Below are 144,179 nucleotides of genomic sequence, written 5' to 3'. Positions count from 1 at the left end.
AAATATTATTCCACAAGACTTCAACTCAAATCTGCAATGGAAGGGACAGTTCTGGAAATGGAGGAACAACATGTGAAAAATATTCAAAACAAGTTAGCTGAAAAATTGAAGCTGTAGCTAACTTGTTTGGATCTTAATTATGTGGCTGTTAGTTGGATAGGCTAGAGAAATGTGCACAGCAATAAATATTGTAGTAAATATCAGTAGACCACTGATACAGGTATGTCTTTTCTTACTACAGCTGTGCTCAGCTGTGGAAACAGTAGTGACAGATATTCCTGGCTCTTTTTGGAAAAAATGAAGTGGCTAAGACTTTGTCAAAGATTCTTTCCTCTGTGGTACTCAACATGTTTATAGCAGTTAGAACCAGCTTTTTGCATCACAGAAGAGGTCTGCAGATACACACACCAAAAGGGTGTATGTATACTGTGGAAATACTGGCCATGAGAAATGAAATCTTTTCTCAATGTTGAGCAAGAAAATAGGCATATTATTTTCAATACTGTCAGTGGTGATAGCCATCTTCTGTACTGGTTCTCACATAATTTTAAGAAATATTTAGTATTTTTCTGTGACTGTTTGCTGGATGCAGCCAACCAGTCATCATCCCTCTGACTGAGCATAGTCATGAAAGCCTCAAGTTTTTAAACTTTATTTTCTACTTTAGAATTCTCATCCATCTATGTTAATGTCCAGCTATACTGAATGCAGACCTATGGTAGCATAATAGATTCCTAGTCTTCATTTACAAAAAATACTAAATTGTTGCAGAGATTATATTTTTGTTGTTGTCTAAAAAACTCAGCAATCATGCAGAAGCTGATGGCATCATATCATGGTTTCATGCCAGCCAGCAGCCAAGCCCCAGCAGCAACTCACTCACTCCCCCACCAGCAGGACTGGGGAGAGAATCAGAAGGGTAAAAGGGAGAAAAGTCACAGGTTGAGATAAAGCCACTTTAATAGGGACACTGAAGACCATGCATGCAAACAAAGCAAAAACAGGAATTCATTCACTGCTTCCCATAGGCACACAGGTGTTCAGCCATCTTCAGGAAAGCAGGGTCCCATCATGTGTAATGGTGACTTAGAAGACAAACGTCACTCCAAATGTCCTCTCCTTCCTCCTTCTTCTGCCCAGCTTTATGTCTTGACCATGATGTCACATGGTCTGGAAATCCCTTTGGTCAGTTTGGGTCACCTGTGTCTCCTCCCAACCTCCCATGCACCCCCAACTTCCTCCCCAGTATGGCAGTACAGACAGCAGAAAAGGTCTTGGTTCTGTGTAAGCCCTGCTCAGCAATAACAAAAACATCTCTGTATTATCAACCCTGTGTTCAGCACAATATAGCTCCATAATAGCCACTGTGAAGAAAGTTAGCTCCATCACAAACAAAATCAGCACACATCACAATATCAATTTTCTGACAGTAAAATAATGACTCTCCTAAGAGAATGAAGGGGCAAACCTGATCAGCCTTTACTGTTTGCATCTAAATGGAAACACAATTGGCCCAAATTATATTATATATAATATATATTTACCATTATATAAAGGTGCCTTCAGACACCTTCCATGATCCTGTTCAGACTTCAGATAAAGCAGCCTCAGAACTTCCTCCATTTAACAATTGACTTGATTAAACTGAAGTAAAAATAAAGGGTGGAGGAGTGGGGGTGTTGTGTTGATTTCAGCAAGAGTAGAGCCTTTATTACAGTGAAACTTCCTTGAATTAATGGTGAAACTTCCTTGAATTAGTGATCTCACCAGCTGGATCTGGTACTGACAACACAACAGAATTTCACAAATCTTCCCTTGTACCTGGAGTTTCTCTTTGAATATTCTGTCAGAATGAGTCTTTCTCATGCTTTAATCATTTTCACAGCATTCACATTAACTTTTCACCTTCATACTTATCTTTAGTTCGCACTGTTCTAGCCAGATTATCAACTCATATTTTACATTGAGTAGTCCTCCCAGAGAAATGGCACAGCATCCAGGAGAACAGAGTGCAGCATGATGTGGACTCACAGAGAATGAGTCAATTGACAGAAAAGCCTCTGCAATCCACAAGATGACTCATCATCTCCAATACAGTCAGCCCACACCACGGTTTTCTAGTCCATGTCTAATGGTCAACAACTGATTCATCTCTTCTAGCTAAAGCTCTGGTCAACAGTCTGTGTATTGCTCAGGAAGAAAAAAGAAAATAAAATAAACTTCCGAGTACAGACTGGCTTTACTTAATTTGCATGTAACAATGAACTAAAAGACAGTTTTGATAACTTAGGTTACAAGATCATAAGAAAAAGTTTTCATTTTATTACACATATTTAGTAATTAAGTCTGAGGGAAGGCTGTATAATAAGAAAAATAAAAGGCATTTTAAGAACAGCTCAATGTATCAACATCAAAATCATACTGTTATCAGAAACCTTCTGAAATGTGAAAAGTACATCCAAAAAAAAACCCATTAAGATTAGATGTGAATCCTGACTTACACTTTTTATTTTTTATTAGATCAAGAATTATTAATCACTGTAAAAGAAGTACAATCACTTTTTGATCCCCTGTTGGCAAAGTATGGCCTTTCCTGCTGTGGTTGTAGACACAGATTCTACAATTAGAAAATTAGAAAGAAATAAATGTTTTGACATTTAAATGTTATTTCCTATATTTTGGATTTATGATATGGACAGCCAGACAGTTGCATTTTGAAGCTATAACTGTTAGATTGAAATAAACTGTGTCAAGAATAAATGAAACGTATGCTTCTGTTTCTCAAGAAAAAAACTATTGAAAATTTTGATGTTTTGAAAAGGGCAATATAATTTCCCACTCTGTGGGTTTTGGTTGGTTAATTGGTTAGGTAGTTGGGGTTTAAGATGGTTTATTTTTTCTTTAAGAGAGCCAGTCACCACTAGCTTTTGTTAAATTATCCCCACTCCTTTTTCTGCACCTTCTTGTCCCATTTGCTAGTGTACAAGACGAGGTTTATGTGTTTATATAATCACTTATCATCCTGGCAGTTGGCTGAGGCATATCCTGAACTCTGCCTTGCTGCTTTAGCACCTCAAAATTGCAGCTGAAGTCTCAGCATTTAAACATAGTATCAGTTTAAGGTTGGAAAGGAAGGCAGCCTCTCCAGGACCACAGGCCAAAACATTCTTCGAAGCTCTGTGAACTGTGAACAGTCCAAGGTCTGATCTTTTGAAGCCCAGGGTTGTGGTTGTTCTTTTTTATTCCCTGAACACTGGGTCCCATAGTGGCTACTGGCTGCCCAGTTGTCCTAGCTGCCTGTCTCGGGGATGGTTTAGTATCCCATCCCATCCCATCCCATCCGAATTTGGGATCTGTTTTGTTTTGTTTGTGCCCGGGCGTGGCGGCTCTCTCCGCCGCACCCCCATCCTCCCTGGCTCCGGGGATGTCGCAATGAAGAGAAGCCGAGCTGGGAGCCGCGGCTCCTCTCGTCTGGAGAGTGGCTCTGCTGTACGCACGCAGCCGGTCTCTCTGACTGGGGATCCTGCTGGGTCTGTGGGTTTGGTTTTGTTTTGTGCTGTGACTGAGCTTGCCGGCTGGGCTTTTGCTGCTCTGCTGTCGGGAAGCCCCAGGCTAGTGTGTGCTGCACCCACCCCTGCACAGACTAAGCTGGAGGTCCATACATTCCTGCTACTCTCTCACATAAAGAGCAGCTCCTTCTTCTTCAGAGGGAGCCTGTTCATCCTAATGCTGGGCATCCTATCCCAGAGCATGGGCATCCTAAAGCACCTGTATCCATACAGAACAGTTCCCCATTTGTGTACTCCATCCCACAATATCTGCATAGGCCCAATAAGTTCATAGACCTGCAGCTGCATGCAGAGTTCTAATTCCTCCTGCCTTTTTCCTACACTGCATACATTTAAAAAGGCACTTCAGGTGGGGACCCAAACATGCTGCTTCCCCAGAAAGAGCATACATATTTTCCACATGAGGCAATCCTCTGGGCACTTCCCTTTTTATATGTCTCTGCTAAAACTGACTTAGCTGCGTCTCACCTTCCTTTTTTTTTTTTCTTTTTTTTTCTTTTTTTTTTTTTTTTAACAATCTCTGCCTTTTCAATTTCCATCATTCTCAATATAAAGACTTTTCTATGAGGTTAGGGTATGGGAATTTTCTCTTTCCAACTTCGTAGTCAGAGATTTTTCCTGCTCTTCCACTACAACTGGAGAGCTGGACACCTGAAATTACAGCGACCTGGAGGACACCATCATCTTCTCAGATGCTCTACAAGTAGTTAATCTCCTTCCAGAGTTCTTTAATTTCGTGCAGATCTTCAGCAGCTGCACACCCCCTGCAGGCCAGAAGATCATGCGCCCTAGCCTCAGTAGGAGGTTTGACCCTCTCTAAATCAGGATGCTGCAAGCATCCTTTGTCACAGGCAGCTGGAATAGTTCATTAGAAGACTCTAGCTCTGTTCTTACCTTAGCCTTATCTCTGTCTATCTGGCTACAGTTGGAGCCTTCCAGTTCCTCAGAAGGATCACAAGAATACTCCAATCATCCTATATAAATTGCCGGGAAGCTTAAGAAGATCTGAAGAGGGTCTAAGAAAAAGAAGACTATAGAAGCTGCAGTGCAAAATGTTGATCTGTAGTCAAGAGCTATGATCGCTGGAGTCAGTGAAAATGCCTCACAACCAAGAAATACTCTTCTTCACAACCTAGAAATACTAGCTGATAGGCTGGGGTAGGATGCCTGAAACCATGTCTCTATGCACCTGGCTCACTCCTTAATTTCCTTTATGTGTGAAAACACTCTCTCTATAACACCTTGAAAAATGCATTTTCTACATTCGAAGCAAAGTAAGAAATGCATTTACAATAATCAGGATGCAAGGATAAAGAAGATGACATGGAAAAGAGGGGTGAGGATACAGCCTGGATTTAGACAATAGATTGACTACAGCTTGAAAGATACACATCATATCAATGTGAAAAACTAGTAGCATTCCAAGTGTCACCTCTCTGCTCTTTAAATACAAGGCTGTATGACATTCTGTCGGACAGAAGTAGGATATGTTCCTAAAGGAGTATTTTGATTTTGCTATATGAGAAAAAGGAAGTTAATATAAACTCGCAACCTTGTGTGTAGATTGTAATGATTACTTGGAACTAATAGACCCTTCTGTAATTTACCTTAATTAATCTTCAGCACGCAATGACAAAAAGCAGTTTATACACATACCAAAACAGCCTCAAACCAAAAATCCAAAGCAAACGAAAAAAAAACTCCCAAAAAATCATTAACTTTATTCCAATTCTATTTCTCTCTTTCTTCCTTGATACACATAGCCTTAATTTCACTCTTTGTGTAAATTACAAGGACTGATGTTACCTCTTTGAACAGAAGGCTCAGCCCTACAACAACACAAAGTAAAACTTCTCTGTCTTTGTAATCCCAGCTAAGCCAACTCAATGGGATGGACCATGGTCATAAACACTGCTACACCTTGCTTCCATAAATCCAGTTATAAGACCTAACACTGAGTGTTTGCATAGTCAGAATTATATTATTTATTTTCACCAGCTGCACTATTTTCCACACTACTTCTGGTAAGAAAAGATTCATGGCAAGGCTGTGGCACTGTCTTCTAAGCTGTCACCATGAAGTCATCAGGAACCACAGGCTCCAAGCACAGAATGGTATACAGGGTACCCATGCAGAGACAGCACATCAGGTTTTGATCATCTTTTTATTTGCTTCCAATACTTGCCAAGTTTATTTTATTTACATTCATGTATTTGTGGGAATAGATACTTTTTGAAAGACGCTTCCGGTTTTACGATGACTTCATGAATGCACTATGTAAGTATTTCATGGAGCTGTATCTTTCTCAATTGTGCTTCTTTGCTCTCAGTTTCATGATACCACTCCTGAACTGGTTGAGATCAGCCAGAGGTCCTGCACCTCCACCTCTCAAGTCATTCAAGACTATCACACAAAATGAACAACAGACTTCCAAAGATTTACTTTAGCTGCTGTAACTCCAGTGGCTTAGAAATACAGCAGTTAAAAACCTCAGAAAAAGGCAGACTGCAATTTTTTGAGTGCAAGAGCAAAGGGTATGCATAAAAATTATGTAGCTCATTGTAAAAACCTGGAATTTCTTATTAAGTGTTTCTGTAATTTGTATCTACTGTTTGAAATCCTAATGGGAAACTGAATGTAATACTTTGGAGCACAACTCACTAGACACAAAGGAACTTGGAATTATGGCTTATGGGGTTTGGACATGATATATATCCAATGAATAGTCTGAAACTGTTGAAAAATTCTAACTATGTAATGTGGTCAAGCAATAGTCCTAAAAATCTGAATTAATGCATGTTCTGAATTGTCAGAATCTGTGGTATAGATGATTCCAAAATTGCAAAAAGTCTCTGTCTTTCTGCTTTGTTGCTAAAGAAGTTATAATTCGTTTGTGCTGGTTTTTAAGGTTGTTTATTTTTGCTTATCTATAACATGTTCTGCTGCCCTGCCACAGGTTTGTCTTGCAGGGCAGTGTGTGGGGCTTTGCCTCTTAGTGGGATGTTACAAACATTATATGCTAGAAACTATGTGTGATATATTTACAATAATGTGGCAGTATCTATTATCTATGTTAAACAGTGTGTCCCCAGCCTAAACCAATAGAAAAATGCCACCACTACAGTGAAACATGGCAGGCATGAAGAAGGAGAAAAAGGACAAGACACACCCAATTTCTTCTATTTTGTCCCCTTTGAACCCCTAATCTAGAATTTTAAAATTTTACTTTTGCATTCATGCTACACTTAATTATTACTTATATCAAACACTCAGAGCTTGTAATTCATGCTGTAAGATTGAAAGCTCTTTTCCATGGACAGAGATCAGAGACAGTGTCTCTCAGGGCTCTGTACAGGGGGGGTTCCTGACCCCCTGCCAGGGTCCCAGGCCTCCTAGGGTAGCCAGAGGGAAGCTCTGGTACATGAACAACCATATTCTGTACAAGAGCTATGTACCAGTAAAAGTATAGATACACTAAATATGAAATTAAATAAAGTTATCTTTCAAATACAATGGACTCCTACAGGCAAGAGCTTAATCCTCAATTAGACAAGAACAAACATTTGAAGATTTGTTATTTTATGCTAATTAATAGGAATACACATACATGCATTTATTTTATTATGGGAATATTTATTTGTTTTTATAACTGAGATTAAAAGAAGTCATCACTATTAGTTTGATGAACATCAATCAGCTCTTCTGAAATTGTGTCCAGAATGGCTTCATAGGTTTGGGATTGATGCATAGAATTGATTATAATTTTTTCATTGTGAATTGAGAAGTTAATTCATGACAGAATGCTCAGCCTCTGTTGGAAGATCCTTGTATATTTTTCTGTCTACATTGGAACCTAAGTAGTTCTGGTCTAGACCTTCGATTTTCTAAAAACATGAACTCCTGTAAACCATCAAACCTTTACCTCCCTCTGAATATGTGTTGTTGTCTCCTAAATAGATTTGTCACTTTACTATCTAGAGCTTTTATCTAGTGACAATGGAATATCAAAAAGATACTGAATAAAATACCAAAAATTTATTGTGCCATAAGATCTAATCTTTATCTGCATGTAATTGGTTTATTAAAAGATTTGCAAGCTTACTCCTGCCTTTCATTTAAACAATTAAAGCAAGCAAAAAAATCCATGTTGTTAAGAAACTCTAAACCTTGTTATATGATAATGGTGTGTAACTTAAACTGGAAATTAAAAATACAGCCATCTGGTACTGTAGCAATGGTAAAGATGCTTCCAGTGCTGTCACTGAGGCTATGAGTGGCACTTTGCAGGAGGCTCTTTCCCCTTCCACCCCACCTGCTCAGTGAGTCTCATGGGTAGTGCCACAAGAGTTGTGTATGCAAAATGAGAATCCCATTTATTTTGTAATATTATTTGGCACCTCATATTCTGTCTGCTGCTTTGTACCTGTCTGCAACAGCCTCCAGAATGAATAGGACAGGATCCTCCAGCTCCCCCAACTTCTCTGATCCCTGGCTCCCAGCAATGTAACCAATGTAACCCGGCATCAGGAGAGAAGTAATTGCACCCTTCTATGGCCAATAAGCATTACAAATTGTCAGCTTTCATAAATAGCATGACTGGATGAAACATTTCTTTCTGCCCTTCAAATAATTTCCTTTTACTTATTGTGATAGTTTACTTTTTTATTGTATGGAAGGCATGGGACTGATACCCTTAGCAACCAAAATTATTATACTTTTTTATCTGCAGATAAGGCAGCAGGGCATAATGCAAGCTTCCATACACAGAGCTGTGTTAATTAAAGACATGCTTGGCCTCAGTAAATCACTCTTTTTAGCCCAGAGAATAAAAGCCAGTTTTGCTGTTCCTTCTGTGCTACATGCTGTTTCAGAAGCATTAGTTGCTTTACAGCTGTGGCTTCCGCACTTACTTGCACTGTCAGAACTTAAAAGCATTGTTTTGGCAGCAGTCACATATAAAAATATTGGTATTATGGAATCTAGCCTAAGAACATTTTACTTCTTAATAATTATATTTTCCCTTCAAGCTAATCAAGACAAACTAGACAAAGACTTGTCAATACTCTATCCCATGTTTTAACAGTACAGTGAAATCTACTTCCAGAATCACAAATATGACTCAAGCACAATGACATCTGAAAATTAGGTATGTGGTTATTCATTTAAATCTTTTGCTATCCCACATAAACTGACATGATATGTATATATTTGGTCCAATTGTTTCCCTTTATTTGTTATATAACCATATGCAAATTGAACCAAATGTCTAATTCACACAATGCGAATCAGATAAATACAAGAGATTAAATGTAGATGCAATGACATCTTACTGCATATAGAGGGCATATGAAGATTGAAGTGCCTCAATGAATAGCTGATAATCTTACTTTAAATTGGACACTTACAATCTACTTTTAATTAGCATCATTAAGAGGAAGTTCAATAAAATATACTCTTAGAAATTATGTACAAGTCATGTAACCTACACTTACAAAGGTGCCTTTTTCTGGCAAGAAATTGAATAAACTGTAATGAAAAGTTCATAAATGTATTTTCTTTATTTGTATTTTATATGGCTATGTGCTAGTTATAGAATACGAAAATACATAAAAGTTTACAAGCAGTAACCAGCAGCTGTGTAACGTGTACAGAGAACAGGTTTTTAAAGCCAAGTTTTCATGTCCATGGCAGTTTTCTTAAGTCAAGTTATGGGTAGAAGATAAAAAATATTTCTGTGGAAAAGTTTGAATCTTTTTGCTCCAAAGCTGTCTGGACATGATTTTTCTATGTTCTTTTGAAATAACTCATACTGGCTGTTGTGAGAAAAGCGTGAATACTCTGCCTCTCAGCCCAGGTTTTTGATATCAAGAATAAGAAAATTCCTCATTAGGGGTAATTATCTATGTAAAACTGGTATGAATTTTACAAAACTAAAAGAATAAAACAAAATTTCTCTTTTGCATTCTATCCATACTCATCTCCACCACGTGCTTCTCTGGCAGAAGCATCAGGTCCTGCTGATCATCATCAGTCAGGAATTTTCTATCAGAAAGAAGAAAACTCTACTTACAAAACAATTTAGAAATTATCAGTTTTGACTTGCAGTAGTTTGATATTCGAGTGTTGTTATCTCTGTTCAATCAAAGCCTGGGCTCTGGTGTACATACTGAAGTGGAAAGTAAATGAAGTGTGCAGAATCTGTCTTTCTGTCTCTACAAATCCATCACCCACAGTGATAAAAATGAATTACAATTACCTTTTTCTGGATCATTTATACATATGCAGAAATAAAAATATTTGTTGTGATCATAACAAATTAACAAAATTCTATTGAAAATCACAGAGGTCTCACACTGCAACAAATCTCCTGGGAGACTGGCAGAACCAGAGAGTCTTGAAAAATGGAAAGTTCCCAGGTGCTTAGACTGATTGTTTTTCAGGGTGTGTCCCCAAGACAGGAAGAGAAATGCAGGATTTCAAATGTTTGAATTTTTCTTTCAAATAGAGTACATTCTTTCTCTTTTTTATTTTTTTAAATGATAAAAAAACATTCATCACTCATCTTGTTGCACTGACACAACAGATATGTGATGAGCACACAGTCAAAAATCAAAGTCCCAAAACTGTCAGTGGAACAGTGCCAGTGAACAGCAAAATTGCCAAGAACCTTATTGGAGAAAAGTTGCCAAAATATACAAGCAGTCTGGGAAAAAAAAACCTTGGATTTTGCTGTGCAGTGTGATAAAGCAGTAAAGTAAAAAAAAAAAAATTCCCAAAACTCCAGAGTGCAGAAGTCCTGAATTCTTATCATGATTCTGCTCTGCTTTGTCATGACTGAGGACAAGCCAATATTCATGATACTATCATGGTAATTTTCAACAGTTTTGTCAAAGAATTGCCCAGAACTTAAGCTGACAGTTTTAGCTGCCAGATCAGGAAAAATTTAATACCAGGAAGCAAATGATTGAATGAAACTGTTGATGATTGAATGAAAATCTCTAACTATGTAATGTGGCCAAACACTACTCCTGAAAATCTGAATTAAGTCATGTTCTGAATAAACAATAAATGTGAACAACCATATTCTGCACAAGAGCTATGGAACAAAAAATGCATTGCTATACTAAGCTTTTTTTGATGTAATTTTGTTTCATTTCATATTAATTTAGCAGCTATTTCTTCAACAGCTATAATTATCACCAAGGCAGATGTGATATGCTTGGGGGCAAATAATTGACATTTAAATATTTAATCCTCTCATCAGAAACCTGTTGACATTGATTTCCCTTAAAAATAGTAATGACAAAGCATTGGCCTTTAGCTCTAAGATTTAACATTTTAGAGACTACTTCCCTCATTTACAAAATTATGTTTCTAAATACTTATGTACTTTTGAAAGATTGTCCTATTTTTCCTATACTAAGTTCACACAGCCTTTTTTTTTTCTACATAGGAAGAATTGCATTGGAACAAGATTGAAGTCCTTTTGTTTACATTTATTTATTTATTTAATCCAACCCACAGAAGTACATAGCTGTAGAAAAGCAAATGAACACACCACTTTAACAACTTACATGACCAGGAGAGCAAAATTTTAAGATTTGTTAAGCCAACATCCTAAACAGCAACCATTGTATGAATGGAGTTCTTTTTGAAGTGGCAAATAACCACTTTTATGCTGAAAAAGTGATTTTTGAGGGCTTGAGGGTTTACCATGAGCTAGCATAAACCAGATATCCAACAGAGGGGAAAGCCAAGTTCTGATGCAGAGGGAAGGGCTGAAGGTAAGAAGAGGTGAAAGTGATGGAGTACAGCAACTGTTACCATGCAAGGCAACCACTGGTAACTGGGAGGATTTCAGACAGATTTAACATTCCCATTTGTTGGTGGTTTTTGAAGAGGAACTTAGGAGTGAGTGCCTCTGGCATTTCCTGGTTACAGAGCTGTGATTTCTACAGTCTCAACCTACTCATGTGAGCAAGTGGGTGACCATGTGCAAAGATGAAGTATCAAAATATGAAAAAAATACATGATTCTTCTATTTTTTTTCTCCCTCTGCATGGGAAAGCATGCACAATGGCAATAGCTTAAAGTACTATACTTGGAAAAAAATATTTTAAAAAGTAAAAATGTTTATTTGTGTCCTGTTTTTAAAAAATCTTATTTGTATTAAAAAAAAATCAGAACAGTGGATCATATTGCAGCACCTAGGGAAAGCAATGACAGTTCAATGCTTTGAATTTTACATCCATCACCTTGTTATCCCCAGTCAGTTCCAAATTATGTTACCTTCCATATATTGTTTTTGTGTGACTACAACGTACAGTTTGATGCACTATATTTTGACTTTAAAAGGACTGCAAACTTTCCACAGCAGGCATAATCTGTTCTTCTGAGCATAATGTATCCAGCTGATCAGTGCTCCACCTTCATTTACAAATGTGAACACAATGTAAGAGGTAGAGCAGCTCATGTGTTTAAGATGGGTATACACGACAGACCTGTAACCCTCTTCATTGTACCCATTGCTTCAGCAATTTCAAATTAGGTTCACTATTACTACAGCAGCAGAAGCAAACTTTGGTTACTGAAGATTCAGCTTTCAAATCCCTCTTTTAATGATTTTATTCTAACAGCACATCAGACAGCAGCTTGTGTGCAGTACTAATAGTATTAATTGTATTAATTATAAAAGGTATTAATTGTCTCTGTCAACACATCAATTTTTACAGATTTAGAAATGATCTAACAGCATCAGGGAAGGGGCCTGAAATGAGCTACTATAAGCTCAGCAACAAATGAGATGGGTGTTAAAATTTCTGTTTTGGGAGGGATACAAAGGCATGGCAATTCTGAAAGTTCTTGAGGTGCAAATTTTAAGGATAAAACATTTATATAAGTGATATGAATAAAATGATTTTATTATTGAAAAGACATGGAAAATCGATTTTTTATATACAGCCACTGACTAAATGGGTTTATAGTCTGGCTTTCAAAGGTCATATAGACCTAGAGAGTTTGCAGGTATTCAGTGCTTTGTTAAAAAAAGGACCTATGAGCTTCAAGTCAGAAATAACCATAAGAGAAAGGAGAAACACTAATGACAGATCAAAAACATGGTCATACTAGGTATTTCACAGTTTTAAAGCGAACAAAATACTAGGTCTCTCTGGCACACTGCAATGCTTGATTTCTGAAAAATAGAAAATTATGACCCTCTGAGAAATAACTAGAACTAATAAATAATGTTGGAGAGATTTCCATAATTTTAGATTTTGGTCTTTCATAAGATGATAAGTAGAGGATATTTCCAAAGTCAGCAAAGGTTTTTTGGCATCTATTCTGCTCTGTTAAGGGAAATTGTGGGTTTGTTTTATTATTCACACTTAGATTGTTGAGCTCTTCTTCTAAGGTGTAATGTCTGACTTGTTATATGAGTTTGAAGCAAGCATATATTACCAGAAGTATCGTATTAGTATAATATATGTTTAGTTTTAACCCCTGCTTTTTCCTAGGCCAATGATTTTTATGTTAAATATGATTGAAATTATATTTAATAATTTATTTATCAAACTATATTTATTTATTTATTGTAACCTATTGGTATGCTTCAAGTTTTGTTCATTTATGAAGCTGTAATGAAGACAAGAGTTAGACAATCATATGTAGAAAATAGTATAGTAATTCTTCTGTCTCTAATGAGTACACTTCTAAAATAAAAGCATGGAGATTTGAATTGACAGACAGGTTGCTCACCAGTTCTAAGTATGGCACAATGTAAATTTATATACACTTAATAAATATGCTCTTTACTATCTGTATCTGTTTAAAATTACCACAACCAGTTTGGATGTCAGCAGCAATGTATGAGCCAAAATAAAAACAGTGGGTAGAAGAAAATTGATGCAAACAGATTGGCATCTACCAACTTGCAGATGCTGTGGTTTGCTAACTATCTGACTATTTTGGTAGAAAATGGCATGTATCCAATGCAAACTTCTTTTTTTTTAAACAAAAAAACAAACAAAATGCAGCGCAAAATGAGAGACCAAGAGATACAAGTTCATATCTCTGTTACTGTTCAGAACTCTGGTTTTTTTTTAGAGATACAAAGACATTTACATTCTAGAGATATTAAAAACTCTTCACTTATATGTGCACCATAGGTAGCTCTGCAAAAGACCAGACAATTTAAAGGTGCTGGTTGGATCACTAGAGTTATTATTAAAACAATATTAAAAGTGGAGAAGCAGGAATTTCTGAAGGCAGGATGTTTTTTGATTATTTGTAAACCTAACTATAGCCTTTAATTAAGCCCTTTTGAGTTGTTTAGATCTGTCCATTACAGGAGATCTGAATGGCTTTGATAGATTAGGCTACTTCATTTAGGAGCAGTCATAAATCTACCAAAGCACAAAATCAACACAGCAAATAAAGAGGATATTCACACTACTCTTTAGTCCTTCCATCCTTAACCTCACAAGCTCTGGTGAATTATGACCAAACCCTCACAGAAGAATCTTCCTAGGAATTAATATCCTTGACCAAGCCAGAAAAAGCAGCAGCTGATTCATTCCTATCATTATCTGCACCACCCATTCTGGAGCATTGAATGACAGAAGATAAAGTGAACAACAGAACTGAAGTCGCATCTCTGCATTCGCAAGGTTGGCACATTCACAGAGATAAATCTAAATTTACACTGGGCACTTTGTATAAGAGCCCAGTTAAGTTTTGTTGCCCCAGGAAAAATGAACCACTATAGAAACTGAAACACAACAGTGGCTCACAGTGTACTTGCTCAAAACCTTAAGAAAAATACTATAATTTTTTCAACTGACTAGTATTATTTCATCTTCAGAATACATAAATTATTATATTCCAGCACAACTTTATTGAAAAGTAGGTGGACTACGATTATTGTGTTGCTTCAACCTCTATTTCATCGAAGAAGAAAGCGTAAAACACATCAGCTGAAGCAATGGAATGCTAAAGACAACAGAAGAAAAAGAAATATTTCATGCTGCATCAACAAACAAACAAACAACCATTTACTTTTTTCTCTTGATCAGAATGCTCTGACATTTGATCATCATTTATAAAACACATGCAAATATTCCAAAGAAATCACAAATTAGAAGGAGACTGGGTAGGATTCTGGAAGCCATTTTAAGTGTAATTATCAAGTACCCTTCACATAAACAAAGATAAATCTTGAACACAGTCAAAACCATCACCTCAAATTCTGTGAGTATATATGTTCTCTGCTGTATCCTTTAAAGAAGAACTGGGGCTCTGTTGAGGAACAGAGAAGGAAACTCTGAGGAAGTGACTCCTTGCACAACTTCTCCTATGCCTGAGTATTCCACACTGAACAGGAACAGCAATTCTGCAACATGCTCCTTACTCATACAGAACTCATGCATTTGGTCCTTTTCTGTTTTGTGAAACTTCTAAAAGATGTGTAAGTAGTGGAAAGTTTTTAATGACCTGGGGATCCCCACCACAGAGAAACCAAGAATGAATGACAACTGGGACATCGCTGGATCCACAGGTGGGGATATTTTCTGCTCGATCTCTCCCTCCCTCTCTCCCTCCTATCCCCTTCCTCTCCTTCCCCTCTCCCTCAGCATCCCGCATTTTTTTCTCTCTCTCTCTCTTACATTCCATATTAAATGAAATCTCTATTATTGACTTTGGCATATGGTTTCAGTCACACCTTACTTAGCACGCAGGCCTCTCTCACTAGTCAGATCTTAAAAAGGGGGACAGCCTGCTTCACCCTGGCCTTCACCACAGGCTGCAGGGGAATCTCTGCTCCACAGCCTGAAATTCCTCCTCCCACTCCTTCTTTACTTTACCTTAGTGTCTGTACTCCTCTAGCTGCAATATTTTTCTGCACAATAACATTTTTTTCCTTCTTAACTCTTTTATCCCAAAGGTCACACCACTGTCACAAACAGGCTGAGCCTTGGGTACATCTTGGAGCCCACTGGCTTTGGCTGCACTGCACACAGGAGAAGCCTCTAGCAGCTTCTCACAGAAGCCACTCCTACAACCCTCCCTATAAAAACATTACCACACAAACCCAATACAGTGTTTTCCATAATGACAAAGCCAAGAATGCATAATTTTCCTGTAAAAATTATATAACCTTCACAGGTGAAATTAACTATTGTTTGATAGTTACTGTTTTTACCTTATCTTTCCTTTTACTTACCATTATTCCCAGAACAACATTCAATATTTAAACGGTAGTATAATGATAAATTTTTCTTTTTCAGAATATGTTCAGTTGTCACTGCCCTGTTTGGTGGAGTATTTTGAATAACCAGAAGGTTTTCAATGAACCATTCATCCTTACATATTTTTATACTGCCAGCCACGCACAAAGTAACCTAATGTACTTCTACAACAGTTAGTACTAATAATAATTGTAATTAACTGGGGACAGAGAGAGGAATAAAAACCAGGAAAGACAACTGGTGAACACAGTTGCTAACTTGATGACCAATGCCCAGCTCACTTCTGAGTAGTGATCAGCTGCTCCTAGTCAATTCCCCCATTTATATACTGGGCATGACCTTCTGTGGCATGGAACATCCCTTTGGCCACTTCAGGCCCCCTTTCCTGGCCATGCTGCCACCCAGATTCTTGTGCAACTCCTCACATATTCTTGTGTAACTCCTCAATGACAGAGTATGAGCCACTGAACAGTCCTTGAATTGGGGTAAGTCCTTACTCAGGGTAAGCAGAGCTCAGCAGCAGCTAAACCAGCAGCATGTTGTCAACATAATTTTCACACTGAATCCAAACCACAGCACTGTACCTACTAATAAGCTGGAATCTATATCAGCTGAGACCAGAACAGATATGTAGGACAACTCTGACGAAATGCTGTTTTCAGTTAAACACATGTGGACTTTACAAGGACAGGAGCAGCTTGGGGAATGTGGTTATAATAAACCAGTAGTAGTTTAAAAAAATAAACTAATCCAAATCCAAGGATAATAGTAGTAAAAACTACATTTCAATGCCTATTACAAAGTTGGGGCTTATAATAAAATCTCACTGAAGGTCTGTGATTTTTTGTTGGAAATTAATTGTGTTTCAAACTTGTGTGTTATCAGTTGCACTGTAATTCCTCAACCTAAATCATTAAGAGCATTCATTAATCATTAAAAAAAGGTCTGTTAGTTATAAGAAATAAGAGAATTCTAGATAGAGAAAATGTCCTTACTTTAGGAATTTGCAACTACACAGCTAGACTGCTGAAATATCTTTAAGCTATTGATCTGAGTTGAAAAAGAAAAATTTGGTCTTACAGGAAACCTTGAATGTTTATGTGACCACAAAACCACAACTAATCAGAGAATGGGACTTTCCACATATGTATGGCAAGTTCATTGTCTTCCAAATTAAGCTACTTTTCCAACATACTATGAAGAGTGCTTTCAGAGTTTTGTTAAGCTTAGGAATTCCATTGCTTAGAAAAATAATCTTGTATTCCACAGAGAAAAATATTTTCCCCCCTTTCTGTTTTACCTGTGATTATGATTTCTGAATTAAATATAATCACAGAATTGGGGTCTGAGGTGAGGATGGAAGTTAATAGCTCTTCTTATTGATCCTTCACTCTTTGTAACTTCTCACTAAATTACTCATGATGTCATCGCTTGGATATGAAGTCCTGCTGCAGCCAGACTATCACATTAAACCCAGCACTGCCTGCAGCATGCTCCTTTTCAGCAGCAATTCACTTTCAGTCACAAACTGTCCTGGTTTGTAAGATAAGCTTGTATTCTATTTGCCATCTGTTGGAGGTTGGGCAGGTTTGTTATTTCTTCCAAGAGCAATGGTTTGCTCCGAAGAGGTAATCGTTTGTTAATGGGCCATTGACTGACTCACTTGCAAGCCTGCTAACGTTACACCATCCCATTGTGAGATGCTCCACCCAGAGGGGGAAGCCAAGCACTCTTTTATGGTATAAAGTGGTACCTTTTGGGAGACAGAGCAGCTCTCTCTCTTTAGGGGATTCCCAGAGAAGCAGCTCCTTCGGCAGGACTCCCAGAGAAGCGGCTCGTTCAGCGGGATTCCCAGAGAAGTGGCCCCTTCGCTGGATTCCCAGAGGAAAACCAGCCCAACTGCCACCAGATCTTCAGAGAAAACTATATCCTTCTAAAGATCACCACTTCAGCTGCAATTCATCAGCCACTGCAAGAGGAGCAGCTGTCATTTCAACTGGACTGATACCAACACCCCGACTCCTCAGGGTGTCAGGTGGTGGACTTTATCATTAGTTTGTTTGTACCAATTGCATTTGCCTTTTTAAATTGTTATTTAGTTTCTCCTAGTAATGAAGTGTTACTCCCATTCCCATATCTTTGCCTGAGAGCCTTTTAATTTAAAAATCCTGGGAATTCGGAGGGAGGGGGTTTACCTTCTCTATTGCACAGGAGGCTTTTGCCCTCCTTCACAGACTCCTGTCTTGTCAAACCAAGACACAAACTGTTGCTTCTCTTTCGACCGCCACTTTGCTCTCGGGGGTTCCTTGCCGCTGTCCCCCGCCCCTCCCCGGCCCCCCGGGACCCTCCGGCTAGCTGTCCCCTCTCGGGGCCGGGGTTTTCCGCGGTCCCGCTGCCCTGGGCTCACCAGGCAGCGTCTGGGTTAGCACGGTCCGAGCTGCGGCGCTGCCTCAGTCGCCGCTAGGGTTCGAGATAAAGAGACCAAGAGAGACCAATGGTATGCTTGTCCAGAGAGATTGTATTGCCTGAAGCATTGCAGTGACCAAAGGCCCTGGGCTATTGCCCAGATACAGTTTTATACAGCAAAATTAAGAGATAAGGTCTTAAACAATAGAGACAGTGTTCAACTAAGGCACATCAGAACCACCCCAGGGGCCAGGTCCAATGGGAACTGCTCAGGGGTGGGGAGAAGGGGGTCTACAGAGGAATGCTGAAGCGGGACTTTCCCGAAACAGTGGAGCATACATAAATGTATCTTTTACCTCAGTTTCTCATTCCCAAAGCCTTTCTAAAACAATGGGGCATACATGAATGTATCCTTTTCCTCAGTTTACCATTCCCAAGGCCTTTCTAAAACAATCCTCTATGCTACCATGCCAGCATGACTGCAACAACAAACCAATTTTATTGTGGCCTGAAATGCAAAAGGAAATCTTGGCCTTGTAACAGTCAGCCAGGATTTTGCCAACAGATTGTTAGGCTAGAGGCTCATTGGCTCTTCCTGCCACCAAATCTCATATCAAGATGCAGTGAAACTAACGCTGTAGGGATATGGAGCCAGTTTTTCATGTGGCATATGACCAGATGCATATTTCATGCATGCTTGCAACTCCTTCTTGATGGCTACTCTAACATCAAAACATCGTGCAAATAAATGAACTGTGTGTGCTCATGCAATCTGTTTACACACTTCTTAGTTTCCCCCTCCTCAAGAGCCTGGTCCGCCAGTATAAAGTATGGTCAAAAGTGTAACTTCAGCAAAGTGCCTCTGTCAGAACAAATCACCAAAGTCACATCACTAATAAGTCATAGGACTTTTAAAAACATTTAATTTTAAAATTGTGGTTTTTTTCAGAAGAACATTAAGTGCTTTTAATTCTAGTGGTAATCTTTTGTGATGATACATCAAAGACTTCTATACAGAGTAGAATTTTTTTTGCTAATATTCACAGAAAATAATGTGTGTGAGATAGAAAGATTTGTATACATACACTTTTGCAGATATGGCTTGTTACTCACCTTTAGTAGGAACTTCTGTCACTAAATTAACAAATACATCAGTAGTAGGCTTTGTGTATTACATGGGAGTTTTTTCTTTTTCTTTATTTTGTCTGCTTATTCCTGAATCCTTTATGTCCGACGCTTATTTAAATAAGTGATGGGAACTGGTATGGAGGCAAGAAGGAATTTATTTTTTAAATGAAGAACAGCTTCAAAGTCCTATTTTTTGGGTTTTTTTCTTCACATATTTCAAATATATAGTAAAATCACATGGAGCTCTTTTTCAGATTTTTATGTTTTGATAGTGATTATGGAAATATATTTTCTCCTTGATTTTGCCTTGGTTTACCCATTTACAAAATTCATGATAAAAATGCACTTATCTCACAAGACCAAAAAAACATCAGCTTAAATTAATTCTAAGATGTTTGAGTGAAAGGCACTTTGAAAGTAAAATATAGTTTTACATTAGAAACAAATCATTTGTACTGTGTAACCAAAATAAAATAAATATGTCAGTCTATTTTTCTGTCCTTAAATATTTCCTTGTCTAAAGGCAAGGTCTTGTCTTCCAAAAATTTATCTTACATTATCAAAATGTTTGTAAGTTTATCTTCTTCTAAAGGAAATAATGGAATCCACATTACTCCTAAGATCACAGGTTAATGTGAAAAACAGGGTAAATTTCCTCCAGCACCAGAGTCTCATGGTGATGACTGTACATGTACTAATGCACATATCTAACTGTAGTCCTTCTAATGACTCTGATTCCTCTTTGTGAGAACCCCGGCCTTGCTTTGGGGTCTCATATGGTGGTGAAATTCCTCCTCCAACCTGTGATTCCAAAGAAAAACTCCACAGGCTTTAGCTGTTCAGTCTCAAGGCAGTTTATTGCTAGTTATCTAACAGATTATGTTCTTGGACTGCGGCTATTTGGTCAGCAGCCTGGGTAGAGACACACACACACACTGACATCCTCTCTATCTGCTGTCTTCTTCGTCTCTCTCCCCGCCCAGGGCTGCTGCTATCTTTTATATTATATATTACGTATAACATGTTTACAATTATTCCCCAATACCTACTACCTACGTTGCCAAGTGTTTTTCTACTCTAAACCAATCTGTGAGTGCCAACATCACCAAGAACATGGAGGTAAGGAAAAAGAAGGAGGAAGAACAGGATCAGCCCACTTTCCTCCATCTTAGAACTTCTGACCCCCATGTACAAAGTGAAAACCCCCCTGTACATGTGCTAAAACCCCCCTGTACAATGCTAAAAAAATTTCCCCTCTACTTTGTAACTACTTTTACTATACTATCTAACCTTTTGTTACTGCTTGTTCCACCTCCAAAGTTGGAAATTCATTTCATGGCTCAAACTCAAAATCACAGCTGTTTTTCAGCTGTCTGTCAGGGTCTAGAATGCCTCTGACCAAGGCCTGGAACGTCTAAAAATGTCTGAGAGACATTTTGAGTTCCCACACTCTTCTGTTCAGCAATCAGCCTCCAGAGTGGCTTAAGCAATCCCTGAAAGAGAAAAAGCTCTTTGCCACATAGGCAGACAGAAAGGAGTAAACCACATACAGATATTTCTCATTATGATTAAAAACATTCCCATAAGGTCTTTCCTTATCTAATGGATGGGGTATGGAAGGAGAGGAAAAATAAAGACTAAATTATTTCTCAAGTGTAGTGGTATGATTCATATGCTTCTTGGTAATTGTTACAATGGATAAATAATGCAACTCTTCAAATTGTTGACAATTTGGTTGTCTGATTTTATCAGCCACTAGCTACATGTTCTCTCATCACAACTCTCATCTGTCTATTTACTATCTGAGTGAAAATTTATTTTTGATTTTATAGTCTTCTGACTTTTAAACTACATTTTGTGTTTTCACAATTAGTGAGGTTCTTAACTCAAGACAGATGGTTGTGGAGGACTGACACATGACAGCTGGAAAAAGTTAGTAAATGGAGTTGGTACACTTCCTACTCAGGCATTGCCAAATGAACATAGGTACAACCTGCTGTAAGTGAGTCGTTGGCATTTTTTTCCCCCTCCACATTTCTTTGAATACTGACGTTGCAGGAGTGGATGTTCACAACAGTAGCAGTTGTAACATCACAAAACATAGATAAAGCATATATCTTTGCTAGGAGGAGTGAGGGGAAAGATGGCATCTCCCTGATCCCCATAAGGACATGAAGTAGAGTACCTATTTCACTGCATTTTAACAACTGGATGTGATATAAAAAGAGTGCCAACTAAATTATGTGGCACGTGTATCATTAAGCTGAGTAAGTATATTACAGGATCATCAGGTCACACTGTTGCATCATTAGCTATTGTCAAAAATATACCACAATGCAATCTGTTTTAGCTCTCTGGAGTACTATTTGATGATATGGTGTATTTCCTAATGCTAAAGGTTGAGTATCTCTGTGTTTACAATAGAAATTTACTAATAAAATAAAATTACATATTTTATTCTGACTCTGTTTTCCAGATGGTACCTAAGGATATCGTGGCCCCAAGGCAGAAGAGAAAATTTGAAACTGCTTACATAGGATCCCAAAATGAAATTGGCCACAGGTGTGCCAATAACTAAACAAGCACTTCAGCTGCACTGGGGATGGTAAATCAACATCACATGTATTGCTAAGAGATATATAAAGCAAAAAGGCTAAGTCATCTCCTCTTGGCAGAAAGCCAGAATTTACTAATATTCAGTTTTGAGATTTCAGAATGAGGACATATTTCTACCCAAATCCAGACTGAACAATATTGCTTATCTAGATATTTATTTATTTATTTATTTAAATTGTATTAATAAAATAAAACACTTGAATATCTATGGAAACAATAGATTCTCAGCAAGTAAGATCTAAAAATAAGTTCATCCACATGAACTGAAATAAAAAGGTTAGCTGTTTTCTTAGAGGACATAGTAAGAAAAATATAGCAAATGGATTATATTCAGATGATATTTGCATTGGCTGATTAAAATCTGAGGGCATGACATTTGCCTAGCAGCTAATGATAAACTAATTGTTCTTTGTTTGTCACATATTACATAAATAACATCGACCCAAAAACACAGATTGTGAGAGCACAAATTCTGTTGAAACAATGAAGACAGATACGCAAATGGGAGATGCTTTTCTTTAGATTTATTTTGGCTTTGAAATATCTCATAATCAGACATTGTAATGACTCAAGAAATGAAACCTTATATCCATATTTTGCTCAAATTCAGTTACATGTAAACTAATATAAAACCCAGAAATGAGGTGAACAAGAACAACCTCCAATAAGAAGAAAAAAAGCTCTCAGTCATAAATTTATGTAATCCATGGTAATAAACATGCTGCTATATTATTTTTTTATTCTGAAATAAATATGTCAATATATTAGTAGGCTAATTAAAGAGAAATCCTTACCATCTACTATAATGTTCTACATTAATTTTTTTTCATTCTCTACATTTTTGAGAGACAGAAATCTTGTCAGTTTCCTTTTTTAAAAGATGCAGTCATCCTGATCTCCTCAAATCCAGATAATATTGAGGAAATTCACTAGTTTTTTTAACTTTTCCTGCTGTCTTCAGTAACATAAAACTGGGTGAACGTAGAAGCAGGATAGGAAGGCACATAGGAATCTAAGAACAAACCAAAGAAAAGTTACTTTCAATTCAACACCCACTACAGAGTATAATGAACTCTCTGGATTTCACTAGCTAACAGGACATAAGATTAATGAAGCAAGGCTCTTGTAAAAGCTGCAGAGAGAGATTAGGGACATTATGAAGTAGGCAGAGAAGGACATGGCTTGCAAAATTTCCAAAAATTATTTGCCCTTGCTAGTACTACAGGACTTTTGTTTAGATGGTCTTTTGGAGCAAATTAACCCAAAATACACTTTCTAAGTAAAAAAATAAGAAGGATAATATTGCTCAAAATAACTTAATTTTAAAAAATGTTTTTATAATTTCTTCTATCATTAACTATTCTCTTCTTTCCCCTACAAACATCTAACAGTGAACTTTGTGACCACCAAAATGCTTAGGGACTTTGTTGAGGCCTTTGTTCCTCCTAACATTTAATGGCAACCTTTCATCCCCTGTTATTTTGCCTTCAAAAATGAGCCTTTGTGCATGAGTAGACCATCATTTCCATGTGCTATGGGTGGAATGAGTCCTCCTCCAAACATAAACATCCAGCTGTCTGTCCACAGAGATCAGCACAATGACATACTAGGAAAACATTAGACTTGACTCTCATCTCTCAGGTTCTTCAGAAAAACTGGGGTCCAAGACCTGAGTTCTCCATCATGGTTGTCATTCAACTTGTGCATTGTATATATCTTTAGGCATGAGAATTATTCTATTTTTTAAGTATTCATTGTATGTATATAATTTTTAGAAATAAAACATTTGGGGTGTTTTTCATGCTGCTCTTCAGTTCAGACATAAAGAAATGCTAATAATAAAAGTAAACTAATTTCTTATTTTTCCATAGATTCAAGGATCTCAGCAAGGTTAATAACAGCATATTTGTGGTGCCTATCATAGGTGGGAAAACAACAGACAGAAGACAAGCTAGGGTAAATAAAGGACTTCCAAGAATTTAAACTCCTTTTAATTTATCTAAATTCATAAACCAAAGGAATGAAATGTGCTCTTGTGCCAGGACAGGGATTTATGACTACGGAGAAGCTCAGCTCTTCAGCTGGACAGCCCAGGAGCCTGAGGGGATGCTGTTGAGCAAAGGAGGAGGAGACAGTAGCATGAATTCATGATGTGCAGAGAAGACAGAAGAGGAGGAAATATTTTCCAGCCAAAGGCACCTACAGCCAGGGGGTCCGTGGATCCATGAAAGCTGAGCTAACATACTGAATCAGAGTGAAATCAGAGTGAAATCAGATAGAATCAGTGATGTCAGTGTCTGGGAAGGAAAGAATACTCCCCTCATAGGGGAGTGGGGGAGTCAGAGAAGGGTGTTTTGCAGATACAACAGTTTATGGTGTGGATGTGCACGTTGACTGTCAATACTTCACAGTGGCATTTGACAGCGAGAAACCTCGCTTGCCTAATATACACAAGCAGCATCCTCCTGGAGAGACATCATTCACTCCACTCACTGAACTGTTACACCTCCCCACCTCCTCAGCCACACGGACTGGAGCAGGGGACCAGTTTCGGGCAAAAGCCAGGAGGCTGCCAGGTTGCCAAGGTCAAGGGACGCGGTGCAGGACGGTGGCTGGCTGCGTGTTGGGAGGCTGGGACGCTGAGAGCCGACGGCGGTGCCAGTATGCTAGGTGCGGGCTCCGATGGCATCATCTCCAAGGCTGCACCTCCCGCCCCCAATTTCTCTCCCGCCTCATACTCCGCACACCAGCTCTCTGGTTTTTTTTGCGTGTGGTGGGGTTTTTTTGTTTGTTTGTTTTTGGGTTTTGTTTGTTTGGTTTGGTTTGGTTTTTTGTTTTAAGGCGGGTATTTCCCGCTGCCAGATGGGAGCGTGGGTCCCTCCTCTCTGCCCGCCTCCCTTGCTGTTCCTGCGTGGTCTGGAGAGGCGGTGGGGGGAGGGGAGCATTTGGTCCGGGTTGTGCGGGTTGCCCTCCTTTTGTGCGCTGATTTCTAGGTGTACTCCGCAGCGCAGGCAAGTTTCCTCCATCTCCTGTGTGACCCTGGTACAAATGCTTAGAAAACGCTTTAAATAAGGGCATGTGTTTGTGTCCATGTGTGTCTGTGGGGTTTTTCTTAAGCCCATGACCAAGCACTATGAGATCTGAATGGTAAGTGTTCTGGTTTTTTGTTTTTGTTTGTTTGTTTGTTTGTTTTGGTGGGGTTTTTGTTGTTTTGTTTTGTTCTTTTACTGATTGCAATTTCTTCTGGAATAGGGGTTAAAAAAAAAAAAAAAAAAAAAAAAAAAAAAGAGGCAGCCGGCACTATCGGCGGGGGCGGGCGGAGGAGAAAATTCTCGCACGTAACATAAACCTCGTGTCTAGCGGTGGTGCAGGCGGGGAAGGCGCGGGCATGTATTGTCCCCGGCGGCGGCGAGCGCGGTCCATCCGCGGCGGGCAGGGCGGGGAGGGGCGGGACGAGGCGGTCGGGAGCCGCCTGCAAGCGATCTTCACTCCGCCGGGCTGCTCGTCGCGGAGCGCTGCTGCGGGACGGCCGCTTGAGAGCTGTGCCCGTGCGCGCTGAGGCGGGGTTGTGTGGCGCAGAGAACCCCACCTCCCTCCTGGAGGAGCTCCCTCCTGGGGAGCACTCAGAAAAGAAGCGGGGCAGTGCAGTGAGAGAGCTTATTTTTTATTTACTTATTTAATCTCTCAAATTGATCTAATTTCCTTAAGGAATGGATGCTTAGAGCTGCTTGAGCTATCTAAAGAAATAGCAAATTTCCTCGCTTCATGATTACTGTAGGTAACTTTGCTCATTGCAACATTTAGCAATACGTGAGAATTTACATCACCTGGTAGACAGGAATAGTTAACTTGCACCGACCTCATTCTGTGGATATCAAAATAATAGAATATGGGAGGTAGCAGTAAGTATTACTTAACTTCACCATTACTTAAAGCAATACAGATAATTTTCAGCAGTTTTAAATCTAATCATTTTTCTGATGATGCTATTGACTGTTGTTGTGTGGAGTTGCGTTATTTGTATGTTTTATTATCCCTGTATTATGTATTGGTTTATTCCTTTGTACCCCCATGTACAACTTGGTTTATCCCCAGTTTTCCCGCCTTGTCCTCCCTTCCCGCCTTTCCAGTATCTATCCATCACCCTGAAAGAGGCATTTTACCCCTCCCTGGTGCCTTGTCTGTCACTCGGTGTCCCTTCCCATCCATCCAGAAGCTTCTACTCAGGGCACCGGGTGATTGGGCGAGGACCTGGGGCTCCCCCCATATCCTTGCCCCATTGGACCACGTTGTATCACCCCATCCCGGAGCCACTCCCTATCCCTATCCCCATCAGTCGTCGGTTACCCCTCCCTCACAGTTTATAAGCTGGTGTCAGAACCCTGTCTGGGTTCCTGTTGGCTGGCACCGTTCTAGGATATTTGGCCCCGTTGGGCTACAATAAACTCCGACTTAGCCCCCAGCAAGATCCGCTCTTCATTTACCACCGCGAGGCTTGCTAGCGCTGCCCGGAACCCACAAAGGCACTCTCCAAACCCCAGCTGGGAGCGGCGGAGGTTGCCTCAATCGCCCGCCCTCGCCCCAGGACGAGAGCTAGCCGGGGCTGAGATCAGGGATTTGGGGCGGGAGCGCGGCAGCTGGAAGGAGCAGAATTTACCTCTATCCTAAAGTGACGTATTCTAAAGTGAGTCTTAACAGCATAGAAGAAAGAGAGAAAAAATGAAGTCTGCCCTGGCTGAGAAGACTTCAAACTACAGAGTTCATAGCTGTAGCTATAGTCAGTGTTGATTTTTCCTATAATCATTCATATTTATTAAACAAGGTTTTGGCTTATTTTATATTTTAATGTTGTCTATCCAAAGGCAGTAACATTCAGATGGATATTTTCCACAAAAAAAATCTATGTAAACATTGATTTATTACAGAATTAGTTTGCAGTGTTTCTATGCAAAAATACTTTTCTTCCTCTGAAAATGTCTGTAATCTGTAAAATATATGAGTATATTCAGTAGGATTAGTAACTTCTGCACAGTTTGTCCTGCGCTGGCTACAGCTGAACCCTTCTAAGAGGCTGCAGGTGGTAAACTGTACATATATTTATGTAACCAGAAACTTGCATTTCTTTTCTTCCTATCATAAAGGCTGTTTCTTCCCCACATGTAGTAATATTCTCCTTTTATACCAATGCCACAGAATTTAAGTGCTGAAAATGTTTATAACTTTCATGCCTTCATTAATGGATCACCTTTTATTTTTGTCATTTTAAGCACTAAGAAGGAGAAAAGTGGTGAGCATGGGTAGGAAAGGATGCTGAATTTCTCAGGAAATTCAAATAACTAGAAGGGAACTCACTTTTCTGGTACATATACTCCACAAATGTCATAAAGTTAATAGCAGAGAGTAGATAGGTTTACCTGTGCCCTGTGGTTTAGTCTGTTTTTATATCACCTCTCACAGAGATGCTCTGAAGCACAGTGGCAGCAGACACCCTTCAGTGCTCTCTGCCGAGAGCTCACCCATTTGGCCACAGTGCAGCGGCATAAGGAGTACCTTTATTTACCCTCACCTGCATTTTGTTATGGACATATCACAGGTTATGCATTAGTGACCCTGGATGTAAAAAAGAAATCTCCAAACTACCACCAAACAAACAAACAAGAAAAATAATCAAAGAAATCTAAGAATGTTGTAAATAAAATTCAATCAAAACTGCTGAAAAAGACTTGTAGTCAAGAAAACTGGAACACTTGTGGATGTAGTATTTGATAGAATTATCTTGCTTAGCAGTGATAATGTGTTTGATTGAGTAGATGATTGTAGAGGAAAGACTTTATTTTCCTCAATAATTAGAAATACCTAGGGAAAAAAGTCTTCATGCTTGTGCAAACATATTGTGTATGCTACCTTCCTGAAGAATATGTGGGTGGATGGTCTGATGAAAGTGTAACTGAAAATCAGAGCAGTGACTGTGAGCAAAATGTACACAAGAGACTTCCTATGAGTGATTACTAAGTGTGGGGTGGGAAGCATATGTACACACCTTAGAGCAGACAAATAGGAAATGAGTTTAAATTCTTCTGATATCACACTTCCTAACTTCAAAGTCCAGCCTTAGTGTGAAAAATGAGAGTTAAAATTGAAAGGCAACAGGAAAAGTACCAGAATTGCATCAAATAGGAAAGAATTTCTTGAAAATTTATAGTAAAGGTGATTTTCTAGATCTTCCTGGTCATCCTCCTCTGCTTCCTCAGGACTTTCTGAATAATTCTTTGGGATTATTTCCTTCTCAAGCCACCTATAATTTCTGAAAGCCCCTGTCAGCTGATAGATGCCAAGTACCAAAAAATGCACAGAAGACATTGATATTTATTCTGTTAGAATAATTAATAGTTTCATGTTTGAAACTTAACAAAATAAGATATTGAAAACAAGATCTTTCCTTTCTTCCAAAGTATTTTTATAACTTGTCATGGTTTGACACTGGCACAATGCCAGTGCCCCCATGAAAATGTGATCCCTACCTTGAATGCTGTGAAGTGGAATCTAGAATAGAGCAAAGCAGGCCCAAGCTTAATAACAGGAAAAAAACTTTATTAAACTACTACTACAAAAGAAAAGAGAAAACTAAAGAAGGGGAAAAAAAAACCCACACAAAGATCCAAATGAAAATCTTGCAAAACATTCCTCCCCCCACCACCCAACTCCAACAAACCACAGTGAGACACAATCTGGACCCCAATCAGGTTTCCACCCTCCAAACAACCGATACTCACTCAGTCCATCGAGGGAACGGAGTCTCTCCTGTGCCACAGACCCCCCAAGAAACACAGCTCCACATCCTGTGTTTCCATGTCACACATGGCACCACCTGGAGAAAAAGTTTGCCATGGTGACCCTTCTCCTTTCCATGCACAGTGCTCTCACCACAATGCATGGATGGTCAGACTGCCTTTAGGATTTTTCCTTTCAAGGATGCCCTGCCAAGAGGGGAGAAAACAACAGTTCAGTTTTTCATTGTTTGGGACCACAGTCCCCCCCATTTTCCCCTGGGGCCAAGGGCTCAAGAACAGAGATCTTCTTCTCTTCTCTTTCCTTTCCAGGGCAAGGGGGCGCCACCACAAACCCCCTAACCTTTTCTCTGTTCACTCCACTTTTGTCTTTTTCCCAGCTGAAGCAGGTCTCTTGACTCACTGGCATCCTCCCAAAACACAGTCCCTCTTGAAGGAGAAGATTTGGTTCAGGTTGTGGCTAACACAGAAAAGTCCAGCCAAAAGCCACTCCTTGTCCCCCTCCCATCCAGAATTCCTCCTTCCAACATCCCATCCCAGGGTCCAAGGTGTCCCTTTCCTCTCTTTCAAACCGAGGAGGGGAAAGGAAAATTCACAAAGCTTTCATTTCTCAAGGAAGGGTTAAAAGTCCGAACTCCCAGGATGGCTCGATGCCCGGACATCCAGCAACTCCCACGCACTGGGCACCTTGCAGCTCCCCCTGCTTCTCCTTCCTCACAGTGGAATTGCTGGCAGGACAGGATCGCCACCGCCTCTTTCTCTCTCCCCCTCGGGAGAGAAACCGGGGGGGGGGTAGGGGGGGGTGGGAAGTGGAGACATCCCAGATTTCTTCCACCCTTCCATCTGCAGGGGCCAGCCCGGTTCCAGTCCTTCCAGCACCCTTGGGGCCTACCTTTCAGGCCATGGGGCCTTCCCCTCCCCCACCCAGCTTGTGGCTGGGCAGGGGAGGTCTGCACTGCACGCTGACCGGAACCAAAGAGAGCGAGTTCCCCTGGGAATTCTGCTTTCAACCCCTCTGTGTTCTCAGAGGCGTGTCTACTTTCAATTGGTCAATATCTAAATTCACCTCTTCCTTCCGGAAAAAATTCTGTCTCCGTGTCAAACCACGACAAACTTCATGAAATCTTGATCAGTAATACTTTGAAATTTTATGGTTTGCAGATTATATATAATCAAAGTCTGAGTTCATATTGAACTACTTGCTAATTCAAGCACTAGTTTTGAGTAATGATTCTCCTCAGAAGAGAGTTTGAAATTTTGGAAGTCAAATTTCTGAATGGCATTGCTTTGTCTATTTTTACAGAAGAGATTGAAAGTAATGGAAAAATAAGATTGCAGTTGTGGGGATTTCCATCTTCAAATAGTGCAGATGTCTATTAATTAGAGATGTGACAATCATTGAAAATTTATCTTAGCCTCAGTCATGAAGTCACTGCAGCACCTTACATATTTTCAGCTTAGTTAATTGCATGCTTAACTCTATTCTAAGATTTCACATGCAGAAAAAAAAAATTAAAAAGAAATCACATTGCTTTGTTTAGGAGATATCTGGGTCTTTCTAGACAAATATTATTACAGCCTAACCTTCCTAACCTAAATGTTTGGTGATTCATATAAGGAAAGCTGTTGACCCAAATCCCGAATAAAATGCATATATCTTTGATTCTCTTTAAATGTACTTCCATTGTTTTTATAACACGGTATTGATGTATACACTTGCAGACAGACATGCCTCATTTACTACAGAGAACTGATTGTTAATTTTGCCAGGTCCTTGAAATTAAAACCTTAAAGCATAATGAGAATGGAAAACACATTAGAATTTATACTAAAGGGCTTTAAGCCACCAAGGCTTTTAAAAACCTCAGTGGTTGAGACTTGATTTTTCATGTTTTGATGACATTATGGTCAGCACTTCAAAAGTAAGGCATTCAGAAACCCCTAGGAATAAAAGAAAATGTACTTAAGTATCTGTGAAGGAGAATCTGTATTGAAATGAAACCATTTAGGTGGTGGAGAGTGGGATTCATGAGAGCTGTGTTTTTCTTGGAAGTTCTCTTCACAATTGTATTACTTGCCTTGGGTGTTGTTTGCTGCTGTGTTGACAAAAATGTCAGCCTAGTCTAGCTCAGCAGAAATAGAGCTGTATGGATTAGGAATTGTAGATATAAAAATCAGGGTTAACATCACCAGGGTGACATTCTACTGAGTAGGCAGAAAGTAGTTATTAGGAGTGTTGTGATGCTGTGCTTGTCTTGGAGTCCTGTCAGCCGTTCACTCAATGCTTACGTTTAGTCAGAGAGTTAGGACTGACTTCTCTTCTAGAAATGAAATCCTCATACTCAGCTTTATCTATGACACATTTCTGAGAACTGTTTTTTTTTTTAAAAAGTATAAAATCTAAATACTTGATGTCATTATCAGTACCAAGAGATACCACCAGATATGGCCTCAGCATAAGAACAAATCTACAAATATTACCATTTCAACCACTTTTATTTTCCCCCAAGAGAACAATTTAATGTGTATAAAGTGTTTGCTGCTTCAGTGGCTACTTTTTCTACAATGTGTCATAGCTGCTGAGGTCAACATGGTCTAAAGTAAAGCTGGTTATTCCCACTAGGCATGATTTTACACTTTCTTGTTCCAATACCCTATTGACCATTCAGACAATCTGCAGAAGTGATAATTTATAAACATAGTGGCAGGAGTGGTCATTGAGACAGTACAGGATGTTATTTTTAGCTAATATTTACCACTGAATCAAGGTTTTGGTTCTGAGCTATAAGATTTTAATGCTTATTAAATTCACTTTGTCTTTCTAGTTATGAAGTGTTCATTAAACCAGGTTGAGATATTTAATCCAGATTATGTAAATAGTTTTAATATAACTGTTGTGTTAATATAAGTGTTTATATATTTTTTTTATTATAAGTGTTAATATGAATATGTAAAAAATTTAAATTTAAAAAATTAGAAGTCCAATATGGGAGGGGAGAGACAGAAACAATATAAGGTCCCTGACTCGTGTCCCACCATCAGCTATGATTTCTTTAAAAGTGAGTGACCACTGGTTTTCACATTAAAGTGAATATGCTGTGATAAGTTTTTACATCCCATGGCACACTATGTTGTTCAAAACATGCAGCATATGAAACAGATGGCTTGGGAAGACTGTCAAAAATACCTGCTAGGCCTTCCCTAGTATTACCTTAAAGCAAAAGAGAGGATGAGTACGTGTGCTGTAATTTTTTGCTTTAACACAGATTCAGGAAGCTCAGTGTCTGAAGGAATCTACTCAATCACAGTAGCACATATAAGAACAGATACCTATTTGAGGGTAACAGAACAATAAAATTATTTGAAATTGTAGGGATGAAAGGAAGAATGGGAAATTGCAGTGGAAACGGGGACAGATTTTTCCAAGATGATCATCACAGGACTGAGCAATGCAGAAAAATTAATTTATCAGGACTTTCACATGATATCTTTAAATATTTTTATTTGTATACAGAACAGTACCTTTAATTTTTTAATCTTTAATTTTTTTTAGTTATGATTTTAGAGATTTTGTGAAAATAACAGTTGTGCCTCCAAGACCTGCTTGATTATGGTTTCAAAATTTCTAAGCATGTAGAATCTTCTAACTAAGGGCAAGCAATGTATTTTGTACTAGAGGCATGAAAATCAGACCATACTAAATGAATATGAGTCTACAAGACAGTGTCTTTTTAGGAGATATTCCATGTACTGGTAGTATTAAAAATAGTAAGCCATCCAAATTCTTCATATTCTTGTCCACAATAAATTTTTAGAAGCAGCTGTTTTGTTTCTTTTTTTTTTTAATCTCATTCCTACAGCTGCATATTGTCATATTTAATTTTGACTGAGAATAACTAGCTATAGTATTTCAAGTCAAAACTACTAAAAGTAATAAATATTAAGTAGTATTAAAAAAGCAATTCCATCTTTGAGTTAATAGTTTACTGAAATTAAGATTTATTTCCAGAAGATAATATTACTAGATAACTGTTCAAAATGTGGACATTGGAGCATTAGGAAAATAGTTTTCTTCTCATTGCTGAATTTCTGTTAACTATAAAAATGACCGTACAGAATGATCACTGAAAGCTTCACAGATACTGTAAATTTTTGCAATTTTTTTTCCTCATTTGTTGTTAATTTCTTTTAAGTATTATCATTGTTCAGTTGTCTGATGAAGCTGAGATGTTTAACTGGCTGACTCAGCTTTATTTTTATTTTTCAGCTCTGGAAAGTCATTGCACAAGACTTTGCAATACAGTTATATCAGAACTTTGGGAGATAAATATTGCTAAAATGCTCTTATAATGCTGAAGTTTATCTATTATTTTTAAAATGCACCTTTAACTTTTTTTTACTAACTCTCTTCCTTGGCAATGGGTTTTCATTTCATGTTTTAGGAAACATGTTGTTGTTATGTAACTACTTCAGAAAGGGAAAGAAAGGAAGAAACATGTGAGATACTTTTGTACTCACTTTGTTTGTGATTTTGAATAGCTTTCAAATTAGAATGATTTGCCCAGATTTTTATAGGTTTACCCAATCCAGCTGTATATTTTATATGCTAATTTAATTTCTATTTTTGTTCCCCTTGGGATTTTGAGTGATTATAATTGTTGCTCTTCAAAAGCCAAACAGATGATGATTACCGCTTCAGGAATATACCAAAAGAAACCAGCTTTCATTAAACCTGCTCATCCACTTCATAATTATCTCCATTTATTCTCACTAAGAAGCAGAAGAATGGCAACTGCAGTTCACTGAAGCCAGTTCAGTTATTCAAATATCATTTTACTGAGGTAACAGGAGGTGTTAAAGCAGAAGGCTTTTCAAACAGTAAGATGTAGCCAGTACTGTAATAAGGGTGCCAACTAGAAGACCAGACACTTCATGTCAGCTTGAAATACAATGCTGGAGTCCAGAGACAGCAGAAGTTGCTGTGAGCTCTGCTGGGCCTGGAACAATTTCTGGAGGACAAAACATAGAATGACAGCGATTTTGCAAGGTATTTTCTTGTCTGTCTGCTCTGCAAGAAGTGAGAAGTTAGAGCAAGCAGGAACATGGGAGAGGAAGAAAGGAGGTTGGAGCGGGCACTGACACAGAGAGTAAAGAAGATAATAAATAGGCAAATGATACCAGCTTTGATCGTATGTTCACTATTTGTATCTGTCACCCCCAGTGATGTTTGGAATGAGCTGGGCTAGACTAGAAGGCTTCTGTAGAATTTGTTTCAGAAATAAATTTTAATCCCAGTTTAAGAACACAGTTTAAGAAGTTCAGCAGTGAAGATCAATGCTGGAGAAAAACTCTTGTGAATTTCAACAAGAGCTGCAATATCTGTAGTTCATGAGCGTTGGCATAAACAGGGATGAAAAGACTCAGAGGCTTTTCAAGATGTAGAAACATGTAGGCCATTCTTTACTTCACATAATTGGTTAAAAAACCTCACATACTTATATTTTTGCAGTTATCTTCTGATGTTTTCCCTATCTTATAAATGTAAGTAGTGTTGCTTGGATTTTTCCTACCTGCTCTCTGAAGTTTGATTCTTGCAGTTTACAGGAAGTAGTCTGACCAAATGTATTACCATTAATCCTCTGCTTTGTTTATGCAGGCAATCAGTGACAACGTCTCTGCATAAATCACAGTTTACCACTCAAGGGAACTGATACAAAAACAGTTCCATCATCAGTTTCTTCTTCAAAGGCAGACTGAAGCAACTGTCTTAAAACATGGATTTTTCATCAAAGAAAACAAGAATCTTTCACAATTCTGATCTCCTACAGGTCACATTTATGCAAAAGAGATGACCAGGAAAAATTCACAAAAGGCATAATTTGGGTTTTTATTTCTTAAGTTTAAAAACCTATATGAGAACAGAGGTTAAACTCAGACAATTGTCAGGAAGTCTTTTTTATCAATTATAGAAGCAAAACTTCTGTCAACCCATGCCTTTCCAGCTTATCCAGAATGTTACAGAGTTTTGGCTATAGCAGTGTAAAATGAGAGAAAAATTGCTTGACCTAGAGACTGGAGGGGAGGAAAAAAAGGCAGAGGGTACAATCCCAGAGCCTGGTTGACAGACTGCCGGGAACAGAGCTTTCCCTTTTGATTCCAAGCAGCTGTATTCAGTATGGCCAGCAGTTCTGGGGCCAGTTTCATCTCCAGTTAGAATGTCTTAGAACCAGATCAAGATTCCCATCTAATTCAGGAGCCACAACAGTGACATCGGCTCTGGAAGGATCATTGTGCCTCTGTTATATACAGACCTGGACCGGGTTTTACAGACGTACATATTCAAACAATGACTGAGTGACAGGAGAGATGCATTTCCTTTTGAAAACTGCTTTCAAATGAAAACATTACTTACTCCCCCGAAAGGTTCAATACTGCATCTACATTTGTCTGCATTTCCATTATTTAAGGATAAGTTGTTCAAACTGAGCTGTTTTCCTCCCTTCCTCATGCTCTGGCAGGAGGATTCTAGAGGCTGCAGCAGCGCATTTATGCAGGAAAATGAAGCTATTTTCCACAACAGCATCAAAACTAAAGTCAAGGAAGAACACATTCTATCCACTCATTTAGTCTATACAAACATCTTCTGGAGCTGTAACTTGGTTTTTAAAGAAAAATAAAGCATAAGATTCTGTAGTTAACTTTTCTTTTTGTCCAAAAGCATTTGACTTATCAAGACAATATGGGCTATGGCTGAATCAGCAATTTACAATCAGAGCTGGGAGAAGCAACAATTATATAAAGACTAAACCCAATTCTGTAATTTTTAATAACCTTGTTTCTCCTTGTGTCAATCTTATCAAGAATGAGGAAAGACTGAACAGAGATGTTAGAGGTGATGTCTCCAAACAGCAGCTGTTCAATTATTCTTAATGTGCTGTGGAGATGCAAGAAGAGCATCCCTGTGGAAGCATTAACTTCTAGGAGAAAATACTGGTTTTGGAGAGTGAAAAGGATATGTTCTGAATTGATTTGGTGCTTCCCTGCCTCCTCTCCCAAGCTTAAATGGGGTGATGGTTCTTTTTTTTTAATTTGCTATGTGTCTCCTTATATGTCCATATATGCCCATATGTCTCTGTTTCTTCTTTTCTTGTGTATTAAAGAGACATTCTTTCTCAATTCAAATAACTAGCCTAAAATACTTTCTTGACTCCTTTTCTTATATTTTCATACCTCCATTTTCTCTCACACTACTGTTGCTTGTTTTCTGCCCACACGTTCCAGGCACTGGGTGGTACAGCATTGTACAACTTAGTACCAGTTTATGGCAAAATAGGTGGTGGTGCTGTAGAACAGGCTCTAATAAGAAACTTTTTAATGCATATGACTTACTAGCCTTTGTAAACCATCTTCATCAAAGTATGCAATTAAATATTGATTTTCTTAAGATAGGTATACACTATATATCTTAACACATAATATATAGAGTCTATGGTGATTCTACACAGATACAAGCAATAAATAGTTGATCCTTTATCTCAGTCTTCCATGGAAAATGCAGTTATTCCAAGCAGGAAAGACTGCAGAATAAGTGACTGGACATCATATTACACAGTCTATCTGCATGGCCCACAATGCTCATTTGCATAGTTACTGCATAGTAGGCTTTTAGGACTTCAAACACCCAGTGAAAATACAAAAAAATCCAAAAATATATTAGCCTATTTGAGCATGCATTTGTTGCATACATCGTCTTTAATGTACATTGGAATTGTTGATCTCATATCTTTTGGAAGAGCAGTAGGTTTCCATAATCAAAAAGCAATATCCAGTCATCCTGTCATATTCAGTTCCTTTTTTCTCCCTGTCGCCACTTTAAAAGAAAAAAAATCAACAATAACAAAACACAATCAAAGAACAAAAACAAACCCAAAACAGAAAGTAAGTTAAGTTCCATGTGATTAAAGGTGAGTTGAAGGAGACAGACAAATCTTAAGTTTGCAAAGCAAATCTGAGTAACAAAAGAGAAACTTTACAACTTCTTCACCCATGACAGTTTTGTGTTAAATATCACATTACTTAAATCTGCTTTAAGCCTCACAATGTATCTTCCATTTCCTGTAAGGAATGAAGAAAATAACATTATAAGGGAAAGACTGTGGAAATCACACTGATGAAAATACTGTTTCAAACAAGTTGCCATCATTAGGAACCATTATAAGACCATGAAAATTTAATCCTAATTCTTAATCACATATGTTTCAGTATTTTGCTATTTTGGGGGCTTCTTTTGAACTAAGAAGCTGAAATTATTCTGTCTTTTTCCTGAATCTCTGCTAAAATAATAACAAAAAAAAAAAAAAATAGCACCTTTATACCTGTTCTGCAGGGCATATATTTATTACCTAATGACCAAACGCAGAGAAGAACTTTCAGGAGAGTGAATGTCTATGACAACATCAGAATAATTTGCTGTAGTTTTGTGACATATTTGTTCCACTAAGTCATACAACACTGCAGTACGTTACTATTAGTTTGAATAACCTTTTAGATATTAAAAATTATATGATCATTTATGATTTGGACTTGCTGATGGCTCATCTCCAGCAGAATCAAAGTAGTGAGCTATGAGCTATGCATAGTACTTCTGATGGAAAAACTGAATTGTATAACAGAAGAAACAAAACCTCCAAAAGAGGCTTAAAGACAAGAAAACTAGGCCAGCACCAGTGAAATACCATTGTGTAATCCACAAGTGAGTAACTCTGACATAAAAAATTGAGGCTTCTGGGTCTCTGACCACTCTGCTTGTCAGAGAGCCGAGTCCTCGAAAGCCGGATAGCGTAATGAAATCTTCCTCTATGAAGGCGGGACGGCTCACAGGCGGCTTTATTTCCAGGAGCGTTTATTGAGGAACAGCAATTCAGGGAGCGAAGGGAAAACAACCACTCCGGGAGGGAGCTCGCTCTGAGAGCGTCGAACAGGGGGCGGAATCGGGATTATAACTGGGACAAGAGAGGGAGGGTCCAGGCATGAAGCGTTCAGTGAAGGAAGGCTTCGGGGGCAGAGTCAGGGTCGAGTGGCAGGGTTATAACCAATGAGGGTAAGGGGAAGGAGCGGCTTCAGGGAAGGAACCAATGGAGGTATAAAGAACAAAGAATTTTCTAGCACCAAGGGATGACAGACATACTGATTGATAACAGGGGAGGCGGGGAACTACACACCTGTCACCTCCCAGGGTAATTCGGGGGGACAGTTTCCCAAGTCCCCTCCCACATCTCCCCCGTTCTTGTTAATTAAATAAATATTTGCCAAAGTCTTGGTAAGCGTCTTTTTGAAGATGGTTAAGGCAACTGAAATGAGAAGGATAATTATGAAAATCCAAAAGAGTCCTTTTAAAATGGAGGCTGCCCACCCGGGAATGCCCCACTGCATCAATAGTTTGTGGACGGGGTCCACAGCCGAAGTTTCCGTTTTGATGTCCTGTACTTCGGTCCGGATCCGCTGGATGTTGGCTTGGATGGAAGTGCTCCGTGATGTTAAATTGAAGCAACACAATCCTTCGAAGTCCTCGCAGCTGTGGCCATGGGCGAGCAGCAGGAAATCAATAGCCGCTCTGTTTTGTAATGTGGCTTGCCTGGTGGTTTGCTGGTCTGCCAGAAGATCGGAGAGGGCGGCAGACGAGGCGTTGGCATGCTTACTTATCCAACACTCCAGGTGAGAAAGCTCACCGAGGGCCTTAGCTGCTGCATACCATGGTAAAAAGATGGATACAGCGACCCTCTTTGTTTTTCCCCAATCGTAAATTTCGGAGTCACAATTTTCGTCGAATTGAGCATATGATCTTTTGGTGCGTGCCAATTGTCTTTCTTTTTTCCAATCTAGAATTTGAGTTCTGTTTGGAGTGAGGGTAGCAAGCTTGCCAAGGCTGCATGGGCCTCCCTGGAGCCGAGATGGAATTCCCGACCATACTCTGTCCCCACAGATAAGAAACATCCCCCTGGGCAATGTCTTGGGATGAGTGGATGAAACCGAAATCACCTGGCTAGTATAATTGCACCAGGTTTGGCTGTTATATTTTTTACTGATAGGTGTTACATCTTTCCGGTATGTGTCTTTGGCCAAGTCAATTCCGTGCCAATTTTGACTTGGCCTCCTATAATAGAATTTGACACAATATCTAGCTGTGGAGGACCCCAGTAAGTCCAATTCTTGGGGTTCCTCTTTGCTGTTGGGCAAAATTTTGGTCCACTCATCCCAAGTATCGACCGGGTTAGGCCTCCTACCCGTGGTTCGGAGCAGGTCGGAATTGGATACCGGCCAATCATCAGCTACCAAGGGGACCCCTACCAGGCAAGTGGACAGGGGATTGTCCACGTTGCCCATGGCCAGACATAGGTTATCCTGCTGCAAGGACTTTGCCAGCGTGATCCAGACGTTTTCTTTCGGCTGTGGTACCACCCAGCCATCTGCTACATGCAGCCACAGGAGGATGGAAAGCGTGGCTGCAACCAGCTGGGCGCAGTGGGACATCTTCTGTTGTTTCTTTTGGGTGAATGATGTTCTGGCAGCCATCCTAGTACTAAAATTAAACAAAACAATATTACCAACATACATTTGGTTCCCTCCCCTCCCCCAGCTCCCCCTTTTGGGTTAAAATACAAATAAATTTCAGGACGGAGGGGTAAAGGGATGACGGGTTAGGTATGAGGGTAGAGGGAACGGCACAGGAGGGGATGGGGTGGCGGAAGTTGTTAAGTCTTGCAGAGGTAGGTATGTCCTTGTGATGAGGACCCGGGAGACGATGTTGGGTGGTCTTCCGGTCCTCTTCTTTTTTCTCCGTCGCCACGCCACTGCATTATCTGGTGGTGATTGTGATGGGGTCGCTGGGTTGCTCTTCGCTGGGGGGTCCGTGGTAGTGCTCTCCAGGTACGGTTTGACGTATTTTCCAGGAATCCATTTGGGACCCTGGGCTGTGGAAACACAAGCGTACCCTCTCCCCCACGTTATCAGAGGGTACGGCCCTGAGATGATTTTTGATTCTGGGTCTCTGATGAGGACTGGCGGACGCTCTTTCAAAACTGCCCTGGTGTTATTGCAAAAGTGTCTGAGTGCAGGGGGATTCGGCTCCCGGTCAGAACAATTTAAGAAATTAAGAACATAAAGTGCCTTGCATAATCTTTCAACTGGTGTCATGGCCAGAGCCGAATCGTGTTGTTGTTCTAGCAGCCTTTTTAACTCTTTGTGGGAGCGTTCCACTATTGCCTGTCCTGTGGGGTTATGGGGAATGCCGGTGGAATGGGCAATTCCCCATTGTTGTAGAAATTGTGCGAATCTTGTCGAGGTGAATCCAGGCCCATTGTCCGTTTTGATGGCTTTTGGGACTCCTAATGTGGCAAATGCCATGAATAGATGTTTGATGATATCTTTTGTTTTCTCACCAGTGTGGAGTGACGCGAACACGGCCCCAGAAAATGTGTCTATGGACACATGCAGGTATTTCAGGCGGCCAAAAGGATTATAGTGAGTGATGTCTGTTTGCCACAGCTCCAATGCTGCCAACCCTCGGGGGTTTATCCCCGTTGGCAGCGGTGGAAGGGCGAAGGACTGACAGCTTGGGCATGTGGCTAGTATGGCTTTGGCTTGTTCTTTTGATATTTTAAATTGTCGGGCAAGGGCAGGTGCATTTTGATGGAAAAACGCATGGCTGAGCCTTGCCTGTGCAAAGATATCTGGTAAGGTTAATGAAAGTGCAGGTGCAGAGTAATGAGATGTCATTGCAAGGAGGTCGGCCATCCGGTTCCCCTCTGCAATAGCTCCTGGCAGGTCTGTGTGAGCCCGGACGTGCATAATATAATAGAGTTGCTCTCGGTGGGAGATCAGCCAGATTAATTCCGTGAGCAAATCGAATAACTGTTTGTTTTGAACTTCTTTGAGCAGGGCGTGTTCTGCCCGTTCTGCTACCCCGGCAACATAAGCCGAATCTGTTACCAGATTGAAAGGTTGCTGAAATTTTTTGAATGCTCTCACGACCGCAGCAAGTTCTGCGATCTGGGGGGAACCCTCAACCAGTTGGATGTCAGACTCCCACTTCTGACTCTCCGGGTCCTTCCAAGTGATCACCGATTTGTGGGATTTTCCCGACCCATCGGTGAACACCGTGAGAGCACCTTTAATAGGTGTTTTATTTTTGAATGACTTTGGGGCCAAATATAACGTGTCTTTGAATATTTTATGTTTAGGGTAATGAATGGAAATCTGTCCAGGGTAACTGTCTAAAGCAATTTGCAAACTTTCGTTTGTCTGAAGCAGGGATTCCAATTGTTCCAAATTAAGAGGTAAGTAAATGCACGCCGGGTCACACCCTGCGAGGGTCTGGAGGCGTTGTCTGGCCTTTATTATTATCCTAGCTATTAACTCTGCAGGAGTTGAAATAGTTTTCGCTGGCTGGTGCGGGAGAAACAGCCACTCAATGATAAGGAGTGGGTCCTTCCGCCCAGCGTCCCATTGAAAAAGCAGACCATGGAAGTTTGGGCACTTACCCAGTATGGCAAGGGTGACGGGAAGGAGCCGATCCACACAGTGGGCCTGACGGGATCGTATGGCCTCAGCGACTCTCTCCAGGGCTCCTTTGGCGGCAGGTGTTAGCTCGCGAGGGGAAGCTAGGTCGCCATCTCCTCGTAGCAGGTTGAAGAGCGGCGCCAGCTCCTCCGTGGTGAGTCCCAGGAGAGGTCGGATCCACGTGATGGTACCGCAGATCTGCTGGAGATCCCGCAGGGTCCGTGGGTCGTCTTTGACGGTGACAGATTGGGGTGCGACAGTCCTTCCCGTAATGTGAAAGCCCAAATACTTCCATGGCGCTGACAGCTGGATCTTTTCTTCAGCAATTTCAAACCCTGCAGCTTTAATGGCTTTAACAGTTTTGGAAAGTGTGATCTGCAGATAAGCTTGTGTTTCAGCGCAGATCAAGACATCATCCATATAATGCAGGATGATCGCTTCAGGGAACAGCTTTCTGATCGGCGAAAGCACCTGGGCCACAAAAGTTTGGCAGAGCACCGGAGAATTTTTCATTCCCTGGGGCAAAGTGGCCCATTGGTACCTCTTATAAGGCTCCGCCCTATTGATTGAAGGGACGGAGAACGCGAATCTGGGGGCATCTCCGGGATACAATGGGATGTTGAAAAAACAGTCCTTGATGTCAATGACTGCGAGCTGCCAATCCCGGGGAAGCATGGAGGGTGAGGGAAGGCCAGGCTGCAGGGGGCCCATGTCCTCGATTACCTCATTGACCCTGCGCAGGTCTTGGAGCAGGCGCCATTTGTCTTTGCCAGGTTTTTTAATAACAAAGACAGGAGTGTTCCAGGGGCTGGTGGAGGGTATTAAATGCCCCAGGCGAACCTGCTCCTCTACTAATTCATGGAGCGCTTTTAATTTCTCCTCCACAAGGGGCCACTGGTCCACCCACACTGGAACATCGGTCTTCCAATTCAGCGGTGGGGAGGTGCGCTCTGCAGTGGCCCATACTAAAAATCCCATGCAGGGCTAGGGATATCGAGGCGGGCACCCCATTGGGACAAAACGTCCCTGCCTAATAACATGATGTTAGATGAAACAACAAAAGGCTGAATGGTGGCAACCTGTCCCTCAGGGCCCTCCACACTTACCAGGTGTTTGCTGCGCATGGAGTTGACAGCTCCTCCCACTCCGGAGATTGTGCCACAAGGAGGCACCAACTCCCAGTCGCGGGGCCACTTTGACCGGGGTATGATGGTGACGTCTGCCCCGGTGTCTGCCATCAGGTCCAGTTTGATGGACTTTCCCTGAAGCGATAAAACAGTCTCAATCATTGGTCTGGATTTGCAAACATTTTGTGTGAGGAAGACAAAATTGTCTTCCCCGGAGTCATGTCCAGCGAAATAGTCCTGTGCTGGTGGATCGGTGAGGTCGGCCACGTCGAGGAGGTACATGGCAGCGAAGGGGAGCCCCTTGGTGATGGTGCAAGGTGGTTGATGGCAGACGACCGAGACGGTGACCTCGGACCCCGGCTGAAAACACACCACTTCAGGAACGACGGTAACACGGTCTGGTGTGAGCCTGCAATCTCCGAGTATTAACACTGTTACCTCACAATTACGGTAAGGGGGTTCCAGGAACCCAGCGGGAACTCTCACCAGGTCCTCATCCTGGAGAGTCACAGTGATGGAGCTTTTGAGGACCCGGTGAGTGTCTGAATCTAAGTTGCGGATTCTACGGAAGAGGCGGAGCCCGTCGTCGTGGCTCCGCCAACCCTCCGGAACTGTCCGCTGGGCCACCGGTCCTCCCGGATGGTGGGGAGGCCTGGGCGCTGTGAGGGGCCACTTGTTGTCCTTGCGCGGCCCCTCCCCGCGCTCCGCGATCCGTTTCCCGCCTGCTGATGGTAGGGCATCGGGTTCCTGGGTATTGGTCTTGGGGAGGGTGTGTACGAGTAGTGTGGTTGCTCCGGGGGCCAGTAGGGGCAGTTGGCTTGTATGTGGCCCATCTGGCCACACCCGAAGCACCGGATGGTGTTCATCGTCAACATCGCTTCCCCAATCCCCTTACTTACTGCAAGGGCGACAGTGGTCTCGGTGGAGGCGGCTTTCGTGCAGGCCTCCACCATCTGTGCGATGGTGGGTTCGGGGTCCTGAGGTAAAGTCCTTAATATCTTCTTTGTCTCGGCTGTCGCGTTGGTCATGGCCATCTTTCTCAGGAGCTCTTCCCTCGCTGCAGGATGGTCTATCTGCCGGTCGATGGCCTCCCTCAGCCGGTCCACGAATTTTATGAAAGATTCCTCTGGGCCCTGGGTAATAGCTGAAAAGTTCTGGAGCGGGGTTTTCCCATCGGGGATTTTTAACAGTGCCGCTCGGCCAGCCTCCTTGATGTCATCTAGGACCTCCGTGGGTAACAGTATTTGGTCCTCTGGCTGGCTGAACTCCCCCTCCCCTGCCAGGGCTTCTATGGCTTCCTCTCCCTCTCCAATTGCCTCTGCTAAATTGTGTTTTTTCAGAAGAGGCTTGAGGAGCTTTCTCCATTGAATGTCCCACAATAAAAGCTCGGTGGGAGTGAGCAGGGACTTGGCAATATATTTAACGTCATGCTGGACCAATGTATGGCCCGAGAAAGTGAGGTCCAATACATTCTTAAAGAAAGGAGAGTCTCGACCATAGTCTTTGGCAGCCTTCCTCAGTTCTTTAATCTCCACATATGGGAGTTGCTCCCAGTGTGGCCGCTGCCCCCTGGTCCTCACCACAGGTGCTGCGAACGGCCCCAGATCTCTTGCGAATTCCAAATCCCCATCTTTAATTGCCTCTGCCCTGATCCGGGCCCACCCACCTCCCGGCCTAGGTGTGGCCCGGGGGCTGTCGCTGTCCTCATCCTCATCGGAGGACGAGGCAGGACGGGCAAGGGCTCGGACCTTCCCCTTGGCCGGTGGGCTTCGGTGGCATGAAGCCCGGCAGGCCAAGATGGCCTGCTTCCGGCCAGGCCGACTTCCGGTTCCGGTGGCGTGGGAACCAGAAGAGGCATGAGGGGAGGCGTGGCCAGGCTCACCCACCGGGGTGTGGCATTCCGGCAGGGGGTTCCCTCCCACAGGGGCGTGGCTTTCCTGCAGGCCGGTCCCTCCCACCGGGGGCCCACCCAGGGGTGTGGCCATGGGGGCTGGAGGGGCGGGTCCCGACGACGTAACAATCGACGCGGTGGTAGGGGCGGGACCCGACGCAGGGGCGGCACTCGACGGAGGTGGAGCCTGAGGGGGACTGGCAGGGGCCCGAAGGGAGTGAGGAGGTGGAGAGGAGGCGCCATTTTGTCCCTCGGTGGCGGGCTGCTCGGCCATGTGGCCGGCGCCATTTTGTGAGGTGTGGTGACAGAGATCAGGAATCGAATAACATGGTTTTAAACTGGGTACAGGGGTTTGAGGGCTTTGGGGAGAGGAAAGAGTCGCACTGGGATGGCCAGTCCCAGGACGAGGAGAGGACAGAGTGGGGCGGGGAGCAGCAGGGAGACGGTGGCAGCCCTGTGCCTGGTTATGGCAGGGTCTGCTGCCCGACCCACCCTTAGGGGAAACCGAGTTAGGAGTGGGGGGGGCGGGATGAGGGTTAGGAGAACCGGGGACCCAACTCTCACCCTTTTGTTTAAATAAAGTGTAAATAGAATGAAAAAGTGGAAAAAAATGCCCCACAGAAAAATTCCCCTTTACTTGTAATGCGTATAACAGTTTCCCAATATTTCCCCAGAAAATAAGAGAAGAAAAATCATCCCTGGAGGTGTCAGGGAAGTTATCGAAAATAAGATTAACAAAAGCCTTAAGGTCCCTCTTTTTAAAAGAAATGTTACCCAAAACAAGGGAGGATTTAACGTGGAGGTAAAAATCCCGCCGGGCAGGAGACAGGCGATTGCCCATTCTCACTGCAGAAAAAAGGAAATCCCCAAAGAGACAAAGCGAGAAACGAAAAGGAAAAGAGACAGGGTCGGGTGCCAGACAGGGCACCAGGAACTCACCACAAAGAGACCGCTGTCAAAACGAAAAAGCCTCTGAGGGGGAGAGGAAGCGCCGCAGATCTCGTCCCGTTCGGAGTCTGCTCCCAAACTCGAAGTCGAACCAGTACGAGGTGTCTGCAGCCCGCGAGGTAGGCGATCTTCTTCAACGAAGAGCAGCCGCTCGTGGAACTGGCGGCGAACGGCGCTTTTCGTCCTCGGGCAGCCGGATCACAGAGCCGAGGCAGCCGAGGAGACGCTCTGCGGCTGACTCCTGAGAGGGGCCAGTCTGTTCGGGCGCCAGTTGAGGCTTCTGGGTCTCTGACCACTCTGCTTGTCAGAGAGCCGAGTCCTCGAAAGCCGGATAGCGTAATGAAATCTTCCTCTATGAAGGCGGGACGGCTCACAGGCGGCTTTATTTCCAGGAGCGTTTATTGAGGAACAGCAATTCAGGGAGCGAAGGGAAAACAACCACTCCGGGAGGGAGCTCGCTCTGAGAGCGTCGAACAGGGGGCGGAATCGGGATTATAACTGGGACAAGAGAGGGAGGGTCCAGGCATGAAGCGTTCAGTGAAGGAAGGCTTCGGGGGCAGAGTCAGGGTCGAGTGGCAGGGTTATAACCAATGAGGGTAAGGGGAAGGAGCGGCTTCAGGGAAGGAACCAATGGAGGTATAAAGAACAAAGAATTTTCTAGCACCAAGGGATGACAGACATACTGATTGATAACAGGGGAGGCGGGGAACTACACACCTGTCACCTCCCAGGGTAATTCGGGGGGACAGTTTCCCAAGTCCCCTCCCACAAAAAATAATAAAAACTAGTTATTTAGACACTTATAAGCTTGATAGTTTAAAGAAATATCTTGATGATATAAGTAACATAAGGGAAGTCCTTTTAGAAAGTGTGACTTGATTTTTGTATCTAGTAATTGCAATAAATAATTAGCAAATTCTAATTCCACATCTTTTGAAAAAATTATAACATGTAATGTATAAATGTAAAGGAATGTAAAGTTACGTGGCAAGCATGGAATACACATAGAAAATAGATAATTGCCTTTAATGTATTGCTATGAAAAAAGCATTTTATATTCCCTTCTCAAATGTGTGCTGACAGCTGTTCACTCCCCACATTTGAGCAGGAAGAAGGAAGGAAATAAACTAGTTTCATACACTTCTGAAATCCTGCCCTTATATGTTAGTGCAGAACATAATGTGTATTGTTACTGAATCATTATTGCTGGCTGGAGTCATATTCTCTTAATTGAATAAAATAAAAAATTGAAGCTGATACTTAAAATTACATGGAATATATTTAAGTACTTGCTTTACAAGGTCAAAAAAATTCCATCTACTACCTATGTTATCTGATTATCTGAAAATGAACTAATTACATATTATACAAACACTTTGGAATTTACAAGGACTTCAGTAAAATAATGGCAGCAGCTTCCACTATATTGCTTCACTGTGTTGTCAGCCAGAAATATGCTGGCATACTAAAAAGCTATATTTGAGTAAGACCTGCTTTCCACCTCAGAAAATGAAAACAGACACAGACTTATGAAAAAAGTCAAATCCATCTTTCAAGTCAATATTCCTGTAGCTTTAATACCATGAGAGGATATGCTCATTACAATTACTTTATAATCATATATCTTTTTCTTGGAGAAACTTATTGTTATGGTGGAAGTCTAATCTAACTGAATTGACAGTATTTGGGATGATTCACTGGAGAACTGAAAAAGAACTTGTTGTTCTGGGATAAAAAGGAGCATTAAAAATACTGATTGATTGTATTCTTGCTTTTCATTATCTCTGATGCAAGGTTATTTCACCTCACATTTACACGGTGTTTTCCTGGCAAAGGTATCAATTACCTCAGGCTCTGTTTATGTATTCCCCACAAATTAGAAGGCACAAGGGCAAATTGTTATAGTTATGTTTTTTGGCTTGTGAATTTCATCAAAATGACCTGCCCTTTTGTGAACTCTGAAATGCATCTCAAAAACCAAGTGATGTTCTGATTCAGGGACAGCCACTTGGCAGTAATTTGTGTGTGCTGAAACTGCACAGTGGACCTAAGTTGCTGAACAGGTTTGACCTTATCCACATGTGCCTTATGCTTTCTCACATCACACTCTAGTTTTGTTCTCTGCCACATCATTAGAAAAGCCACCAGAATTCAGGGCCAAGCAAAAAGGTGTATCTAAAAAAGTGCATGTGCCAAAGATGCTTCCCTTTTCCCCTGATTCTGCCCTTCCTCTTGGCTTTGAGAAAGCTTATTTTCTTAATATATTAAATAAATGACTCATCTTATGGGTCCTTGTAACTGATAGCTCCTGCTATCAGATATGTTTAAGTGACAGGCTAAGGCCAAGTACATGTGGTTAGATTATTAGAGGATAGAAGCAGTCTTGCCTCTGTGCCCTCCATTTAACAAGTCTGAGTGGTAAATCTCTAGGTTTCTGTTCAGGTTTAGGTTTCTCTTGGCTTAAGTACCTTGTGTTTCATTAAGAAATAGTTAATCTTGTCTTAATTTATTATTTCAAGAAGATGGAAAGGTAGCCTTAGTGACTAAAACTTAGTAACTTAATGGTTTACGGGCCTATAGAGTTACTCTGGCCCTTCAAGAACCAATCACAAGGAATTAAGTGCATGTAGCAAACCCTTAGTAAAAAATTTAAAACCACTTAGAAAATAGTGCTCTGTGACCTTAGATTATATGCTCCAGTTGTATTCCTTTTAATTGCATTTCCTACATAGCTTTAAAAAAAAAAAACAAAAAAAAAAAAAAAAAAAAACCACAGAACAAAGATAAGCTGAACTCAGTTTAAAGTATTTCTGCTGGAAAATGGTGGAGCTATAATATTTTATTCTGATGCCATTAATCAAACTAAAAACACAGTTTGAAACAGGATGTTTTTTTCCTCCTATAGAATATATTAGTGTGTGTACTATGGCTCATATTTTTTCAAGTGAATTATTACAGATTCTTTTTACAGCAGACATTAATTTTTGTTTAGCTGTGCTCACAAAGACATGCTTGTATTGTCTGTTAGAGAACTGAGCTTTGTGCGCTTGACTGTATGTATTAAAAATTACAGAGCAGTTCCTTCTCCTGCAGAGGAAATAAGGATTTGAAAATAAGCTGCTGCAGTTTCAAAGTGAAAGTGTTTTGTCCTTTGTAAAGGACTTGACAGCCAAATGGATGGTTTGTTCTGGGACTCAAAGATATGTCATAACAGTAGAACAGACAAGGTACTCCCACTCCAGTTCAGGTACTGCTGGGACAGTGATTTGAGATGAGGATTTTTTAAGGTATTTTTATTAAAATATTATCAAGTAAGAGAAACCTATTTCTCTTTGCTGAAAAGATCCAAATGACAGTTTACTTCACTGGATTATCAACAACATGCTGGCTGCTGTGCCACCTGAATTTCAATTTATCAATTTACAGCACAGATAAAATAGAATAAAACTTGATCTCTGCTGCTCTTTACACTGGGCTTGTCTTATCAAGCATGAAGTTTGGCGCATTGCAAAGCTATTAGTCATTATCTGTTGTGGACCTCTTGAGCCATCTCTGTCTCTGCAGTGTGCTGATAAGACAGCTGTTTCTGTAACTGCAGTGTCTCTATGGGCTTCGGTCTTCTTTCTTGCAAACCACAGCTTTGTCACTGTGCCCTGATGCTGTCACTTTCTCTGTTTTACTGTAATTCGATCCAAGCACAAGAGAGGTTGATGGCAGCAACTGACTTGCAGGTGACACCGTCTTATTTTACAATTAGACGTGTATTTCACACTGCTGGAAATAAAAAACCTCAATAAAAGAAAATACCTCAGCCGTGGTGCAGCAGCAATCTGCCTTTCCTGGTCACAGTAGAAAACAAGTAAATATATAATAGTTTAGGTAAATAGACAACTTCTTTCAGATTTTACTTTTTTTCCCAGACAAATGTTTCACAGTTGTCTGTAGAAAATCTGAGGTGTGGTTACCTTTTGTGGAGATACCTTTTTGGAAAAAAAAAAGAAAAAAAAAAGTGAAACACCCCCCCCTTTCCTTTTCCCACCTAAATGCTAAACTCCTTTTGACAATATTTTTTATGAAAATTCAGACATTGCTCTGTAATAGAATAGAAAATTATGTAGCATCAGTTGCAGTGTTCATACTACTGCAGTTTCGTACAATGTCTGTATCTTATGACCAAAGAGAGGCTCAGAGAAGTAGGTAGAACAATCCAACACCCATACTGAAGGCCATGCAGGTATGGAAATATGTCTCAAGACTTGGTGTGAAACCCTCTTGCGTGTCACTGTTTGTGAAAGTAATGGGAACAAACATAAGTTACCCCTGGGAAAACAACCTGCAGAGTCCCGGGGGTTCAGTAACACACAGGCACAACACACACACCCATCCATATGACGGCATCCGAACATCTCGAGTCAAGAGCCATTTGTCCGGAGTGCTCGAGAGAGAGTGGCAAGCCCACACTGATATCACGTACAGTATCGAGGTGTTTTCCTGAGGGTAGGGAGGGGACATTCCCCTTCTCCGGGAGCACTCTTCCGCAGACGCGGCGGGGCTGCGCCGCTGTCCGTGGTGCTGAGGTTGTAGCCACGCGGTTCGCTGCCGTGCCAGCCCCTCCTGTGGGCAGCAGGTGCTTCTTCAGTTGCTTTATTTCTTATTTTTTCACTTTCATTTAAGAAAATATTTTAAAATAATTATAATTTTTTAAATCCCCCTCTGTGCCAGCCGGTAAACATTTTTCTTCCAGCGCAATTTGCTGCTTTTACTGCCATTCCCTGACCACTCAGTTCCAGACAGATGAATCAACAATGCCTGAACAACCAGTGCTCTTCTGTCCTCCTTCTTCTCTCCTTCCATGTCCAACGCCTATTTAATAACCCATATACATTTTAGCTAAAGGCTATGTCCAGACAGCCAGCTACTGCTAATCATAAAGACTTATTTTCAGATATATTACTTCAGCAAAGGGGAACTTCACAAGAAGGCGTTTTTCCAGGGAGAACAGAAAAATTTAGCTTTCCTTCCGACATTGCCGGAATCAAGGGCCTCTGAATACACATCAGAGATTAGAAAGACCAATGACAAGGCAATTTGCTAAAACAGCTATTTTCTGCCTAATTTCACTTTAGCACTGCGTATTGACAAACATGACAGATGTGAGAACATTATTGATAGAGATATTAAGCCTCGAAAGAAAATGCATAAAGTTTGGATTTTAAAACTGGTCACTAATTATAGTGGAAGAGTGTTCGTTTTGGGTGGAGAGTGTTGGAGGGAAGATGGAATCAGGAGTTGTGAATATCAGACCTGACAGAGAAGCTGCTGAGAGCAGAGTCCTTTAATTTCCTAAAAGTTCGGGAGGACACTCTTCTCCTAATGTTTCTAATGGCATACATTTTGCCTTTTGGCATCCACTTTAAACAGATTTTCTTTAGTTATAAAACCAGATGTGTATTGACACAGTTTTAAAATTGGGGGGTGGGGCAGGGGAGGGAAGGGCCTGACATGTTTGGGTGTCTTGAGTGAATGCATCAGACTATTTAAGAAATCATCTAAATTTTTTTCCCTTCATTTCTCTCTTTTTATACATTAACGATGTTCTAATGAACACTTTTTTTGCTTAAATATGTGAAGCAAGAAAGTAATAAATAACTAAATCTAGTAATTCTGCAGACAGAAACATTGTGCACAGTTTTTATAGATGTTTTCTACTTGGTAGAACAAACAATACTTTCAGTACTTTATTTCAGATATATATATAAATATATATAAGACTTGTTGATAAATGTTCCTATAAAATAAAGAACTTGAGCAGCTTAATTTTGGTATCATTAACAGCCTTTCAGAAACAGTTTTGCTGTATCAAAGGGTAAAATTCACCATAATTAAACAAGCCTGAGCCTCAGACACAAGCTCAGAAAATGCAGACCTTTCTGAATACTTACACTACTAAGAGTACAATTTAGACATATATCCACAAACTGTCTGTGAAAAGAGATCACTTCATGTAGGACCTTTGTATAAACAACTTTGAGAAAGTAGGCATGCCCACCCCATTCCTTATTCAGTTCCTGGAGCTAGTAGTTTGATACTTGTTCCACCAGGGAGTTATTAATCTTTTCAGAATGCTGCTGATTTAAAACGTTGGTGATACATTGTTAGAGATCAGATTGTGTGTTCTAGAAAAACATCAGATGCATTAAGCATAGAACTAATTATATAATATGTAAAATCAATCTCTGTATAACTCTGTTTTTGTCAAAGTAGTTGGATAGGGAAATCACAAGAAAGAGACGATACACAATTCCTTGTATTAATCATTTATAAACACACAGGGACAATCTAATTGAAATGCTACATCTCTCTTGAATTCACATGCCTCTATTTTTGTGCTTGCTACATGCAAATACCAGAATAGTCTAAATAAGCATTTGCTTTCTGCAGGGTGTAAGTGCTTTGCTATTGGAAATACATGACAGACACTTGTGTTACAGAAGAGGAAGCACTTCTGATTCTGAAAAGAAATTATCAAGTGCAGTGAAGGTCAAACAGTATGCAGAGTAAAAGGCATGCTTCAGAATAACATGCAGGTATTTGCTGCAGGATTGTTTCTTCCATACAACACCTCTTTTCTTTGCAAACGTTTGCTCTGCAAGACAGGAATTGTCCACCTCATGAATAAAATCTCCTTCCCTTCCTTCCGTCCAGAATGTTTGCTAGAGGTATTATTAATATATTATTATTTAATACTCGTTAATATACCCACTCCCAGAAGGGCTCGAGCAGTCCCTGGCCTGTAATAACAAGATCGGCACACCTGCGGGCAGACCTGGGTGGAGTGGGGCATAAAAAAAGAAAGGAATAAAACCAAAAAGCCGAACAAAAACAAACAGACAAATTATACAAAAACAAACAACAACAACAACAAAAAAGAGGCCGCCTTCTCAGCAGCACTTCTTGCGAAGGAATGGTGGCGCCGCCCTGGGCATGCCGTGGGCATGCAGCGCCCCGTGCCCACGTGGCTGACAGAGCAGGTGGCAGCGGCCGCGCCACCGGAGCAGCGCCCGGTGCCTCGCGGGACGCGCTGGGAGCGGCACGGGGCTACCGCAGCTCCGCGCCCGGCCCGCCCGCGCGGGCGGAGGGTGCTCCACAGGGCGCACTGCATGCGAAAGCGCAGCGCCATGCACTCTATCGGAGTGGCGGCCCGCGCAGCCAATGGGAGACCGTCGCCTCATCGGGGGCGGGGCGAGTGGGTAGCGGCCGGGCCAATGTGGGCGCGCAGCAGCGCCAGCGGCCTGCATTGCGCCGGGGTGTGGCGTCGCTACCGCGCGTGGCGCCGGGGTAGGCGTGGAGCGGCTGCCTTGCTGGAGGCGGGCGTGGACGGACGGACGCGGGACGGGACGCGGCCGCTTCTGGACGGACACACGCCCTCCGCCGCGTCCCTGCGGCCGCGCCTCCGGGCGCGGCACGCAGACGCACGGACCCCGGCGCGGTGGCGGAGAGGAGCTGGGTGGCGAGGCTGCTATAAATCTGCGGAGCAGTCCACCTCCCTGCGAGGCACGGCACGGCGCGGCGCGGCACCGCACGGCGTCGTTCCCCCCTCCCCCCCCCCCCCCCCGCACACTCCGCGATGCTGCAGTTGGCTTGGGTGGCGAGCCGTTAGGAAGTAACCGTCAGGGAGGAAGGGAGAGACAGAGACAGAGAGAGCGAGTCTTTAAAATCGCTCTTCCATCCTTCTTTTCTTTGTTCCTTCATTTCTCCCTCCCCTCGTTTTGTTCCATTGGGTTGCGAAAGGCGGGTCGTACTGTCGCTCTCCCCCTTTTGAGTTCTCCCGTTTTAATGTTTTAATTTTCCATTTTTTTTTAATTTTTGATTTTTCTCCTCTAGTGTCGGACTGTTGGGGGTGGGGGAGGGAAAGGATTTTTTAATTTTGTTTTGTTTTGGTTTTTATTTGCTTCCTTTTGTAACTGTCAGCAATATAGCTCTTGTCTATTTTCTTGAGAGGTCTATCCTTCTGCCTCTTTCTGCCTCTTACTCGTGATCGGGAGAGCTGCATTGTCACTTTTGGGGATTTTTTGGGGTTGTTTTTTTGGTTTTGTTTTTTGTGGTTTTTTTGTTTGTTTTTGTTTTGTTTTTTGGGATTTTTTTTTTTTAGCCGAGGAGTGGAAGGTAAGTTATGGCTTGAATCTTTCTATTATTGTACGTGTGCGATAGGGTCCACGCGACCCATTCCAGAGGTGCATGCCTTGTAGAATTATGCCTTGTAGAATTATGCTGATGGTCTGTTTGCTCTGTATTGATACCGTTGGTGCCGACGGCACCAAGTGAGGCTGTTCGTGGCTATGGCAGCATGCCCGCTGAGCTGAGTTGCTGAAAGTGTTTGCACCGTGGGGAGGGCAGCCGCTAAAACTGGGGGACTGCACCTCGCCCACAGAGAGCGGCGTGCGCATCCCTACCTGGGCTGGCCCAGCCGCTAAGTTCCCAGCGTGACCGCGCCCGTCCAGCTCCGGATACATTTCCTTGTGGGAAGTTTCCGAGGGGAAGGATCCGCACCGCGCTGTTGAAGGGAGACGGTATCACTTTGAGGAGATAAATTTGCATTTTCAGATTAGCCGGGATAAGGCGCTCCGCGCCTAACTGCATTTAGCCGCACGGCGTTTTTTTTTTTTTTTTTTGCTTCCTGCGGGGCTGGGAGGCGACTGCGTGGCGCGGCGCACAAAGGCGCGCGGCAGTATTGTCATCGGGTGTGGAGGGCGGGCGGTGAGCTGAGGAGAGCCGCTGAGCTTTTCCGGAGAGAAGTCTATTACCGTCGGGCGGGTAGACCCTTGTATTTTCTTGGGGATGAATAACCCGCCGCGGGAGGGGACGAGTCCCTTTGTTCCGGGTTTTGGGGCACTGTGCGGCGGTGCAGGGGCAGCCGTGGGCGGGGCGGCCCCGATCTCTGTCCGTGGTCCTACCGGGGCGACGCGGGACGTGGACACCGGTCGCCGGTGTACTCGGGGAAAGTTTCCGTCCGGCAGCCATGGCAGGGATCTCAGGGTAGCTCCGGGCAAAGGGGCGCATGGAGAGTCCCGTCCTCGGGCGCGTCCCCCGTCTTCGCGGCGGTGGGAGGTCTGGGCAGGAGGAAAAGGCGGCGATGGTAGACGCTGGCGCTGCAGATTGTGCTACTGGCAAAGACCGGTCCTGAGCACTGCCATTGTTGTTTCATTTATGCTGCTGCCAGCACGCTACACCATACCCATCTATTTCACATACGAAAATAACTAATGTGATATCTGTGTGAGCGAGGCAAATGGATAGCTAAACATCAAGTAATTTTCAAGAACCGGTAGTGAGGCGGTGTATTTTGATTAGTCGTTGGAGCGCTGAGAAGGCGGGGAACATGCACTCCCGCGGGGACGGGACCTCTCCCCTCCTGCAATGACAGCCCTTTGACCCGCAGGAGCGCAGCCGCGGTGCTCGGCAGCCGAACCTTGCGGGGGATGAAGAGAGGTCCCCTTGCTGTCGGGCGCCTCCAGGAAAAGGGACGGCGCTTTCAGAGCGCTGTCACGGAGCGCTCGCTGCCGCTGCGCTTCTCCGGGCGGGCGGCCTGGGGACTCGTTCGCCCCGCCGAGGCGTTTCCGGAGAGGAGGCACCGTGGAACCTCCGGGGCTCGACACTTTACAGGGAAAGACAACCAGTCAGGAAGCCTTAGGGAGATGGTCAAGGACTGTGGATATCTTGCCTCTGACCCTGCTGGGGATGGGGAAGGCCCTATCCTGATCAGCAGGCTCCATTGCCAGGCTCTCCCCGCCGCCCAAGGTGCTCAGCAGCAGTCACGGAGTAGGGCCCGCCCGACCTTGGCTCTGCTAAGTGCTCGCATTGCCCGGGGGCGCGGCCCTGTGGGTGCAGGCTTCTTGAGTGGCCGCCGGCAGTGTCACTCAGGCGGTGGCTGCGGGGGCGGGCTGTGCGGCCCTTTATCTGCCCGTCATCGACCAAGTCCCGTTTGTTGGCAGCAGGGCGAGTGCGGGACGGTAGGGTGGTGGGAGCGTCAGAAGCATCAGGTGAGGCGGCTGCGGGGCGCTGCGCCGCTCCCTCGAGTAGCAGACACCTTTCTCCTACTCTGCTCCCAGCCTCGGATGGCAGCAGCGGTACCCGGACTGCGCGAAATTCGCCGCTCCTGCAAGCTAGCGAGCAGACGGACTGCCGGTCCCGGGCTGCTGAAAGAAGGGCGGATCTAGGGGCTGGGAACGGAGACGGGGCTTACGGTCTTGGCAGGGGCGCGCCGGAACTCCGGTCTCGCCCTGGAGGAGGAGTGGAGGAGAGCTGGAGCGGGGCTGTAGCCCACGCGGGGAGCACGGCGGGAAGGCAGGGCGGCCTCGGCTAGGGGCCGCCAGCGCATGGCCAGGGTACCCTCGAGCCAAGGGTAAAGGTAAATCAAAGCGTGTGCGGAGACCTTCACCGTCGCCTACTTCTGTAAGTGACTGGTGGCTTTCCGCCAGTACCGGCTTGTTGCGGTCAGGGTTCCAAACACCAAGATACTGATATACTGGTGGTGTTAGATTAAAAGGGGCTTCTTGACAGTTGCGGACAGTGTTTTTTTGTTTGTTTGTTTGTTTTTCTGCGAACGGTTACTTCATCGCCTTCGCCCTGTCCCGTACTAGATGAGTTTAACTGTTTTTTGATTTAACCTTCGGGCTTTTCTGACTGTTTCCTTTGTTCCGCCCCCCACCCCCCTTCCCCCTTTTAGTGTGGTAATAATTGGGCGCTTAAACACTTGTCCCCCGGACAAAACATTGTTTAGTAAACCCTTTGTTTAATCAGTAGCATCTGTCTGAATGACTTTCATCCCACCTATTTCCCTAGCGTGGCCCTACCACTCCAACGTCATTCCCATTCTCTCCGCAAGCTGCACCCTACTTTCCGCCTTGTTCGCGTCTGCCTTTGCTCTAATCGGAGCGCTTATGTCCACCGTAGTGCATCTGCCGCCTTCTGAGCGTGCCCTCCGGCTCGGCAGAGCCGTGGGGCAGCAGAGGGCCGCGGGTGCACGGCCCGGGCTTGTGGCTGGCTGCGGAGAGGCTGCAGGACTGGCCGCCGCACCTGCGGGGCGCAAGGGAGTCGAGCCGCGCCCGCGGGTGGGGCCGGCGGGGCTACTTGGCCGGCGGCAGCGCTCCCTCCGATGGAAAAAGTGCGGCGGCTCCGGCGGAGCACCCGGGCCTGCCTGGTGCCGGCCCTCCGCGCACAGGGAGAGAGGCGGTGGGGAGGGTCCCGCCCTGCGGGTGGGCCCTGCTGGGCTGGGGAGTTCCCGCGTTGGAGCGGGGCGCCGGGAGTGGGGGGGATGTGGGAGGGTGCGTGGCTCAAATGCTTTGGTTTTTTTCGGAGGTTACGTCGCGCTGAGGAGCCAAATGTCACACCGGCGTGGCGCGTCCGAGCTTGGTCGGGCTGAGGGGTCGTCACCCGTGGTCTCTGCATTTTGCACGCAGCATTACTGTATTGCCTGCCTTTTCAGGTTGCCCTGCCCCGGAAAAAAAAAAAAAAATCCCATTCTTGCCTTGAGTGCGTGGAGAGTGAGTTGATTTTGCTTCAATTGCATAACGCTGATGATGAGAATTCGTGAAGGAGCCAGGTAGCTCGATACCCTTTAAGCTCGTTGCTCCCTCGGTAGCGTCCGCTTAAATTCCGGTGTTACTTGTGAGAATTGGTAAACTGATAGTTATTGGGGAAAAAAAATCCAGAAACCATACAAAACGCACAAGAGGATTTGTGTTTATAAAATAGTCTTTGATGGTAGTTTATTCAATTGAAGTCTCTGAGACTAAAAGGTGTTAGCCGTATTTTTGAAGTTTTGAAGACAGCCTTGGTTAATAAAGCTTAGTAGGTACTTGGGACATCAGTGTCTTGTGTTCTTAAAAGTGATTCTGGATAAAGTTGTAGCGCCCAGTGAATTGAGTATTTCAGAATGTGTTTATTTGCTTGAAAAGTTCTCGATTTTTTTTTTTGCGCTGAAAAACTTGCCATTTGACTTTGTCTTTGCTTTGATGGTAAATTTTATATTAAACTTGGGGGGCCTAGAAAGTGTTCCACTATGTGGGGACATTTGGTTGAGAAGGACAGTGGTATTAGTTTTAGCTTCAGTTTTCCTTTTTCAGTTCCATGAATTCTGAATCCTGATGTTAAATTTAGATTTTCTTATCTCTTTCCTCTGACCTTTCAGAAATGTTGTAGTAGGGATGATAGCTCTAGCACTGGACTATGAACCTCGTTTCTAGTGATTATGCATAAATAATTTTGTTTGCAAATACAAAATTGGCAATTCTATATACACAGTGTACAACAGAATATCACTTAACTGGAGAGGAACATAGTTGATTTTTTTTCCATGATATATTATTGAGCATTTGTAACTACAGACACATACTAATGACCTTGAAACTACTGAGGAATTTTATCAGATGTATTCAAATCTGACCAAGCACATCTTCAATGCCCCTTTCAAATGTATTCTGATTGTACCCACACTGATATTTCTGCTTCAGCAATAGATGTCTTTATTTTATGTCGTTTTATTCTGGTGGAGTAGTTGATCTTTTCCATATGCAGCAGAGATTTTTAATTGACTCAGTCTTTGCAGTGGATATGTATTAAATATGCTCACATTTGCATACATATCTTCCTGTTATTAGGGTAATCATGTTAGTGGAATACTTCTGCAAGTAAATTTATTGTGACTTTAGCATATTAATGTGACATTGATTTTTATTCTTTTTCCTGGATTCCTCTTAATTGCTGTTTTTTAAATGGGAGGGAAAGATTTACCCGCTGCATTTCCAAAAATTGTGAACTAGCATATTTAGGACTCAGGCGATCTTGGTTAAAAAAATAAAAGACAAGACAGAAAACCTTGCAGAGTATGTCCCGTGTTTCAAGATGACAGTATGCGAACTACAGTGACGACTCAAGCTGAATTCTATGAAAGTAATTGTAATACTAAGAAGTTTTGACAGACAAAGCTAAGCATGCTTTAGTTGGGGGCCAGGTAGGAAATAGATGACATACAAACTCGTGTTCAGCTTTCTTGTGCATTGTAAAACAAGTCAATGTCCCTGCAAATATAGACTTTACACCTAAAAACAATACAAGGATGCAAGCACAAGCTCCTGTCTTGTAACAGCAATGCAGAAATGCTGCTTTTGTAGGTAAAACTCTTTGTCTTACAACATAATGGCTTTTGATTATATTTATGGTCAGTGATGTTCTTCAAAGCAATACAGCAAATGGTGAGCTAATGGGTAAACTCAGTTTGTGATGAATATACATTTCAATATTGCTTTAATGCCATCTTCACTTCTGCTGAAATGCTTTTCTAATAGATGCTAGTGTGTGCATTTGAAAAGTGTGAGAATGTTACTTTAGTGCACAGATTTCTTTTTTCTGACAACCCCTAAATCAATTGAAAAATCATGACACTGTCCAGCAGGATTAGCTAATGGTGTTTTGGAATTTGACATCTCTAGTTCTGTTTCTGAAGGAATCTGCTACATGTTTTTTTGATCTTGCCTGTGCAAAATCTACCTAATTTGACACTCTCAGAAGGATTAGTTCTGGAGAAGCTGTCGTAAGACAATTTGTAAGTTTTAGCTACTACAGCTGGTGGACTGGATCAAGATGTTTTGTTACCTAATCCATTCTGAAAGTCATACTGAGTCTCTGGTGGCTAAATAACATGAGTAGGCTTCTTGAATCGTTCCTACGGAAGCTCAGACAAACTGCCAATACTGAGCAAGCTGATTTTGCTCAGTAAGAATTGTTTTTTATTTGTAGGGTCTCCTTGCATCTAATGCTTACAGAACAACATAATGCAATGCTAAATCTTATAGAATCTGTGGTAAGAGACCTAATTGCTAGTTGTTGGTCTTCACTGTATTTGGAAAAAGAGATGTGTTTCACATACACTTTCTGACCTACAGCTCTACAGTAAGTACGTCTTCGAATTGTGACCTCAGTGAAACACTTGGCTTTAGTAGTCAGTGTTTTTATATGGACTGCAGTTTTTCAGCTTTAAAATCAAGGATAAGAGAAACAGCTCACAGCAGAAATCTGAAGTATGCTCTTTCAGAAACTTATTAAAAACTCTAATGTCATGTTAAGTTTTTGAAGTAGCTCACAGTCTAAATTCAACTTGGCTGGTAAAATATGTGGAGTTTTAAGAGCAGTAATTACATAATGTGGAAAATTGTAATGGGAAGATCTTACTTTCATATGTTTGAAAATTGTGAATTTGGAACAAGCTGAAGTTTTCCAGATGGAGATTAAACTAGTGTCACACTGTTTTCTATTCTGTCTGAGCCTCCTGTACTCCTGTACTTAAGCAACAGGGATTTGTTTTGGTAGTCATAGTAAGCCCCAATGTAATGAGGGTTTGAAAAATGCTTTGACTTGTTGATGAAAGTGGGAGTGAGAGATGCTTAAATGTGCTAACAGTGAGCATGCCAGCCAAGGATCAGAATGAGAATAATTTTAGGTAGTCTTGAACTTCGCATAGAACATTGGTGATACTGATTCTTCATTTCACACAGTCATGATATTGCTGATGGCTCAAATAGTCCAGCTGCTCATCAGAAATTGCAGAGATTCTAGATGAAGCTGTAAGATTTGCAAGAATGAGTAGCTTGATTTACTGCAGTTAGCAGAAAAACATGTAAAACCACTGTTGCTGCCCACATGATGCAGAAGCTTGAAAAAACTGAGGTGGTGAGAAAACGGATCCTGTTAAGGATGAAAGACACTTTACTTCTTCGAGTGTGAAGTAGAGGTGGAAAGAAAGCATTATACAATAGAATGTAACTGAATTGCGGTAAATACTGTAAATCATGCATATGCAGACTTGTGAATACTTATTACCTAAGCACTGGCAAAAGAGGGAACAGTTTTAACATTCAAATATATTGTCAGGCAGTCTACACAGAGGTAGGAAGGAGTACTCAGGCTGTCCTGGAATATTCACTGGTACATTGAGCAGCCTTTCTGTAGGTCTGTGCTGGCTGCATTTGCTTTCAGATGCTCTGGATGAGTCTATTTAGTTAAGTAGTAGATACATTCCAAACATTCACATTCATAGTACCTGATTTTTTGTAGGGGAAAATCTCTTTCTGAGAGTTCTGAGCTTAGACTTGTCTCTCCATGTACTGGGATTTGGACAGTCCAAACAGCCTTGGTGTCCAAGAGGCTGTTTCTGTGTTTTTTCTTTCTTATGGAAAGATTGCTGTTAAAATACCTTAATGTAAATTAAATTGGCTGAGGATGTGTGTCATAGTAGTGTCTTATGTTAATAATGTAACTATAAAGTGCCTTCAAGAAATGGTTCCCTGGGTTAGACTTGGTGTGGTGGATATCAAAATGTATTAATTAAATATCTAAACACCAGAAAAAGGGCAAGGTTTTATCTGCCCACTCTTCAAACTTGGCTTTATACGCTTGCTTCATCTAGCTTTGTGTTTGTGGCATGTGATTTCTAGTTTCAGTACTAAAGTGGAGAACTTCTCCAAATCTTATTTGTACTTACTTGATTAACTTATTTTCTGAATGTATTCTTGAAGTTATGGTATTACCCCTTGCATGCTGCAGGAGCAGCGATGCCTGGACTTGAGTAGCATTATTTTGGAGAAAGGTTGCAATAGTTTTTGATAGTTCATGGAACCGGTGGGGCAAAAATGTTCTTGTTTACCTGTAGAAGTAGTTAAGGCTCCTTACACCACTGCTTCAGGTGACCTTGTGAGAAGTGTATGCAAAAGTGGTGAGGAGGAGGAAGAGGAGAAGAAGGTGGTCCCTTATATCTCTGTTCTAGTAAAGAGTGTTTCTCTCTCATAGAGAAAGGAAGATGGATGCAGGAGAGCCGATATTGTGGCCATCTGTCTTGGCAGAGGAGAAGACTTAATGGAATGTTTCAGTTTCTATAGTTGCTTTGACCATATGCGTGCGTAGCCATTGCACTGAAATGGGCAATATATTGCAGGAATGGTAGGATACCTACTTTGTTTCCATTTTATTTTGTAAAGAAGTCTTTGTTCCATTGCCATTCATTTTGTTTGTCCTCTTGAAATGCTGGAAAATTAATCCTGTGACCTCTGTTTTTAATATCTGTTTTTATTTTATTTTATTATTTTATTTTTATTAACATTAAATTTCTTTTGCATCAACCCAGCCCATTGTAAAGGCAGGGCAAGATCTTGGGATTTATTTAAATTTTCTGTGTCTGCTGTTCATCTCCAGCCCTGATCCAGCAAGCATAACTGGAGGTGAACTGGTTCCATATCACAGTTGACTTAAGAAAGGCTTTTAAATCTTAAAATCCTAGTACCTGCTATAATTGTAATTAAGGGTTTTATTTTTACCTCTAGTAATACGTGTAGAAATTTCATCAGACATCCTAGTGTGGTTCATTTCCACCCAAATAAGCATTAGAAGCTGCCTTTATTTCCAAAAGTGGGACAACTAAAGTCATAATTCTAAAACACCATATGCTGCTTGTAACAGACTATGCATGTACTGCATGCATGCAGTAGAGAAGAAATTAGTGTATTAATTACTCTGACTTTTTAATTTTTATGTGCTTCTACCTTGAGCTACAAGCCCAAATCGAGGTCCTGACCTAGAACTGCTGTTGCTAATCTGGCCAGAGCATCCATTCTGAAGGGATGGTGCTGACAAAGTGAACTGCATAAAGTGAAGAAGACTAGAAGCTGCTTTTGCATTCAGATAGCTAAATTGTAAAACTTGGCATAGCAATAACACTTGCCTTGGACTGCATCCATGGTTGAGCTGTTGATAGGCAAGATGGGAATTACAGCCTCATTAACCGACTGAGTAGGTGATTTTTTTTTCTGTAACAGTTGAGCAAATGGAAAGAAACTTAAGTGGAGTCATGCTTGTCTTTTGCTAAAGGCTATTTTTATAAGAAAAGGGGTTCTTGTAGTGAAATTCCTCTGAACCACTGCAGCTGAACAATATAAAACTAGCCATCATGGTGGAGATCATTGTCTTTTTTTTTTTTTGGACATACCTCTGGTGATCAAGAATCTCTTCTCTGCTGAAATTATAACTGGGCCGTAGGTTTTCTTTTTTATGTAGAAGATTTCTTGTGCAGCTCAAATGTTTGAGACGGTGACTGTTTCTATGTTAAATGGTATAAGACAGATGACACATTAAAAACTTTGAGCAGCCTAATCTAGGGGAAGATAGTGCTGCTGATGACAGAGGTGTTGGAACTAGATGATTTGAAGATTGCTTCCAACCCAGACCATTCTGTGAATCTACAGCAATTTTCTGTGCGAGTTTGGTAGTGTTAGAAGTATAGAACAAGCTATTACAAAAGGAATAGGTACTGCAAACTTGTCCTGTGGCGAAAATAGCGTGTTTTTCTTTTGTGGATACAGTTTTCTTGATCTTTACAAATACTGTGTGTGTGAAACCAGGTGGAGTAAGGATTACTTGTTTTGAACATTTTTAGGTGTTACAAGATGACAAATGTCAATGTTCCTGAAGAAGTGCTAAGTTAAATTGCCTGTCTTTGGAGTTAATTGTACAGAATGATTGCATGCATCAGGTTTCCTGCTTGAAGCAATGCATGAGAACAGAAAATAAGTTGATAGTTTTTGCAGGAGAAGTTTGGTTTTTTTTAACTTAAGTGTGAAGTATCACATTTAGTTTATACTTTTGCATATCAATCTTGAGTAATCTTTGTGTGTTCTGAAAGTGTATCCAAGCTCAGAGACCTAATTTTTGTGGCTGCTAGTACTACTTGCTAAATTATTAAAATACTGAAAATTAATTACCATCTAATTGTAGCTGTCCCCCTGTTTTACAAATGGGGTTAACTTGCCCTTTTAAAATTTCATTTATATATCTTTTTGTGACTTGCTTGACCTAAGATGGCTGTGTTGTTTTTGTGTGTGCATGTTGGAAAAATTCTGCTTGTCAGGATATTAGGAAGAGCTATAGACATGTGGTTATCCACATGTTCAATCCAAATTAGGATAACTGAGTAAACTGCTATCAAACGCAGTACATGCAGGCAAAATTTCACATTGACCTACACAAAAGGATGTGAAATGGTACACTCAGTAACAGCATGGTACTGTCTGGGCAGCTTTGAATACTTGAATGTGAGTGGTACATGTTTGCTGTGTTCGATGTGTATGGACTGAAGAGTTAGTTAATTCTCCTTAGGAAAACATGGAAATTGTACAGCAGGATTAATAAATGGGAGGAAGAACCACAGTTCCATGAAACATGAGAAGTGTTGTGGATGTAGCAAAGAGATGAAGGTACCTTTCATATCTGAATGCAATATGAATAGTTTGAGTGGTGCTGAAGTTTCGCTTATTACCCAAATTTATGAATTTGTAATGCTAATCAGCCCCCTTATCTTTTTATTTTAGGAATGCTTGACTCCATGTAACTTTTAATGCTGTTTGAAAACTCAGCAGACCTGGCAGTGATGCCAGCAGGGCTAGGGGCAGAAAGCCCTGAGCCCTGGCAGGCAGTGAGATGAGTTAGGCCATAGAGACAGGGAGTGAGTGAATGCTTTTCTTTCCATGAGAACTGCTGGGCCTGGTGTCCACAGAGATGGACGGTGCTGTTTGCCTCCTTGGAGAGTTTTCAGCCCATACAGTATAAAGGGCTGAGCAATCTCACCATATGGCTCATCTTGTTGCAGGTGGGGCGCAAGACTGGAGATGATCTGAAGCTCCAAGTGACCCAAATGACACATCTGTCTACCACTTTTGTTGACAAAATAAAATGCATTTACTGGACAGAGAACTGAGGCATGGCAGAGTTTGGGTCTTAAAAAAAAGCAAAAAAAAAAACCCAAAAAAGCAAGCTCATCTGTGGTTGAGCCAGAAAAAACAGCACATTATGAAACTACTGCCTGTTCTTATGAATACATTTCTAGGTGAAATACAGTCACTTGCACAGTTTTAACAGTTGTAACACTGCTTTGACAGTCTTCCAGTCCTTCAGTCTTCAAGTATTTGGGATAGTAATTAGACAAATAATGTTACTAGCTACTATATGCTACCCTTACGAGTCTACTTTACACTTAGACGATATCATCAATCAGACTTTTTCAACAAACTTCTTCATCAATCATACACCTAAATGTTTACTAATTCTTAGGGGGTCATATGATGCTGTTCTTTTGAGAGAAAATAATTTAGTTGTCTTTTCCTCTTTGCAAGTTGGCTTATTAAAAGAACAGTGATCTGTCCAAATTTGTTTTCCTGGTGGGGATCAACCTAGAGGCACACGTATTTCAATTTTAAAGTAGTCTCAAGAGTCCTGTGGGACCTAAAAGTATGTACCTTTGCATGATCCACTTGAAAGCAGTGGGTGTCAGAAGGCTTTTCTGAAAATCCTTAGACAGTTCTGGGCCAAATGGCAGTCCTTTGACAACTGGAATGATTAGTATGATGATGTTAGTGATGACCTCTCTGAACAAGAGGTGAGATATAACGAGCAAGCTACTGGCCAACAGTAGCCCAATCTGTGTCAAACGGAAGATGTTGAAAGTTGTTGCTTATAGAACAGTTTAAATGTGAGGTTTTCTGTCTTTTATTTGGTTTGGGTTTTTTTATCTTATTTGTTTTGTTCAGGAGTTTTTTTTGTTGTTGTTGTTCTTGGGGGGTGTTTCTGTTGGGTTTTTTTTGTGTTTGTGGGTTTTTTTAATGTGAATATTTGAATATTGGTTCAGATGGCAAAGGGTGTTTTGGGCACACCTCTGGAAGAGCATTTCTGAGTTTTGGCCTTGTTTAGACTTTCCAGAGAAGGTTGTATCAGGGTGCCTTGATGTGGGTGATATCTTTCTTTGCTTGTTAGGTTGTGTTTTGGTAGAGTAGAAGAGGAAATGTGGCTTAAAAGGTGATGAAAAATGGGAAGATGTGACTAATGAGTCAGGAGATGGAAAATGGCTATAAAGATTGAAGTAAGCCTGTTCATGGAGCACTATCAGTCTGATATATTTAATGGTGTGTTAGACTTTAATATCCCTGTTTATCCACATGTAACTTATGCATTTCTAGCTTCTGGTTTCTGGAAGTGACTGTGGCATTATATAGTTAAATGGTACCTTAAAGAGGGAAGGCAAAGGAAGGTACATGTATGAGCTTTTACACAAGAGGGACTTCTGTGTGGCAACTAAAAACTGTAATACCTTTGTCTGAAACTACTTTTGGCAGTAATGCTTCTGCCACATACTTCTGTGCACTATTATGAGCTGGCAATGTGTGAAAGGCATGCATCTTTTCCAATTAACAATATGTGGCCAATTGATCATGACATTCAGTAAGTACCTTATTTGCTGTCCATTGTTCTGTGGATGATCTCAGGAGGATTAGGAAGGGACTACTGACCATGGAAAGGAAGTGATAGCAGAGAGGGTAAGGGTTATAAATAGCTGAGGTATTGCTTCTGGCTCACGTATTTTAATAATAGCTAACTGGCCCTTTTCTGTGTGTACTCCACTGTGCTTCAAATTTATTTTACTTGAAATATGATATGGGCAATTCTCTTACACCTTGGAGGTAGGACAGAATGGAATGTGTTTAAGCAACTTATGCCTTCTGTGGAATAAATTACAGTGGTTATGAATACCAGGTAACTACTTGAAGAGTATGGAGGATTGGAAAACATGACTGAACATAAAGTTGTTCTTCAACTTCACCTTCATACATACATGTTCTTGTCTGCCTTTGAGTGAAGTAATGTGAGTGGCCTCTAAAGGGACTGAAAAATAAGGATCATAGAACAGTTTGGGTTCAAAGGGACCTTTAAAGGTCTCGTGGTCTTAACTCCCCTGCAAAGAGGAGGAGCATCTTCAGTTTGCTCTGAGTCCCATCTAATCTGACCTTGAATATTTTCAGGAATGGGGCATCTGTCAGCTCTGTGGGCAGCCTGTTACAGTGTTCTGTCCATCCCTATGTGTCAGCCACACCATACAGCTTGGTGTTGACAATCTTGACTTGCACTACTTCTAGGGCGTTCTGCCTCATGACCATTTTTGCCATGTAGCAGTATGGGCTATCTGTGCAGATCAAACCCAAAATGATGGCTGTCTTACATAGTCATGGTACATTCTTAAAATGCATATTAAGATGAACAAGAAATTTTTCTCCTTCAATTGGAGGAGTTAAGTCAATCTAAAACTGTTCATGTGGGACTGCTAGTAACTAGCCTTTGTAGTGTTATCACAGAGGATTGTAACCAGTGGCACAGGCCCTAGCTAGAGGCCTGTTCCTAGTTGTGTCTCCCATGGTCCAATAGTGGGCCCTGTCTTGTTCAATTTATCCATCAATGACTTGAATGAAGGGGCAGAGGCCTCCTCAGCAATTTCACTGACAACACAAAGCTGGGATGAGTGGCTGATACCCCAGAGGGCAGTGCAGCCCTTCAGAAGGACCTCAACAGCCTGGAGCAATGGGCAGAGGGGAGCCTTCTGAAATTCAGCAAAGGCAAATGCAGGATCCTGAACCTGGGGAAGAACAACCCCAGGCATGAGCACAGGCTGGGAGTGACCTGCTGGGAAGCAGCTCTGTGGAGAAGGAGCTGGGGGTCTTGGTGGACAACAAGCTCTCCATGAGCCAGCAGTGCCCTGTTGGCCAAGAAGGCCAATGGTATCGTGGGTTGTATTATGAAGAGTATTGCCAGTAGGTTGAGGCAGATGATCCTCCCCTCTACTCAGCTCTGTTGCAGCTTCACCTGGAATGCTGTGTCCAATTCGCGGCATCTCAGCACAAGAGAGACATGGAGCTCCTGGAGCGGGTCCAGAGGAGAGTGACAAAAATTATGTAGGGATTGGAGAATCTCTCGTATGGGGAAAGGCTGAGGGAGCCAGGCCTCTTCAGCCTCAAGAAGAGACAGCTGAGGCGGAACCCCATCAATGAGTACCCGGAGGGTGGGAGTCAAGAGATCAGAACCAGATTGTGGTGCAAAGCAATAGTATGAGATGCAGTGGGCAGAAATCAATGCACAAGTTCCAACCGAGTAAATACTTCTTCATTGACCATGTGACTGCACACTGGAACAAGCTGTTCAGAGCAGTTATGGAGTCTCCCTCACAGATATTCTCAAGAGCCATCTGGATGCAATCCTGTGCAGCAGTGCTTTAGGATGAAGCTACCAGAGCAGGGAGGTTGGACAAGGTAACTCACTGTGGTCCAGCCTCACCTGTTTGATGACTAACTTCAGTTAATGTTTTGGCCTAATAAAATTAGTGGCAAAGTATTTTCTCTCCCTTTCTGATTCCCACTTCTCACAGGAGAAGCTTATTGCTCAGGATTTAATCCTGTGAGTAATTTTGATGCATTTGAGTGACCAACAAGATAGTGGTGGGGCTAGCAAACATCCACCTATGCTAATAAAATGTGTGAGTGATATGAAGAAGCTTGCTTTGTCTGTGCAAGCTGCTGAATCCAGTTGTGAACAAAAGTACAAAGAAACTTGAGAAGTCTGGATATAGACTGATATTGTAGGGAAGAATAAAACCTTCAGTTATGTGATAGCGAGATGAAACTCTTGCATGTCCTTAGTTAATGCTTTTTCTGTGACTAAATGTTGAGATTGTTCTGCCACAGGGTCTCATCACTAATATCTAGGTGAGATCTCCAATCTCATCCTTTTCAAGTAACATCAAGAAGGAATTGTACAAAACAAGTACTTGATCACCCCCTTCTAGACAAGCTGGCATGAATTTTTAAACATCCTTTCAGTTCAGTGAGCTGTAATAACTTTACAACTTAATTAAAAATAGCCTCTCCTCAAGGTCCATTTCTGTACCAAACCAGGATAATGGCATTCATGTATTAAGGAGCATGTCATTTGACATGCTCTTGATGGCAAGTGGCAGGCAGTCTCTATAGCTCTTTCTCTAAAAGCGCAGATCATGACAGTTACCTGCAGTATATTTTCCTGGAACTGCTTTGCTGTTTTATGATTAGGAAATGCTTATGACCTACTGTACTGTATAGGTATAGCCAGAGCACAGCCTTTTGATGTTTATTCAATACTTTCCTGCCTTTTTTTTTAAAGGCAGGAATTTTTTAAAATTTTATTATTACACTTGCTTAAGCTAAGTGTATTCACCCTTGAAACCTGCAGTACTAGAACTGCTGTGTAACAGTAACATCATTGGAAATTATATAAAAACGCAGACCTATGTTTTCTTCCCTTCTTTTTCCACATCACACATCTTGGGCTCAAAGTGCATTGTGTTAACATGGGTTGTAGGTGACCCTGGGATTTTGCCACTCTCACGTTTCCCACTCTTTATTTGTGAAAAGTAAGTAGCAGGTTTGTCCAACTTAAATGCCATACTGTCTTAATTTGGAGATGAAAATGGGACCTGTGAGGACTTCAGGTGACTGTGTTAGCTGTGGGGCCTTTTCCTAATGAGAAGATTATTGATCCTGCTGTTGTATACTCCTCACTTCAGTAGCAATAAGCTACTGTTGTTCATGTTAAGATGTCAGTTGTCTTCATTATTTCATATATATCTTCTGTGGAATTAATACAAGATGAATGAAGAAGTGGAATATGCACTGTGGAACACAGTGATGGTGTTCATTCATGTGCCTGACCTGCTTGTGAAGCTCCCAGAAGCAGAGGTGGCCTCTTGCAAATAGTTGTGGCTCATTCCAGTGTGTGTTGTTTCTCCTCCTCCAACATTTACTAAGCCAACAAAATGCTGGTAAGGCTACAAAAGCCAGAGCCACTGGTTATGTTGCATGACTGTTTCTACTTTTTTCTTCATGCATCTTTGTGCACAGTGTGTGACATTGCAAACCTATATACTATGTGAAAAATAAGAGTGCATTGAATTACCGGCAGAATTAAGCACAGTGTTTGATTTGTTCAATTTTAATTATTTGCCTCTTGGTATGGGTCTATAAATAGAGATATCTGTGTTTTGGCATAGGCACTTTGTGAAAGACAGGTTGTAGATTTAAGCTAGAAGTAATTAGAAGTTGTCTGACTTGAGTGGTATTACTGGACTGTTAACCAGTCTTTTTCATCTTTATCATTTTGCAGCAATGTTTTAAAATTTCTCATTGTGGCATCCATCAAGACAAAGGGTGGTGGATTGAAGCAAAACCACAGTCAACAGGCAAATCAGGTCAGAAGTGCTTGGTAGTTCCAGCACTGAAGAGGTGGCTGTAATGGAAAAACACAACTGTGCTAGCAGGTGCTCCAGGCAGTAAAGGATTAAGCAGATGGGCATGGTGACCATGTAATTACTTCAGTATAACAGAGCTGTAAAGCAGTGCTTTCAGGAGATATGTGTGGAGACTCTGATGAAGAATTACATAGGCAAGTTCTGATGCGTGCAGGGGAAAAATCCTAGAAAGCCGGGGCAGTGATGATGAACTTGCTCAATGGATCATGAAACAGTTGCTGTTTTAGGCAGTTTCCTTCTACTTCAGTTCATTCCCGTGTGTGTGTTTACCCTTTTTTTTATAGCTTGCATACAGCTGTTCCTTAGCATTGAAGAATTTAGTTCTGAAGCCCCTGTAAAGGCATGTCACATCTTGTCTGTCTGTGTTTGATAAAGAAGCTGTCACAAACAGCCTTGAGGAGGTAGACTACAGTAGCAATGTCAGAAAAGAACTGGGGAGGTGCACCAACTCAATATTCAAGAAGTTGAATCATTATCAAAAATTTTGAAGCATAAAGCTTTATTTTCCAAGCTTCCTTGCTAAGTCTGGTAATTCATTATTTAAATTCATTTCATTAGAAAATGAAGGTGGTGTTGGCAGGACTCTTTTGAAAGAAATGTTGTCTTGACACAGGTCCAGCATTTGCTTTCCTATTTATGCTGGTAACAGCGGCAAATTGATAAGCTTGAGGGGAAAGGGACTTTTTAGGAAAAAATAGGGTATTCTCCTGAGCATAAGTGGAATGCTTTATGTACTCTTGAGAATACTGTTGTTCTGGTCCATGTTCTAGAATGTATTTAATCTGATAAATGGAAGAATGGAATTGCATGTTAAGTGGAAAATTGCAAATAGTTTCAATATAATGAGTTCATGAACACCAGTATTGAGCTGATTTTAGAAGTTGAATGCTGGTTTGCCAGGTAGTTTTCCTGGAGCCTTGTGTTCATTAATTCTTTCTCCATTTATGCTGGTTAATGGTGTAGCACAAGTATATCCTTTGTTTTACTGTTGGTGCCTTCTCTAAGAGTCATTTTAAAGGTATCAACAGGATGCATGGATGATATATTACATTTTTATCCCAACATTCATGTGGATTATATCACAATGCTAGTTGGAAACTTGGCTAAAAATAAAAATCACTAAACCAAAACGTTACGAAAAGTACCTTTGGTCTGAGAAATAAGGTCTTGAGTATTCCTTAAGGCTCTCTTCTGCTTTTTCTCAGTGCCTTATCTTGCTTGCTAAGCAGTGTTGCTATTGACATAATTGTGGAAGGTGAAAGCTGATGTGTAGGTGTACCATAATGTATTCCTGTACCTGCAAATGCTTTTGAATGTTAATGAAATACAGTATAAGTGAACACTGTTTGTAATTACAGGTGAAATAATAAGATGACATGGAAACTTCTGAAAATGTCTTTCTTTATCTGTAAGAAAACAGAAAGACACAGATGTGATGTACACTTCTTGTGTTCAGTGCTGTTTTCATTGACTGGAGGGGATGCTAGCAGTTAATAGCCCTCTACTGCGTACTTTAGCTTTTTTAATATATTAAAGGTACTTAATTTATATTAATAACTGAAATTATTTACATTGGCAGGCACTTTAGGAGATACTCTAGTTCAATCCTTAGTTTAAAGCAGGGTCAATGTCCAGTTGGTTTTTGGATGCCTCCTGCTTTGCCCAGAGGGTCTGTGTTGTCTGTGGGTGTTCTGTGCTTATCAGTGGTAGGAGCAGTGGCAGTAAGTTCTCATATGTTTAAACATATGTTGTCCTGACACTGGATATCTCTAAAAAGTGTGTCTTAACCTTCTTTACTCCACTTCATCTGGTATTTATATTGGTCTTATCAGTAAAGATCAAAGCTAAAGGTAGGCAAACTCATCTTATTCCATGTCTGTTGTCACCAGATTATCTGCCCCATTCAGCAGAAGGCCCATGTTTTGTAGTCTTTCTTCTGCCTTGCTTTTTCCAGACAGCTTTCTAAAGTTGACTCTAGCAATGCTGGTAAGTTGTATTAACTTCAGCAGTTTTAAAGTACACATTGTGTAATCAATCAGCTTGCTAGCAGTTAAAAAAAAACCACAATTATTTTTCATCCTTCTGTATTAAGAAATAGATGCTTGATTTTTAAGAGTTTGTGTGACTGGCTGGTTTTAGTTCTGCTTTTCACACTTCTAACAATAAGTTAACATTCTTTCCATCTTATGTAAGAGTAGTTAACATCCTTGTGTTTAAAGATGCAACTTGGGTATGCAAATAGGGTTGCCTCCTAAGTATTTACTCAGTTTCTTCTGTCAGACATTAGGCTGTAGTTGTATAGTTGGAGACTTAATGTGGTATAGAATGCATGGTTGGGTACTTTTTTTAAATGAGTGTCTTATTTGTAATCTACTTTCCATATTGTGAGTGAGTGACAAGGATGCAATACTTACTAGAAGTCTGGTTTTGAAAAAGCTTTGGATGTGCAGTACCAGCTAAGTTCTTGTTGTGAGAACTTCCCTAAAATATGTGTCTGGTTGGTCTACATGAAGTTATTTTTGACCTTGTCAGGAAGCAAATAACCATCAAATACGTCTAGAGCTTGATTTTGATCTCAAATCTTTAGTGGAAAAACCTTGCACTACCTAAACAGTTGTCTAGCTAGAGGGGGAAAAAGACCAGCTTCTGCGGTTCAGAGGAGGAGTAAAGTGTGTTGTCATCAGCAACATGTTCTACTAAAATGATGAAGACTGGAGACAATTGATAGCTGAGTAAATTTGTACTAGGCTTGTTGTCTGATACAATAGAAGCTATTGCTAAATCTCAGGGAACATTTTTGCCAAGCTATCTTCTCATCATTTTTGCAGCCTTTGACTGAAAATCTTTTGGGGCTAAGAGATCTTCTATCTGCATAAGCTTGTTAGAGAAGCTCATTTCCACTGGGTTCAGGCTTTACTGCTAACATAAACCTTGGAGTTCCAATCTGCATGCAAGACTGCTCGAATTGTAGTGGACTCTGAAATATTAGGTGGTTCTTCTGTAGAGAGATGACTGTTTCTTTTCATAAGTAAGAGTTTATTTAAGAGCTCGATGGAAGAAATCCTGATTTTGACTATTGCTTGAAAATTTGTCTGCATGCTGGCATTTACCTTTTCTAGTCGTGTTTGACATCGAGGATGTTACATTATGGCTTTCTGTCTCTGAACAGATATATTGGTAAAAAGTACAGATTATGCTAAAGGCACAAGTAGTTTTCTTGTTACAGAAAATAGCTAGGTATCTTTTCTGAGCCAGTGGTCTAGTATCACTCCTCTATTTTTGACAAACTCAAGCATTTTATCATCCTAAATTAAATTAATTCTAAATAAAGGACAAAAATACTACTGATGAGACTAGAAATAAACTTCCACAAGTCTTTGAGCTCAGCAAGAAGATTTTGTAGTACTTGTCAAAATCACCCCTGTAAAAATCATAAAATGGTTTGAGTTGGAATGTACTTAAAGATCACATTGATACAAGCCCCCTGTCATGTGCAGGGACACTTAACCACTATACCAAGTTGCTCAGAGCTTCATCTAGCCTGGCCTTGAGCGCTTCCAGGGATGGGGCATTCACAACTCCAGGCAACCTGTTCCAGTGCCTCACCACCCTCATTGTAATGGTTTTCCTCCTAATATCTAATCTAAACCTACTCTGTCAGTTTGAAGCCATTTACTAGTCTTGTCACTACTTGCCCTTGAAAAAAGTCTCTCTCCGTCTTTATAATAGTCTTCTTCTAAGTACTGGAAAGCTGCAGTTGGATCATACCAAAGCCTTCTCCGGGCTGAGTAGTCCCAGTTCTCCTAGTCTTCATAGGAGAGGTCCTTCCTCCATTCCTCTGACAAACTGTGTGGCCTCGTCTGAACTCATTCCAACAGGTCTATGTCCTTCCTTTGATGGGACTCCAGAGCTGGATATAGGGTTCCAGGTGGGGCTCACCAGAGCAGAGGAGAGGGGCAGAATCGCTTCCCTTCTCTGCTGGCCACACTACTTTGTCTGCAGCCCAGGACATGTTTGGCATGTTTGGCCTGTGAGTGCTCATGGCTGGGTCATGTCTAGCGTCTCATCCACCAGCACCCCCAAATCTTTTTCACAGGGCTGCTCTTGATTTGTTCATTCCCCAGCCTGTCTTGATACATGGACTTAACTGTGACCCAGATGCAGCACCTTGTACTTGGTCTTGTACCTTGGTATTGTTAAATCTCATGAGATTCCCACTTCACAACTTTGCCCAGGTCCCTCTGGATCATCCCACTCTATTTTGACAAGTTTAGCAATTGAGAGATGAGTGGAAGAAAATGGTACAGGACACCAAAATCATGATGATTAGAAGTATCTTTATATTTCTGGGTAGGCTTTGTAGAAAATACCACAAATTCTGAGCTATGACTGTGTGATAGTATTCTGGTTTTGCCTGGGGTAGAGTTAATTTTCTTCATAGCGGCTAGTGTGGAGCCATACTGTAGTGCGAAGTACCTTTGTACTTGTGCTGAACACAAGTAAAGCCACACTAGTGAGCAGGTTGGGGGTGCGTGGGAGCTTGGGGGTGGAGGTATCACCAGGACAGTTGACCCAAACTGACCAAAGGGATATTCCAAACCATATGATAATCTGCTTAGTGTGTAAAGCTGTGTGAAGGGGGGGAAGTTTGCAGTTACAGCTTTTGTCTTCCCAAGTAACCATTACACATGATGGTCCTGTGGTCTCCTGGAGATGACCAGCTTAGTTTTTGTTGCACAGATAGGAACTCCTGTGCTTTCATAGGTTTTGTTTGAAATAGCTTTTTTATTTGCATAAAAGAAACAGCAAATGTCTGGTATCTATTTCCATAGTAGAAGGTGCTGATGAAAAGTACAAGATGGGCTGAACCTGTGTTAGGGTAGTCCTTCTGAATAAGTCTACTTAGACTTACAGCTTCAGGAAAACGGGTCCAGTGAGCACATATAAGCTTTCATGACTCATTCTCTGAAGTCTTAAGCTCAGAGGAGAACTGACCATCTGTTTGAGATTGTTTATAACTCTGTGTTTAAATAACTTTGTGTTCAAAATTTTGAGTTCTGTGTACCAGTTGAGCTGAGCAGACAAAAAAAAAAAAAATAGAAAACAAAATCAAAAGCACATTGGCATTCTGTACAGAAATGAAGTGTCACGAACTAAAGAAAAGTTACTGTTTTGTGCCTTACACCCATTAAAACTTCCAATAAGTTTGAATCATTCATTATATGAGCTTTCCTGGTTGTGAGACAGTGTTACCCCTGTATGACATTGGGCTGAGGGGGTAAACACCCTTGAATGCCAGTATGCCAGTGGGCTATTCAATGCATGAAACAGATTGCAAAAACTGGCTTAATAAAGGGATTGGATAGGGTGGTGATTTGGGAATAGTGAAGTTGGTGTAGCATGTTTGACATACCCTGGCATGATTTCTTTTTTTTTACTTTTTTTGAGGTTGTTTCTTTTCAGACACCAGGTAATAGGTTGCAGAGAAGGCTGGATATCTGATGGACTTGGTTTTTTGTGGGTTTTTTTAATTGTTTTTTTTTTTTTTAGCTCCTGTTGTTTCTGTTGAAAACAACTGCTCTTAAAGTGAGATTTTTTTTTTTTTCCCCACAGAGAATAAAGAGGAGCTTTTAGACATCTCTTAAGTGACAGTTTATCTGCTTAGAATTGGATGAGATTGTTGGTACTTGGATATGAAAGATTAAAGGAAACCTGTTTGAAGAAACAGCTTGTCTGTTGCAGGATTTTTTGTGCCAGAAGTTTATTGGAGCAATGTCAGGAAGCAAATGGTTTGCCATAGATTTGAGACATAAAACTTATGATGGTGGTAATTATGAGTAACTTTTGACGCCTGTAGATGGCTGCTGGTTACCTCTGCCAAATTTGAGGTTTTTCATATTTGAGCAAATACAATATAGAGTTGGACTTTCAAAACTTTAAGTGTAGAGTGAGTTGCCTTTTTGTTTTGTTTACAGTTGCAGGTGGATATCAGGGATTCCTGGTATGAAGAGACAAATGAGAACTTAGACCTGCTGGATGTTTCACCTGAGGGTGCCTCATAACAGTAACAAGGGTGGTCATTATCAAGCTGTGACGCTTAGCACAGTGTGCCCTAGGCATAATGGAGGTCTTGTGTGGCAGCAGGGGCAGAAAGGCTTTTACAGCATTCAGACTAAAGAGAAATGAGATTGTTGGATGTATGTGTTAATAAAGTTAAACATAACATCTTGGTTATCTTGCATTTTGCATTGCTAACGCCTGAAATCAGATAGGTCTTTATTCTGCCCACTTTTGGGGAGAGGTCCCTTGCAAGTAGGTCATAGGGACTACTGTTCAGTTATTCTGGACTTTGTTAAACCTTAAAAGTGGGTCATAGTCTAGCTGTCATGACAGTGAGGTGGTTTAAATTATTTTCACCCATAATGGAAAGTTAGAAAATTACTTCTCACTTAAACCTGGCAACAGTCTCCTTGAATATTAGTAGCTCTTCAAAAGTTGATAATACGTCTGATGGTGAAGTAGTTGGGGAGTGATAGTGGAGGGTTGAGTATGTTGCATTGTGTTCTTAAAATGATGTGAATTTTAGTAAGGTGCTAAGGTAGCAGCTAATGGTATCTTACGGAATCTCAGAACAGTTAGTGTTGGAAGAGACCTCTGGATACCATCCAGTCCCAACCCCTTGCCAAGGCAGGGTCACCTAGAGCAGGTGATACAGGAATATGTCCAGGTGGGTTTGGAATGTCTTCATGCTTCCTTGAACAGCCTGTTCCAGTGCTCTGCCACCATCAGTGTAAAGAAGTTCTTCCTCATGTTGAGGTTGGACTTCTTGTGGTTTAGTTTATGGCCATTGCTTCTCATTCTGTCTCTTAGCACCACTGAAAAGAGTCTGGCACCACCCTCTTGGTACCCGCCTTTGAAACATTTGTATGCATTAGTGAGATCCCCCCTCAGTCATCTCTGCTCCAGACTGATCAGACCCAGTTCCTGTGGTCTCTCCTCATGAGGGAGGTGCTCCAGGCCTCAAATCACCTTTGTGACCTCTGCTGGACCCTTTCTGGTAGCTCTTTGTCTGTCTTCTACTGAAGAAACCAGAACTCGACCCAGCCCTCCAGATGTGGCTTCAACTAGGGCTGAATACATGGGAAGAATCACCTTCCACCTTATGTGGATAGGATTTAATATCTATTTATATACTTCCAGATTTTCTTGCTCTTTTTCAACTTCTTGAGGTAGATTTCTGTACTGACTTTTTCAGAATGAAGCAAAGAGGTGGTGGAGTATCCTATGTCAGAAGATGCTCAGAAGCTCTCTGGACGTGGTCCAGGCTCTAGTTAGTCCTATTTGAGAAGGGCAGTTGGATCCAGTGATCTCCAGAGGTGACTTCCAACCCTGAGTGATCATTGTGTGAGTTTAGGTGGTCAGATGTTCTTAAGGGTAGTGTATGTGATGCCTTATTGAGCTGAATGTCAGCTTTGGAAAACTTGTGGGAAACATCACATATAATTGCTGGAGCAGCTACGGAATTTGAAACATGACAGGGTATGCAAAATCAGGTTTGCAAGTGAAAAGTCTCTTGTCTGTGTTCTGTGTGTAGATTCTTTAATCTTCTCTAATAACTCAAATTCAGCTATCAACAAGAACAAAAAAAAAAAAAAGAACCCAACTCCCCAAACTAAGGAAAAAAATCCCACCCCACAAATTTGCTAAATTCCACTTTTTTTGCAGGTGAACTTGATGAACAAAGGGGTTAAACATTATTGTTGTTCCTTACTAGGATCTTAGTCTTTTTCTCATTTAGTAAGAATACAAAGTTGATATGATAAGTTTAGAAAGTTCTCCAAAAGGAAGGAAGACGAGTATGACATGTAGTCAAGGTTTCCAAACAAGAATAAGCAATCAAACCTAGGTGATTTGACTGGCCACTTGGTAGCACTGACAATGTTGGGATGTGCAGTGTATGTATAGAAGCCATTTCATCCAAGCTGTTGAGACACACCCAGTTAAAGCAGATTATAAGAGTTGATAGCTGATAGCTTTTTTGGAAAACGTAAATGAAGCTTTCAAATATGAAAGGTTTGGAAGTCAAGATGCTGTGTAGTAGAGGGCTCCCAGCAACCTTGAGCTCACCTGATGAAGCTTTTGTTGATTTCTTCTTGTTATTACTTGGTTTGTATTAATGTGCTTTAACATTTTATGTCACTTTTTGAGATGTCCTCCTCTTCTCCTCCATGCATCTGTAAATATTGATAATAAAATGCTAAGTTGTTGAGGCTTCAGTTCCTTTATTTTTAAGCTTTCAGGAGTACCTGTGTTTTGCTAGAAATACTTGACTCATATTCTTTCTGGCTGGTAGTCTTCTGCAGCATGAGTGTTTGGGGGACACAGCTTCGTGGAGTGAAGGAGTTTGTTTCATAGAGGTGGTAATAAGAGTGTTTACCTCCCTAATGAACTCCCAAGATCCCATGGTTACATGCTGTTCAGTCATTGCATCACAAACACTTGGCTAAAAACCAGAGTAGGAACAAGCAGTCCCAGAAGCATATTGCTCCCTAAGGTGAACAGAATCTGCTTAGGTCAGTTTACACTGGCACAGTTTATTCTGGATCAGGTAATCCAATTGTGGTAGGTTTGCAAAACAATTGATACCACTTTTTTCCACTTGCTTTTCAAGTGCACTCTCTCTGCCAGCTGAATTACATCCTACCACTTACTGCTTTCTTAGTTCTCTTGAAAGATTCCTGCTGCTTCTTTCATGTGCCTTGTCTTAATAAATGCAGAAATTTACCTTAAGAGTTATACCTCTTCTTAGTGCCTCAGAGAAGAGCCTTGCTAGTACTGTTACTCTGAATAGCTAATCCATGTACTGTAGTGGATTCTGTAGAGAAATATAATGATCTGTATTTTGCATAAGCAAAATGGAATGTAACAGACTGATGTGACACTTGGGAGACTGCACCACTTACTGTTTTTTAAAATACTGGGAATAAGAATTGTTTTTGTGGACTTTTTTTCCTCCTCTGCCATTTTATATTAGTTTTTGGGTTACTATTCAGACATTCTTTTTGATTTGACACTTTTGTTGGTTTTAGGACCCTGTGGGAGTGGTAGGGGGACAAATAGTTGGTACCTTTGTTGTAAATCACTGGTGGGGAAGGACGTCACTGAGCATTTCTGTATTTTCTGAAATTCTCAATGAATTAAGTGTTTTTGGTAGTGTGTGAAAAAATTAAACGGGGAGAGAAATACAAGAAAAATTCTGGGGGAAACATTCTTTCTAATTTTAGCCTGTAGTGCTTGGGCATACTAAGATATTTCCAAAATCCCTATGATATTTCCAATTAGTGTTTCTTCCTCTGGAAGGCTGTTTAAAGCACTGCTGCTGTGTGTTAGAACTTGATGTGTGGTTAACTGTTTTCCCTGAGGTTTACCTGCCTTCCTTCTGAAGGGTTTACTGAGGAGTGTTGACTTAATTGTAGGTTTTCTTTGATAAATGAAGTAGAAAGCTCAACATTCTCTGTACTGTTGCACAAACAAAAAAAAAAAGTCATTTATTAGCTTCCTGGAACAAAATGCTTTTCCTCTCAGTCATTGTTGTCCCTGTGTGTTTGGGAATCTTTACATGTGTTCTACATACTTCTGTGAAATAGGAATGCAGCTGTTGAGTAAATTGGTAAAGTTTCTTGTTTTCAGTGCGTCACTCTTCTGTTACAAGAATTGGAAGGGAGACCTTTAATCATACTGATTTTTTTTTTTCTCAGATAGTGCTTTTTGAAGCACTTAATATGAGTCTGTCGTAGTTAAAGCTGAAAACATTGAGTAGCTTTTGAGGCTTCTCTTGTACTACATCCCTCAGTTCCCTCTTTCTGACATAAGAGGAAGAAGGTGAAGGAAATGCATTTAACATAATATTTAGTACTTCAGTTTACTCATTATGCTTTTTGATTTATTTTACATACTGATCTGTTTGAGACTAGAAAACTGCTCATGGAAAAGTTACACATGAAATTTTGAGAAGAATATAGATGAAGTTCCTTATAGAGCCATAGTCTTAAAATATGAGCTTAAACATATAGTATATCAAAGGCCAAATTCCCAGTGGGGAGAACTGACAGTATTTTAGAGAACTAAGCTTGGTTTTAGTAATGTGTTACTGAGACTTCTGTACATTGTACATGTTTGCTCATTTTAAATAAAACTTTGATGTAATTCTTTGTGGAATCCCTAAATCATTTTTGTGTATGTAGAGGTAATGCATGGGTCTGGTTTTTTTAACTGTTATTTAACGAAGTTGCAGTAAGACCTGAGGTTTCTCGATCACTCATAGTCACTGGTTGTAAAGATGAGATTGAAGATCTTTCAGGCAGCTCAAGGTGTTCTCCTGTCTCCCATGTGGTAGATTACATACTCATATGTCAAAGTGTTTGTATGAGTTATCATTACAAGAACTCTATAACTCTTGTTCAGTGTTTAAAGCAGGTGAGTACTTCAAGGATCAATGAATAAATGCAATCTCTGTTAGCAGCTGTTTGAACATATCTGGTAGCATACCCTACCTGAAATCCTCTTGATAATACATCCTAGAAATTACAGAGGCAGGGGGAGGTGGTGTTGTCTGTTGACTTTGTATGCTTATCTACACTACACAGTTCATGCAGTAGCTGATGCTGAGCACAGCCAACCAACTGAAGGATGCTGGAAGCTTGGAGGGTGTTCAGCCACTAAGCTCTGTCTCTTACTGCAGTAATAAGCTTTTCTTTGTGGTTCATTAAATGCAGCTGCAGTGAATTAGAGCCAGGTTAAGTAAACTCAGCTGATCTGCTTTGAATGTTCTAGGTATTTTTGTCAAAAATGACAGGCTTGCTTTCTTTTTGGGCCCTTACTGGAAAGAATAGGTAGTTATGGAAGCTAAACAAACTCAGAAGGTGTCACAGTTTTCAAATTTGAACTACGTTAGTTCTAAAAATTACCCCAATTTGCTTTTTCTTTCTGTGAGATACAAAAATCAGCTGAGGAACTGGTAGTTTGGAGATAACCATGTGACTTCTCTAACCTCTGATACGTAACAGTCTAAAAATAATTGCCATATGGGATGTCTTTATTGTGAGGACAGCCTCTGCTAGTTGAGAACCTTTCTGTGTTTAAGCACTTTCTGTTACTAAACATTTTTAGCTGTTATCTAAGTGAAATTGTCATATGGCTTTAAATGAGAGCTGCTGTCGTTGTCCAAAGCTGTTGTAGAAAAGGAAGTTATTTTCTCTGAATTTAATAGGGACAGTTACAGCACTATTCTGTGTTCTTCTCTCTGTGGAATGCATTTTAGATCTCTGTTAAAAACAAACTGAATAAATAAATTGATGTTACACCAGTTGAAAAATGCAGCAAATTAAGACTAACACTTGGCTGAATTTGTTTCAAGCCTTTCTATTACAGCTGTTTAACCTTCTAGCAACCTAGAGAGATTTTGTAGGTTTGGTGGAGGTTATTTGGAGACATGCATGCCAAACCTTGTTTCAGCAGTTCTTCCTTGTTCTGCAGGGAGTTTAGACATAAGCTGTTGTAAACAAATAGAATAATTCTTACAGAGCCATTGAATGTCCTTTCAAAATGTGTAGTAAAGAAAGCAAAATCTAAAGTTGTACACACTTCTGTGGCAGAGGTTATAATTAGTATATGTAGTCTCTGGCATTTTTCTTCTTTGAATTTATGGTAAGTTTGGGAGATAAGTTACCAATAGTCCACTTTTTTGCAAATGGGAAGAATTACTATATTAAAAGCTGTTTTCATTGTCAGTCAAGTCATGCTTGATGGCAGATCCTCAGTGTCAGAATGCTGCTCCTTTTTACTTGTGTGGTATCCCACTCTTAGTTTCCCTTTGTCCTTGAGTCTTCTAGTGTTATAGACCTTAGATAAAATGACATTAGACTTCGTAACTTTAACTTTTTCAACTTTCCACACACTGACATCTTAGAAGTCTTTTCAACATCAGGCTTCAGAGCTTTGGTGTCACAAAATTGGCAGTCACAAGATTAAAAAAAGTTATTGAAATATTTCTTTTTTACAAATTCATAGAATTGTAAAGGTTGGAAAAGACCTCCAAGGTTATTGAGTCCAGCCTTGACCAGACATGACCATATCAAACTGTAGTAGCACTGAGTGCCATATCCAGTAATTTTTTGAGCACTTGCAACAATCATGAACTCTGCCATCTCCCTGAGCAGCCCATTCCAGTATATAGCAATCCTTTCAGTGAACCATTTCCTCCTGATGTCCCATCTGAATCTTCTTCTGGCCCAATTTAAGGCCATATTCTCCTGTCCTTTTGATAGTTGCCTGGAAGAGGAGGCTGACTCCCACCCAGGCTACAGTCACTTTACAGGTAGTTATAGAGAGTGGTAAGGTCTCCCCTGAGACTCCTTTTCTCCAGAATGAACCAGAACTCATTCATCCACTCCTCACCCGACTTACTCTCCAGACCCTTCACCAGCTCCTTTGCCCTCTCTGGACCAGGCCATCCATACAGTTCTTAACCCAGTGAAGAGTGCACCTGTTCAAGTTATGGGCTGTGGCTTCTTCTGGATAAATTGAAATAATTCACTGCAGGTGCAGCTGCATTTAGCCTCAGGCAGCTACTCCTGATGTGCTCTGTCTTCATAGAGTAAAAGAGCTGTAATTCGGCAAAAAATGAGCACTTTGACATATTTCATCTGAGAAACAGTTTTGCAGAGCTGACTTGCAGGTTACATGTGACTGTGCATTTTGTATAGTATTTATGCAGTAGGGAAAGCTTAAATTCCTTTTTTCTTTATCGATGCTTCTAGGAACTTACTCTTCTAGTATTTTACCCAAAAGCAGAGAAAAGAATGAACTTTTGAAGACTAAAAGTTGAACATTGACTGAAAGCTACATTTAATATAGAATAGTATAAAATGTCTGCACAGTGAATTAAGTAGATGAAAATCCTGTTTGACTTGTTGGTTTAAAAACAACCTGACAATCATGTCTTCTTTAATATTGTATCTGTATAATGGGACAATCAAACACAGTTTTGATCTTTGAGATGTGTGAATTGTTGATACCAGGGGTGCTGTACTCAGAGGTGCTGCTCTGTTTAGGAAGTTGGTGGAAAGTAGTTACCTGCATTGTGAAGAAGGAAAAGTCCTAGCTTTATTGCTGTGAGACAATACAGCACTTCATATGACCTAAATCCTTTCAAATTTTGCTTATCCTGACTGCACCTTCATTTCCAGAAGTGGGAAATGCCTGTTTTCATGTTTTTAGCTACGCTGTTTTTTTAAATACCTACACCTGAATTCTGGGCAGAAAAGCTTAAATTAAGTCTGCCCAACTGAATATTGTTAAATAAATACTTTTCTTCCTGATTCACATTGTTTCAGAGCTAGAATGTGCTGACATCCAGTGGCACAGATTTCTTCAAACTCATCTGCTGCTTTTATAATGTGAGGAATCTGTTCCAGGGTAATTAGACCACACTTTTTTGACAATGGAATCTAAGGGAGTTCAACTCCTACAAACATAACTGAACTATATAAACAGTGTAACTTTTATCTTTTTTAACTGTTTTGGACTTCTGTGTATATTTAATGGAATATATGAAGTAGCACAGTGATTCCCCATGCCTGATACCAACAAGGTTTTTATTACTTACTATAACACTTCGTTCAGATTGCTCCAAAGCACTGATGCCTCTTGAGTTCTTGTCAGCATGTCATCAGGGCTTACTTTGATGTTTGGGGCTTTTTTCCCTGCTGTAGTAAAACATATTCTTTATTTTCCTGGTGAAGTGTAGATGTAAGTACTCTGTAGTTTAAGTGATGAAGTATAAAACACTGTCATCTTTTTTGCAAGATACAGTGTGAGGAGGGAAGATGCATACTGTTTCTGAAACAATCTTCATTAACTTACTAATTCCTGTATACAAGACAGCAGTTCTCTGCCTATGCATAATGTTCAGCTCATGGCAGTGAAACTTCCCTGTTTTGGAAGTCCGCTTCATTATGAAACAAAGGCTAAAATGTCCAAACTTGGGCTCTTCTCTCCATATTAGAGCTACGTTGCAGTATAAAAAATGTCTAGTTTATTTTGAGATATTCTTCAAGACTTAAGAAGTCATCCTTTGGGTGCCATGACAAATACTGTGATTTGAAAAATCTCTTAAAAAGGATGCTAGAGATAAACTAAGATTTCACTTTCTTATCTCAGACGTGTTCTGGATGAAAGCAGAAGGCTTTCTGCAGTGCCTCAGATTCAGTGCATTTCTGTAGTGAAATTATAATAAAAATATGCAGGTTAGCCCATATAGGAAGGAAGCATATTCTAAGTCAGATGGCATCAGTATGCTATTTTTCAGCTGTTGATGTTCTCAAAGTGTTTTTTTTGGTTTACTGTTGTGTATCTGTCCCTTTCCAAGCTTTTTCTTTGTACTCCATTGTGTACTACAGCAAGATTTTTGGGGCACAGGCAACTTTGTAGAACTTGATATGCATTGATAGAGGGCAAGTTTTTTCAGAACTGTGTGCTGTTGGTCTGATTTCATTTATGCTATCTTATAAGACTTCTTACCATCTCTTTCACAAACAACTCTCTTCATTTTTCTTTGATGTTGAAGCTTGAAGATGTACAGGACAATAAAATAAATTGTCAAAGATTTGAAAATTGTTCAAGTATTTGGGAGATCTATTATAGTGGCATACTTCTGTGGCTGTGTTTCTCTTGCTATGGAATTAGGCATATAATTAGTTTTATGTTGAAGGGGGTATTACCTCAGGTTTTTTTATGCAGCAGTAAGTAAGTGAAATCATCTTTTTGAAACTAATTGGAAAGCAAATGGCTTAATCTAGATTCTGTTGTTGCAAAATTTAGATTTCAGAAATACGTATATATATGATGCTAAGACACAAATTATAGAAATGTCCACTACACAAATTGTAGTCTTAATAGGTTTGGGTCTAAGACACAGCATAGAATAATATGTGAAAGAATAAAGCATGACAGTCAAAATATGTGGGTTAGCCCGTGTAAGGAGCAAAGCTATATTAAGGCAGTTTAGTGATACACAGTTCAATGGTACTTGGGCTACTGAAGAAAACTGGGAGTGGGAGACAAACTAGATACAACTTGCCATGACAAAAAGGTTAGAAGAAAGAACTAGAGCATGTGGAACCCAAGTGGTCCCAGAAACTTCATATTTATGGCCAAAATAATAGGCAAAACTGATTACCAGTATTAATGGTGATGTATTAAATTATTGACAGTTTTAACAAGGGGTTCTGACATTTTTGCTTCTCTGTTCTTGAATTCATGTTTGTGCAAGAATTCATATCCCCAGAGGTCAGAAATCTTAAGACCTGGGCAAGGTTTCTGTGGTGACTGAAAGCAAGAGTATTTTAAACTAGCAAATATTTTAAATATTCGTTGCTCTGCATTTTTAGTTGGATTATAGAAATAAAGATTTCTGCGCACAAGACAGCACAGCATATGGGTCTGTCATGTTATATCTGTATTGCATTATTCATTACTCATGGTTTATCAGGATTAAGAAATAAAAGTTATGTTCATCTGGTATAGGAAGCCTTTGTACTGCTTTCAAAGAACCTATTCCAGTGACTACCTACTACAGGTGGGGCAGGATGGGACAAATCATAGCTCCAGATTAGCTTTGTTATGTAACTAAATGTGATTATTGACTTGAGACCACTAAGAACACTTCTTGGAGACTGAATAGTCAGTCTTTATCCATAGTAGATTTTGAGAGTAAACTGGCCTTGGCCATGTGTTTTTATGTTAGTTCACTATGGGTTGTTAACAAGAATGGCTTGTTGATGTCTTCACTCTTGCTAATTTGCAATCTTTTTTAAAGAAGTCATAAAACAGAAGCCTTGTAACTGTAGGTTACAAATCGCATCTCATCTTGACTGAAGAGGGCAGAGTATGCTGAGTTTCAGTTTGAACAGTTCTCTGTTCTTCCAACCCCTCAGGCCCAGCTGTGGGGGGAAAAAAAAAAAAAGTCAGGCCAAGTTAGTTGTTGCCACAAGTCCCTCTTCTTTGCTTTCCATGGTGCTTTGAGGCCCTTCACCAAACAATGAAAGCAGGTATTTATTATTTGGATAATACTTAACCTCTAAGATGTGATCCTAGGCCATTTAAGCAATTTTAGTCATCATGTCCAAGGCTGTTCAGGTAGTTTGTTTGCTGTCATATCTCCTGGAAGGCACATACTGGCAAATCCCAATGCATCTTCCCCTGTGTTGCTAATTGAGCTGTTGTCCTTATGAAGATCTCTTCTCCCCCAGAAAGTTTCCTCAGTGGAAGAATTAATGTTTCTGGTGCAAAAATGACTTGATTCTATGTGTACATAATGGTGCATGCTTCAGTTTGATTTGAATTCAGTTTTGTGTTGCACATAAGCTTTGCTTGTCATTACTTTTAGAGCTGAAAGAGGGATGCTGTGACATGTCAGTCTGTCAGGCCACTGATGATTTGGGCTTACGGAGACATCTGAGTCTGTAAGCATTGTGTTATTGTCCAGCCTGATACCACTTTGATAGTACTTGTAAAGATGGGTATAGAGGAAGGGAGAGGCATGGTGATTACTAATTCTGACTTTGAGCTGCTTGCATTTTCCCTGTCTTTATATGGTGTTGAGGATGTCATTTTTTGTGCTAACTAGTAGTATGCATGAGGGTTTAAGGGGTAGGGATATTTAGTCATGCAACTTTTCTCTTGTCTAGATCTGTGTTTCAGCTAAAAATTCCCTGTGAGAGAGCAAAAACTCTCCTGAGCGGGGGTCCTGCAGTTTGAAGGGTTAACTGTGATGCAGATACTGGGTTCATGCCCTGGGGATCTGCTGAGGTGTACACTCTGATGGAATGTCTGTGATAGTTAGGCCCAAAACACACCACTGTCTCTCAGTTTACCACTGAGCATTGAGCAAGGAGTACTGCCATGAAAAGTCAGCACATGAGACTTGTTCCTGTAACCTTGTCACCCTTATCCTGGAAGATGAATCCTATCATCCATCCTCTGTTGCAGTGAAGACAGTTGAGTGCACAATGGACAAAACCATATTGTCCTTCAGGAAGATGCACCAAAGAGTAAATGGAGTTGTGTGTGGCCTTGAAGGTGACACATACTTTCTTTATTAGAAGAGCGTCTTTTTCTTACTTGTATTTTTTTGGTTAGTGTACCTCTTCAGCCAGACTAACTTGGTTTGCTTCCTGTTCCTCTATGTTGGTAAACATCAGCTTTTGAAATTGGCACTGGGGATGAAGGATGTAACTGCAGTATGAAAGGAGGGAAAATTTTGCACGGCCCAAGTGGAATGCTGAGGTAAATGCTGAAAAATTGAAGTAGGCATCCTAGCCAGTTCCAAGTGGATGTTGACTTTGAAACTCTTCAGCCTATCAAGTTGCTTATATTTGAAGTGTCATCAAGTTGTCTCCTTTTGCCCTACTGAATCCTCTGTTTTCTTGTGTTAGTAGGCTTGAGAGGACTGCAGATGTCTAAGGCTGAAGGAAAATGTCTGCAATAAGATGCAGTTACCTTTTGAAGAATACATATGCGTTTTGACAGAGCCGTATTGCCTTGGAAAGCATTTTGTTAGAAGGCTGGGAGAGCTAACATAGGAGACTGGGACAGTAAATAAGAGCAATAAATGTAGTTGGCAAGATTTTGTGGCTGGTAGAGTGCAGTTGAAAAATCATTCCTGTTAAAAGTCAGTCGTATTTAAAGTATTATTTAAGTATTGCAATTGTTCACAGCTTATTTATTTGAGATCTGAATAGCTGTTTGTGATTTTGTGTTCATCATTTTGGTGAAACTCTTTCTGAACATAAATACTGTGTTCTGACAGCCAGCTGTGTTCAAACAGTCCCAACTTGAAATTTAGTTAAAATTTCAATTATAACCAAAGTAATAATTTTCCCTTAGCTAGCTTTGTACTTTTTTTTACATGAAGGAAGGCAATACAAGGAAAAGGTATAATTTTGTGCTGAGTTCTGGGTGTTTTTCTTTGTATATGAGCTAATTATTAATGCATGTTGATACTCTCTTGCTCAGGAAATCTGTTATATTGATACAAGTGGTTGTGTGTCTAAATTGAACTGAATAATTAGGAACGTAAAAATGGTTATCATTTATTGGGGTCTCACTTGAACTGAACCCTTAATGGAATGGAGGTGCTTGTTTTCTTTACAGAAGACTGTTAGAGTTGGTCTTTCTAATATGGGTTCTAGGATAACTTAAGTTACCCTGTATGTTTCCCTTCCCTTACCCCAGCTGATAGGATAATCAGTAATTTCAGTCAGAAGAGATACATTTTTTATGTAGATTAGTCCATTGCTAAACAATGTTCTTGCCTTGTTGTACACACCTTATTTTTTCAGAACTCCTTACAAGTTGTTGGGTTCATTCCTAATGCATAGTAGCTTTAGTAGGGCATTGTTTCGAGTATCCTAATACTCTTAAGCATTTTGCAGAAATGTTAAGAGTTTCCAAAAGCATTTCATCCTGAGTGAAGACCTTTTCTTTTAATCTATGTATACATTATTCATGTTCCTACAAATACTTACATTCCATAGATAATTTACACTTTCTTGCTTCTGTCCTTTTTAGTGTTGTCAGCAGCACTATTAAGTTCTTTCATACCTATACTAATAGCTGTTTATTGTTCATGTCTGCAGTTTTTCAGTTGTCTTCTCACTGCTTACCTGGAATAGGCAAGCCTTCTTTCCTGCAGAAAGCTTCTGAGGATTAACTTCTGCAGCATCAGTCGCGGGGGTGAATTACAATCCTTTTCCCTAAAATTCATGAGACCTTTTTTTTATAACCATCTTCATTTTATTCACTTATTTCAACTCATCATGACTTTGAGGCCAAGATATAGAAATGTTAAGTGGTATTACTTCTTTAGTGATTCATTGAAGAGTGTGTGAAAAGGTTCTCCTTCTAAACTGCCACTTTTGAGAGGCTAGAAATTGTTTTTTATTGTTCTAAAGGGCTCATGCTTTCTAGTCTTATGCCTGTGTTTACATTAGTAACTTTTGAAGTTACTTTAAGATTTGAAACCACCTCATTATCAGAAAAATTCTAAGTTTTCTGTGAAGTTTTCTATCTTTCATCTATTGTATCACAGTTCTTCCATATAATTTAGCATAAATCAACAGTTGTTCTACTGGTTTCTTCTCCTGAGTTGCATGAGTTCTCACCAAGTAATACCCCGACCTAGTTTGTGCTGCAGATTCTTTAATAGTGTAATGGAGGGAACAGCAAATGAATGCATGTGTAGGTGAGGAGGGCTGCTAATGGACAAATAGTGGTTTATACTATTAAACAAAAAGTGAAAACAGAGACAAAGAAACAAGTGTTATTTAGCCTGTTTGTGCAGACTCACCAAGCACAAGATGTGCTGTTAATATGTGGATTTCAGAGCAATCATTAAGTGCTTATTGACATCTACCCTTCTTATAGGTAACCTAAGAGTGAGTATTTTTTTTTTTCTGACAGGCAAACTAAAGACATGCCTCTGCCCTTTGTGTGTGTTTACCTATAAAGGACCTGGGATGTTCAAGCAAGCTATGTAATAGTTTTTGCATATGCTAGATTGAACAATCTATGTCATCTCTGTACAGCTATTTTGAGTGTGCAAAAATTAGTAGTGTGCTTTTGTATATGCTTCTAAGATACTTGACCATTTGAAAAAAAGGAGACTTCAAATTAACACTCCAGTAAAGATAAAAATGACTAAAGAGAAAGCATGAAGAATTGGATCTATTCCAAGTATCAATACCTCTGCACTTAAAATTTTAATACCTAAAAAAAATTTGTTCTGCTGAGTTGGGCTTTTTAAAGTAAAATTCAGCATCTGTATTGTGCCAGGTCTTACCTTTCAGTGAGCCCTCAAATAATTATGATTTTTTTTTTTATTTGACATGTTTAGCAATAGTCCCCACAGAAAAGAAATAGCTTACCCTTGTTAAAATGCATTCATTACTGTTGTAAGTCAAAGCTGATGCAATAAATAAATCCTCTGGAAAGAGAGCAACTTCATTACAAGCAGAGAACAAAGTTCTGGTTTAGACCTTTTTGTCTGGAAGAGACAACAATGTGTATAGCCAGAGGTGGTTCTTGTTGTGCAATTTGGTATTATGAAAACAAAATCTGTAATATTTGCTTGTCCAAATGGTGATGTGTCCTATCTCTTGCATGCTTCCATTGCACAAAGTACTAAAGCATGCTCTGAAGGCTTTCTGGTATGTAAGCCTTGAGGAGAAATCTTCAGGAGCACATTTACATCTCTTATGGTTTTACCAAGGGCATTGTATTGGCTGTAACCTTTGAGGCTGGCGGCATCTCATGGTCCAGCTTAGGTTGCCTTTAAACAGTGATAACATATTGAAGTAAGCAGATGTGTTTAGTATCTGCTGTCTTAAATTCAGAGTCCAGTCACTTTTATGTGATAATACTATTTAGAAATATATAATGTAATTGTGGCAGGCATGTGTGCGATGATTTTTTTTCTGTGCAATGTCTGTAAATATGATTAAATTAATTATATAAAACCCATGTGAAATTATTTCCCACCCAGCAATGACCAGGATGCACAAGTATGAATTAAAACAGGTGGTAGAAAGATTTTAGTCAGAAGTCTGATGCACTAAACATTTCTCCCTAGCACCTGTATGCATGTGAGGTGGTTGAAGATTTACCTGTTTTGTCACCTCCTTGGTTCTATCTCAGCACTGCTGGGATCCAGCCTCAGCTTGCATGTTCAGCTGAGCATGAACAGTTGAGTATATTGCATGCCAAAATACCTACATTGAAAGGAAAGTTAGTAGGCCACTGTGACTATTGTGTAGCAAGTCTTCATCTTGCTAGCTCTACTGTTTTTTCTAAAGCTCTCATAAAAATCTGCTGTTATAATTGGAACTGTTCTATGGCAACCAGAACTAATTGCATAAACCATATGGCTTTTGAACTTCTGATATCTTTTCTCTTGAAAAGCAAAAAAGCCTACTTGCTTCTCTGCTAGGCAAACCTTACTCATGACTTGCTTGAACTGCAGCTCATTAGAAACTGGCATTCAGTTAATGCCGTAAAAAGTGTTTAAGAATGTTAGGGTTTAAAATTCTTCCTGTGCTTGGTGAAGTAAAATTAAGTTTATTGAAAGATAGATGGCTGATATGGACTGCATGTTAGAGAGAGGCACTTTGCTGAACTGAGCAGCTGTGTCTTTAAGTGGATTTTCAGTAATGTTTTAGTTAAAGAACAGTCTTCTTGGTTACCAAAAATACTCTCATAAAAATCACTTGAATGTTTTGTTCCAGTTATTCCACTTGATAAATCCTTGAATTTACTGCCACTTGTATGAGCAGTGGTACTTTTAAACAGCTGTTGCAAGGAAGTTTAGTGAATACCATCTGCACAAGATTTTCATTTAACTATTTTTTAAAACCTAGGATTTTAAGAATGGAATTAATTCTAACATAGTACTTTGTTGTCTTCGTGTATTTTTTTTTCCTGTGGGCTGGGAAAGACATGTAAAGGGAGCTGTAGTGCATGATCATTTTATGTGCTGATGGAAAATAAGCTCACTGTACTGTGTTTTCTTTCTTTCCTCTTCACTCTTGAAGATTTAAAGATCTGTTTTGCGATACAGTTTCTTTTAGGCATAGTGTGGTACTGAAGGTATTTTCCAGGGTAGATGCAGGGGTAACTAGACTCCATTATCTTTTAAGTCTTAAAAATAAGCATCTTACTTCACATAAGAAAAATAATTTTACAACTGAATTTGTTAAGATTAGATTGGAATTGCCTCAAATCCAATTGAGCCACACTGCATGGACGTGCTGGGAATATAAATGCAATTACTGTAAATTTGTACAAACTGATTTGTTGCATTATCTTGTTAATCTAACATACAGTACTTTTTGTGTCCATATTCCAGACGGCAACTCCAAATTAACATGGCAGTCAGACTGTGTGATGTGGCTTCTCTGCTTAGAAGTGGTTCGTGGGCAGCAGAGCCTTGGACTGGGGTCTGTGGGACTTTTCTTAAATTCTGTAGGCTACTTTCTTACATGTTAATAGTGCTGAGGCCATACCAAAGTCTTTTAACCTTCGATTTGGAATGCTAACTCACATATATGTTTCATTATAGGCTGTAGGTTGTGTTCCTATTCTGTGAGAGCCTAGACCACACTGGCATAACAAGACATCGCCATTTTACAGAAAAAGTTATCTCCTGTAGAAATTACACTGCAGTGACTTGCCTTTCTTCTAATGTCAATTAGATTTTAGTACTAATTGAAAATACACAGTGGTAATTGAAGAGGAGTATTGTACTAAAATGGTTTTGGTATGGTCTGAATACTAAATTGCAGTAACTTTGAAAACCTATATAGTTGTGGTTTTGTGATTACTATTTTAAAATGTTATTTGCCAGTCTATTCTAAGAATTTTTTTAAACTGTAAATTTATCTCAAAATATTTTTCTGAGTGAAAAATATTTAGTGCCTTGTCTTTTATGAACAGTTCTCTTTAGCCTAGTTAGTGGGGTATGCATTATTTGTAAAACATTAGTATCACTTTTTTCAGAGCAGATGGTTCTATAGCTGAGAGATGGTATTATTTTCAGCACACACAGGCTACTGCAGCTGTTCACTTGAGTGTTGGCATAGGATACTATAATTGCCACCTGAAAGTGAAAATAAATGTGCAATTAAGAGAGAATTGTTTGTTGTCCTTGCTAAATCCTGCTAATTTTGATCAATGAACATTTCAAATTTGAGAATAAAACACAAAGAAAAGGAAAAAGGCCATTGTAACAGACCCTCAGAGCACAGTATTTGTGACTACTACCTTTAACAGGTATGCTAGTGTTTTGAAAAGTAATTTCTCTTAATTGGGATAATCTACTTTATAATCTTTTTAGTGGACTTGTTTCATCACTGTCAGAAGCAGGTTACTCCTTAGAGTTTGTCACAAGGGAAGAAAATGTTGTTCTAGTTGCAGCTCTTCAGGAAAACTAGATCATACTTTTCTAATGAGTGCTCCTAATAGATTTATCCATTTTTTTGCATTGTGCTGAAGTAACCTCTTGGAAAATACTTCTGTATGCAGAACACAGAACATAGAAATCTATTCCCAGGAATGTCAAAGTTGGACTTCTAGTAAGAAACTCAATTTAATCGCCTTTTGATTATTAGGAAATTCAGTTATTCAGCAGTCCCCGAACACAGCTGACCTCATCAGCTGTTTGTACATGCACTGATTGCCTATGGTGCTTTAAACAGGACTGTTAGGACAGACCCTTCAGAGGTCCTAATGGTGCTCTGTGATTTTACAAGAGGCTTTTTTGTGAGAGCTCATCTTAGCAGTTTAATTATGAGGTTAAATTTCAGTGATTGATGGATTTCTTTAGTGAACTTCTTGTATTGAAATATGTATTACTGGAGAATTAATGTACATCATTTTCTCTTGCATGTTGTCCTAAACAGCTGGTCTCAAACAGGGTAGGCTGTCCAAATCTTAGATATTAAGATGCCATTAAAAATCCATTGTATTTACTAGCTGTTACCATTCAGTGACTGAGCAGGTAGAGTGCCTTTTGTAGATGTGGCAGCTTGTGGACAAGTGCTTATGTGCAAGCAGACTCCTCCTAATTATTTCTGTTGCATCGTGCAGTCACACAGTCAGTCAGTTTGCGATGAGACACAGTAGAATCAGACTGGTTTTAGTTGAAAGTCTCTAATCCACTTGCCATGAACAGGGACATCTTACACTAAATTAAGTTGCTCTAAGCTCCATTCGACCTGACCTTGAACATTTCAAGGGGTGGGGCATCCACAGCCTCTCTGGGCAAGGGCCTTACCACCTGCACAGTAAACAATATCTTCCTAATAGGTAATCTAAACCTGCTCTCTTTCAGTTTGAAGATATTCTTCCCCTTTGTCCTGTCACTACATGCTCTTCAAAAATGTCTCTTTCTGTCTTCCTTGTAAAATCCTTTCAGGTACTAAAAGGCCACAATTAGGCTACTCCAAAGTAATTTCTTTTCTAGGCTGAGTAAACCTGATTCTCCCAGCATTTTGTCAGCGCAGACATGCTCTGTCCCTCTAATCCAGGCCCTCCTCTGGACTCACTCCCAAATTCCTGTGTTGGGACCCCAGGCCTGGATGCAGTTCCAGGTGGGGTCTCACCAGAGCAGAGCAGAGGGGCAGAATCCCCTCCCTCCCCTGCTGCCCACACTGCTTTGGTTGCAACCCAGGACATGTTTGGCTCTCTGGGCTGGCAGAGCCCATGGCTGGGTCATGTCCAGCCTCTCACCACCAGCACCCCCCAGTCCTGCTCACAGGGCTACTCTTGATTTGTTCATTCCCCAGCCTTTGTTGATACTGGGAGTGTCCTGACCCATGTGCAGCACCTTGAATATGGTCTTTTTAAACCTCATGAGATTTCCATGGTCCCACTTTTCAAGCCTGTCCAGGTCCCTCTGGATGACATCCTGAGCTTCAAGAATGTCAGCAGCATGCTTTACCTTGAGGTCATCAGCAAGCTTGCAGAGAGTGCTCTTGATCCATTTGTCTGTGTTATTAGTGAAGACATTGAATAGCACTGGTCCCAGTATGGACCCCAAGGGACAATATTTGTCACTGATATTTGTCAAGACTGAGCTATTGATTACGACCTCTAGATGCAACCGTCCAATCCCTTTCTTAATCCATCTATTAGTGCACACATAGATACTCTCCATTTTAGAGATAATGATAGGGATTGTGTCAAAGGCTTTACATAAATCTAGATAGATAACATCTGTAGCCCTTCCCTTGTCCACTGATGGAGTCACTTCATCACAGAAAGGCCAGTTGGTCAGACAGGATTTGGCCTTAGTGAAGCCATGTTGGCTGTCTCAGATAACTTCCTGTTCTCTGTCTGCCTTAGCAGAGGTTCTAGGAGGATCTGTTCTGCGATCTCCCAGGCACAGAGTGGTTCTGGAGTGGTCCAGAAGTAAATTAAGTTCAAGATTCAAATTTAACTGTTCTCAGAGTTCAGGCGAGGGAAGAAATAATAATGAGAAATTGCCAGTTTCATCAAATAAAAGCATCTAGAAACATGGTTCCAACCTGGTGGAATCAGTGGTGATTCCAACTGAATCAGGTGGTGAAAGAAGTTTGACATGGATGTTAAAGAAGAATATAATTTCCATCCTAGCACATTCATATATCCTCTTAAGTATCTATTTAAAATAGTAATCGTGAACTCTGCTATTTCTTACAAGAAATATTCTTTGGATACAGTTAATGCCCACCTCTTTTTGAAAATATTCCAATCATACTTCATGTTATTTCAGTAACCAGTTGTAAGTTGACAGAAATTATTACTCTTGCAACAGTCCAGTTTTGTTTGGTAGCTTCTATAATAGAAAGGCTGTAATTCCCCTAAATTGGAAGAATGGCAGAGGATGGAAACTAAGCTTTGAGTGCTGATATAATTTAATGGGCTTGTAGAAGATACAGTTTATTTGTTACAGAGTTTTAAAGTATTGTAGTATTGTCTTGACTAACAGTTTAATGCCCTTCTCTACTAGTGTTTGGGTTTTTTCTTGCATGTAGAGGCGGTATATGGCCTTGGCAGTACCATTTCTGTATAGTTGACAGATCTTTTAGGTTCTTGTTTGGACTCTCTTACTAGATACTGAAATATGAATTTAGATGGTTTTTGTTTTCTGTTCTTTTCAGCAGGTAATTGCTGCCATGGAAACACAACTGTCTAATGGACCAACTTGTAATAATACAGCCCATGGTTCAGCCACCATAAACAATTGCCCATCACCAGTTGATTCTGGGAACACAGAAGACAGCAAGACCAATTTAATAGTCAACTACCTTCCACAAAACATGACACAAGAGGAACTGAAGAGTCTTTTTGGAAGCATTGGGGAGATAGAATCCTGCAAGCTTGTTAGGGACAAAATAACAGGTATGTTGGTTTTGGAGTTTTCTGTATCTTTTCATTTTTCCAAGCAGCAAACTCTGATGGTATATTGCAATTCTCTTAAGTAATGGAATAAAGGCAGAAGGAGCCAATGCTTGTTAGGAACCAATGAAGGAACTTATATTAATAATTTTTTAATTATATACCCCGAAATTAAGCATATTTATTTGCATTTAATTTCAGTTACTTTGAATGTTATAAATGCTAAAACAGGACACTTAAACCTGGGCTTCAGAGTACTAGGAAAAAAGATTCACATGTGGAAAAGCAGGTTGTTTATACAAAGTTCCCTTGAATTTTAATCCAACCTCACTGAAGTTAGACTTTAGTGCTTGTTGATGCAAAGCTACTTCTTCTTAGAGATGCAGGTAATGAAGCTTGTATCTTGGAAAAAGGGCAGATTATCTTACTTCACAGGTTAAACTGCTTTTGAATTGCAGCACTTGAACAGTTTCTTTAGGATGCACACTTAAATAGTTTATTCTCTGTGGCTTCCTTCTTATTGAGCAGTCTCGGGCCGACTTCTGTTGCCTGAGTGTTTTTTGTGTCCTCTATGGCTCTGAAAAACCAGTAGATCTTCCCACAGCAGATGACTTGTTCTTAAGACATTAGGTAGTGGAATGGGAAGCACCCTCCTCTGGCATGGTAATCTGGGGTATTGAAATCACTGCTTTTAGTTGATCTTGCCTGACCAAACCTTCAAGCAATCTTTGCTCTTCAGTGTGAAGATTACTGAGTATTCCTGGGGATGCCAAAGAAACCAGATAAGGCTGATGCCACAGCTTGCTCTCTTCAGGTGAAATCTGGTTGATGGAGAAAACAAGCCTGTTTTCTTTGTAGGTAATGACTTCAATGCTTTGAAACAAAAGGTCCCTTCTGTAGGTGTTTCCTGACCTCTTGTTCTGGGAGTGGAAAGATGTAACTGGTATTTCATAATGGGATGGCTATTCAAAGACGGTTTGTCTCTGTCTTGTGTATCTCACATGTTTAGCATGTTTAACTTCCTTATCAAAATTGCTTAGGAATAACCTCAGAGGCTGCTACTTCAGAAAGTAGAAATAATCCTCAAGATCTTCACAATCAATGTTCATATTGTCTACTTCCTTACATGATGGGTCTGATGTTCTATATGCCAGAAGCATACTGTTGCTGCTACATAGTTTCAAAAGACCCCAGACCTGGGAATGGAGCTGAACTTAACCGTAGACCGCTTGTTTCAAGGTGTGATGTTTTCTATATACAATGAAGTGATGCCAGAGAAGGATCCTGAATTTAAATTACATTCTGAGTAGTAGAGAACTCCAGAGCTGAAATCATTTGAGATAGTTTTCCTACTTTATCAGAGAGCAGCTCTTCAGCTTTGAGATGCAGCATTTTTGCTGGCAGTTGAAAGTGTATCAGTCTTGTTCCAAAACGTTTTAGTATTATAAGTGAGATTGAGAAGTACAGTGTCTGATCTTGTAACTGCATTGGTAGCAATAGTTCTGATTTAAGTAGCATTGGAGCATGATAACTTTGTGTTTGTAGATGCTTAGGAGAAAGTCTTGACTTTTAGTCCTTCTATTACTCATTTTCAGGTTTTCTTCAGAGAGTTTTGAAAAGCAAATTTTTCTTTTCCTTCTAAATTCAGAATGGAGATTGTTGCAAGGTTTTATGAAGGAAGATGTGACATGAATTTCAGATTTTTATTGGTTTAATTCCTCTGTTAAAAATGTAATTTTTTTTTTTGTCCTTCTTAAATGAACTGTCATGAGTTCTAGTTACTTGGTAAGTATCTTTAAATGATAAGGTTAGGGTAGCATAGAAGTTGAAATACACTTCTACACTTACAGTATCACCAAGGTCTGTTATGGCTTGTGTCTCCACTACTCTGTGCCTGCTTGTTTGCAAACACAGTGGAGTTTAGTGGCAACACATGTGAGCCAATCCAGTCCTATCCTTGGCTTGGAGTGGTACCATCCTGCAAGCTTGATGTCAAAGACTGTGTTTCAATCCATGGCCACTGTCATTGGTGGGCAAGACCAGCAACAGGGAGGAAGTAACCACAGACCACTGGGACAGAGATCAACTTTTTTGCCCTAAAGAGCATCCCCTGGGGCCGTGTGTGAAGTATGATCTCTGTACCTGTGTCCAGTTAGAAACCACAGTTCTGTCCAGAGAGCCAGAGAGTTACTCCTACCAGGATCACTGGTCCTGTCCTGAGAGTCAGAGATATTCCTATCAGGATTACTGGGTTGCCAGTGCCATGTGTTACAGTACAGAGAGATTATGGCCAGTACTGTCATCTTGACCCAAATACTCATTAGCATCCAATTAACTTAAACCAAGTTATCTCCCACCCTGTTATTTAGTACTCTCTCTGTGATCACATCTGCAATGCTGAAGTGCACCTGCATTATCATAGAATCACAGAATGGTTTCAGTTGGATGGTACCTTAATAAGCATCTCATTCCAACCTCCTTGCCATGGGCAGGCAGACCTCCCACTAGAGGTGAAAGTTCTCTGTTTCCTTGAAGCTGCCTGAACACTTTAGGATTGAGAGGAGTTGAACTTGAAGGCCTTCCTTGTTTTTTGCCACTGAAAACCTGTTTGAGGGGAAGGAGGCACCCTGAAGTTCATTTACTAATTTCATGTGAGCAGTTTTAAGTGCAAGTCCTGATTATTTTATTGATTTTTAGCTAGAGATTTACTTGTGAATAAGGGAGAAAGCTGATATGTGAAGGTTCCTGATGGCCACCTCCCAAGCATGCACTTCATGGGCAGAACTTTCTGTTGGGGCAGCATTAGCAGATGAAGTCTGCTTTCTGTAGTAGCAGAAAACCATTTAAAGTGTTATCAGTAAGAATTAAAATAGGTGACTGCAGTTCTGTTGTTTTACTGAAGGTAAATTAATTAAATGTTGGTAGTATTGAATATTCTAGAGTGCTGAACAAGAGTCTCTCTTCATGTGAGTAATGCTTTCTGCTTGCACAAGATAGATGGATTTATCATATTTTTAAAAAATACAAGGAACAGTAATAGCTAGTGCTTAAAAAGTAAGAGACCATAGTATAGTAAACATCTTTTAGACCTGCTTTTCTGAAACTTGAATATAGGTAAAAATGTGACTGTAGTCTCCTTAAAAAAATGCATTATTTTAACTCCCACTGTCTTTAGTACAATTTCAATTGTACATGTGGAAAATTAATGCTTAATTTTCACATTGTGGAATAATCTCCCAGTTTTCCTTGTGCTTGTGGCATTGTTATCTAATCTGAAACTCATGGAATATAGACTCCTTAATTTCAGAAAGCAGCTAACTCAGATGTCTTAAATTTGGAAAAGTGATTGTTTTCTTGGCTTCAAAGCTCCCATACTGTTCTTTTATTAAAATAATCATATTCTCATAAAATGCAAAAGTTTTTTTTCTTTAAAAGAGAACCTGTTCATGAATAGGCTAGATTTCTTGTCTCCGTAAATGTGTTTGAACTACCAGTAATGCTTGTATATGGATTTCATTTACAGTTTAGCAAATGCTTGTTTTGTCTAGAAAGTGAGGCAGGATATGCTTAGAGACCTAGCCTGGGACTGTATTTCACATTCATAGACCTGTGTATGAGCTGTAAAACTGGTAATATTTTTACGTTTAGTACAAGGAGACAGGTGCGCTGCACTTGAAGACTTCATAAATTCCTACTGCCTTTTATCATATCTGCTTGAAGATAAAGATTAAGTCCACTTTAGGATGTCCTGCTGATCACTGTTACATGGCATTTTTTCCACACTTAATCCAGCTGCCACTGTGGAGCTTACATATTTGTTGAAAGTCTGATCCTTTTTACATACCTTTTTCAAAAAAATCTGGGTTCTTGTTTGTCTTGTGGTTGGCAACTATCTGTCACATTGTGGTGGTGTTTTCTTTATGGTCAGCATTATAGGCTCATGGAGTAAAATTCTTTTAAGTTGTGTCTATATGACCCCTTTAAAAAATTCTTAGGCAGTCTAGGTTTTTGCAGTCTAGAATACAATCCAAAGTACTAGTAGTCTAGTCTAGTAGTCTAGTCTACAGTACTTTGATGGAAACTCATGTAGAGGAAGGATCACGTTTCTGTCTCTTACACCTGTTTCCATAAGACTAAAGCTAACAGAATATTTTGCTTAATTTTGTAGATTTCATCTTGTCCTCTCTAAGATAATAGTTTCTCGGATGCTTTGAAGTATTCTCGCATTTCTGTGTTGCACTAAGCAAGGATATAAAATGCAGCACGCAATTGAGATGTCTAGAACTGTAGTTCCAGAAAAACTGCCTGAAAGTTGAACACTTCCATAAAGTTGTTGAAGCAGCTGTGTCAACATGTTTGTAACTAATGTTTGTACAGAGTTTTAGTTCTCATGCGTGTTTTTGGTTGTGTTTCAGCAGAGCGGAAACATGTGTCTCTTAGAGATGACTCTTATACTTCCTATGACTTGTACAGCAGTCTTTGGGTAATCATGGGAAAACCTGTTTGTGTCTTCAGTGGAAGCAATACAAACTGCTGCTTGGCTGCTTCAATCTAGAACATGTGAAACTTGTTAAGCTCTGTAGTGTTTGCTCCTTTTATCATAACATTGTAAATGTTAGTGGCTGACAAGGGCAGAGCTGTTGGAAACCTTATGCCTTGGCGGTGCTATTGTATATCTAAAACTCCTGACTGAAAGTGATCTTAGTTGAGCCTGGGCTGCCAGTTTCTTTCAAATCTCTTGTCACTGTTGCTCTGAGCAGTCTTAGCTTTCTCTCCAGCTCAAAATCTTTCACTTCCCTTAATGGAAGTCTAATTTTAGGACATCCAAACTAACCTTACAGGAAGATGGGGGAAAAAATATGATCGTGCTTTAATCTGATGTCGTGGCGCGGCAGGCACTCCCCTCGCCGCGGCACCCCGAGCGGTGCCTTGCTGGGCTGCGAGAGGGAAGAGAACGGGCGACCGCTCCCCCGGTGAAGCTCTGCTGTCCCAGTTGGTGGTGCGGGAACAAACGAAGGCGACACGGGACTTGGGGGTGAACAGGATGGTTTTATTCAGTGAGCCCCAAGACCTCTTCGGGAGCGGGAGCAGAGGTTTTATACAAGAATTCAGGAAGAGGGGTATAGGAACAGCAACCAATAAGGGAATAGCAGGGGAGGAGTTTAGGGCAGGACTAACATATGACAAACCTATCAGGGGAAGCAAGGGAGTGGAATAGCACAAAGTAATCAATAGGGTGTTGAGCCTCACTAAATAGACAGGGAATGCTCTGGAAGCAGAGGAGGGGGCTAGGATGAGTGACAGGGAAGGTTCCAGGGAAAGGGGCAGGGAAAAGGAGGATTGACAACTTGGAGATGAGGGGGTTAGGGGAGAGCTAGGGAAGATTGACAACTGGGGAGAGGAGGAGATTAGGGATGGGGGGGGGGGGGCGGTGAACAGATATTGAACAAATATCACATTAAAGAAAAACACACCACTGCAATCTGAGGCTCCTAATTTGAGGCCTATTACTGCCTTAAAGATAAGGTAGGAGGCAAAGTAGATGGGTCCTACCTACAAAGTAGGTTTTCCTTTTTGTGTCCCAGAGGAAGCAGGAGGGGACAGTGTGGCATATTTGTGAAGAGGCTTAGTGTTCAGTTACTTTATTTACAGTGTAGAAAAAAGGACCAAAAAGGAAGAAAATTTTTAGGTAGGGCAATGGGTAGCAGGAATTTCAGGTACTTCCTCATATAGTACAAGTACCTGATACAGAGTGGACCACATGAATGTACAGAGCAGAACAACTTCACGTTTCAAGAGAGGCTTGCTATTTTTGTTAAACTCTTCAGCTCTTTTTCCTTGTTAGCCTTTACTCCCAATGTGTTTGTTTGCAGTTCTATATCACTCTAATGCATCAGATGTTTTTGCAAGGTTTTGTGCACTTGGCTGGAGAGTAGTGTAATTAAGCAGCTAAAGAAAGAACTAGTTGAAACTGTCTGCTCTTTTGTGGTGTGCTGAGTCCATGATATGCAGGGATGCTTGATAACTGCTGCTAGGTGGTGTTCTGAGATGAGTGAGTTTTTGTCAGCCTGACAGTTCCTTATTAAGGCAGGGTTGTGGACAAAAGGTGCTGCCTGGAAAAATGTGTCTTGCCAGTAGAATGTATTGTGCTAAACTTTACTAAAATGTGAAATTAAGAATAGAAACTAAATGGGATTGGAGGCAAATTTCTGTTTATATGAATTAACATATATTTATGTGTGGTGACTGACTGCTCTATGGAGCATCTTGCTCAAGACTTTGAAGCACAGATCTTCTGGGGACAAGGGTTGATCTTAAAATCACCTTTTTAATTTTCAAGTTTGTTTTGAACTCTGCAGGTGTTAAAATGAAGTTTCTGGTGTGGCCTAGGGACTTGGTGAATTATAGCATAAAATTAATAAAGTGATTTTGAACTTTGTGTGCTTGTTGGAGAAAAGTGCAGCAGCAGAGTGTTGGCTTACTTAGGTACTTACTTGGGTGCTTGAAGTACTATCCTAGAGGGATAATCCTGGGAGAGTTAAGTTTCAAACAAGCCTTCTGTGTGGATCCAGAGCACAGCTAATATCTTAAATCTTCTGAGAGGTTTTAATTAAATGATCTTTAAGGTTCCTTCCAACCCAGGCAATTCTGTAGTGTTTTATACTTCTGATTGCTATTTAATACTACTAAAAAGTAGCAGCATTTACTGTACCTTTTCATAGTAAATGACATAATTGATTGCACCTCACATGGCTCCTTGAAATGAGTCATGTAAACAGGTGAGGATGAAGGAAGTTGTTTCACCTTGTATTACTCAAGATAGCACTTAATTGTCTTTGTACTTTCATATGACTTTCACTGTTACTCAGGCACAACACTGTTTTGACCTTTCAGAAGTTCACATGCTTTGTTTTTACAAGTAAAAGAGGTAGAAAAGACCTGTTTGACTAAACCTGCCAGGGATTCACTCATAGGCTAACTTTGTGGAAACAAGCTGTTTTTAAAATTATTATTCATCATATATTAACCTGAATTAACGAGTTGATCTCAATATATAGCATAAGCAAGAATTTGATGTTTTAAAAGTTTAACTCTTTTTATATTACTAAATATAATTAGGGACCTTTCTGATCACTAAATCACTCTGCTTTTTAGCAAACACTGGGCTTTTTGATGGAGATAATTGCAGTTTACATTTTTCTTGCAGTTTTATGCAGTTACCATTCACTTTTGTCAGTGGTTGCCATAAGTGACAAGAAGCCTCTGAAAGCACTGAAGTTTGCAAACTGGCATTGGTCCTGTAGTAACGTGGACTATCTTTTGTGCTTGTAGTTAAGGTTTTGTCTCCACACTGGGATTCCCAGGCTGCCAGTTTGGTGTATCTTACACTGTTTACTCTTTAATACATGTATGTTGGTATATGTTGCTGTTACATCTTAGTGATCCTGAGCCAGCTGTTTGATTCCAGTGGAAGCTAGTGTTTGAGAGAGACCTCTCGTACCTGAAGTTCTTAGAGTGTAACTGCTTTTCAGGGTAACTGTGCTGTGAGATTAGAGCACAGTATTTATAATAACAAAGGCAAATTCCAGTGGTGTCTACCTCAGTTTGAGTAGTGATATAAGTGACCCACATGCACTGAAGCTCTTTCACTCCCAAGGATCTCATGTGGATTATAGGGACCTGGATATCCCTACAGAAAGTAGATACTTCCTCTCAGCGTCCACAAGAAATTTGGGAAAAGAATTATGTTCAAGTGTGTCCTGGTTTTGGCTGGGAGAGAGTTCCTTTGTTCTCAGCAATAGGTTGAGTGCTGTGCTTTTAAATCGGTATGAAAATAATATTGATAATACACTGATGGTTTGACTGTTGCTGAGCAGTGTTTACATAGAGTTAAGGACTCTTCAGTGTTTCATGCTCTGCCAGCAAGCAGGTGTGGGAGCATAGCCACAGAGACCTGAACTGGCCAATAATGTATTCCATACCTCATGCCTAGGTAATAAACTGGGGAGTTACCTGAAATGGGGGGTGCTCACAGTTCAGGGACAGGATTTGGTATAAGCCAGTGGATGAGTAATTTTTTTGTGTATCACTTGTTTTCCTTGGGGTATCCCTGCTTTCTTATTTCCTTTTATTAATAGTATTACATGTTACTTTGTTTCAGTTACTAAACTGGTCTTCACTGGTGAACTTTTTTTTTTTTAATTCTTCTCCCCTTTTCATCCGGGATGTGAGGGAGGAGTGTTTTTACTTGTGTCTGTGTGTTAGTTGCCAGCTGGGTTTAAACCACAACAAAGTGTCATGCCAGTTTTTAGCTTGAGTGAGCACATTACCACCAGGTTTTGAAACACCCCAGGAGTAGAACAAATTGCTTTATATCCACTTGCTTAAGGTGACTAGGTGGATTTAATAAGGCTGAATATTTAGCACTGCTGGCTGTATTCCTGACAAGGAGTAATTTGACTGCAAAGGACAAAACTGCGATGCCTGGAACATGTTACTACTAATTGTGGTAAAAATTAAAGGGTATAGCTAACTTTCAGAAAAGTATTTGGCTTTGTAAGTTCCATGGTATTCTTTCACCTTGGAGTGATAAGGATCTTCTCCTTGTAATATTACGAGCTAGTTGGTAAAAAAGTCTGGGTGTCTAGTTCAGTCTTCATTATTTCAAGTAGTTTGTGGTTGGTCACTTATGTTTGATCCCAAGGCAGTAATGGGCATGATTCTCAGTGTTCCTTCTCCTGTAGTGTCCATGAGCATTTGCTGTTTCTTTTGCTCCTACCATAGCATGCACCTTTCCATGCAGTTCCTGCTTTCAACCACATTTTCTGGTGCTGAGATTTTCTGTTTGGACATGGTGGATCTCTGTTAATATGTCTATTCTGAACATCTTAACATATGTTAATATGTCTATTCTGAACATCTTTTCTTGCTGAACATTTTTTATCATGTAATGTTTAGCTTCCATGGTACTCCCCAACCACAAATTTTCTCCTCATACTGCAGGGAAGAACCAGAGCTGCACCATCACTTTTTTGTATCCAGCAACAACAGGCTTGTGTTGATGAAACGCCAGATGATGATGTCCTCACATGGATGGCACCAAATTAATAAAGAGTCGAACTTGGCTGAGATCACAGTCTACTTACTGTGTGTCAAATACTTTGATCGGTGTTTGATCCTTTTGATTTGTTCTTCAACTTTCATTATTCCAGATTTAGAGCGATAGCTGAGAATTGGTTTGGGAGACAGGCACTGAAGTATCAAATACTAAAATCTAGTAGTGATCATAGTACAGGTGTTTTCTTACAAGCTGCTCAGTGATGTATGTGTGTGTTCAGTAAATAGAATCCAACTGCTGGAACTATAAGCAAACTGCAATTAAATTAGGGATTGCTCAATGACTTGTGCAGGTTCTCTTATTTTGCTAAGCTGCTTTTAAAATTCAGTTCAAGCCTTAATGCAAACTAAAATATAGATTGAAACTTGAACAGTAACTTACATTAAGAGTAAATAGAAATGTTGATGGTATCCTCTACTTATGCATATAGCTCTTCTTGTTAGTCATGTAGGGAGTTTCAGATACAGTGGTTACACTTAATTGAGTTTTATGTCTGAGCATGTGCTCCTAGCCTTATTCAGTGTCAAGATAATAATGTGGTAGTCTCCATGGCATTAATCTGAGATAAGGCAACTTTTTGTAAAAGAGCTGGTGCTAGCTGAATGATACCTTGTCTTGGCTCACAAGTCCTCTGTGGGGTTGTCACTCTGCAGGATCCCTCTGGCAAATTGTAGAGCATTCTGATGTTTTAAATTGCAAATCCACACAGACAAAAGGATTTAATGCTTCATATTTCTATATCTGAAACCCTGTTGAACTTTTCATGCTTCTGAAGTTGGGCTGGAGTCTAGTAGTATTATCTTTTCTGTGGCCACGCTGGCTTGCTCTCATGATAACATAGACTACTACTTGCAGCTTTTAGGTTGATCTTTACATAATCCTGTGGGTTTTCTCTAGTTCCACTTTTGCTTTTGTGTACTGGTCATGGAACACATCTTCACTCTTAAATTGTAGGAGACTTTCAAAAATCATCTGAGTCCATGAGATTAAGTGTAATGACAGCTTCATATGTGGTCTTCATATGTTGTCATGGATGTTTCTTTTAACAGCCTTCTTCCACCAGTGCATACAACCTTTGGAGTGATGAAAGGCAGAATAAAACCTAACTTGACTTGATCCTGATTTCAAAAATACAAAGCTGGCTTTTCCTTCCACTAGTTTATGGGGTCTTTGCCAATTAACTTCATACACTGAGACCGAAATTTATGGCTTTAAGCACAATGTAATTTTTTGAAAGCAGTCTTGTAAAATGACCACTTACAGGCTGGAATCAGAAAATACACTACTGTTCACTAGAAAATAGACTAGTCTCTTTCAGTCAAAGTCTGGATGACAGTTTTTGGAGGAGTTAAGCACTGAAGGCAGTGTATGTAGCTCAAGTTTCAGCTGAATTGTGTTCTTCACTTTAATATTGATGCAAATAGTATGTCTGTCATACTACAATAATGTGTCAAACTACAACAATGTCTTTTGCAGTAAGATCTTTTTTGCAGAAGTTGAAATAGTCTGATGTGTCTGAAGTGATGGTATGCTGACTATTGTAGAAAAACCAATATTTTAAATGTATGCTTATCAATAATTTTTCATTGTCCTGTGGAAATGTATGAATGTATTAATTGCTATTCACACTTCTGATTTTCCAGATTATGATTAGTCTGTGCTTAGCTTTTGTATTAGACCTTGAAAATTGTTTTATACCTCAGTGGTATGTATTAATTTTAAGATGTATTATTAATGAAGCTGTAAATGTTTTGGGGTTTTTTGTTGTTGTTATTTTATATGCCTTTTGGGATGGTCATTTGTGACAGTTTTGGGTTTTCTTTTCCAAAATTTAGCATTAATAGGATTCAATTAGTACGGCTCCTTTTCTTACATTACTTTTACCTGATGATGAGAACTTGAAACAGCAGCTTTTCTTGCTCCTTAAAATGAAAAGTACATTTCATAGAACTCATTCAGTCTTCTTTGATCAGTACCTTCTGAAGAGGTTTTTAGAGCTTGACTGATTCTAGAATTTGTTATTATTCTGTGTTCTGTGGAAAAAAATATTACCTGATACTGTTAATTATTTGTTTTGATTGACCTTCAGCCATTACAGGAATGTTTAAGAATTCCAGTTAAGATGTAGAGGATTATCTGGGTACTCTGGTAATGTAATCAACAATTGCTTCCATAAGTTATCTCACTCAGCCCTTTAACTGTGTATTCCATAGCTCTGATGGAAAACAGCAGTCAAGGACTCCCTCCTGTGGTGTGTGTCCCAGACTTTCAGAAGAATTGTACTGAACTGTCAAAAGCTGTTCTGGTTCATGTGGGTAGAAAGTGTATTGAAATTATGCAACTAGTTGAATGTGGGAAGAAACACAGGAAGGGAAGCTCTTCTAGCGCTGAATTTCAGCATCTGCTAGTTATCTAGTAGTAATACCATTGTATACTAGTGGAGCATTGTTGGGGGGGGAAAAAGGTACCAGCTGTGTGCTCAAGCAAAGGAGTTTTACAGCACTGGCTCTAGATTCTGTCAGGGAGATAAGCTTCTCAGATATGCATGCAGGAAAATTACCTTCAGCAGCAGCTATTTACAGAAGGAAATCATGAGAACACAGGTTTAATAGATAGCTGGGCAGCAGGAGATGTTAGGACCAGGCTTTGTATAGGCCAGAAATGTCTAGGGTCAAACCTGTTGAAATTTCTGGCCAAAAAACCTTCAGAGAAGACCTAGTAGAATACCAAGATGCTTTAATGAAATAAAATACCATATTAGTCAGCTGCTGTCTATCATGGTCTAATATCCATTCATCTTAGGAGGTGTAAAACTGCAGGACTACTGAAAAGGCAGCATTTAAGTTCACTGTGCATTTGTGAGGAACTCCACCTCTTTTGAAAGGGCTTATTTAACTATTGTTAGGTTAAAAGTTGTATTCATCTACCTTTCAAGTCTTACTTTCAATGTATAGCACATAGTTATTGAACGCTTCCATGCAAAATGAACAGTTCAGATAACCGAAGTCTTAGAAATATAAAATAGTTTGTTTTGGAAGGGAAAATGAAAGGTTATCTAAGAAGGGACACTTTCCCCTAGAACAGGTTATTCAAAGCCTCATCCAGACTGTCCTTGAACTTTTCTAGGGGTAGGGCATCCACAGTTTCTCTGGGAGACCTGTTCTGGTGTCTCACCATACTCACAGTAAAGCATTTCTTTCTTATAACTGATATAAATTATCCCTCTTCCAGTTTAAAGCCATTCCCCCATGTCCTATCACTATATGCCTTTGTAAAATGTCACTTTCCAGCTCTCTTTTAGGCTCCTTTTAGGTACTGGAAGCTGTTGTAAGATCTCTCCAGAGCCTTCTGGAGGCAGAACAAATGGCAGTTTTTTTAGCTCGTCCTCACAGGAGAGGTGCTGCGGAATCCCATTGCTCCCCTGCTGGCCATGCTGCTTTAGATGCAGCACATGACATGTTTGGCTTTCTGGGCTGTGAGTGGCCATGGCTGGGTCATGTCCAGCCCTTTCATCCAGCAGAGCTCCCACATCCTCTTCAGCAGGGCTGTACTTACTCCATTCTCTGCCCACCTTGTGTTTATCCTTGGTATTGCCCCAACCCAGGTGCGGACCTTGCACTTGGCCTTATTGAACTTCATGAGGTCGTCACAGATGTACGCACCTTTCAAGCTGTCCAGATTCCTCTGGATAACATCCCTTCCCCCAAGTGTATCTATGGTGCCATGCAGCTCAGTGTTGTCAGCAAACTTGCCAAGGTGCCCTTGATCCTATTGTCCATGTTTGCGGCAGAGTGAAACAGGGCCAGTCCCAATAGTGACCCCATGTGAATACTATTTGCTGCTTGTCCTTGGTGTCCACTTGGGCAGTGAGACATTGACTGCAACTCTTAGAGTGTGAACATCCAGCCAGTTCCTCAGCCACCACTGAATCCTTGTTTCTCCAACTGACAGACAAGAATGTTGTGTAGGACAGTATCAAATGCTCTGCTTAGCTGCGGGTAGATGACATCAGTAATTCTTTACCCATCCACCAACACTTCAACCCTATTGTAGAAGACACCAAATTTGTCTGGCACAATTTGCCCTTAGTGAAACCATGCTGGCTGTTGTCATCTCCCTGTTTTCCTTGTGTCTTACTGTAATTGGAGGATCTGCTTCATGATCTCATGCTCAGAGATGAGACTGACGAGCCTGTAGTTCCCCTACTGTAATTATTTCCCTTTTTGAAAATGGAGGTTATGTTTCCACTTTTCCACTTAGGGGGAACATCATCAGACTGCCACAGCTTCTCAAATATCATGGTTAGTAGTTTAGCCATTTCCTCTGCCAGTTCCCTCAGGAGCACCCATGGATGTATCTGACCAGGTCTGATGGACTTCTGCACCTTCAGGTTCCTTCAATGGTTTTGAGCTGGATGCATTTGTACAGTAAGTGGTTCTTCATTGTCCCAGTTCCTTCTTTGTCTTCTGTGACTTGGGCAGTGTGGCTGGAGCACTTGCTGGTGAAGACTGAGAAAAGAAAAGTTGTTCAGTATCCCTCAGAGTTTTCTATATCCTTGATAATCAGGTCATCTTCCTATTCGAGAGAGGGTTCACATTTTCCCTAACCTTTTCTTTCACCAGCTGGAGCACTTGCTGGTGAAGACTGAGAAAAGAAAAGTTGTTCAGTATCCCTCAGAGTTTTCTATATCCTTGATAATCAGGTCATCTTCCTATTCGAGAGAGGGTTCACATTTTCCCTAACCTTTTCTTTCACCAGTTTTCTATGTAGATGCTTTTCTTGTTTGCCTTGACATCCCTGGTTAGATTTAATTCTTTAGCTTTCAGAGAAGGTTCTATACTGCTTCAAGGAATGCTGCTGTTACCTTTAAAAACAAAACATTAAAAATGGATAAGTGTCACCTCTGTTCCATCTACTTTACGTGACCTCTTTTCTGTCTGGATAGTGTCTATTTGTTCTGAATATTGGGCGGTAGAGGATTTTCTTCAGGCTTTTGTGTGCATTGTTTATAGTTTCTGGGAAACACGAAACAACTTGAATAACATACAACTAGTTTATTTGTGGTTCTTCTCTGATAAGTATTTTGAATTAGCCTGTGTATTTTTGAAGCTAAAGAAAAGTCATCTTTTAAGACAAAATTGTAAATGCAGGAGCATAGCTATGATTTTCTGCTTACTTATTTCAACTTGAAATTTCCTTGGTCTTTTGGTGATAGGTGCCTGTGAAGTCTGTCTGCTTTTCTTTCCTGAATATTGAATCAGTCTGTTCATTACATGTTTTTTAATAGTAAATTACTTCATTTATGCTTTTCTAGTGTGCACTTGGATGTCCAATCTGTGTCTTGAGCAGTCTGATTAGACTGATTAGAATTAAATTGTAGAAAATAACTTTTTGCCCTTGCCCTTCAAAATCCATTCCATATATTTACTGCGGTGCCATTCAGACTCTTGTGTATCTCCATGAAAGGGAGACTTCACAACCCCTCTGGTTGCCTGTTTCAATGTTCTACCACTGTCATGGTGAAAGCTTTTCTTTAATTGTAAAATCATAGAATAAAATTGCATAAAGTATTTCAGACTTGTTCTGAATAAATTACAGTGTTTTTTGGTGCACCTTCCTAGGCTAGTGTCCTAATATTTATCAAGTTCAACTCAGAATGTCTCCAGACAATGGTCATGAACTGAATTCTTTGTAACAGCTGGGTAAGCTCTTTGTCTGTAGCAGTTTGGGTGTTTTTTATATGAAAAGCAGAACACATCAACAGAGAGGGATAGGAGAAATAATTTTTTCCCATCTTTTTCTGATCTGGAATGAGTGTTATATTGGAAACATCCTATATGAAATTGCTTTTACTTTGAGATTCTAACATCTTTTAAGGTTCTCATTTAGAAGGGCTTCTCAGGAGATTAATAACAACACACTGACATCACATAAAATGAATGCACAAAAAGAGATTCCTCTTTTTTGGAGATGCTATTGGGAAGAGTCTCTGCAGCCAGTGCAGACAGTGGGAGTGATGGAGGTGACAGGCAGACAGTGCAGACAGTGGGAGTGATGGAGGTGACAGGCACAGAAACTGCTCTGCTGTACTCAAACTAATAAGTAAAAAGGCTTCTAGGTTTAGAAACATGGTAGTATCTAAGCAGAGCTGTAAATGAATACAGAAGTGCTTTTGGGTATTTCCATATGGTATGTTACAGAAACATGACAAATTGCTGAGGCTAAAGGCATTGAAGATCATGGAGTCTAACCTCCTGCTCAGAGCAGGGTTCTCTAGAGTAGATGCTCAGTCTTCTGTCTTGTTGCGGCTTGGATTCTCTGGTAACGTGTGTATTAACCTGTTCATGGATCCATCTAGAGAATTTGTTTGCCTGAGGTGTTTTGAGGAGGAGATGTGAGAGAATGGAAGTAGCTCTGGGGAGTGGGGTGGTGGTGTCCTCTGGCCTTTGGTGCTAGGGTGGGCATAATAGCTGCAAAATTGTAAGTGCCAGTGATAATGGGCTAGTTAGTAAACCTTTTTATGTTATTTAATTAAGTGAAATATTTCCTGTTGGTTTTTTGCATTACATACTGTTAAATGCATACTGTATAGATACCACACAAGAATTTGATACAGCATGAGTTTCATTATATCTTTTTTGGACAATAAATGAACATGCCATTTGTGCTTTATGAAATGTTGGTTGTCATTTTATATTGTTGTGTACCCAAGCTAATCATTCTAACTAGCATTTTGTAAGTTAGATATGTCAGATGCTTCCCTATGGCTTGTTGACAATTTTATTTTACCTTGTTCTAGTGTCGTAAAAAAAACCAAGAAACCTCAAACCAACAAACAAAACCACCTCAGAGTATGGGAGTGTTTCTGGAAAGATTTGTGCTAATAAAGGATAGTATTCTTGCTAACTATATCTTTTCACTATGTTAAAATTTTTCCACCTATTTGCATTATTATGCACTAAAAGTACTTCTAAAGTCAGATGCTAGTTAGGGATAGTATACTGTAGGTTTTGAAGTTGTCAAAAGATGACTACTGCTAAACTCAAGTGTTTAATAAGTGCTTAAGCAAAAATAATGGTTAGAAAGGGGCTGTTGTTCAGAGATAAGAACTAATGAAAAATGCTTTAAGTCCATCTGTCACCTGAATTTCCAACACTAAAAAACCCAGAAAATATTACTGCATCTATGGCTGATACTTAGTTCTTGATGAGATACTTGCACCTGTTTTGAATATTGGAACAAAACAAGCCTTCAACTCCTTGTTACTGAAAGGCTCTATGTAGTGTATGAATGACATCTGTCTTCTAATTTGGCTCAAATTCTGACACGGAATGATTTTAAAATGTACTTCATTTTCAAACAGTAGTCCAGAATTTTGCCACTGAACTTCTTATATTCAATAAAAAAGTTTAAGATTGAGTAGTGGATTCCTGGTATCACTTTAAACTTTATGCTTCTGCACATTCTCTAATGTCCAACAGATCGTAATGCACTTCTGAACCTATTCTGCATATCAGTTTTAAAGTCTTGCGTTACACTGAATGTAGTAATTTCTGTGTTGAACACAAGAACAGAGGAAGCTACTTGAAATCTACCAATGTTAGTGGAAAAATTAGATGTTGTGATCCTTTGGAGTGGGTGTGTGTCTGTAGGTTTTAAATAATTAGCTATTCATTGTGTGGCAGTGGAGTACTAATGATTACTTATGTCTTTTTAATCAGGACAGAGTTTGGGTTACGGTTTTGTGAACTACGTTGACCCCAAGGATGCCGAAAAAGCTATCAATACCCTGAATGGATTGAGACTTCAGACTAAGACTATAAAGGTATGGAGGGTTAAAATAATTTAAAGAAACTGAACTGGTTTGACTTCCTGATTTGTTTTACAAGTGTAACAAGCATTCAGCTAATGTCAGTAGAATAAACTAGGATTTAATATAGTAAATGATCCTTTATAGTGTTTAAAGTTAGATTAAGTAAAAAAGGTATAGAAAATTACATTTTCTTAACCAGTTTAACACTTTAGATGTACAGTTGAATTGCTTTAACTGAGGAATTGTTATATACCTTAGTTGAAGAAATGCAATATTGCATGTTGTTTGAACACCATGTACTTCCTCATTTCCTCAAAGATGGTATAACTTATTTAATAATACTTCAGGTTTTATGTTAATACTTGCCTTGTTTGTTTTACAAATCCTTAGCATGAAATGCTGAAATAACTATTGGTTATTTATGAATCACCCTCTTTCTAGGGCTCTGGGCCTTACATCTCTAATGTTTGGTATTCCCATCTTTTTCTGTTATGTTACAACTCCTCACACACTTGTTTACTAAATTCGGTTTCTCAAAATTCTAGAAACAAATCTTGAGAGTTACTTTTTTCATACCCTCTTTTAATCCAGTAACAGAAGACTGAGGATACTCATTTGAGCATTTGAGCGCTGGAATTTTGAGAGAAAGTTGATTAAATAAAATTGCTAGGAAATGCAGGTTTCCCAGGTGCTGGTGTCTGGAGGCAGTATATATTCCAACTATCTCATTCTTCCTAATTAAACAGCAAGGCTTGCTAGCTGAGCACTTATATAGTGGCTGCCTTCTAACTTAGGAGCATGCTTAAGATATGAAATAAAGTCCTCCTAAAAATATTGTACTTTAAAAGCAGTGCAAAGCTCCTGAAAGACAACTGAAACAAAAATAAGATACATGGCACACAGGTACAATGGATGAAAGACCTGGACCAATGCTTAGATAATGAAGGCTCTTTGTGTGTTTCTGGCAGACTTCTTGCCCACAGTCCTCTCTCATTTTCTACTTTGGGGGAAATTGAGCAAAGTAATTTTCTGCTCCAGGACTTCTGAAGCTATGTTTTGTGTGGTGGTGAGAAAGGGAATCTGTTTCTGTTCCAGTCGTATTGTTTGGCATGTGATGCCTTGGATTGAGCCAACATGACTTGTATGTCCAGGATGGTAAACTGGAAGTTCTGTTGATTTATAGGCAAAAAAAAAGAAGGTAGGTAGAGAAAATCAAGTCAAGTCTCCCAAATCAATATGTTCCCTTCAGGAGGGCTGCAGTAACTTACTTGATGCTGACGATATTTGAATTTTTAATCTTCCTTTACCTTGCTAAGGGATTAATTTAATCAATTTTCACCTTTAAAAAAAAAAGGTGAAAATTGAGTAGACAGATACGAGTGATGACAGTGATGCTTTTTATTTCCTGCCTTCCCAGGACCAAAAAGTGGAAATGAGGTTAGATACCAGAAAAGATCTTAAAATGAGACTAAACTCAGGTGTTTATACATTAGATATCTTCAGCTAAAGCAAAGCTGAAACTCCAGAGTTGTCACAAGCCAAAATGATAGCCTCTTTGGCAAAATAAAAAAAAAGGCTCTGTTTAATTTGAGAAAAAATATATTTAAATGCTGATTGTTAATGTTACAAATAAATTCTGACTGTAGGTACTCCCAGTCAGTCCTGCTGAACTTCAGCAGAACCTTTCAGTATTAGTGGGCATGACTTGAGTGCCAAAACTGCTTTACTGTCTTCTCCTTTATTTACTCCTCTTCCTTTTTGGACATGGGGTTTCAGGCCAAGTTTTTTGTGACTGGATTTTCCAAGATCACAGAATCACAGGATGTTAAGGGATTGGAATGGACTTTAAAGATTATCTAGTCCCAACCTCACCACATTTATCTTTGAAGTAGTAGAAATGCCCAGCCTAGATGTAAGCATTTTGTAGCTTACATGTTCCTCAGATCAGCCAGGGAGCAGTGGTAGGCAGAGATCAAGTTGATGTCTGAGGTCGTTTCTGCCTCAGGTGGCAGCATCTTGGGTGGAGGAAGTATCTTATGAGGTCTCAATCCCCAGGTCCTTTGTAGAGGTTACTTCCTTTTTATAGACCATAGTGTTCCTATTTGTTCAGAGTTGGCAAGTCAATGACAAAAGCAAACATACAAACAAACCCCCCCCCCCCACCAAAAAAAAAAAAAAAGACCCAAACCAAACAAAAAAAGAGCCAAACCAAAAGCCCAGCTTGTTTGATAACTCAGACTCTAACGCATGACTTTCAGCTTCAAAAAATGCATGTAATTTAGATGTTTTATGTTTACCTTCATATAAAATATTATTGAATAGGAGTGCTAGTGTATATTTAGGCTTCAAAAGAAAAAAAAATTAGGGGTTTATTCTCTCTCTGCGTTTTTGGGACTTCTGCAGGAATGCTTAGTACTTTACTAGATAGATGGTTCAAATTTGTTTTTCATTAAGATATAAAACTGGAAGGAACTTTGCTGGTTCAGTCATAGTGTGATGTATCCTCACATTGTGACTGAACTCAGTGCAATCCTACTCAGAGGAAACTGACTGTCCTGACCCTGATCTGTGATGCTCTGGATTGGGGCTGTGACAGATACCTCTGATCCACAGCTTCTATACTGGCCTGCACATCACAGGATATATTTTTCTCATCTCTAAGGGCGTGCCATTTTGTGTTTTCTTGAAATAAAATACATTGAAAAATGCGGATTTGCAAAATGCTGAATTAAGGGTTGAGTTTTTAAATATTGATAGCAACACAAAATCCTATTACATCTTCCCTTTTTTAAAAGAAAATCCTATGACATGCTTTATGGAATACTTTACTGATTTTTTTGCAGAATATCTCAACCAGTTTTCAGGTGTGTGTCTCCAAAGCAAGGATTAGCAATCTTAGTCTTGTCTAGCCTGATGGCAGTTGTATTGCCTTCTCATTTAACTGAATAGTAAGGGAGGGTCTATACTTTGCTGGTAAAGCCACTTGTGACTGTGTTAGATATGTGAACCCTGTTCAGCTGGACGGTATGCCTCCGTTATTATATAGTGCCCTTTGTGGCATAATTTATGGTTTATTTGCAATGTAAACTGTGAAGTTTGGGCTTCACTAAGTTATGCAACTTTATTGTGTAAACAAGTTGCATCTTATAAAACATAAAATATTTTCTGTGGCTTCTCTTTCAGAAGATGATGCTGCTGATGAGCTTTTTATCTCTGTTCTGTTTAAGAATTTTATTGGACTTTTGTACCTGGAGTGAGTTCTCTGTGACTTTTTTTCATTTAGGTTGTCCTGGAAAGATCAGTTCTTCCCAAACGTAGAAAACTCAGAGAAACAAACTGGTTATGAGAATCACTGATTTGCACATAGGGTTAAGAAAATTGAGTGCAGGTTCTTGTTGGCTTGACTTTGTGTAGAATTGATGGAAGTCTGCACACATTGCTCAAAAGCCAAGTCTTACACAAATAAAAACAAAGCAAAACAAAAGACTACAAAACAAACAAAATAAAAACTCTACTTGTTACTACTAAGATTGTGTAGCTTGGGGAGTGCAGAGTACAAAGATGCAGCATCAAAGTCCTCTAAGAAAGTTGCGGCTTTTTGCATGGATTCAAAATGCGGTAAATGTCAGGCATGGAGATTTGTTACTGTCAGTTGTTTTGAAGGCAATTTTTTTGTTTGTTCAATTGGGGTTTTTAAAGTATTGTTATTTTGTTTTAAATCAAATATCTGTTTTCTTTGTAAGAGGATTTTTTATTAATTTAAAACATGGTTATGATTACTTCTGAAATTATGGTAGTCTTGAGATAATTAGACCTCTGTTAATCTAGCAGCTTTCAAGGCTTTTTGTCTTACTGAGTATTGGCACTGTTGTCTTTCATCCATGCAGTAATAGTTTTTCCAGAAAGGTTGTAAGATACTCCAGTTAGCTCTAAGTTGCAGTAGATGTGTTTCATGCATTTCTAGATGTGTCTGTGGAACTGTGCAAGAGACACCCAAGGGTTGTGCTTGCCAGAGTCTCTGTCAGTAGTAGAAGCTCCTTAGGTATGACCTGAGGTTTACTAATTTCCTTCAGGAGAATAATTCATGTATTGTGTTTTAAGATTCTATTCCTGTTTGTATTATTTATGTGGAGGGCTTACTATTATACTATGTACTCCTGTCCTCCTTGAAAGGTAACTGCTTTCTTTATTCCTAGTGCATCTGAAATTCCTGTGCTCTCATTGTTTGGGCATGAGTGGGGATCAAAAACATGACTGTGAAGTATTGAGGGGAGGTCTTCTGAGACTCTTCAGAATGTGAAAATTATGAAATGGAAAATGTTTGGAGACTTGATCTCCTTTCATTTCATATATTTTATTTGTACTTAGAATTCTAAGTTGAGTATTTCTTTTTTTTAGCAAGACAGTGATAGTTACAGACTGCAAGTTCTAAAGTGCTCTTTTGTACTGGTCCTTCTAAGGGCAAAACAGATTTGCTATTCTGTGATTGTAGTGCATAACTGCCATCTCATGTTTTATGTCAGTGAACTTGATTATTGTTTTTCTTTTATCAAATATTTATGACCCTGATTTAAAACTGTTACAGTATCTTGAGACTTCTGGGAAAACCTCCTCTTCTGTTTCCATCAGTGGCAGGATTACCAGCTGGTTTCTGTTCTTAGCACATAAGTACATTTGCTTCAGTTCACCAAGTGGATTTTTTGGGTGGCAGTTGCTTTAGACCAATTCTTCTGAAAGCCTGTTTCTGGTCTTCCTCTGTGATATGTATAGCAGCATTTTCTTTGAGCAGTGTGCTGTCCTTAATTGGTTATATCCTGAGGATATAACCTGGTACTTATATTCTGTATATTCTGGTACTTATTCCCTGAGATATATAAAGACTGGCCTTAAGTCTGAATTTGTCAGATCTGTCCACTCATGCCCTCAGCTGAATGGCAACAGATGTGGATCCTATGACCCACCTCAGGCCTTTAACTCTTGGTGTGGGCTGTGGCTGTCAGAGCTGTAACACTTTGAGGGGTGAGCTAGTTTAGTGAAACTCTCTTGATAATAGTGCTGAAAGGCTGTTGCTTCAGTTTTTTCAATAAATTCCCTATTGTACAGCAGGCTGTAAAAGCAGGACCTTTATGGGATATGGCTGTGTTTATCAACTTAATCTAAACTTGTAAGTGAGCTGTGTTAAGGTTTTTTAGTTCCACAGGGCTGAATGTAAGTTGCCTTTACAAAGGGAAATCTGGATTTCCAATATGTTCTGTTCACAGAAGCATGCTACTGCAGTTTTCCCCCACAAACTCGGCACAACATGTACATGTTCAGTAAGGTAGTCTTGTGTATTGGAAAAAGTGGTCTTGAAGCTTTGTTTGGAGTGGAACAATCCTTTTTTGAGGGGACACAGGAAGTGAATTTGATGAATATACAGCAATGTACTCAGCTGTTTCAGTCAGCAAGCTGTCACTGGCTAGTGACAGCTGAGACCTCATGGTGTGCTGCAGCATCTTCTTACTGGAAATCAAATTAAGAAGAGTTTGTGAATCATCGTATCTCATACAAATTTAAGTGCAAGTTGAGAACACTTGCCTGGCAAAAGTAGTATGTCCTTGTTTTTACTGTGCTTACCAAGGAAGCATACTTGTTCTTAATGTATTCCTTTTCTCAATATAAATCTGTCTGCTTTGGAGGTAGATTTAACCCATTTTCATCTGGACATACCAGATGTTAGTTTTTTGTTGTGTGAGGTTTTTTTTTCCCCATAGAAACATGTATTTTAAAAGAACTAGACACTACACTTAAGGGCAAGGCACCTGAGCTAGTGAAAGTGAATATTTACTGAAATACTCACTTTAGCATTAAGGATTTCAGATTTAGAGACTTGGAAGACTACATTAAGTAGAGGTGTTTAGGAAGAAATTGTATTAAATTCTCAAGTTTTTTGAGAGAATACAAATAGTTTGTATTTGTACTAATAATACTACTACTAATAATAAGTTAAAAGAGGTTGAAGCATGGTACTGAGGTGTCTATAGGTAGTATAAGATAATAAGAAACTGAATCATTCACTTGTAGTGGCTGCGCCTCTTTATAATTTTTGGTAACTTCTTTGTTTAACCTGCTTTCACAGTTTTCACTTGAAAATTGTGAATCAGTTTATCCTGAGGTTAGGAAATTAAGTGTTAAAGGAATGAAAATACTTTGACTTGGTGGTGTAATGTTTGCACTTCCAGTAACAAGTCCTTCTTACTAACTGCAGTAAAACTGTTTTTAAATTTATATCTCCAGAGTAGTGCTATTCAGTGCTTTACAGTGTTTGTCCTCATTAAATATTTAAAACTGTAGGCTTTCAGTCTGTTTCTTGGCTTGCCTTGTTCAGTGGTTTTGACATCACGTAACTGAAATGTTCACCTGTTGAATTAGCTGTGGAATGAAAATCTGGGCACAGGTGTTAATTCGATCCATATAAAAGTTCTTTAAAAAAGACTAAGTATAGCAGCTATGTTTAAACTACCTGCAAGTAATTACTGAATGAGCAAACTGACAGGCTGTAAGTAGGGAGATTAGTTTGGAGAGTCTCTGCTTTAAATGTGTATCACAATGAAATTACTGGACTTCGACATCAAAAATTAAGAGGGAAATGTATATCACATAATCTAGGCAAGGTTCTTTTAATATGAATTTTATACAAGTAATATTTTGTGGTGTTCTTTTCTCACTAGTGGTGCTGACTTAAATTACATTGCATTTCTGAAGTTACATGTTTCTTTCAGATTTTTTTGCCTGACAGTAGTTCTGGTGCTTAACAAGATGTTTAAATAGTGTGTACAGGTATGGGTGATTAATCACAGATTGTGGTTTAATATGTGTTATTATTGTGACTAATGTGCCCAAATTCAGTGTTTTGGAATAGTCACTTTTAGGTAATAACAGTGAAACTGGATATGTGAGAGTAGTGTGTACTGTTTAGAGTATTGCTTCCATTTACTTGCATCTTGAAATTTAGTTTAGGCATTGACTGCTATGTCAAACTTTTTGAAATATTTTTAACCAGAGAAGTCACGGGCAATACTGGACTAGCTGTCATAATGCAAGAACTCATACTCACTTACCAGAGGAAAATGAGAGAGTTCTGCAAAAGCTGCTTTGTATTTTGACAGGTACCAGTTCTGTAGAATAAGGTATACTTGCAGTAAGTTAGCAAATATTTTGTGCAGGTTTCTTCTCTTCTGATAGACTTTGTGTGAATTTATATTTTTATATGTGACAGGCATGTGTCCAGCAGTGTGAATTCCCCCTTGAAAGATAGAGTCTGCATGGTAATTCATGGTTTTATGGGGACTAGTCCTATTCCCCCGGCAGTCTGTCTTCATTTCTTGGCCTTGGGTCTCCTTAAAGTCCTGTCAAGTGAAACATGGAAGTTTATTTCTTAAAGAAGCTCAGGGCCAAATGGGCAAGTTGGGGGTTAGCTATTGGGGGTTTTTGCATGGTAAAAAAGGGTAACTGTCACTGTCTTGGTTGCTTCTTCGGCTGAATGCAGACAAACTTTACTCTGTTTTCCTCTAACTTTGATCATAGGGCTTTAGCTCTTATGTGGTTCTCATGTGAAAGAGCAAGGCAGTGTGACTTACAAGGTTCCATGCCTGATAGCTACAAGGTTTTGAGGTCAGTCCTCCTCAACCACCTTGCACAAAGCCTCTGTGTGGAACTTGAAGGATCACAGCAGTGTTCAGGGTACTGCTTGTTTAATCTCCAGCATACTGTCTAATGTTTAGCTTCCACAGCAGTCTTAAGAGTCTGCTGATCTGCACGGAAATGAGACAAGGAAGGATTTGAAAAGAAATGCCAAAGAATTAGGCAAAAGGACAGAATGACAGAATCAAGTTCCTGTTGCCCAGTATTGGCTAACAGTATATAGAATGGGAGAGGAGAGGAGATAAATCAGACTACTTCTTGAGGATCCTTTTTACTTTCATGTTTTACATAGGTGAAAAGCCTAGATGAAGTATTTTGTCCTGTTGGAGAGGCACAGATGTTCTAATCATTCTTGTAGTAACACCACTGGTACAAACTTCAGTAGGAAGTAGTGAACGTGCTGGTTTTTAGCATGTGTCTATGTGTCAAAGAATCTACTTAATCATCTTAAAATATTTTAACTGATTCATCAAGGCAGCAGGTAAAAAAACTCCTGTCCAGAAGAATCTGAGAAGTTCACTGTTAAATGGCACTTGTTTTTAAGGCCTCTTGCAGAAATTGGCAAGCTGCTAAACAGGCAAAATACAGGTTGTGGTCCTACTTCTGCCATTCATTCTTAGGCCTGTGAAAGTGAGGTAGCAGAGTTTATCTTGATCTCATGAATGATTGTGATTATGAGTCATTTGGTAGCAAGCTCAACACATACAAAAGACACAGCACCTGAAAAACACTTGCAAACCTCTAAGTGCTTGAGACTGTCTCTCTGTACCTTTGGCCCACATATCACACTGAAATCTTAAATTTTTTTGTATGTTTTAGTGCTTTTTAATAAAAATTCATGAAACATGGGATATTCATCAAACTTCTTAAATTTGTTGCTTTAATTGTACACTTTCTCCACCAAGGCTTACCTAGCTTTTTCTCATTAAGTATATATGAATTCATGTAGTGAGCTGCTCCTGTGTGGTCTAAGTTGCCTTCCTTCCACGTTTTGGAAGCCAGCTCCCAAAAAAATGTCCCAAAACCAAACCAACCAAACAAAAAGACCCACTGAACTGGCTTTGCAAAGTAACTGTTCTGTCATTGGAAATGTTTTTATGTCTCAGAACAGATGACACTGTCCTATTTCAGCTGGTTTTAAAGTGTTTGTTTTCTAGATTTTTTTAATGGTTTTTTTTTCCTAAGGTTTCTTATGCACGACCAAGTTCAGCTTCTATCAGAGACGCAAATTTGTATGTTAGTGGACTTCCAAAAACAATGACCCAGAAAGAACTGGAACAGCTCTTTTCCCAGTATGGACGTATTATTACTTCTCGTATTCTGGTTGACCAAGTCACTGGTAAGTAGTCAGTTTTGCGTGGCGTTTCATGGACTCACAGTTCGAGATATTTCATCTTTCAGTACAATGGTCTTATCTCTATAATGTATAAAAGGTGTATGTAGGCCAGATAATTCTTTTTCCTCCTGGAATTGTTCATAAATATGCATGGACAAAAATAGACTGTGTAGTGTACCAAGCCAGTTTGAGTCATTCCCACCCTGAAGGTGCACGTCTGAAGCTTGTTTGGTGAATTTTAATAAATTTACAGCTCCCATAATCTTCCTTTCCAAGCTGCTGTATGAAAATAGTTTCCCAGTGCCTTACAAAATGCTATTAATTTTTTTTTCCTAAAAAGAAAATTTTATGCAGAAATGCACAGCTGGTTCTCTGAGGCTAGGAGTACAGAAGCCCTAGGTGAGCAGTTGCTGTTAAGACTGTTTTCAAGGCTAACGCATTAAACTTGGGCACACACGAACTTTGAGTTCCTCAGAAGCAAGTAAGTTCTGTAATTACCCATGCTGTAAAGTACTAAGATGTAGCAGATTATTTGTATTATTACAGTATGTGTGTCAATCAGGTAATGCTTGTCAGTGACACTTTGTGGTTACTCTTCAGCCTTGGGACAGTAATGCTTGTGTTTTTTTGCTGTCTCAGATGGCTGATCTTGAGGATCTTTATAGTTTTCTGAATCACCTGCTGTGAGGTCTCTGCCAGAAATAAGAAACTGAATGAAAAGCCAAGTACATGACAGGAGTATTGAATGTACAAAGCAACATACAAAGAATCAGGTTTGGAGAACTCTCCAAGTTCTCCCCATTCCAGAACATTAAGTGGTGGGAAAGATGAAGTAATTTACTTACATAACTATGCCCTGAATAAGCTGGATTTGATTTCTCTTTTTTTTTTTTAATAGTTGTACCTTTTCAAAGCTGCATATCCTCTTGGGTTGCAAGCAGCTTTCAGCTGTAGAAGGTCATAAGGGTTTTTAATTGTCTTACTTTGAAAAGTTTGTACATGCCAGTGCTTGAGTCATGGCTGACCTTTAGAGGAACTTGTGTGTACTCCTTGGACTTCCACTAAGTCAAAAGAAGGCTCCATGTTGACCCACAGTACTTACAGAGTGTTTTGATATGTTGAGTTGTTGAGAGTGTAGAGAGGCCTGGAAAAGAAAACTAAAGGCTGAATACTGAATTGGAGATGTAGCAGATTTGCAGGACAGATTCCTAGTCTTTGTGCAATAAATAGCTGTTCACTGTAGGTTCCTGTATGTTCATACATAGAAATAGATGGTATTTAACAAATGGACAGGTAAGTAAATACAATTGAACTTCTAATAAGTGTTACAATTCTATTCATATTCATAAATCCTGCTATTTGCAGCAGACTTTCTGGCATACAGATTGTTGTTAAGGCTTAAGCTTTCTTGCCTCTTTCTATTTAGTAATTTGGAAGAAGTAGTCTCCGAATTGTATGAATAATAAGGTTGTGATACAAACTGACAAATTAAAAATGCAGAGTTGAAGCTGTGACATTTGCCTCTTTAAAGCTTTCTTATGTCTATTCATTGCCACTTTGATGGCTTAAATCATTGTTTATGAGCAGAATACATTTCTTGTCATTAATGTCTTTCTCAGTTGAGGACAAGTGTCTAATTCATCTGGTTATTCATGCTTCAAAATGTAAAGGGGTTCTAAATGGCACTAGAAATATTATAATAAAACATTGATCTAACTAATGTTGTCTGTAGCTTTAATGTTAAAGTTCAAGTATCCAGTGTAGCTCAATGTGTTTATGTCTAAGACACTTGAAATTTTTGATGCGTGATGTTCGTAAGAACTTCCATAAACACTTTTGGATTCCTTTGCATGTTGCCTTTGATTTTTCTATATCAAGAAAAGTTTCCTTCAAAAGTACCACCTAGTGATGTATGGTGATTCACCAGAACCAAGTCTTTTACTCAGAGGTAACCACTGTCTCTTAAAACATGGCCATAATCCCCATTATTGCAATATAGTATGTGCATGTCATCAGCCTCTGAGTATATTTGCTCCAAAGAGAACTTCAGGGAATACTGCAGGAGAGCAAAAGCCTTTTTTTTTCTTCTTTTTTTCTTCTTTTTTTTCTGCTAGAGAGCAGAGCATTAAGCTATTTGCAGAATTTTTGTCAGTTTAGGTACTGCAGAGTAGCACGAGCTGACCAGAGGTAGCAGTGCAGCTGGTTTGGGTTCATCTCCATCCAAGAAAATTGCTTTGTTTCTGAATTCCACCTTGGCTCACTATATTAATTTCCGTTTTCCCTCAAACTTCCAAGCTTTTTACACAAATGTGTCTTACATCAGTTAAATTAAAAATTAAAATCAAAGTAACAGTAGAAAATTCTTGCTTTATGCAAAAGCTCAGTTCTGTTAAGCTCAAAGTTATCATGTGTTCACAGCATTTGACCATCAGCGTAGCAACTGGCCACACAAATAAAAAGTTAACATCTAATATTCTGGAGTCTGTGAATTCATTACTGTATGCTTTTTTCACCTTGTGCAGGGGTGTCACGGGGCGTGGGGTTTATCCGGTTTGACAAGCGAATTGAAGCAGAAGAAGCTATCAAGGGCTTGAATGGCCAGAAACCTCCAGGTGCCACAGAGCCCATCACTGTAAAGTTTGCTAACAATCCAAGCCAAAAAACCAATCAGGCCATTCTTTCTCAGTTGTACCATTCTCCAAACAGAAGGTATCCCGCCCCTCTAGCTCAGCAGGCTCAACGTTTTAGGTAAGTCAAATAATGTGCACAAGTGTGCTGAAACTTGCGTGTTCCCACAGACCTGTTTGATTGCCTCCACTCTTATTCATTCCTGCTTGTCGTTCTGTGTGGGAAGGAAACACATGAATGTTGAACTTCAGCTATGCTACCACAGTACAGCTAAAACCAAAATGCATGCCATTCAATTGATTTCAGTGTCTAATAAGCATACTTACTTAAACCAAGGTGGCATCTCTCTTGGACTCAGTCACTTAATTTTTTTTCAAAGATTACTTTTTCATTTCCTAGGTTATTCTTGATTAATGTGCAAGTTGATTCAATTAATATTGACCAAGGAGATACAGTAGTTTTCTCTTAGCCACATGGCATGCCACAGCCAGCTTCCTCTTTATCTACCCATGCATTTTTCCTACACATTCTGGCTTTCAGGTTTTTTTCCTGTTTAGTTGTCTGTGTTCTTCATGCTGTACTTTGTCTTTTCTTGTCACAACGTTTCATAATGAAGATTGCTCACATATTTTCTGCATGTACTTTTTGGAGACTTGTGTTCCCATCATGTTGAAACAGTTGCTATATAGTTCCCTGTGCTATTTAATGTATTGAACAGATGGTGAGAACAAAGTGAAACAAACACTGTACTATCTATATCCATGAATACCTTGGATATTTTTTTTGTCATCTTGATTATTTCTTCCCTCCCTCTGCTCCTAAACAGTATGACTGGGTTGTGTTAAATAGTAATCTACTCAAGGAATATCTCTGTTTTGTTTTTTAAGAAACAAAACCAATTGACAGTTTCCTTCAAAGAGAATATACCAAATTTCAAATGCTCTGTATTGGCTAGGCTTGCTTATACCAAATATTCAGAGCTCATGGCTTGCACTTCTGTCAGAATTTTAAGATTTTTTCTTCTGTTCAACTTTCTGGGCTTATCTGCTGCATTTCACAGGTGTGAGGAGCAGGTGTTCTGCTGTAGGAGAGGGGATAACAAATTTTATTTACTTTCTTGTAGCTCTTTTTACTGTTCTTGGGTAATAAAAGGGCTATCTTACAACAGTGTTCTGAATATTGCATAAAAGTAGATTTGCCATTATTCTATAGATAAAGTCTGAGTGCAGAAATTGCAGGATGGACTCAAGTACATTGTATGGAAAAAGATCAGGGGTTTTGTGTCACAAGCTTATTCAACATACTCTGACCTGATGCAGTTGCCCCATCTCTGTTAATAGTTTACAGAGGCCTGAAAACAGCTTAGATTTTAATAATAGAAGCAACAGGATCAATACAATGCTTTCTTTTTTCCTTATTAAGAGAAAATTTGAGTTGGACTTTCAAAAGCAGATCTATATCATTGTTTCTCAGTTTCCGTAAGATGTGCAAGTTAAAGCATCTTTAAAAATTTTCCAGTGAAAGTCCCTGAGAATATTTCCAGAGTATTTTCAAGTCTTTCAGGTAACTTCTGAAAAATCATACAAGTGATACGATTACTGTATTAAGTCCTCATCTGACAGCCCTTGTAACAAGGACCTGTAAGTGGTGATGCTTCTAGAACTCTTCACCTTGCTCTCCACCGCTCATGTCAGTGACAGTAGACCTTAGTCATCCACACTGTCTACTGATAGTAGTCAAGTACTTTTTAGTTTTCTTTTTCTGCTCTTTTAGGGGTTCAGTAGTTCATTGTCAGTGTATTCTGCAAACCCAGCTCACTGCAGAATCAGTGCTCTCTGGAAAACTAAATGAAGTGAATGTTTTTTTACCTAAGCTTGTATTTTATTGAGTCTTGATCTATATAATATATTATATATATAATAAGACTACTTCTTTGTGTATCTGGGATTTGCCAGATAGAAACAAGAGCTTCTTTAGGGTGAACATATTTTGAAAGAAGCAGTTTAAGGGACTCCAGGAATAAGAGCAATAGGAGTGGTATGCACTGCATATTTCAGATAATGTCTAGATTATTTCAAGGGGTTTAGAGTTGTTGTGGCATTCTGTAACTGGGGGAAAGTGAAGCAAGAATCACATGGAGAAATCTTGAATATAATATATATATTATAGAAACACTATATAATATATATATAAATATATATTAAAAAATATATAAAAATATATTATAGACACACTTCATCCTGGAAAATTAGAGCATCATAGAATATCCTGGGTTGGAAGGCGCCCACAAGGATCATCGAGTCCAGCTTCTGGCCCTTCACAGGGCCAAGGGTCACACCATGTGCCTGAGGGCATTGTCCAAACAATTCCTGAACCCTGGGAGGCTTGGTGACATGACCACTTCCCCAGGAATCTTATTCCAATGTCCAGGCACCTTCTGGGTGAAGAACCTTTTCCTCAGGCACAGCTTCAACACAATTTTAGGACATTCCCTTAGGTCCTGTCACTGGTCACCACAGGGAAGAGATCAGTGCCTGCCCCTCCTCTTCCTTCCCCTCACAAGGAAATGTAGAGTGTGAGGAGGCCAGCCACCTCTCAGGCCCCCCAGGCTGAACAAGCCAGATGACCTCAGCTGTTGCTTTTACAGCTTCCCCTCCAGACCCTTCACCATTTTCTTGTCCCTCCTTTGAACATTCTAATAGCTTTATATCTGCCTTATATTATGGAGCCTAAAACTGTCCCCAGCACTTGAGGTGAGGCTGCCCCAGTGCAGAGCAGAACAAGACAGTCCTTGTCCTCCCTTGTCCAGCTGGTGATGCTGTGCTTGATGCCCCCCAGGACTTGGAGGTTCTGGGTACCAGGGCACTGCTGACTCGTGTTCAACTTTCTGTTAACCAGGACCCCCAGGTCCTTTGCCATGCCTTTCAGTGTCTCACTCCCCAATCTCTCTGTACATCCTGGTTTCCCTCATCTCAAGTGCAGAATTTGACACTTGCCCTTTTTAAATGTCATGTAGTTGGTTATTGCCCAGCCCTCTAATTTGTCAAGGTCCCTGCAGAGTCTCTCTGCCTTAAGGGTAGTCAAAAGGTCCTCCCAATTTAGTGTCATTGGAAAACTTACTTAGTATATGTTATTTAAGTCCTCCATCCAAGTCATTTATGAAAATGCTAAAGAGCACTGAGCCTAAAACGAAGCCCTGTGGAATCCCAGTAGTGACCAGTCTGATGTCACCCCATTCACTGTAACCCTTTGTGCCTTAGCCCTGAGCCAGTTGCTCACCCATCCCATGATACATTTATCCAGTTGTGTGCTACACATTCTATCCAGAAGGATTCTGGGAGAGGCAGTATCAAAGGCTTTACTGAAATCCAAAAGGATTACATCAGCTGACTCCTTGGTCGGTTGGTTGGGTTATCCTGTCATAAAAAGAAATTTAAGCTTGACAAGCAGGACTTTGCCCTCATGAAGCCATGCTGGCTGTGATTGTGTTTTTCAATACTTCCCAAAATAATCTCCATACTTTTACCAGGCACTGAAGTGAGACCGATAGGCCTGTAGTTTCAAGGGTCATCCTTCTTGCCCTTATTGAACATTGAAGTAGTGTTAGCCAGCTTCCAGTCAAGTCCATATTCCCAAAATTATTAAAAAAAAAAACATTGAAAGAGAGCTCACAAAGACATCTACCAGCTCTTTGAATGTTCTTGGATGAATCCCATCCAGTCCCATAAATTTGTAGGGACTCAGTTGCAACTGAGATCCCACACAAGTTCAGGGTTGTACACCATTCTCAGCTGATGATATTGGAACCCTCTTAGCCCATCATGTGGGCTAAGGTAAAAGATAAAGGCAAAGAAAGAAAAATTCTCTGTCTTGTTTGTGTCCCTGTTTGTGGGGTGACCATTTTCATTCTGTAACGGGCTGTTATTTTTGGTCTGCTCTTTGAGATTGACATATTTAAAAGTCTCTTCTTGTCCCCCACATTGTTGGCAAGCTTCAACTCCTTTTGAGCTTTGGCTGTGTGGCTAGAGAGAAAAATGTGCTTTACTACAGGCCACACAAATCTTCTCCCTTCAGCAGCAAGCAATATCTCTATTTTTTCCATAGCCACCTAACTTTGCCTCCATTCTCCTTACACTTACTTTTTTGCCTTAGCCCTGCTCAGCCAAACTAACCTTTCTGCCTCCCAACATTCTGGACTTGCAGAAGGAGTAAGAACATGAAAAATCTTTTTTTGGAGTTTATGCTACAACAGTTGTTAGTGATCCAAAATACTGCATCTGTCTTGATAGTTATGTCAGCAAACATGTCAGAAGCCTTAATAAAAGTCTTCTCTCAATCAGTTTAGTAATGTGGAAAACTTGACTGATGTGATCACTGACTGTAACTTTATGGTAACAGGATGTGATTCAGGCTAAATTTATGTCTGTGGCACACTTTATAACATTAACTTCTTATGATAGTGGTTACTACACAAGAATTGTAGCAGTGTGGGGTTTAGATGGTGGATGCTGCTAGCTACTTCTCAAAAAGCGTCTCCACAAAGAATATCTGTTTTGTCTTCACTATCAGGTGTAATAAAGTGCCATGGCTCTTTCAGTGGTGATACTTTAACATTGCATGAGGTTCAGCACAGTGTAATGGATGTGACTGTAATATGCTAAGTTTCCTTAAAGTGTGGAAAAGTCTGAAGACTGAACATGTTGCTAAATGTTTTGCAGGTTGGACAATCTGCTCAACATAGCTTATGGAGTAAAGAGGTAATAAGGATTAGTTGGTTCATAATAACCAAATTATTTTGAAGTATTTTGCAAACTCTTACTTTTCAGTAAGACTTATGTTGGATTTTTGCATGTTGAGACTTCAGCTGAGATTGTTCATTTTGATGCATTTTGCATGAAATAGACAAGCTTTTTGTAGAAGTTCCATGGAATTCCTGTTTCAAATGACTTGCTAATTCTCACTGATTTTATAGCATGCTTTCCTTTTGTTTTTCTGTTACATCATTTCAGACATACCTAGCACTGTTCTCCCTACTTGTATATAATTTTTTTACATAGTAATTGCGCAGTTAGGGGGCAAAAAATATTTTTGATCTTATTTTTCTAGTCTGAGCAACATGTTCATTCTGTGAAAAGCTCTGTATCATTCTCTTTTATTTTGACATTTCTTTGCTGGGGTTTTGCATGAACAGCTGTATTATGATTCTATTTTGCTCTCCCTCATTCTTTAGTAGGTTTCCTCCAATGACCATTGATGGAATGACCAGTTTGGCTGGAATTAATATCTCTGGACATGCAGGAACTGGGTGGTGCATTTTTGTGTACAACTTGGCCCCTGATGCTGATGAGAGTATCCTCTGGCAAATGTTTGGACCTTTCGGAGCAGTGACCAATGTGAAGGTCATCCGTGACTTTAACACCAACAAGTGCAAAGGTTTTGGATTTGTGACAATGACAAACTACGATGAGGCAGCTATGGCAATAGCCAGCCTGAATGGATACCGCCTTGGTGACAGAGTATTGCAGGTCTCCTTCAAAACAAACAAAACGCACAAACCCTAACAAGTTATTCTCAGTGCATTAATACATGAAAACTATACAACAAAAGCAATTTACAAGAAGCTTTATGCATTAGTAAATGCCTTTGTTGTATTCCAGTGTGGAAATGGGGATAAAATGACTACTTAGCATCCTAAGAATATGTGAGATTTTTTTATTGCTAATATTTGAATTAGAACTTCTTAAATATCTTTTGTCTTTGAGTATTGACAAGAGGTACAGGGTTTTTACCTGTTACAATGCTTATTCTATTGCCTTCTTTGAAGAAGGTGCAACTTTTAAAATGTTTCTGCTAAGGGAAGAAGTTTGTTTTCTTTATACATGACTTCCTTTAATTTATGAGTAAATATCGAGGTTTTGTGTAATACAGTAATTTTTTTGTCAATTCTTGATTTGCTTTGTGTCTAATTTACCTTGCAATGCATTGTTTTCTTGTTCAAGAAAAGTAAAGTTTACATTTTATTTGTAAAGTTTAAGCAGTATTTATTTCATCATCTTCATTTGGGTTGGGGAGTGGTAGCACATTATAAAAGCTTATTGTAAGAATACTGGAGAACTTTTCGTAAAGCAGTATCTTGCCAAAGAGATAAGAGCCTCTTTGATGTGGGTTTAAAAAAGCATCTATTTTTATAAAAAAAAAAAAAAAATTTGGAGAAACTTTTTACTGGTCCTGGAACAAATATTTTGACTTGAATATTTTGAGAAATCTCTTCATATGACACCTAGTGAGCTTTTAAAACTTACCAGAAAATTTGCAATTGTTGGGAAAAAATTTAGAAAGATTTATGATGTAGAACTACTTTTGAGACCTTCGTATTAAGAAGTAAAGTCAATGGGATGCACTGTTGGTTTCATTTTTTGTAATCATCAGTGGAGTCATTGATCATCCTGGTTATTAAGTGGTAGGTGGCTCACTTTAATTTGTGATTTTGAAGCAAATGAAAATTTAAGAAAAGAATATAAGAGCAAGCAGAAAACTTAAAACACTGACACATGGGGGAAATAAATCTGTTCTTCCTAAAGAATTCCCTTCAGATAGCGCTCATGGTGTTTAGTGATGTACTTGCTATTGTTTGAAGAATTGTTTTGTCTTAAGAAAAGACATCAAGCATGATTTGTGAAGTAGCATATCAACAGAAGTGGCCTGAGTTGGATGCATTAGGAGGTATTTTGAAAGTTATGTTCAAGGCTAACACCTGAGCTTTTTGTAATGTAAATAAGACCTTAAGTTATGAATCTTTCAGCTAATTTTGATTATAGTTTTTTTAAAAGTTATATGCCAAGTGATGTTCAATTTTGAATGTTTTTGTATAAGTTTTTTCTTTGTAAATGGCATTAACATTGTTACTTGATGTCTGCTTCTTATTTTCTTCTTTTTTTTTTTTTTTTGTCCTGAGGACTTGAATTTACAGTGCATCAGATCTGTTGCTATTTTTGTCTGTAGATAGTCTAGCTTCAGCTGTTTATGGTGATGCAACATTTTCGTTTATGAATATGTTTGTGGTAAAAAAAAAAAAAAGTATAAACATATGTTTCAAGCAAATTTCCTTACATTTTTCATATGAAAACCATAAATACCTGTATGCTATTGACGTTTATCTCTGTATGATGCTTAAATCACTCTTTGGGGAAATAGAAAAAGTCTTTGCCATGTATTGAAGAAATTTAAGGAAAACAAATGCAGAATATTTTCTGATTAGCATCTAGCTTGTAATTAAATTTTTTTAAAAAGCTGAGGGTTTGGTGCCTTCACAAGGATGCACTGAAAACTACATAGTTATGTCCTGCTTTTTATATAAACTGAGATGCTCATATGCTTCCCCTCTAGAAAAACAATGTTCTATGCATAACATAGTTGTACTATGTACTATCTTTGCAGTTGTTTTTGGTTCTTATTCTTTTAAATTGTAGTTATAAAATTTTCAATATAGTACAGTACATATACTGTGAAGCGTGTGCTAAAGTGAATAAGCAAGTTTTCATGCTGACCCACTCAATGCTATCCAAAAATCAATTGGCTTCCTGAGTACTTCTTTCTTAGATGCCTTTACATTGTTAAAGCTAATCCTCTGCATTAAAAGTTGTATGTAGTATAGAAATCACAAACTTTCCAATGTGGGAGAAATAGTATCTTTTCTGTATTTCTTTCCTGTACTACTGTAGCAACTAACGGCATTGATGAGAAGGCATGTAAATTGGGCTTAACTTTACAGTCAGTGTTTATCAGAGCACTTAGTAAAATATAAGGCTGGTATTTATTTGAAATTGTGTAGTATGACTTAATTCACATTTGTTGGAATAGAGAATATATTCTGTTGGGTATTTAAGAGGTTGTACATGTTTTCTTTTTGTGTTTGGATTCTTTGTACTTTTTCATGTTCAGTACATCAATAAACGAAGTTGAAGGGAAAACAGTCTCATAAACTGGTCTTTTGCCATATTTTCTCTTGCTTTAATGATTAACCAAGTGAAAGGTTTCTCTTGAGCTACTTGTAATTTAGGTTAGGATCCTAGTTGCCAACAAGGAAGTAAGACAATGGAGCTCTGTACCTGTTCTGTTACCTTAGAATTAAGTGTAGAACCTTTTCACTTTTGGTTTTATATTAATCACTCAGTACTTAAGCTGAAATAATAGAGTACCATTAAATGCATTCAGTAAAAGTTAATTTGCTGTCTGTCTAACAGGTTGTTATGCAGTGTAACTAAGTGAATGCCCTTGTGTGTTTTCCAAGAGATTACATAGAAAGATTAAGAAGTATCAGGGACTTTAATATGGAGATGTACCAGTTGACCTGTGCTCTGGCCTTCCTGAGACAGGAGCAGAGACTAGAAAGAAATCCATATCCAGAGCCTTGTGTAACCTCCCCCTGACAGGCTGAAGGTAGTAGATCAGAAGGAAGGAGTGAATGGAGGTGAGTCCTGATTTGCACAACAGGCAAAAGCCCTTCTTGTCCACCTCACTCTCCCAGGTGCCTCTGTGCAGTAGGTGTGAGGCTCTGGATCTCGGTAGGAAAATCAGTGGATGTTTAGAACAAAGATTCTTGTCCAACAGAAAAGTCTGCCTCCCTTCCTAGCCTGGTTCAGCCATCAGACTCATACTGCTTGTTAGTTCTCTATGTGCATGTTGACAACGCCTCAATCCATAGTCCAAAGGCTGTCTAAAGAGACTTCGATGCCCTGGGATGGTTGGAGAGGTAATCAGGGCCACAGGTTATTTTTTCCTCTACTTTTGTAGGTGCAGGTAGTGACATTGAAAAAAAACATATGGACCCTGTCTTAATACCTTACTCTGGGGCTGGTTGCACACTGCCACAATTTAGGTTTCTTATGTATAATGGGTTGGCCTCCATGGTCCTGGACATAATGAATTCAGATAGGATTCTCCTCTCTAAAAGGGGAAGAGGGCCTTTGTCAAGGGCTCAGGGAGCTAATTGACAGTGCACTTAACTTGATAACCCCTTGGGGGAAGGGGTTATAACTAGATTTAATGGTGAGAAGGTGTGCCTATCCCCCTCAGCCCCCCAAATCACCAGGCTAGCCCAGATATACAGGGTCTTGAGGAAGGCGAATCAGGAGATGGGCAAAGATACAGAAGATAATCCAATTCCCTGATGTGGTTCTCCAAGATTGTTTAATCCATGAGATGAAGGGGGAAAGAGAGTGAACAAGAAAGGACAGGGCCTTATCTAGGCTCTGGACAGGGAGGGCTTTCTGGCTCTCTGCCAACCTGATCAGAGCAGGAAGGAGGGGACCCTGCTTATCTGATCCTAGTCATGGGGGTCGCTTGAAAAGGGGAAAGCATAACCCAAGCGCAATGAAACACCTCCCCCTTTTTTGTTTAACAAGGTTACAGGAATTCACTGGGGTCAGTTTAACCCAGAGCATGGGTTTCCTGCCAACCTGCAGTTGGTGGCGTAGTCAGACCTCCTCATGTTTGCTAACTGTATGTGGTTGACTTCTGAGGTAGAAAGTATGAGACCCTTGATAGCTTTGAAAATCAAGTGACACAGGATCCCAAACACCAAGGTTACAAGGAACAGAATAACAAGAAGTAACAAAATTGATCTAACAATAGAACACCACCATGTGAATCCCTAGCCCTGGAATAAATCTTTGAACCAGGCCTCAGATTCTTGCTTCACTTGTCTGATCAGGCTGTTCATGCTTCGAAGGGCAGCATGGATGTTTGGAGCTTTTGCAGTCAGGTCCATGCAACAAAGTCCTTCAAATTCCTGGCATTCATGTCCATGCAATAACAAAAGGAAGTCTATAGCAGCACAGTTTTGAAGTGTGGCTTGTCTGGTAATTTCCTCATCTTCCAGGAGGGAGCTGATGGCAGCAGACGTTAAGTTTGCCTGTTTGACTACCCAGCATTCTAGGTGGCCCAATTCACCTAGAGCTTTGGCTGCTGCAACCCATGAAAGGAACAGTGACACAGCAACTCTTTTTCACTTGGCCCAATGAGCAATTTCTGAGTTACAATTTGGGTCCAAATTGTCCACACTCCTCTTTTGAATTTTGTTTGCCGATTTGTTTTCTGAGTCTGTTTGGTGATTAGAGTTTGGCTGGGTGTCAATGGACAGCCTCCATATGGTACATGGCTGTCCTGAAAGCTGAGATGGAATTCCTGCCCATGCCCAATCCTCACAAATCAAAAACAATTCCTTAGTGAGACCTTTGGGACTTGAGTGAGATGGGTTGTCTGCCCTGATATGGCTCGTGTTCTGACACCACCTTCTTGCAGCAAATTCCCCACTATGTTGTTTTATAACGTGGTACTCATTAGTATTAGAAAGTTTGGGGAGAACAGAAAAATGTATGCAGTAAGCTGCAGGAGAAGAACCCAGTAGCTCTAACTGTTTGGGTTCCTGAGCCATCCTGGGCAAACCCTGCAACCACTCCTCTAAGGATTTCCAACTTTATGTGGTCAGGGTGTGTGTGACTCTGGGATTTCGTTGGACCTATGTTTGTCCAAACCTACTGGAAATTCTTCAGTCTGACATAGAATTTCTACCAGACAGGTGGACATAGGGTCCTTTGCTGCTGAAGTGGACAAACCAATGTTTTCCTGCTGAAGTGTCTGTGCCAAGGTCCCCCAGACGTTTTGATGTGGCTGAGGGACGATCATGCAGCTGCCTGACTGTTCAGCAATAACAAGATGAATGGGGTTCATCACAGGTTTAAGTGGGAGGTAGGTTTTCTCTAAAAATAGAAAAAAGACATTTTTAAAACATGTTACAAGTTTCTGTTTCTGCTGGAAAGAATTCACACTTAGGAAAATTCTCCTTCTTCCATTCGGTGGCATCTACTTGCTTCTCATCCCCTTCTCTCTGATCTCAATTCTTGGGGACAAAAAGTTTCACCCACTTCTGGGGAATCCACTGAGGGACTGAGGGAGGAGTTACACATGCATAGCCATGACCCCAGGTCATGAGATCATAGGGACCCTTGGTTTCCCAAGTTTCTGGATCCCTAATCAAGACTGATGGACACTGAGATAATTTGAACTGATTGCCACTGTTAAAGTGATGTACAACTGGTGGACTCATGTTTTCAAATGAACAGTTCAGAAAATTGATGATAAACATGGCTTTACAGAGCTTCTCCCATGGAGACATCCATGGAGCTGAACTGCTCTGTCTTTTCAATACCTGTTTGAGCGTCTGTTGTGCACGCACAACCACGGCTTGACCTGTGGGGGAGTGAGTGATAACAGTCTTATGTTCCACTCCCCACTGTGGAAAATACCATGCTCCTTGGACGGTGTGGATGAATGGAGGCAGAGATCTCTGAAGTTTGCTCTTGGGGAAAGAGGTTTATTGGGGGTGCAGGAGGGTCCTGCCTCGTGCTCCCAGGTGCAGCACGTGGCCGGGCCTGAGAGGGTGGGGGAGGAGAGAGACAAAAGGAGGGTCTAGGAGAGGGGAAGCTCCAAGGGAGGGGGAGAGGTTCCAGGAGGGGAGGAAGTTCCAAGAGGGGGGAAGAGGTTCTAAGAGACCACGTGGCCCCTCAAAGCCCCCTTATCAGGGGCTTCTGGGTGGGTTGGAATAAGGCATGGGCCAATGGGGTTACAGACATTTGATGTTTGAAGGGAGGGATAGAGGTGTGGGGTGAACCATACATATTTTGGGGGGTGGGATGGAACAGTCCATTTTACCCCAGGACTCATCTAAAGGCAGGGGTGTCATCCGGCTAGCTGGGAGAACTGTTCTCAACCTAGCTGTATTATTTATGAACAATCATATTTATCTATCATCTGCAACAATTGCCCTTTTTCGTTAAACTATTTAAAAGGTAAATACTGACTTAATTACTACTTTTTGCACAACCTGAGGTATATAGGATATTGCTACTGAAACTACACTTATTACTTTTAAAACAATCAAACTTACTTCACAGAGTTCCTTCAGCCAAGGTGCAAAGCTCAAACCTTCAGATAAACTGTTCAGCTAGATTACTGATTATAGTAGAGGTGGCATTTATTTCTTTTACAGATCGAGCATTTTAACTTTTTGACTGCTTTAGTGTAATTGAAGAATTTAACTGAGGTAGCGTTATGAAAACCCTCTGGGGAAGGTTCTATAATTAACCAGGTTGAAAAAGTCTATTAGGGCTTTGTATTAGTTAGAGAGATGGTACCAGAGCCTGCAGCCTTGGCCAAAGCAACCCAGGCATTTGTCTTTGGTTAACCTATAGGTTAAACTTCATTACAGAAATTGAAACAAGAGAACAAATGCAACAACAAGAGAACAAAAGCAACATGCATGTGTAAACAAATGTCCATAATCTCGAGTTGTTTCTGGCAGTTTTCTCTTGATTCTGCACAGGTCATGTCTGGACTTTTGCCTCTTGGCTTAGACTTGCAGAGGCACTGTTTGGTCTAGGGATGTCCTTGGGCTTCACATTCTTCGCTGAGACCCATTTGGATCTTTCACCTGTCAAAACACAAGCAAACCTTCTCCCTCATGTTACAAGGTTGCATGGGCTTTCTATTTGTCCTGTGTCTGAGGTTTTGATTAAGACTGATGGGTGCCTTTTTATTTTTGCTTTTTTGTTGTTCAGAAAATACCTATAGATCAGGGGGTGAGGCTCTCCTATAGAGCAATTTGAAAAATTGTGAACATACAGATCCTTACTCAACCTCTTTTGGGGTACAGCCTTATACATTCCCATTTTCTGTTTTAACAAGCTGAGTTTTGGGGTTTCATATGTTTTTTCTATGGTATTTTTCAGCAGTTGTTTACCATAGGAAAGAGGGATACCACTATCACTTGCTGCTTTTAGGAATTTTCTCTCATCCTGAGATGGGATAGCTGTCCATTCTCTGGGACTACCAGCTTTTTGGCTGAATGCCACAGGCATGGACTGGGGATTCAGACTGTCTTCCTTGTGACCATCACATCTGAATGCATGCCAGTGTATCAGTTGGCGATTATCAACATGTTTCTGGTAATTTTGGGAAACTGAGGCAGCAGGGGTGGTATTAATAGGGGTACCACAGTTATTTGTGTGTCTTGTATTTGTCAAAGCAGCTGCCAGGTTCCATTCCTCTCTCTCTCGCTGCGTGCCAAGCTATGATGAGGTGCCGTGTGTAGCAAGTGCAGAAGCAGCTGGTAGCTGAGGTAGTGGAGCAGGAGTGGACACTGTCAGCAAAGGCACATGGGAAAAACCTGAGGGCGTGGAGTGATCTCTCCAAGCTGAGGCTGCAGCTGTTGAATGTGGATACAGCGTAGGGGAGGAAGCAGAGGCATCCAGGGGCTGCAACAACGGCAGAGGCGTGGGTGGATCTATTAGTGATGCGGCTGCAAGAAGTTCCGGGCATGTATCCGGCATGGAGGGATCCGACGGCGAACCCGGAAATGATGTGGCTGGCGGTTCCAGCAGCGGCAGCGGGACCCCAACTGCTCGCTCCAGGGGCCCCAGTGCCGCCATCACTGGGCTCAGGGGCTCCGGCTGGGTGCAGACCACTTCATGGGGCGCGTGGGGGGCGCGGTGGGCTGCATCAGAGGTGCGGCAGGGGTGGCGGGAAGCGGCCAGGCCGGGGGCACCGCAAACTGCGCATGCGCAGGGCGTGTCATGTGGTCCGCCGGCCAAGCCAAGATGGCAGCTGCATCTACCGCACAGCCAGGGGCCTCTGGGGCTGGGGCCGCACTGCGGGGGTGTTGCTGGGGGGCAGGGGGTGGCGGGGTCACGGCACGGGGCCCCAGGGCATCCCCCCGCAGCCAGGGCTCGGGCTGGGGTGGGGTGGCTCGGGGCCCCTTGGTGGGTTCTGCCGCGTGGCTGAGACTGGGAGCGTGGTCACGTGTTCTCGCAGCGCGGGTGGCAGCAGCAAGCCAGTCGCGGCAAGCGCCGGTTCGAGTGTTTGCAGAAATGCGGCAATGTTGCTTTGTAACAGGCCAGCAAAAGTAGCAACCGCCGCTACCAGACACGTCTCGGAGGGGGCCAGGGCAGGCACAAGCCCCGCGGCAAGTGAGGGGGCTGGGGCGGCCGCGGCCGCCGAGCCAAATCAGGCTGGTGCCGAGCAGCGCGGGGCGGGAGATGGGGGCGCGGAAGCTGTGGGGGCCGGGGCGGGGGCGGGGGGGGCGGTGGTGGGGATGGGGGCGCATGGCGCGGGGCAGAGCCGGGGGGGACCGTGTCACGTGGCGGGGGGGTTGCAGTGGAGGCAGGAGGGGCAGGGGCGAAGGGAACCGTGGCGGGGGGGGGTCATTATCAACCGCGCAGGCTGGCCACGTGGCTGGGACCAGCTTTTGAGGGACGAACAATTCAGCCACAGCTCTAAAAGCTGGGAGCAACATGCAAGAATTTGGATCTCTTCTATAAATGTCAATAAAAAGCCTATCTCCTACTGAGTACCAGAATTCTCTGTTAAAGGCGGCTGACCGCTCAGCATGAGGGAAGTGAAGCAAGGTCCACTCCAGGAGGTTTTTTAACTCTTTCTTAGACAAAGTACTGTTATGACTATGTAAGAGATGGTTAATTTGCTTATAGAGATCTCTATCAAGGGCAGAGTGGGATTGTCCCGTAGTTTAGACCTGTGTAGCTCACCTCGAGTTTCCAAAAGCAGAGACCTCTTACGAGTTCCGATGTACCTCCTGTTGGTGCTCAGGGTTCTGCAGAGGTCCCTTCATGGCTCCGGTCGTCTCTCCGGATGGCTTCTCCATGCTCAGGACCTCCAGACCTCCCCCTTGGGGCTTCCAGCACGGGCAGTGCTAGACAGTGCTCTGTGCGCTCTCTACACGTGGCGACCTGCCACGAGACATTTCAAAGCTCAGGGTCGCTGCTGCTCCACAGCGGTTCCTATGCTCAAGGCAGTTCCAAGAGCTCCGACAGCTCACTAATCACGGGCTACAGTGCTCCAGGGTAGATTGCCTCAGCAAATCTTTAAAAAGCCCTGACTTCTACGTTGCCTAGCAACGGCAGGCGGTGCTCACAACAGCGAAGAGGAGGCTACCACAGGTAATGTAGTTACCCTGCATGGAGAGGTGTCCCACAGGTAGATATGGATTCCTTATCCTTGTTGGGCGCCAGTTGAGGAAAATACCACGCTCCTTGCACAGTGTGGGTGAATGAAGTCAGAGGTCTCTGAAGTTTGCTCTTGGGGAAAGAGGTTTATTGGGAGTGCAGGAAGGTCCTGCTTCATGCTCCCAGACGCAGCACGTGGCCGGGCCTGAGAGGGTGGGGGAGGGGAGAGACAAAAGGAGGGTCTAGGAGAGGGGAAGCCCCAGGAGGGGAGGAAGTTCCAAGAGGGGGGAAGAGGTTCCAAGAGACCACGTGGCCCCTCAAAGCCTCCTTATCAGGGGCTTCTGGGTGTGTTGGAATAAGGCATGGGCCAATGGGGTTACAGACATTTGATGTTTGAAGGGAGGGATAGAGGTGTGGAGTGAACCATACATATTTTGGGGGGTGGGATGGAACAGTCCATTTTACCCCAGGACTCATCTAAAGGCAGGGGTGTCATCCGGCTAGCTGGGAGAACTGTTCTCATCCTAGCTGTATTATTTATGAACAATCATATTTATCTATCATCTGCAACACCCCACTGCTGGAGAAATTCCAGAAAGTCCTTGGATGCATACGCTGGGCTATTATCAATTTCAATAGTTTATGGAACCCCCAATACTGAAAAGGCTTGCACTAGGTGCTGTTTGGCATGCACAGCCTTTTGTCCTATATGAGCAGAGACATACACTGTGCTTGAGTATGTGTCCAGGCTTACATGTGCCATGAGCTCATTCAAGGCAACCAAAACTTTGAATGTGTGTGATGTCTGTCTGCCACACCTCACAGCTGCCAAGGCTTCAGGGGTTTACCCACATGACCATCAATGGCATGGCCTGGAGCTGGCAGTTGGGACAGTTGGCCACAATGGCTCGAGCCTGACTCCATGTTAGCTGGAACTGTCGAATCAGACCTGGCACTTTCTGATACTAATGTTGGTGACTCAGCCTTACCTGTTGGAAGACATCAAGGAGCTGTGCTTTTTCGAGTGGTACAGCAAGGGAGTCTGCTCTGCGATTCCCCTCTGCAATCTCACCTGGCAAATCAGTGTGTGACCTCACATGCATCACAAAGAATGGACGCTCTCGATGAGAGATTAAATAAATCAGCCTTGAGAGCAATCTGAAAAGATGTTCATTCTCTATTTCTTTGAGCACATCCTGCTCCACCCTGGACACTATTCCCACGACATAGGCAGAGTCTGATACCAAGTTGATTGGCTCCGAGAACCTCTCAAAAGCTCTTACCACTGCAGCCAGTTCAGCCACCTGGGAGGATCCCTCCACAAACTCAACATCAGCTTCCCAATGCTGGGTCTAGGGAATTTCTCCAAGTCATCACCAACTTGTGGGAAGCCCAAGATGCATCCAGGAACACTGTGAAAGCCTTGAATGCCCTCCAGCTCCTCTTCTCTTGAGGAATAAGATGGAATTCCTCGTTAAACAACTTGTGAGATGCAGCATGGATTGATAATTGTCCCCTGTAGCTGTCCAGAGATAATTGGAGACTGGCGCTACTCTGGAGCAAATGTTCAAACATCCCTTTGGTCAGTCTCTCAGGAGAGTTCCTTCCCTCCTCAGAAAGCCTGACTGGGAGGTGAATATATGCAAAGTCACAACCTGCCAATTTGCATAATCTCACCATGGCCTTCCAAATCATCTTTGCTATCAGCTCTTGTGGTTCTGTGATGGTCTTGGATCTTTGATGCGAGAGGAAAACCCACTCTGTGATCAAGAGTGGATCCTTCTGCCCCACGAGCCATTGGAAAATCAACCCATGCAAATGTGGCAGCTTTCCTAGAACAATGAATTGGAAAGGCACGTTTGGCTCACACCAATGTGTCTGTCTCTCTGACAAGGTCTTCTGTACCTTTTCGATTGCTGTCATTGCCTCTGGGGTCAGCTCCCTGGGGGAGGCCGTCTCCCTCTCCCCCTTCAATAAATTGAAGAGAGGGTCTAGATCCTCATTTGTAAGGCCTAGCCAGGGTCTTACCCAATTCAAAGACCCACACAAAGAGTGGAGGTCAGCTAGTGTTTTGGGGTTGCAATTGATCTCCAATTGCTGCGGGACAATGGTCTTTGCAGCGATCTCCAGACCTAGGTATTTCCAAGGTGGCATCCTTTGAACTTTGTCTTTCTGCTATTGAAATTCAGCAGAGGTTAAAACCTTAACCACTAGGTCAAGCATGTGTTGGAGTGTAGAGTCATTGGGGGTACACACAAGCACATCATCCCTGTAGTGAAGGATGATGGCATCCTTGCTCTCTTGTGCGTACTGGAGACAGTAGTGAGGCTACGTATTGTTGGCATATGAAAGGACTGGATTTTAGACCTTGGGGCAAAACTTTCCAGTGATAGCGTTTCATTGGGGCTTCTCAGTTGATGGTGGGAACCAAGAATGCAAACCTTGCAGCATCTTCAGGATGCAATGGAATTTGGAAAAACAGTTCTTGATATCTAGGACAGCCAATTGCCAGTCTCGAGGGAGCATTGTTGGACTAGGCATCCCCGGTTGGAGAGGACCCATGTCCTCTATAATTTTGTTTATTTCTCAGAGATTGTGGAGCAATCTCCACTTGTCCTTCACGGGTTTCTTTATTACAAAGACTGGGAAATTCCAAGGACTATCTTTCTCCTGTGTCCTTGAGCCAATTGTTCCTCCACAAGTTTCTCAAGCACCTCGAGTTTCTTGATACTCACAGGCCACTGTGCTACCCGCCTTGGGGTATTATCTAACCACTTTAACTTGTGAGCAGAGCACGCCACAGTGGTTATTTCCAAAAATCCTGGGGTGTCTTAGGAATGATCAACTGGACTCCCCATTGGGACATGGTGTCTCTCCCCCACAGAGGAGCCTTATAGTCTGCAACAAATGGAAAAACACTTGGCAATTTCCCTCAGGTCCCTCAATTTGCACAACATTTTTTGAACTCTTTGCCAATGTAGTTCCTCCTGTGCCCTGAAGTTTGCCTGCCACAGGTTGCAACTCCCAGTGTGATGGCCACATGGTCTTGGGTATTACTGTGATGTCTGCACCCGTGTCTTGAATCCCTTGCACATGAAGGTGCTCTGACCCATGGGCTAGATTGCATGCCATCAAGGGTTTATCCTCTCCCACCACCTCTGCCCAGTAGACTTCTGGTGATTTTCCTTCTACTGGGATGGGAATGGCTTGGGCCAGAATTTGCCCTTTTTCTAGGTAAAATGGTGGGCAAGCAGCGTGCCAACAGCATAAGGCCTGATATCTTTCCCTTAGTAGTCATGGGAGCTACCTCAATTTCCGAAGGCATGTGTGCTGTATCACCAATGACAAAATACTCACTGTCCGGTTCCATTTTGTATGCCTTCATGTCCTGCGAGTTGTTTGACAGGTCCACTATAATGACTTCCCAATCGGTGGATCTGGAATGAAACCCTTTGGCAGTCCCTAGGTGAGGCTGGCCTAGCGGCTGCCAAACCTTATTAGTTGTACATTTGCCATTTTTATTTTTCTGCCCCCACCCACCATGAGTCCTGTCTTCCCCCTTATTTGTTAAGAGAGAGACATTTTCCTGTGTGTGGGTCCCGCTATATTTATATCTTTGCACGTAGTTGTATTAGCAGCAGGTACACACTGTATACTCAGTTTTTTTGTTTGTTGAACTTTCTCTGGTTCTGGTTTTGAGGACAGTTTCTGGTGAAGTGTCCTGATTTCTTGCAGCAGAGGCAGATGATGTGCTGCAGCTGGTCTGATGACATTGGTTGCCTCCTTGGACCTGGTACGGCCATGGCAGCAGGCTGTAGTTGTGCAGATGTTTTATTTCTGTCAGGGGTATCAAACAGCTCTGCTTTCCTGGTATACACATTGATCATCTGAGCAAGACTAGGTGATGGGTCAAGAGGAAGACTGAGGATAATTCTGCGGCAGGTGTCGTTTGCATTCCTCTGAGCCATCTCTTTAAGCAGCTCTGTCTGTACCACAGGGTCTTGCACCTGTCTTTGGACTTGTGTTCTCAAGTGATCCACAAACTATAAAAAGCTCTCTGAAGGAAACTGTTGGATGTTAAGATAGCTGCCCTTAGCCTCAGTTGTTGGTAATTGATAAAACGTTTTTTTCTGCAGCATTACAGATCTTATCTAAAACCAACTTAGATAGCACTCAGGTTTGTTTGTTTTTCTGAACAGTACCAGTCACCTGTACTGCATAGGTGATCTATTGTAATAGGGTTAACATCATTATCATTATTATTGGCCTCACTAGGCCTTTAAAACTGCTGTTAATGCCACCTTCTATCTGTTTTCCCACATCTCATATTCAGAATGTGTTAGCAGACATTTAAATAAGTCAGTAATATCCCTCGGTACCATCTCATTTGAAATAAAAGTTGCCCTCATCGTTCCTTTGAAAATCTTGCTCGATCTCCCAAATTCTCTCTGTATTTTACAAGTCTCTGTTTGTCTCTATACAATCGTGGTTGGTAAGCTCTGGTACCGTTTCTCCTACCTAGGTATACAACAGGTTCTATAGATGGTATGAATTCATCCTCCTTTCCCTGGGTTGCAGGAATTTCTGCTGCTTTTCCAATGCCCATAGAGGCAGGAGTTTCCCCCCCACCCACCCCTTGGATCCCAGTGAAAAGGAGCTTCTCCCCCGCCTTCCGGACTGTCCATGCCGCGGGGGAAACTGCAGCCACGCCAGTGCTGTGAACTGGGATTCCCAGCCCCCGCACCCCCCCCCCACCACCACCTCTCGCTACAGTCTGGGCTGGAAGCTGTGGAGGGGCTGGCCCCACCCCCGTTTCCTTGGCAACCAGCTGGTGATCATGGAGCCTCACTGGGGATGGATGAGGAGCTGAGTGAGAGTTAATGGCCAGGATTAAAGGCAAGCAAGGGTCAAGTGTCCTTATAGTTTGCTATAGACTGTCTTACAGAATGACGGGAGTGGCCTTGCCAGGACTTGAAACACACAGGTGTCTGTTGAAAGGACAACACAGGGAGGCATAAACCTCTTGCATTAGGAGCTTCCTGGACTTCTTTGGTGATAAATTCCTGTACATGTTGGATAGATGCGCCAAGGAGGAGAAGTGCTACGGTGAATTT

At 40.7% G+C, this 144,179-nt stretch overlaps 2 protein-coding genes across 38 annotated transcripts; one reads left to right on the top strand and one right to left on the bottom strand.

Moving 5' to 3' along the window:
* The first annotated feature begins 24,832 nt into the window (after window positions 1-24,832).
* ELAVL2 (ELAV like RNA binding protein 2) lies at window positions 24,833-132,018 on the top strand. Of its 37 annotated transcripts, none has more exons than XM_085567581.1 (8): window positions 24,833-25,111; window positions 91,440-91,530; window positions 95,236-95,473; window positions 112,310-112,413; window positions 121,270-121,423; window positions 123,943-124,168; window positions 128,767-128,805; window positions 129,279-132,018. In XM_085567581.1, the coding sequence occupies exons 2-8, from the start codon at window positions 91,459-91,461 to the stop codon at window positions 129,607-129,609; spliced, it is 1,164 nt and encodes a 387-aa protein (XP_085423707.1). In that variant the 5' UTR covers window positions 24,833-25,111; window positions 91,440-91,458; the 3' UTR covers window positions 129,610-132,018. The 37 variants fall into 37 exon arrangements, with proteins under 37 accessions (XP_085423707.1, XP_085423705.1, XP_085423716.1 ...); XM_085567579.1 differs by having other exon boundaries at window positions 24,834-25,111; window positions 95,233-95,473; XM_085567577.1 differs by having other exon boundaries at window positions 24,850-25,111; window positions 91,440-91,555; window positions 95,233-95,473.
* On the bottom strand, window positions 37,628-39,410 carry LOC144248303 (uncharacterized). The gene has a single exon (XM_077790347.2). It carries the CDS (start codon window positions 39,364-39,366, stop codon window positions 37,966-37,968), a length of 1,401 nt encoding a protein of 466 aa, XP_077646473.2. The 5' UTR covers window positions 39,367-39,410; the 3' UTR covers window positions 37,628-37,965.
* Window positions 132,019-144,179: the final 12,161 nt, after the last annotated feature.

The sequence above is a fragment of the Lonchura striata genome, chromosome Z (genome assembly GCF_050655825.1).
Source record: "Lonchura striata isolate lonStrDom1 chromosome Z, ASM5065582v1, whole genome shotgun sequence".
In the NCBI taxonomy this organism is placed as follows: domain Eukaryota; kingdom Metazoa; phylum Chordata; class Aves; order Passeriformes; family Estrildidae; genus Lonchura; species Lonchura striata.
The sequence above is the reverse complement of the archived record's forward strand: the minus strand, read 5'-3'. Positions and strand labels throughout refer to the sequence as shown.

Bases quoted from the DNA above. Each gene is read 5' to 3' on its own strand.
- LOC144248303 (XM_077790347.2), bottom strand. From the start codon at position 39,366: ATGTATGTTGGTAATATTGTTTTGTTTAATTTTAGTACTAGGATGGCT.
- ELAVL2 (XM_021535958.4), top strand. From the start codon at position 54,756: ATGAAGAGAGGTCCCCTTGCTGTCGGGCGCCTCCAGGAAAAGGGACGG. The intron at 124,169-128,766 runs GTAAGTCAAATA...AATGTTTTGCAG, and splicing joins CAGCAGGCTCAACGTTTTAG to GTTGGACAATCTGCTCAACA. The intron at 128,806-129,278 runs GTAATAAGGATT...CTCATTCTTTAG, and splicing joins ATAGCTTATGGAGTAAAGAG to TAGGTTTCCTCCAATGACCA.